At 40.5% G+C, this 128,666-nt stretch overlaps 3 protein-coding genes, 3 non-coding genes and 1 pseudogene across 9 annotated transcripts; 3 read left to right on the top strand and 4 right to left on the bottom strand.

The window, feature by feature from the left end:
• The first annotated feature begins 12,356 nt into the window (after positions 1 to 12,356).
• On the top strand, positions 12,357 to 41,849 carry CTR9 (CTR9 homolog, Paf1/RNA polymerase II complex component). Its single transcript, XM_039240900.1, has 25 exons — positions 12,357 to 12,574; positions 13,806 to 13,904; positions 16,071 to 16,310; positions 16,813 to 16,930; positions 17,654 to 17,743; positions 20,293 to 20,441; positions 21,941 to 22,048; positions 26,677 to 26,784; positions 26,928 to 27,164; positions 27,398 to 27,487; positions 27,602 to 27,730; positions 27,820 to 28,003; positions 29,727 to 29,815; positions 30,299 to 30,484; positions 30,734 to 30,821; positions 31,483 to 31,631; positions 33,349 to 33,465; positions 33,625 to 33,770; positions 34,939 to 35,010; positions 35,477 to 35,612; positions 35,758 to 35,904; positions 36,287 to 36,444; positions 37,760 to 37,856; positions 38,087 to 38,199; positions 40,768 to 41,849. Exons 1-25 carry the CDS (start codon positions 12,530 to 12,532, stop codon positions 41,186 to 41,188), a joined length of 3,516 nt encoding a protein of 1,171 aa, XP_039096831.1. The 5' UTR covers positions 12,357 to 12,529; the 3' UTR covers positions 41,189 to 41,849.
• LOC120237544 lies at positions 30,547 to 30,653 on the top strand. Its single transcript, XR_005529980.1, has one exon. It is a non-coding gene; the product is annotated as a U6 spliceosomal RNA (small nuclear RNA).
• A 156-nt stretch (positions 41,850 to 42,005) lies between the features above and the next one.
• On the bottom strand, positions 42,006 to 42,078 carry TRNAE-CUC. The gene has a single exon. It is a non-coding gene; the product is annotated as a tRNA-Glu (tRNA).
• Positions 42,079 to 54,165: 12,087 nt separating this feature from the next.
• On the top strand, positions 54,166 to 54,259 carry LOC120237541 (annotated as a pseudogene).
• A 7,263-nt stretch (positions 54,260 to 61,522) lies between these two features.
• EIF4G2 (eukaryotic translation initiation factor 4 gamma 2) lies at positions 61,523 to 71,485 on the bottom strand. Its single transcript, XM_039240908.1, has 22 exons — positions 71,479 to 71,485; positions 70,876 to 71,002; positions 70,480 to 70,545; positions 69,695 to 69,835; positions 69,025 to 69,127; positions 68,183 to 68,314; positions 68,029 to 68,095; positions 67,789 to 67,940; positions 67,574 to 67,684; positions 67,316 to 67,399; positions 67,135 to 67,233; positions 66,729 to 66,870; positions 66,466 to 66,626; positions 65,987 to 66,100; positions 65,292 to 65,417; positions 65,035 to 65,139; positions 64,731 to 64,946; positions 64,386 to 64,644; positions 63,856 to 64,060; positions 63,508 to 63,719; positions 63,294 to 63,415; positions 61,523 to 62,349 (listed from the first exon to the last, which is right to left on the bottom strand). Exons 1-22 carry the CDS (start codon positions 71,483 to 71,485, stop codon positions 62,284 to 62,286), a joined length of 2,817 nt encoding a protein of 938 aa, XP_039096839.1. The 3' UTR covers positions 61,523 to 62,283.
• LOC120237542 lies at positions 65,792 to 65,934 on the bottom strand. Its single transcript, XR_005529979.1, has one exon. It is a non-coding gene; the product is annotated as a small nucleolar RNA SNORD97 (small nucleolar RNA).
• Positions 71,486 to 103,974: 32,489 nt separating the features above from the next.
• ZBED5 (zinc finger BED-type containing 5) lies at positions 103,975 to 109,115 on the bottom strand. Of its 4 annotated transcripts, none has more exons than XM_039240904.1 (3): positions 108,938 to 109,115; positions 107,314 to 107,428; positions 103,975 to 106,287 (listed from the first exon to the last, which is right to left on the bottom strand). In XM_039240904.1, the coding sequence occupies exon 3, from the start codon at positions 106,113 to 106,115 to the stop codon at positions 104,031 to 104,033; it is 2,085 nt and encodes a 694-aa protein (XP_039096835.1). In that variant the 5' UTR covers positions 106,116 to 106,287; positions 107,314 to 107,428; positions 108,938 to 109,115; the 3' UTR covers positions 103,975 to 104,030. The 4 variants fall into 4 exon arrangements, with proteins under 4 accessions (XP_039096835.1, XP_039096832.1, XP_039096833.1 ...); XM_039240901.1 differs by having other exon boundaries at positions 103,975 to 106,256; XM_039240902.1 differs by having other exon boundaries at positions 103,975 to 107,428; positions 108,524 to 109,115.
• Between the last annotated feature and the right edge of the window lie 19,551 nt (positions 109,116 to 128,666).

The raw sequence follows: 128,666 nt of genomic DNA, 5'->3' as shown, positions 1-128,666 counted from the left end.
GTCTCCCTCTCTCTCTGACCCTCCCCTGCTCACGCTGTCTCTCTCTCTCCTAGAAATAAAAAAAAAGAGAGAGAGAGTGCAGGGGAGGAGCAGAGAGAGAGGGAGGAAGAGAGAATCTCAAGAAGAATCTGCACTGTCAGTGCAGAGTTTGATGTGGGGCTCAAACTCACAAACCCTGAAATCATGACCTGAGATGAAGTCAAATGCTTAACTGACTGAGCCACCCAGGCGCCCCTTAACAATAGAATTCTTTAAGTATTTCTCCTTTCAAGTGAATAAGATGTGAACTTTCTCAGTTGAAGGCAATGGAGGGACATTGCTGGAGGAAGACTTTGTCCTGCCCTTTTCCGGAGCAGAGGGGTGGATGTGAAGATGTGTGCTGAAGCCTACCCCAGCCATGGCCCCAGAGCACCAATCCCTCTGTAACCCTGCAGTCTCAATGGATGGGCAACCTTTCTAGAGCCCTCTCCACAAGCACTCAAGACCCCGTGCATTCCTCATGTCCTCAGGGTCTCAGACCACCCACACCACCCATACCACCCACACCACCCAGACTGATGGCCTGCATCCCCTCCTACAATCCAGAAGGTGGCCTACTGCTTGTCCAGTGACTCCAGACCAGCTCCAGCCTGGCCAAATCAGCCAACTTCTCTGCTATCAGATGGTTGGCCCACATTGCTATGGACCGAATTATGTCCCCCAAGATTCATATATTAAACCCTAACCTCCATGGAATGATATCTGGAGATGGGGCATTTGAGAGATAATTACATGAGGTCATGAGGGTAGGGCTCTCGTGATGGAATTAGTGCCTTCTTTTTTTTTTTTTTTTTTTACATGTTTTATTTACTCCTGAGAGAGAGAGAGAGAGAGAGAGCATGAGCAGGGGAGGGTCAAAGAGAGAGGGAGACACAGAATCTGAAACAGGCTCCAGGCTCTGAGCTGGTAGTCAGCACAGAGCCCAATGTGGGGCTCGAACCCACGAACCATGAGATCATGACCTGAGCCGAAGTTGGACGCTTAACTGACTGAGCCACCCAGGCGCCCCAGAATTAGTGCCTTCTAAGAAGAAACTCCAGAGAACACTGTCTCTCTCCCTTTCTCCCTCTCTTCCCTCACTGTGAGGATGCAGCCAAAAACCAGCAGTCTGCAAACCAGGAAGGAAGTCCTCACAAGGGAACCTAATTGACTGGCACTTGGATATTGGACTTTCAGCCTCCAGAATTTTGAGAAATAAATGCCTTTTGTTCAAGCTACCAGGTCTACGGTATTCTGTTATGGCGGCCTGAGCTGATACCCACACCTTCTCTAATGAAGCTGAATCCCTTCCAAGTTTGCCTTTTTTAAAGTACACTTCTTCAGCTCTAAGGTACCAGATAGTTTTCTTACAGCTTATAGTTACTCTTTTTTTTTTTTTTTTAACATTTTTTATTTATTTCTAGGAGAGAGAGAGAGAGACAGCGTGAGCAGGGGAGGGTCAGAGAGAGAGGGAGTCACAGACTGAAACAGGCTCCAGGCTCTGAGCTGGCAGTCAGCACAGAGCCCGACGCGGGGCTTGAACCCACGAACCGTGAGATCATGACTCAAGCGAAAGTCGGACGCTTAACCGACTAAGCCACCCAGGCGCCCCTATAGTTACTCTTTTATCACAGTTAACAATTCTTTATATTAAACTGCCACCATTAAAGCTGCTGTGTATTTTCTATCTCCTGATTGGACTCAAACTGCTTCCCCAGTATTTTCTATCATTAACCTTTTTCCTTTTGTGTGTGTGTTTTGTTTTGTTTTTAAGTTTCTTTATTTTGAGAGAGAAAGAGAGTGCAAGCAAGGGAGGAGCAGAGAAAGAGGGAGAGAAAGAGAATCCCAAGCAGGCTCCACACTGTCAGCTCAGAGCCCAACTTGGGCCTCAAACTCACCAACTGGGAAATCACAACCTCTCAACCGACTGAGCCATCCAGGTGCCACACCTTTTTCTTTCATAACATGTATTCTCATTTGTAATTCTTTTATTCTTTTATTTACTTTTTGCCAGTGTGTCTCCTGAAAAACTGGACACTCCATGATGATAAGGACCACATTTCTCTTCTGCATCTTTTCACTGTGTGCATAATAGCTGCTCAGTAAAGCCTTATTGACTGAGTGGAAAACAGTAAAGTATAGTGATTAAGAGTTGAGATTCTGGAGCCATGCTCTGTAGGCTGAAACCCTGACTTGCCCTTGGCCAGGGTATTTGTCTATGTGCCTCAGTTTCTCCATCTATAAAATGGGGGTAATAATTGTGCCTACCTCATAGGACTTTTGTGAGGATTTAATTAGTTAATATACATAAAGGCCTTGGAATGGTTCCTGACACACAGTAAATGCCACGTAAACTATGTTATGTGAGGAAAGATCAGGGGGAATGAAGACAGTCCAAAGATTGGTGGAAAGATCATTGTCTTCAAATATGTGAAGGACTGTGTTGGACAAGACCCTGTTAGACAAAACTACAACAGAAGTGCAAAATTATAGGAAAGAAGAGTGGGCTTATTCTCATGCATTTGAAATGGTTTGAGCCATCCCAGAGATACCCATTATTCCAACACTGTCTGAGTTTTAAAACAAAGTCCCACCTGGGGAAACGGCTGGGTCCCAGGCAAACCAGACAATTGGTCTCCCTAGCTGTCCCCCAACAAGGCCTCCTTCCCGAAGTAGTGAGCATGTCTCTGTGACGGTTTTGAGCAGAAGCCAGAGAACCATGGTTCAGGGATGTTAGAGAAGTCATTCCCGCATGCAGAAGGAGCTGGAAATAGAAGCACTTTAGTCCAGATGAAAAAGCAGACTTTAGCAGAAACCCAGGTTCAAACTCTGGCTCTGCCACTTATTAGCTGTGTGATCTTGGATTACTTAATTAACGTCCTGAGCCTCAACTCCTTGATCTGCAAAATAGGGACACTCATTCCCAGATTGTGATGCTGCTGCGTGAGTCAGAGAGACTGTATGCAAAGTGACTTGCACAGTGCCTCGCACAACGTGAGTATTCAAGAAACTTTGCCTGTGGAGTTCCGAATCTAGGACTCTCTAATCCCAGGCTCCCTGAACTGTGGTTCTCAAAGTGTGGTCCCTGGACTGAGGGCATCCGCACCACCTGAGAACTCATTGGAGATGGAAATTCTCCACCCCACCCCCACCCCCACTAAATCAGAAACTGAGATGGGGTCCAGAAATCTGAGTTTCAACTAGCTCTCTAGGTGATGCTCATTACATTCAGAAGTTTCAAAAGTACCGATCGCAGGGACAGTCCTATCTCAGAAATATGAAAATGGAAAATCTCTCCCAAACTTGAAACATTCTCTCTTTATTTCCCCACAAAATAAAGTTATTTTAAAATGAAAATAGTGCTGAAATGTTGATCCTAATGCCTTTTTTTTTTTTTTTTTTTTTTAACAATTGCCTTTGTAAACAGGTCTCACAGGCAGGAATTATCTACTATGGGTAAATATGTCAGTATGACCTGCCCTTGACATGTCATCAGCCAAAAGCACAGACAAATTGTCTGAGTTTGGTTATACTGTTTAAGCCATTACTTGATCAATCATAAACAACACAGTCAAGTTGATTTTCCATACTCATAGAAGTGAGTAAGTGGGTAGGATCGTTGGGAGGGAATTTCTTAAGTTGTAACATACTTGTTTAGGCAGAAAGTCACCACGAGGTTAAGTAACAAGAATTTGCACTGCAGAGCACATTAATTTTTTCTTTGCCCTAACAAGTCCCAGAGCATAGTGATTGTTTATAACATACATAAAGATGGACAAAGAATCAGGTAAAAGTATTTTTAAACAGTTCTAAATTCATTTTATAAACAAAGAACTTTTAATATACAAAACCAAAAATAATTCGGTCAAAGTAATTCATCTTTTCTCGAATTTGTAATGCTTCTCACAACTTTTAGGAATGAATGTGAGAGGCGCCTGGGTGGCTCAGTCTGTTAAGTGTTCGACTTCGGCTTGGTGATTTCATGGTCCGTGGGTTTGAGCCCTGCGTCAGGCTCTGTGCTGACAGCTAATCTTTGGATTCTGTAACTCCCTCTCTCTCTGACCCTCCCTTGCTCATGCTGTCTCTCTCTCTCTGTCAAAAATAAATTTTAAAAAAACATTAAAAAAATAGGAATGAATGTGAAGAGCAATCTTGGCTTTTCAAGGTTCTGAGAATATCTTCAAAATATTTATTTAAACACTTACGCAGAAAGCTTTGTCTACACAAAGCAGTAACATGCAAATTCCATGAGTATGTTTGCCTTGGGAAGCAGTATCCCTTGCTGTGTTTCTAACTGAAACTTTAATTAAGCGGTTCCAAATCTGTTTATGTACTGAGCACATCTAGGTCCCTTACAGTAGGAAAAGGGGGCATTCCAAAAGTCTTCCAACTTTCAGGAAGGGCAAAGTCAGAGGGGAGAAAAGATTATATTCAAAAACTGTATTTAAATATACTGTGATAGACACGTGGTATATATCTTTCTTCCAAACTGAATGCAGTTCAATATCAAGCATTTCTGGAGACAATAGGAACCATAAGAAGGAAGAGTATCTTGTTAACAAGAAAGGCTTCTTGGAGGAGATAGAATACATGATGGATATCAAGGGTTTTGTTTTTTGTGGGATGTTTTTTTGTTTTGATTTGGTTTGGTTTGGTTTTTGGTTTTTCATTTTTTTGTTTTGTTTGGTTCTGTTTTTGATTTTGATTTGTTTGTTTTTCTTTTTGTTTTTAGGAATTATGAAGTTTTAATGCTATGACGTGTTTGTCGTTGGTCTTTAAAAGTGTATTATTCCTGGGTGCCTGGGTGGCTCAAATGGTCAAGCATCCAACTTCAGCTCAAGTTATGATCTCATGGTTTGTCAGTTTGAGACCTGCATTGGGCTCTCTGCTGTCAGCACAGAGCCTGCTTCAGATCCTCTGTTCCTGCCCCCCACACCTCTCCCCACTCATGCTCTCTCTCAAAAATGAATTTTAAAAAAGCATTAAAAAATGTTTAAAGAGTATTATTCCTGCTGTTAAGATTTTGCTCAGTATCCTTCCTGCTTGAAACATTCTTCCCACATTCAGCCTATTCAAATTCTACCCATCTTTTAAGACCACTTCAAATTCTTTCATTCTTTCAACAAGAATCAGTAATAAAATCCATAAAACAAGAAGGGATCTCATGCTTCTTATCTCTGGGGATGACAAGAAAGAGAGGAAGAGAAGAGTTTGAGAGTCTGTGTCCTACTTGAAGTGAGAAAACCTCAAGGGATAAAGCTTATGGTCAGTTTCCAAAGAAAAGTCACATTGCATTGACCTATCCCATTACACTTCATCTTATTTCCACATGAATCCTAGGAGACAGATGCCACTCCTCATTGCTCTGCACCATTGACAGATTACTGTACCTATGTCATAGGGTTGTTCTGAGGATTAAATGAGTTTCAGCATGCAGAGTGCTGACACAGTAAACATTCAATGGCTGTTAGTTACTATGACTTAATTCCTGCTAGGGGATTTAAGTATCAATCAAAATGATTAATTAAGTTGCCCAGGCATCCCAGAGATATCACACACTTAGGAATATTTCCTATATTAAATTCTTGCCTTGGTGGGGCGCCTGGGTGGCTTAGTCGGTTAAGCGTCCGACTTTCGCTTAGGTCATGATCTCGCGGTTCGTGGGTTCGAGCCCCGCGTCGGGCTCTGTGCTGACTGCCAGCTCAGAGCCTGGAGCCTGCTTCAGANCAGATTATCTTTATATTTTTAAATAAAAATCAACATAAAACAATAGACATTAAAGCCAGACATTAAAGAGATTTATGTAAATAGAAATCAACCATTAGTCTTTTTACTGTTTTGAGGTGAAACAGTTTTTTCTGTAAAAATGTACTATTTATGGGGGCGCCTGGGTGGCTTAGTCGGTTAAGCATCCGACTTTCGCTTAGGCCATGATCTCGTGGTTTGTGGGTTCGAGTCCCGCGTCGGGCTCTGTGCTGACTGCCAGCTCAGAGCCTGGAGCCTGCTTCAGAGTCTGTGTCTCCCTCTCTCTCTGACCCTCCCCTGCTCATGCTCTCTCTCTCTCTCTCTCCCTCCTAGAAATAAATAAAACATTAAAAAAAATTAAAAAAAAATTCTTGCCTTGGGAATTCCCATACCAAGTAGGTAATATCAAACATCAAACCTACCTGACATACAGACCTGTGGTTGCAAATTCTCATGTGAAACTCTCATACCTCTCTCCTATCCACCTGTCACACTACCACCACCATCTGCAATTCGTAAATCCAGACACCAGACTGTCATCTGTCTTGGTAGGAATTTTTTCTTTAGTTCCACCCTATCCACTTCCCCTTGTACTGAGGGTGTAGTTTTTAGGGGCTTGAAGCATGAGCCCAAAGCCTCTAATTTTGTCTCTGTGGGCATTAAAACTCAAGTCCTTGAAGTAACGGAAAACAACATCCTTCTTGCATCCACCACTATCTGGGCAGTCTTAGTGTAGCCTCAAATTCCTTTAGTTTTTAAAATATTTTTTAAGTGTTTAGCTGTTTTGAGAGAGAATCCTAAGCAAGCTCTGTTCTGTCAGCACAGAGATGGACTTGGGGCTCTATCTCACAAACCATGAGATCATGACCTGAGCCCAAATCAAGAGTACAACACTTAACTGACTGAGCCACCCAAGCACCCTCGTAGGCTTAAAGTCCTGTTATTCAGATTATTAGATCTCTCAGCTATGCATTTACAAGGACACTTACTATGTTGTTCTTGTTGGGTTTTTAACCCAGCATATCTAGGTGTTTTATAGCTGGAGGATTTTCTGGTTATTCTAATTTGCCAGAACTAAGATTCCCATCACAGTTTTTCACTGACAATCAAATTAGGCCTGTTTACCTTTATGTTCTCAGTTCTTACCTAAAGGAACATTTCGTGTAGTTTTAAATCCCTAAAAATAAGCTCATGTTTTAGAGATGAATGCTTATGGGAAACACAGAGGAAATTATGGCACAGATTATAAAACAACTGCCCAGGGGCACCTGGGTGGCTCAGTAGGTTAAGCATCCAACTTCAGCTCAGGTAATGATCTCACGGTTTGTGAGTTCAAGCCCTGCTCCGAGCTCTGTCTGCCATCTCAGAGCCTGGAGCCTGCTTCAAATTCTGTGTCTCCCACTTGCTCTGCCCCTCCCCTGCTTGTGCTCTGTCTCTCTCCATCTCTCAAAAATAACAAATAAGCATTAAAAAAAATTTTTTTTTAACAACTGCTCAGACAAATGTAATGTCAAATTATAACCTAAAATGGTTTATTGATGATTACATATCTTAATATTTCAGAAACAAGCCTTATTTTCATTCTTGACAGGGAAAAACACAATTTAAAAATTCACCTGCAGGGGCACTTGCTGGCTCAGTTTGTTGAGTGCCTGATTTTGACTCAGGTCATGATATCATGGTTTATGAGTTTGAGCTCCAGGGGTTCGCTGCTGTAGAGCAGACCCCTCTGCGGATCCTCTGTCCCCTTTGCTATCTGTCCCTCTCCCACTCTCTGTCTCCCCAAAACAAATTAAAACATGTAAAAATTCCCCTGCAAAAGCTTATTCTATTGATCAGCTCTGTTAAGGGCTGACTTGTGTCCTCCCCAAATTCATACACTGTGCTTGTAACCTCCTGCATCTCAGAATGTCACCATTTGGAGACAGGATCTTAAAAGAGATAATTAAGTTAAAATGAGGTCAGTAGGGTGGGTCCTAATCCAATATGACTAGTATGCTTATAAGAAGAAGAAATTAGGACACAGACATCCACAAAGGGAAGACACAGGGAGAAGATGGCCACATGTAAGCCAAGGAGAGAGGCCTCTGAAGAAACCAACTCTGCAAACACCTTGATCTTGGACTTCCAGTCTCCAGAATTGTAGGAAATAAATTTCTGTTGCTTAAGTCACACAGTCTATGGTACTCTGTTATGGTTGCCCTAGCCAATTAATTCAGCTTCCTATTCTTTCTCACTAATGTAGACAAACTATTTAAAACACTTCCCTTTGTCTTCTGCTATTTTAAAAAGATCTAATTTAAGGGGTGCCTGGGTGGCTCAGTTGATTAAGCGTCTGAGTTCATCTCAGGTCATGATCTCATGGTTCATAGGTTTGAGCCCCATGTCTAGCTCAGTGCTGACAGCTCAGAGCCTGCAGCCTGCTTCAGATTCTATGTCTCCCCTCCCCTGTGTGCACTTTGTCTCTCTTTCTCAAAAATAAATAAACATTAAAAATTTTTTAAAAGCTTAAGAACTTTAAAAATAAATAAATAAACACAAGAGATCTAATTTAAGATGTCAAACATTCTTTAAGATCAACTATTCTTTATCGCTTTTTAATAATTAGCATATTGTATCAACACACAAAATAGCTAACTCTTTGGATTGCGTAAACGTATGTATTGACCAACACTGCAACCAACCACAGTACCAACAACAGGATACTAAAGACTTTTAGCTGTCTTTTTGGGATATGTACTCAACAAAGCCCACACTGACTGAATCTGCTAAGCTAATTGCTTTACCTTGATCTTGTGCACTCAGGCCCAATGCGGTGAATGGCATTTCATGAAGCAACATTGCACAATCATGCTAGTTGAAATAAAATCTTTGCACTTTCCAAAACTAGATCTCTATAGTTTAAAATGCCTCTAACATCCATATCTGCTATGGTTAGGGAAAAATAAGAAACTGCCTGTAGGTATCAGAGCAAAGGGTTGCAGTTTCAGTCCCAATTGTTGTCAGGTGATTTTTCTCTTTATGCCCTGATCCTTGCAGACCTTTTTCCCCTCCATGCCCACTATATGCTAGAATGCCTCGAGCTTGGTCCGGGGTCTTCCCTTGTCATTCTACATTCTCTCCCTAGATTATCTCACACAATTCCATAGTTTTAAATTTAATTTATTTGTCAGCAGCTCACAGACTTCTTTCTCTAGCCCAGAAACTGTCTTTTGAGCTCCAAATCTATATATTCAAATTGCTTGATATCTGTCTCAAACATATCTCTGATACCCAAATAGTGATCTAGTCTTGTCCTAATGTACTCCTCGATAATCATTTCTGTCTTGGAAAATGACACTTCACTCACCCAGTAATTCATGGCAGAACTCTGGAAGTTCTTGCTGACACTACCTTTTCAATGACCTGTATATATAATGAATTAGCAATACCTAGTGATGAAGACTGGTTGATTGATTGACTGATTGATTATAGTGGAAGTATAGAGTAATGGAGATATATTATATAAACCTATTCCTAGCTGTTTATCACGTGTTACCTGGCCAGTCACCAGGATTAGTTTCCTAAGTGGTCTGCCACCTCCTCTCAAACATTCTAATCCATTCTATACAATGTAGTCAGAACAATCTATTAAAACCACAAAACCAATTCTTTCTCTCTTTCACACACACATACTGATTGAAACATATACACATCACTTAAAACTTTTCAGTTACATTGCACCTAAGATAAAATCCCAACTCCATAATATATCCTGTGTCAAAAGAAGTCTCAAAGATAAAAGCATTTAGAAAAAAAAGTTTTCTTAGAAAACACTTGCAGAAGTTTAAAACTGAGTTGAACGTTAGAAGACTGGTTCACAAAACACACTGTCCCCAAGGTTATACGGTTCATGATGGAAAAAGCAACTTTCTCATATGGTTGCCATACTCCCCCAAAGTATTGCATAACATCAGATTTACAAAAATCGGCATTACAAAAGTTAGCAATTAAATTATTTTTGTTAGGAAATCAGTAATATGTGAAAAATGCTAAAGATTTTATTTACTTTGGAGAATATAGATAGTATGACACTGGTTTTTTGTATTTTTGTTTGTTTGTTTTTGGCTTATTTCAGAGCGCAAAGTGTTTTGTTTTTCTTAACTGTGGTATGTGACATATATACTTATATTGGAAGCAGGGCAAGGTGCTAATTTTGCTTTACGTGGATAAATCTAGACATGATCTGACTACTTCTTATGGCTTCGTCCTCAACTTATGTTATTCTCTCCATATCTATGTTCCAGCAACATGGTCTTCTGTCAGGTTCACAACCTTTTCCCCAGCACACTGTTCCCTGTCTGGTACACACTTTCTTGTAGCCTTTACGGAGCCAAATCTGACCCATCTTCCCAGTTACAACTTAAGTGTCAGTTCCTCCAAATCCCAATCTAAATCAATTCTCCTGTTATTCAATCAATCATAGTGTCTGCATAATCAGTTAGGATGCCTTTGGTTGTCAGTAACTCAAGACAAATTCAAACGTATTGCTAGGGTCTTCAAGGTCAGGGAGGTTTTGAGCATGGAGAAGAAATTTCACCACTATGTGTACTTTTGTGCAAAGCTTACTTTATAAACATTAATACGTAGTAAACAGTATTTCCTGGAAATGCTGTCTTGTGCTGTCCCAAAGAGTATTTACTAAGCACATGTGGCTATTGAGCACTAGAAATATGGCTAATGAAACTGAGGGATTGAATTTTTAATTTCATTTATTTTTAATTAACATTTAAAACTGATCATTGCTTCAGTTATTGGAAAATTCAGCATGTCTGGAAGAAAAGTATGTGAATCTATTTTTGTAACTAAATTTAAGAAATCTAAATTTTATGAAATCAATTTCCAATTGAGATTAAGCAATTAAGAATAAAGTATGTAAGTGTGAAGTACATACTGGATTTCTAAGATTTGTATAAAAATATAAATTATCTCAGTTTTTATATTGATTACATGTTGAAATTATGGATTTCAATTATCAAATATTTGGGATATATGAGGTTAAATAAAATATGTCACTAAAATCAATTTCATCTACTTGTTTTTGCTTTTTAATTGTGGCTCATAGAAAACTATAAACCACCTAGCTTATTTGAAAGTATGGCTTTTAAAAGTAATTAGTATGGCTAATTACAGAGTTAGCTTATGTTGGACAGCAGAGCCTCTAACACTGAAATAGCTACTCAACTAATCAAAACAAATGTAACAAAGTTTCCACATAAAGGCTTACAAAGTTTCCACTTAAAGTTTTTGAGTGAGTTGAGAGGAAATACAAATGTCAAATTGATGTTTTTAAAAGGTAAGTGTGTAACATGCTGAAGCTGGATTGGAATTTAGGGCGAGTGGATGGAGTATTGGGTAAAATGGGAGGCCACTGCAGTAAACCAGGCAACAAAGTGATGATACTGATTCAGGCTAGAATGGAGGTTGGTGAGATGAAGAGAGGGTACATCTGAGAGACACATAGGCGATAAAACTGACATGGTTTAAAAGTTGTCAGTTTCTTGGGGCGTCTGGGTGGCTCTGACGGTTAAGCGTCCGATTTCGGCTCAGGTCATGATCTCACGGTTCGTGGGTTCCAGCCCCGCAATGGGCTCTGTGCTGACAGCCAGCTCAGAGCCTGGAGCTTGCTTCAGGTTCTTTATCTCGCTCTCTCTCTGACCCTCCCCTGCTCACGCTGTCTCTTTCTCTCTCTCTCTCTCAGAAATAAATAAAACATTAAAAAAATAAAAATAGCCAGATTCTTGTCTGATTGAATGAAAACATTGATTACAGACTATTAATCATATTCTACAATGAAAACAGTAATTAAAACGTATTTAAGTTCTATAATATTCTACAGTGAAAACAGTAATTAAAACGTATTTAATTGAATTCTATAATGTAATCAAAACAGACTACAGGTTTAATCACATTCTTCAACAACTTTATTAAAATCACTAATCTAGCAGATTCTTATATGCTTCCAAGAACCGAAAACACACACACACACACACACACACACACACACAGAGTACAGAACTGTCATAATGGTTACAGAATTCACTGGAATATTTTTATTTAAACTGATCACAAAGGTCGCACAGGTACGACTTGCACCTAATATCTGCCAAAGGAGGAGGCCCTGATAGGGCTGAGGAATTCATGATTGAATTATTCACAGCAATCTTGAGAAGAAAAGATCCTCCAAGTCTGGAGCACGGAGGCGGAGTCCGGCTCGGACAGTATTGCTAGAATTGGCCGGAGGTCTCACGTCAGTCAGTGGCCAGGCCCCGAAATCGCGCCTCATTCGTCGTCCCGCCCAACGCCGGGCGGGGCGGCTACGCCTTCGGCGCTTTTATTCACGCAGCCCCAGTGCGGGTCTGATTCGGAAGCCGCAAACCTACAGAGGGGCTGGCATGCTAACGAAAACCTCGGCGCTGTCATCTCAAAGTCAAGGAAACGTCGTCAAGGAAACATCAGAGCCACAGGCTGAGCCTGTCGTCTGACAGGCCCTCTTGCGGGGAATGCTTCCGGGGCAGGGGGCGGGGCTGCCGGAAGTGGTCCGACGCCGTCTGCTGTTCGTTGTTTAAGCGGCTGACGGGAAGGAGAAGCAGAGGCTCCGGCGGAGCCGCGGGGCGGCAGTCACGACCTGAGCCCGGACGGCCGCTAGCCTCCGGACGAGCCAGAAACCAGGAGTACCGGCTGCGGAGCGGAGGGGCGAAACGCCCGCTCACCTTCTGATCTCACCATGTCGCGGGGCTCCATCGAGATTCCCCTCCGGGACACTGACGAGGTAAGTGTCGCGTATGGGGGAGGGTGGGGACCGTGAACTTGGACGGTCTCCTCCTCTCCCCTTCTCTCGACTTCGTCTCCCAAGCGAGAGCACCTTCTCCCCCAGGAGCCCAGGTCGAAATCCCGGCCGAAGCCCCAGTCACCTCCTCCCCCAGCTTCTGCACCTTCGCAGGCTGGGAACATCACGTCCCCGCAGCCTGGGGGCCACCCCGAGGAGTAATTGAAAGTTCCTTTCCTACCTGTTCGTCTGTCACAGTACTCTGCTCTCTTCCCAATTCTCGGGGGCAGGGATGAGTGTGCCAATAAATTGCAAGGCGCCTCACAGATAAAAGAGGTGGGCGCTGATGTTGCCGTGATCTCTCTGCTGCTCAAACTATCTTTCCCAGAAAATACATCGGATGTCTCCCTTTATCCCTTAGAAACTCGCGTCTGTCATGGTGCACTGTGTCCACCACACACGGCTCCATCAGCGAAATAGAGACCCGGAGATATAGCCTCCACTGTGCACAGAGAGAATTTAACCTTCTCTCCCTTCCCACGCCTCACCATGGGTAGCCTGTAGCTTGTCTGAGTAAAGCTCTCAGCATTGATACCCCGTATATACATCTCATACTAGTACTTTTGTTCGATTGGGATACAATATTGAGATATAATTCACTTAATGTAAAATCCAGTGGTTTTTGATAGTATTCACAAAGTTGTGTAACCATCACCACTCTCTAATTCCAGAACATTTACCTACTGTTAATTTTTGTGCCCACTTTCAGGAGTGTCTGTGACACTCAGATGCTGTCTTCCTGATTAATGTGTACAGGGGCATTCAACTTTGCATTGCTTCTGGATTATTTTCTCAAGTTGTCAGACGTAATAGCATCAGAGTCTCTGGGGTGCTTTTCTTTTCTCTTTTCTACCCTCTACCTGCATTGTATGTTAAGTAGGGTTTTGTTTTGTTATTCTTGAGCAGGCAAAGCTTTTGTAATGTTTTATAGTTCTAGTGATTTGAAGACAACTAGCAGTATTTCTTTGCTTCTCTGTGCTTTTACCTTAATATTACCATATGACCTACTTGATATGGTGCCTTGAACACTTCTTAACATATAGTTGCTCAGCCCTATTGAAAGTAAACACAAGCCCTATGTGTATCCACACTGATGTATATTCTGAAAAGCAACAAAGAAGAAATGTGAATTTAAGGAAGAAGTAAAGGTTAAAACCTACATTTTGTGTTTTAGGTCATTGAACTTGACTTCGATCAGTTACCGGAGGGAGATGAAGTTATCAGTATTCTGAAACAGGAACACACACAACTGCACATATGGATTGCTTTGGCGGTCAGTGTTCACGTAACAAAATATTTTTTATATGTTGACTGGGAAAAACCTATGATTTGTATTTCCAGATACAGTAATAGCAAGCTTGGGAGCATGATAAATTGTACCATGTGTATGGAAGTTAATTGTATTACCATTTTTAGAACAAGAAGGCCATAGGCGCCTGGGTGGCTCAGTCAGTTAGGCATCCAGCTTCTGCTCAGGTCATGATCTCACGGTTTGTGGGTTCCAGCCCTGTGTCAGGCTCTGAGCTCATAGCTCAGAGCCTGGAGCCTGCTTCAGATTCTGTGTCTCCCTTTTTCTCTTACCCTCCCCTGCTCATACTGTCTGTCTCTCTCAGAAATAAACAAAACATTAAAAAAAAAAAAAAAAAGAACAAGAAGGCCAGTTTCCCAAGTGGCTTATGGTTTGTAGATAATCTGAGAAAAAAGATGCTACCATGTAAACATTACTTGATGTTGTTGTTCATAACAATAAAACATTCCCCATAAAATACTCTAGAAGGTGATTAGACTCCAGACTCACTCACAAAAGCTCTTTCTGGTAAAGTTTATCTCATTCTTGTTTTTTGTCAAATTTGATTCTTTCCATAACATAAGCCCTCCTGGAAATTCTCGGGAGAATCACTTCAGAGAGCTTAAAATTCTGACATCCTTCACTCTCCCCAGCACGGACTGCCTAATGTTTCCTTTTTATGAGAAAATCATAGTTGATTATTCTGTTAATGTAATACAGCATATACTGCAATCATTTTTGCTAAGCAAGTGTGCCGCAGGTCACTTTCATGTAAAGATACATAGGAGGCACCTTATATTATATTGAAAGGTAGAAGTAGATCTAGAATTGAACTAGTGCTCAAACTTAACTGTAAAGAATTTCTTAGATAATAGATATACGGAGAAATACTTATAGTGACAATAGTGCCTTTCTGAAGTGTTGTTTTCCTAGTCTGTGGAGAACAAGCTGTTAATACTTGTCACATAGGTTTTAAAGTCAGAATGGAATTTATATTTTCTGTAGTATAATGCCTTCTTTAGCAGCACTTGCAGAAAAAAAATGGAAAATTGAAGTATTAGCATGGCACCTGTGGTAAAATTGATGAAACATTGTGGAGTGTAGGGAGTTACAAAGAAAAGAGTGTAGGCTTTGAGATTAGAGAGGCCTTTGTTCACATTCCCACTTGGCTACTTACTAGCTGTGTGACCTTAGACAAGTGATCTACCCTCTGAGTGTGTTTTCTCATCTATAATGTGGGGATGTTAGTATTCACTTTAAGGGTGATTGTAGTAGATTAGATTATAGCAGATTGTGTAGATTAAAGATGAGTATGTAAAGCTTCTTCTGTAGTCTGTGGCCCATAGTAAGTGTTAATAAATGATAGATATTCTTTTTAGTATTAATAAATGAAACAGATGCCCAAGGAAATTATTCAGCAGGCCCAAAGTCATGGATAAGTTTGATAGATCTAGAACCACACCCTAAGTTTTCTGTTTAGAATTCTATATCCCTATCCCCCTCATTATTGCTTTTTCTCTTGGGCTCTGATTTAGTTTGAAATCAACTATTGCTAGGGAAGTAGTAATTTGGAAACATAGTGATTATCACTTTTAAAACAGCTTTATTAAGGCATAATTCACCTATAATAAACTGCACATATTTGACATGTACCAGTTGAGAAGTTTTAGTATATTTCACCCCTGTGAAATCATCACCACAATCAAGAAAATGAATATATCCATCACTCCCTAAAACCTTCCTCCAAACTCTTCCCCACCCCCATGGTGCTTAGCTTACCCCTGATCTGCTTTTTGTTGCTAAAGATTGCATGTTTTAGAGCTTAATACAAATGGAATATGTATTACATATTTAATTACGTACATAATTACAAATTACAATATGTATTCTTTTTGGTCTGTCTTCTCTCAGCATAATCATCTTGAGATTTATCCACATTGAGGCATGGATCAGTAGTTCTTCACTTTTTTTCTGCTGAACAGCAGCCATTATACAGATTACCACTACCTGTTTGTCCATTCACCTTTTGATCAACAATCAAGTTGTTTCCCGTTCTTGGCTATCACAGACAGAGCTACTGTAAATGTTTGTGTGCATCTTTTTATATGGACATATGCTTTAATAATTCTAATCTGAATCTTTACCTTTTAGCTGGAATATTACAAGCAAGGAAAAACAGAAGAGTTTGTAAAGTTGTTGGAAGCAGCACGTATAGATGGCAATTTGGACTATAGAGACCATGAGAAAGACCAGATGACCTGCTTGGATACGTTGGCAGCCTATTACGTACAACAGGCTCGGAAGGAAAAGAATAAGGACAATAAGAAAGATCTTATTACACAGGCAACCCTATTGTATACCATGGCTGATAAAATTATTATGTATGATCAGGTAAAATACGATTTCTTTGAATTTATGAAAGGGAAAAAATACTACATGAAATAAAATGTGTGTGATGGACAACAGATTTTTTTAAAAGAATTTTCTTAAAATAATGTTGATAATAAACAGTCAAAAGAATTCCTTGTTAAAATGGGAATTTCTTTGGTTGTTGTACTATTGAAGTAATGTGGGCAAATTTAGCATATATAAAACTTATCCATATGTTGAGTCAGTAATTCCATCATCTCCAGGTGAATTTCAGGCATATTTTAAGGAGTCTGACTTTTCTTTTCATCATTGTTCCTGGCACAGAAGACTTGCATTTCTGGATAATTTCTTGATTTATAATTAAGAATTGCTTGTTGGTAGTTTAAATACATAGTCAATAGAGGAACTTGTGTGATACTCCACTTCCTTCCTATATGGATTTAATTTTATTGTTGCACGTTCATGGTAAATTATGGTTAGTTTTTGGTAAAGACAAGTCTAAGGTGATGTATTACTTTTTCAGAACCATTTGTTAGGAAGAGCCTGCTTCTGCCTGCTGGAAGGTGACAAAATGGATCAGGCTGATGCACAGTTTCATTTTGTACTCAACCAGTCTCCAAATAATATTCCAGCCCTTCTTGGTAAGTCATTTCTGGCAATCATCTTAGGAAACTATTTTTCATCATATGCCTAAAATATATTTCTTTGGACATCAGTGTAGAAGAGCTGTACCTTATAAAAACGATCTGCAGGGCGCCTAGGTGGCTCAGTCAGTTAAGCATCTGACTTCGTTCAGGTTATGACCTCAGGGTTAGTGGGTTATTGAGTTCGAGTCCCGCATCTGGTGAGCTCAAGCCCCACTTCCAGTGAAAACAAGCCCCACTTCAAGTTAAAAAAAAAAAGCAGTCCCCACTTTGGGTGAGCCCCGCTTCTCTCTCTCTCCTCTTTCTCTGTCTCTCCCTCTCCCCCTCTATTCCTCAGCTCACTTGTGCCCTCCTTGTCTCTAAATAAATAAATAAAATCTACAGTAATCTCTGATAGATCATTGTTTCTTTTGAAGTTACATAAATAGAAGCTATGCCAGTTAAGAATAATCTGTAATCCACTTCTAAAGAGTCAATAAGTAATTTCTGTTTGGACAACTGTCAGCCATTTTACTTATTGTTTTATAATATTTAATAAGACTTTTATTTATAAGCATACATTTATATATTCTTGTGGAAAACAGGTTTTTAACATGAAATCATTTCACCATATTCAAATATTTCTTATTCAGAGATGTATTTGATTTAGGTGACTTCATGTAGAGCATATGAGGCTTGTGTTTTTTAATCAACTCATGTTAATCTTTAAAAATCATTTAGGTAAAGCTTGTATTTCATTCAACAAGAAGGATTACAGAGGAGCTCTTGCTTACTATAAGAAAGCATTGCGTACTAATCCAGGATGCCCAGGTAAGGGAAAAACTTTAAGGCTAATCTGTGTATGATCCAAGTGAAAATATTGAGAATCTGACAGTTGCCTATGAAGTTAGTTGTGAAAAGATGCCATAGGGTTGTTGAAAGAATTGAAATTTTTAAAACATGTTATGTTCAATCCAAAAGCTGAATAGCAGACCATTTTATAATCTTTTTGCCCATATACTATTTTTCTATCAAAAATCACAGTCATTTGGCAAATCTTTGAGAATCAACTATGTGCCAGTCCTTGTTCTAGACCCTATGAATGCAGCAGTGAACCAAAGAAGCAAAAATCCTTGCTCCCCTTGAATTCATTTTCCAGTGGGAAAAATAAAATGAGTAAAATATAAACTATGTAAGATATTGGTAAAAGGAAAGTAAAGCAGAAGAGGTATATGAGAAAAATTGGGGGTTTGCTTAGACAATATGATCAGGAAAATGTGTCACCGAAACAGTAACATTTAAGTAAAGACCTTAAAATAATAAGCATGTAGATTATATGGGAGAAGATTATTCCCAGAGAGAGGAAGTAGGAGGTACAAAGGCCCTGAGGAAAGAATGGGCCTAGCAGGTTTTAAGAACAGTGAGGAAGCTAGTGTGTCTGGAATCAAGAGGGAAAATGAGAAGGAAAAGTAGTAAGAACTTAGTCAAAGATATAACCAGGGACCAGTCATGTAAGACATCATAGATTATTTTAAGGACTTCAGCTTTTACTCTGACAGACATAGGAAGCCATTGGAGGGCTTTGGGCAAAGGAGTAAATAACATGAGCTGACTTAAATGTAAAGGGTCATTTGGAGCTTCTGGGTTGAAGAGTGGGGCAGGGGGCCAAGGATGGAAATAGGGAGAGAGCTGTTGCAGTCATGTAAGTCAGATCCAAATGATCAAGTCAGTCAGGGATGATTATGGCTTGCACTAGGGTGGCAATAGCAGAGGTATAAGTGATTGGATTTTATGTATATTTTAAAGGACGAACTGACAGAGTAGATACGATGTATGAGCAAACTGACAGAGTAAGTGTGATGTATGAGCCAAAGGAGGAATCAAAGGTAACTCCTTTGCATAAGCAATTGTAAGAGTGGAATTACATTTTACTACATCTGGAAAATAGTTCAAGAGGAATTATTTTTCTACATGAAAATTTAAAAATACCTTTTAGACATACAAGTGGAGAGGTCAAGAGGGTTGTAGCTCAGGAAAGAGATCTGAGCTGAAGTAATTAATATGGAAGTCATCAACATAGAGATAGGGTATAAAGCCATGAAACTACCAGGTTACCAGGGGAGTGAGTTTAGATAGAAAAGCGGTCCAAGGATGGAGTTCTAGGGCACTCTGGCATTGTAGAGGTTAGGGAAATGAGGACAATCCAGCAAAGGAGACTGAGAAGGAGCAGCCAGATGCATAGGAGAAAAAGAGGGAAAATGCAATGTCCTTGAAGTCCAGTGTAAAATGTCTCCAGGACAGGATGTCAGACAGCATCACATTCTATTGTTAGGTCAAGTAAAATAGGGACTGAGAATCAATCATTGAATTCAGCAGCATACTAATCATTAGTGACCTTGATAAAAGCAATTTTACTGGAATGGTGGGGGGAGATCCTTGTTGGAATGCATTTAAGAAGATAATGGAAAAGGAAAGTTATTAGAGGCAGCACCTGTAGATAGATCTGTCAAGGAGTTTTGTTATCAGGGGAAGAATAGGAGTGGGTTGACAATTGGAAAGGGAAATGGAATCAAGAGAAGATCTTTTTAAGATGGGAGAATGTATATGGATGGAATGATCTGATAGAGAAAATTTGATAATGCAGGAAAAATAGGAGAGGGTTGCTGGAGCAGTGTCCTTAAATAGATGAGAAGGGGTAGATCTCATGACTGACAAGTGGAGAGGTTGGCCCTTGGAGTTTTGGCATGGCCTTGAAATTGAGTAGCATGTATAAGCATAACTCTAAAGGGAATGGCAGTATGTGCATTTAGTCAGGCATCTAGTCAGACATGATATTGAAGTCCTTAATAAAGCTTTTTGCTCTCTGTTTAAACATTGCTGTTCAGAAATTAGGTACTGGAGGTGCCTGGGTGGCTCAGTCAGTTGAGCGTCCGACTTCAGCTCGGGTCATGATCTCATGGTTTGTGGGTTTGAGTCCTGCATCGGGCTCTGTGCTGACAGCTAGCTCAGAGCTTAGAGCCTGTCTTCAGATTCTGTGTCTCCCTCTCTCTCTGACCCTCCCCTGCTCATGCTGTCTCTCTCTCAAAAATAAATAAAACGTTAAAAAGAAATTAGGAACTGCAGGTAGAGTGTAGCCAGGAGTGGTGGAAGACAAGAAAAGTACCAGTATGGTAGGTGTTCTATTTATGGTGAGAAAGGAGAAGAGCATTATGGTATAATATCCATTGAAATAAAGTTTGTGATAGAGCAAAAGATTTTATAGTATCAATATATTGAGGTTAATTTTGGAATTTTGCAACTCATAGAGAATGTTTAAATAGTTTGTTTAATTTGAACCCCAAAATGCCCTAGTTTGATAGACCGAATGACTGTTTTTTTAGCGGAGGTTCGTTTAGGAATGGGCCATTGCTTCGTGAAACTTAACAAACTGGAGAAAGCTCGTCTGGCATTCAGCAGAGCCCTGGAACTCAACTCTAAATGCGTGGGAGCATTGGTTGGACTGGCTGTACTAGAACTCAACAATAAAGAGGTATGTGAGTGAAAAAATTATTTCCTGACTGATTTGTCAGACTCATTGTTCCTTATCTAAAACTCTTGAGGCCAAAGTGTTTTAGAGGTCAAAATTGCAGATGATAGGTTATTGGGATTCCTGGGTGGCTCAGTCAGTTAAGCATCCAACGCTTGGTTTCAGCTCAAGTCATGATCTCACAGTTTGTGAGTTCAAGCCCTGCATGAGCTTTGTGCTGACGGCATGAAGCCTGCTTGAGATTCTCTGTCTCCTCTCTCTTTTCTTCCATCCCCCCTTTCTTTCTCAAATTAAATAAACAATTAATAAAAAGATTGCATGTAATAGAAATGTACTGTGATTCCTGGACTGCATAACGTATAACATACAGGTATTGGGACATCACCCCAAATGCAAACATGTATTTCTATGTCACAATGAGTGACTTCACACTAATAAGATAACCTCACAATTCAGGTAAAGTTTTGCCACCAAGTGAGCTTGCTCCAAGATTACAAAACAACTTGTTTTTTAAGAAGTTTCTGGATTTCAGAATTTCAGATGAGGAATTGTAGGTTGTATATGAGTTTGGAATGATTTTAATTGCGAGTAACAAAAAGCATACTGCAGTGACTTAAACATGAGAGGTTTTATCATCCACTAAACCAGCTATCTAAGGTCTTGGATTTGGCACCTCAGCATCATTAAACCCAGAGTTTTACATCTTTCTGTCATTAGTATGTGGATTTTCCTCCTCATGCCTGTCACCTCATAGTTGCAAGATAGCTGCTACATCTCCAGGCATCTCATTATTTCCGCAGCCTTATATGGAAGGAGGAAAGGGAAAGGATAAACTGCTTTCTATCCCCATCATGCTTTCTCTTGTGTATAATTGTCCCTACAGGGTTCTCAGGGTTTCTCAGCTTCAGCACTATTGACATATGGGGCTTGATAGTTTTCTGTTGTGGGAAATTATCCTACACGTTGATAGGCTGTTTAGCAGCATCCCTGACCTCTGCCCACCAAATGCTAGCACATCTGCCCTGTGCTAATGAAAAGATGACATCACCCCTAGTTTAGAAGTGCCTGGACCAATCCCCAGAGAAGGGAAATAGATTATCTTGACTGTTTTAGATCAATCATCGTTCATCCCCTGAGGTTTGAGAAGAGGAAGAGGAAACTTTCCTTCCTGAAATTAAAAGATCTCCAGAGGCTGCAAAGTCTGGCCTCTGTTAAAAGAGTAAGGAGGGTGTACAGGCTGTTGGGTAATCCACAAACATCTGCCACACCAAGAAGGCAGCTAGAATCTATAAAACTAAAGGTGGCTTTTTGTGAGGGAAGTTCTAACAATTTAACTCACTATGTGAAAATTTTTTTATCCCTGTTGAATGTTAACTAAAATAAGAGCTATATTTTGGTGTCTGAACTTAGATTTATATAACCTATTTTTTCAGACTATAAAGAAAACTCTTGAAAAGCTGCTGATTAAGTAATGGTCCTGTTGTCATCATTTTTTCTTTTAGGCCGATTCCATCAAAAATGGTGTCCAGCTTCTTTCCAGAGCCTATACTATTGATCCTAGCAACCCCATGGTATTGAACCACTTGGCAAATCACTTTTTCTTCAAAAAGGTAAGAGAAGTCAATTTATTAAAGTTGTTTGCTCTTAAATCCTGCTTAGTTTTTCAGTTCTGCAGTTGATACTTTATTTTTTTTAACTTGGAAAAAAATTGAAAATGTCAGGAGGTTTTTTTAAAATTAAAGTTTGTATTAGTTAATTGGGGGTGGGTATGTTTGTTCATTCATTCACTCATTTAATATTTATTGACCATTTATACTGTACCTAACCCTGCAATAAGGATGTGGAGATGAATAAGATAGAGTTTCTGTACTCAGGGGTTCAGTTTCATAGAAAATGCAGACATGTAAAAAAATGTAAATAGAGAAATAAAGGTCTCTACCCTGCTGCAGTAGAGAAACGAAAGAGAAAGTAATCAAGTGGTTAAGGAGGTTTCCACCAAGAAGGAAAAGCTCTTGAACTAGTTTTTAGGAGGAGGTCTTTAGTTAGTTGAAAGGCGAAAGGCACAGATCTGTGAAATATGCTCATTAGTTTAGTAAAAGGTGGCATATGGTGGGCTCATGACAGACAGTGTATTGGATCCAGATGGTGGGACACTTGTGTGATATAAGGAATTAGGACCTACTTCTGTAGGTAACCAAGGAGTCATTGAAGTTTTTGTTTGTTTTTGCATATTGATCAAGATGTAATTTTTATTTTTATTGTTATTATTTAAAAAAAAATTTTTTTTAATGTATTTCTGTGAGAGAGAGACATCATGAGCAGGGGAGGGTCAGAGAGAGAGAGGGAGACACAGAATCTGAAACAGGCTTCAGGCTCTGAGCTGGCAGTCAGCACAGAGTCCGACACAGGGCTTGAACCCACGGACCATGAGATCATGATCTGAGCCAAAGTTGGACGCTTAACCGACTGAGCCACACAGGCTCCCAAGATGTAATTTTTAAAGTTGCTACTAATTCTGTAGAAGCAATGGTATTTTAAATTTTTTGAATACTAAAATCCACTATTTCATTGGCAGAGTTGTTATACAGTGTATGAAAGGTTATGTGCCATATGGAAACCAGGTACTAAATTATACTAAGAACCTAAAACTAGTTAAATAGCAATTTAGGTAAAAGTTCACAAAACTATTAATCCTTATTTATAATAGGTACTATATCACTGTTATTATTGCCATTAATATGCAAGTACTGTTATCTTTTTTAAATGTTTATTTACTTGGAGAGAGAGAGAGAGAGAATGAATCCCAAGTAGTGTCTGCCCTATCAGCACAGAACCCAACATGGGGCTCAATGTCACTAACTGTGAGATCATGACCTGCGCCAAAATCAAGAGTTAGACACTGAGCCAACTGAGCCATGCACGTGCCCCCCAAGTACTGTTAAAAAGGTGTTCACTGGAGGCTCTCAGTTGGATAAGCATACGACTTTGGCTCGGGTCATGATCTCATGGTTCATGGGTTTGAGCCCCATGCCAAACTCTGTGCTGACAGCTCAGAGCCTGTTTCTGATTCTGTGTATCCCTCTTTCGTGCGTGCGCACTCTGCCCCTCTCCTGTTTGTACTCTGTCTCTCTGTCTCAAAAACAAATATTAAAAAAATTTTTTTAAATGCGTTCTATGGGGGTACCTGGCGGCTCAGTCAGAAGAACGTGCTACTCTTGATCTCAGGGTCATGAGTGTGAGCCCCCCGTGTATAGATTACTTAAATAAGATTTTTAAAAAAATGCATTCCATGAATTTGCATAATAGTCACAATATTCCTATGAGATAGTTGATATTATCCCCATTTTGTGGATGAATAATTGAGGCAGAGGTAATAACCTAAGGTCACACAGCTGTTAACCATAATGCTGTACTTCCTCTGGCTATAGAAGCATACTCCCCATTCATAATAAATTATTACTTAAGCTTTATGCTCTATTATAGTACGAAAAACCAACTATTTAGGGAGGAGATGGAAATGTATCTTATAAGTACTTAAAGTGTTACTGTTTCAAATAAAACAGTTACACAAGTTTGGCTCTTACTGAAAAAAACAAAGAACTGATAATCCTAAATATTTGAGTACATATTTAATAATCATTACTCACAGCTGTTAGGACAGCATCTTTGACCCAAATGAAAATTATTCTATTTCCAATTCTTGGGGTGCCCGAGTGGCTCAATCAGTTAAGCGTCCAGCTTCTGCTCAAGTCATGATCTTGCAGTTTGTGAGTTTGAGCCCGGTGTCAGGCTTTGTGCTGACAGCTTAGAGCCTGGAGCTTGCTTCAGATTCTGTCTTCCTCTTTCTCTGCCCCTCCCCCACTCACACTCTGTCTCTCTCTTTCTCTCTCTCAAAAATAAACATTAAAAAAAATTAAATTTTCGGTGCTAGTCATCCTTCCATTGCTGAAAATAAAGTCTTTCTTTTTAACATGATCAGAATATGTAGAATCTTTTAGATTGTGTACTTGAAATATGTAAATCAAGCTATTTGAGTGTTACTGAACACCTGATATGCGATCGGCATTGAGGTCTTCTTGCACTGAATATATGTCCTAAAGGCTTACAGAGCATGTTTACATACGTTTTCTTGATTTGTCATGACAGTAGCCCTAGGAGATAGGCAGGATATTTCTATTTCTCTTTCTATAGATAATAAGAAAATTGAGGGGCACCTACGTGGCTCATTTGGTTGAGCATCTGACTTCTGCTTAGGTTATGATCTCATGATTCTTGAGTTCGAGCCCCTTGTTGGGCTCTGTACAGACAGCTTAAAGCCTGGAGCCTGCTTCAGATCTGTGTCCCCTTCTCTCTCTCTGCCCCTCCCCCCTTGTGCTCTCTCTGTCTCTCAAAAATAAGTAAACATTAAAAAAGACAGAAAGAAAGAAAATTGAGGCTCAGCAAAGTAACATCACTTGCCAAAATTCATTCATCTAGCAAATAGTACAGTTGAGATGTAGTATTTCAATTCTCTGCCCACCACCCTGCATTGCCTCCCCTATAAAGGAATCATTTAACCAGAAGTAGGGAGAGGTATTATTAACTAATATCCCAGACACTTCAGTAATTAACTATTAAAGTGGATTGAGAGATGGGAGGAGCCATGGTGACTCCTGGAGCAATTACCACAGACCTCCAGAAAGAATTGAGAACTCAGACTGGTTTTTTGATTGAAAAGAGAAGCAGCTAGAATGCAGAGTGGATTAAGGACAAAAATTGGGGCATGAGGGGAAATCAAAGAGATGTGAATGAGGACTTTAAAATGGAATGTAATCTTCAGTACGTTTTATGTTGAATTTCAAAGTAAAACCATTTTATTCCCTAAAAGGTGTGTCATGAGTCAAGGAGTAACAAAACTAGAAAAATTAAAGTATATTCCAAACCCAACATTTGACCTTTACCCTCATCCCAGGGACCAATATATAAATTTAGCTAAAGGGGCACCTGGGTGGCTCAGTTGGTTAAGCATCCAACTTCAGCTCAGGCCATGATCTCACAGTCTGTGGGTTAGGGCCCCGCATCGGGCTTTGTGCTGACAGCTCAGAGCCTGGAGCCTGTTTCAGATTCTGTGTCTCCCTCTCTCTGCCTCTCCTCAGATCATGCTCTGTCTCTCTCTCTCTCAAAAATAAGTAAACCTTAAAAAAAATTTTTTTTAATAAATTTAGCTAAAAGGCTGTGCAACATAAGTCAAAGTGTAGAGTTGGAATCATCTGGTTCAAATTCAGCTATCACAATTATATAGTTATGTGGCTTTGGGCAAATAATTTCGCTAAATTTTAATTTCCTTACTTGTAAAACAGTAATACCTACTTTATAGGATTTGAGGAGTGGCATTTAGGATTAAATGTAATGTGCATATTAAATACTTATCTAATGGGAAACAGTTACTGTTAAAACTACAATTACATTATTATTCTTAATAAATAAAACAATTAAAACTGTCCATTGACCAAATGGACTCTCTCCAGACCAGATTTAGAGTCAAATGGATAAAACATATCCTTATTAAACCCAGAAAGTTGTTTCCTATCCCCGATGTATAAACTTTGACTTCAAGATTTTCGGGAGATTAGCTCGGTAACACAAATGAAGTCGTAACCCATGTATTCAAATAGAGCTGAATTCAATTCTAGTCACTTAAGTTTGTTACCCTCATGTGTTAGAACATTTCTTTGGAGCTAGAAAAAAAATTGTATTCAGATTCTAGCTTTTCCACCTTAGACAACACACTTTATTTCTTTAAGCCTCCATGTTCCCATCAATAAACTGATGATAATGATACTCTTTGCAAGATTTTTGACTGAGCCTAGAACTGATGTAAGTATCATATCTACTACAGTGCTTGGTATATAATGGTTCTTAATAAATTGTAACTGCTCCCTTTACTAGTAATAAGGGATTTAGCTTCTCTTAGGTTTTCATATCACAAAAGCAGATACTTCAAAAGATTGTGGCAGGATTAAGTGAAGTAAGAAATGTAATAGGTAGATGTTAAGTTCTAGGTAAATAATGGTAGTTCCCATCTTCTCTGAAGTTGTCAGTAAGGGGAATGAGAAAAATGATTTATAGGTCTGGGTATAGCATTGTTATTGTTAACTCAGTGAACACATTTTAAAAATGAAAGTTGAGGAAGCCTTATGACTGAGACTCTTCGAGTTGTTTGAATTTAGTCATTTGGTTTCTGGGTCTCCTTGTTCAGGATTATAGTAAAGTCCAGCACCTGGCTCTCCATGCATTCCATAATACAGAAGTGGAGGCTATGCAAGCAGAAAGTTGCTATCAGCTGGCTAGATCATTCCACGTTCAGGTAAGGTCATTTCAAACCTTCTCCAAATAGCTAATTCTTTTGTTTTATAGTTTTTCAAGTCTTTTAAAAACTTTTGTACATTAAAAAGAAGACAGAGAAACTTTTGTACATACTGTTGGTCTTGTTTTATTTTCGTTTTTTAGGAAGATTATGACCAAGCTTTCCAGTACTACTACCAAGCCACACAGTTTGCCTCATCCTCTTTTGTGCTGCCATTTTTTGGTTTGGGACAAATGTATATATATCGAGGTGACAAAGAAAATGCATCTCAGTGCTTTGAAAAAGTTTTGAAAGCTTATCCTAATAATTATGAAACTATGAAAATTCTTGGCTCTCTATATGCTGCCTCAGAAGATCAAGAAAAACGAGATATTGCTAAGGTACATTTTGAAAAGATCTTAGCTATTCTCTGCCATCACTAGACTGTCATTCCTCATTCCTGTTATTGCTAGTAGAGATATGATGGAAGCGGTTTTGTTAGCCGAGCTTGTTCCCGTTGAAATAACAAACAGTTGACGTATTAAACAAGGTAGAGTGGCTACCACTTTTTACTTTGGCAGCCTGTAGTTGCTTAATTAAGCCTGCTTTAGCTTAATAATCTCTTTTCTCCCAGGGCCATTTGAAAAAGGTCACGGAACAGTATCCTGATGACGTTGAAGCTTGGATTGAATTGGCGCAAATCTTAGAACAGACTGATATACAGGTATTTTAGCAGCGCTTTTTTGTCTTGTACCTGATGTGTTTTTTGAAAGTGTGGTGTAGTGTTTCTCCCTTTCATTTTCACCTACACCATATTCTCTTCACCATGAAAATACAGGGTGCCCTTTCAGCCTATGGAACGGCTACACGGATCCTTCAGGAGAAAGTGCAGGCCGATGTCCCGCCAGAGATTCTGAATAATGTGGGTGCCCTCCATTTTAGACTTGGAAATCTAGGGGAGGCAAAGGTAGGAAAACAGAAATATTCACTTCTTACATACTGTCAGGTTGAATGCACACCTTTTTTAACAATGTAATTTTCTTTTCTTTATCATAGAAATATTTTTTGGCATCGTTGGATCGTGCAAAGGCAGAAGCTGAGCATGATGAACATTATTATAATGCCATTTCTGTTACAACATCATACAATTTAGCCAGGCTGTATGAGGCAATGTGTGAATTCCATGAAGCAGAAAAACTATATAAAAACATCTTACGGGAACATCCAAATTATGTTGACTGTAAGAATTGTAAACTTTTTTTCATGAATTAAAATTCCCAGGACAGCAGCAAAAATTTAGCCTTAAAAAAACTCTTTCTTAGAACCAACAGTAAAAAAAAAAATATGAAGGTCATAATGTCCCCTTTTCTTCAAGACAAATTTGTGGCCTTAAAAAAATAAAAAAGATGCAGATTCCCTTAAATTTATTCTAGAAACTAAAAGAAACGACTAAAAATGAGTGGGCCACATGGAGGAGGACACTTGTGGGGATGAGCACTGAGTGTTATGTGGAAACTAATTTGACAATAAATTATTTGTAAAAAAAAATAAAAAATAAGAATGAGTGGGTCAGCTACCTTTATTAGACTTTGAATAATTCCTTGGCATATTTGGTGATGGATGTACTTTTCTGATGCTCCTGCTCTGGTTTCATATTCACATTTTTGCAGTGTTTATAATAGTGAGAAAGAGCACTGTTTTACTTCAAAGTAATTATTACTAAAATGTCCTACTTTGAGTCTTTACATCCTAGACATTGTAAAATATGAAACGTTTTCTGTTTTTTTTTTAACGTTTATTTACTTTTGAGAGGGACAGAGACAGAGTGTGAGTGGGGGAGGGGCAGAGAGAGAGAGAGACACACAGAGTCTGAAGAAGGCTCCAGGCTCAGAGCTGTCAGCACAGAGCCTGATGTAGGGCTTGAACTCGTGAACCGTGAGATCATGATCTGAGCCAAAGTCAGACGCTCAAAACGACTGAGCCACCCAGGTGCCAAATTCAGAAAGCTTTTAATTAAAAATAATTGGCAATACGTATTTCCCATAAAAGAACATAGAACTGTGATATTTTGACTCTTGTTAAATCAGGAGCTATTAACTTGGCCCCTGTCATGCTCTTATAGATACAAAAGTTATTTAAAATAAATAAGATTTTAGTTCAATGCCAGGCTGAATTTGAATTGGTTTGATAGGCCATTATTAGTTTCTTGAGAAGAGCGACATTTTCTGGAGAAAATAACAACTTACATTTGTGCAGCACCTTTTTACTGTTCTTTAAGTGGAAGCCAAGAATTAGAGCCCAGGTTTTCTAACTAGGAATCAATTCCTAGTCGTCTATGCTTTCACTATTTTGCCTTATGACAAGCAGCTTTCTAAGAAAAAGTGACAGTGCTGTGCATCAGAGAGAAATGGGAAACAAAACAGCTCTGAGTTTTTAAATAACTTTGCTAGAGATAAGGGCTTGGACCAGGATGTGAGCACTGGAATAGAGTAGAAGAAATAAGTCTGAGGTTTCAAACAGTGAGACTTGATGGCAACAGAATTACTCTTTAACTTGTTAGATTATTAGTTTTATTGTTGCTCAGTTTTTTTCACTGGGATTTTTCTGTTCATTGTACGAATGTATTAACAAAAATCAATCGTTTCAAAAGCATGATTTTAAAATTATGATATCTAGGGGTGCCTGGGTGCCTCAGTCGGGTAAGCGTCCAACTTTGGCTCAGGTCATGATCTCACAGTTCAGGGCTGTGGGTTCGAGCCCTGCATCGGGCTCTGTGCTGACAGCTAGCTCAGAGCCTGGAGCCTGCTTCAGATTCTGTGTATCCCTCTCTCTCTGACCCTCCTCCGCTCACTCTCTCTCTTTCAAAATAAAAAAGACATTAAAAAAAATTTAATAAAATAAATAAAATTACAATCTCTTATAGCTAATATTTTAAACAAAAACTTTTGAATGTGTATTTTTAGGCTATCTGCGCCTAGGAGCCATGGCTAGAGATAAAGGAAATTTTTATGAGGCTTCAGATTGGTTTAAGGAAGCTCTTCAGATTAATCAGGTTGGTGGTATAAATTCTTAGGTTTGAAAAACAATTATTTCACCTTTTTCTCTCTAGATTTTCTTTTTAATGGCTATCATATTCTAATATCTTGACATCACCCTATTTTACTTTTTTGTTAAAGATACTGACATAACTTCTACAAGTTATGTAAACTTTTTGATTGTGAGCCACAGAAATAGATTTTACATCATAGTTGAGTATACACATGTGTGTAGACAACAGCTAAAATGAAGGTTTTGCAAATCCTTATGTCCTGTTGCCATGTGCAGTACACTGGTAACCTTTCTATATTCCATTCTGTTGCATTTCTTATGCTGATAAATACACACTAAAGTGATTTTACAATTCATTAATCCAACCCTACTCTCAATTTGTAAATGTGCCTTGTAAACCTCTTCAGTAATCAGCTGTTGTGGAAAGATGATTAATATCTCTGACTCCAAATTACAGATTTTGTTTCTTTTTCTTTGTGTGTTTCAGGACCATCCAGATGCTTGGTCTTTGATTGGCAATCTTCATTTAGCAAAACAAGAATGGGGTCCAGGACAGAAGAAATTTGAGAGGATATTAAAACAACCATCTACACAGAGCGACACTTACTCTATGCTGGCCCTTGGCAATGTCTGGCTCCAAACTTTGCATCAGCCCACCCGAGATCGAGAAAAGGTAATTTCTTTTTGTCTCTTTATTTTTTTTTTTTCATTTTGTGTCTTTAAAACAAAACTGACGTGCTCGCTTCGGCAGCACATATACTAAAATTGGAACGATACAGAGAAGATTAGCGTGGCCCCTGCGCAAGGATGACACGCAAATTCGTGAAGCGTTCCATATTTTTAAAAAAAAAAAAAACAACAACAAAACTGACACTTGATTCCCATTTGAATTTTGTTTTATAATGTTTGTTTCTTTTTATAGGAAAAGCGTCATCAAGATCGTGCCCTGGCCATCTACAAACAAGTGCTCAGAAATGATGCAAAGAATCTGTATGCTGCTAATGGCATAGGTGATTATAAGACATGGGCATCTGTAGTGATTTGTGAAATGAATGCTTTCAGAGGAACATTTGTAGATCATAATTTCTCTCTAAATGTCATAAACATAGTTGTATTAAAATAGGGCTTTTAGTTGTTTATCTGGCTACAATTAGAAAATTCCTTTTTTTGGGGCGCCTGGGTGGCTTAGTCGGTTAAGCGTCCGACTTTCGCTTAGGTCATGATCTCGCGGTTTGTGGGTTCGAGCCCCGCATCGGGCTCTGTGCTGACTGCCAGCTCAGAGCCTGGAGCCTGTTTCAGTCTGTGACTCCCTCTCTCTCTGACCCTCCCCTGCTCACGCTGTCTCTCTCTCTCTCTCCTAGAAATAAATAAAACATTAAAAAAAAAAGAAAAGAAAATTCCTTTTTGTTAATTAAAAAAATTTTTTTTAAATATTTAGTTATTTTTGAGAGAGCGACAGAGTGCAAATGAGAGAGGAACAGAGAGAGGGGGGGACACAGAATCCAAAGAAGGCTCCAGGCTCTGAGCTATCAGCTCAGAGCCCAACGTGGGGCTCAAACCCAGAACCATGAGATCATGACCTGAGCCGAAGTTGGATACTTAGCCGACTGAACTACACAGGTGCCCCTACAATTGGAAAATTCTTAAATGTTAACCCTTTTATAATTTTAGGAGCTGTTTTGGCCCACAAAGGATATTTTCGTGAAGCTCGTGATGTATTTGCCCAAGTAAGAGAAGCAACAGCAGATATCAGTGATGTGTGGTTGAACCTAGCACACATCTATGTGGAACAGAAACAATATATCAGTGCCGTTCAGATGGTAATATCTTATCATTCAAGATATTTTTATATTGTGTTCATTGTTTTTTAAGTTTATTTACTTAGAGAACAAGCTGGGGCGGGGGAGAGAGAGGGAGAATCCCAAGCAGTCTCCACACTGCCCTCCCCCCACATGGGGCTCAAACTCATGAACCGTGAGATCATGACCTGAGCTGAAATCTAGTCAGCCACTCAACTGACTGAGCCACCCAAGCGCCCCTACTGTGTTCATTATTGAGCAGATGTTTTCTTAACCATTCTGGCCCTGTCATGGAGCTGCAGCTATTTCTTATGATACTGGGTCTGTTCACAGGCCTACCATCATATAATGTTAAGGCCAGTCTTTGGTGTCCAGACAGAGATAGGAGTCCTGGTTCCACCCCTAATTGCATGCCTTGGGCAGAGGACGTTCTCTCTGAGCCTGTTTCCCCATTTATGAAATGGAGATTGTATATCTTAAATTCACAGAATTCTGTGAAGATCCATTATGAAAAGTACTGGATACCATACTTGGCACTAACGTGCTAGTATATCAATAAGTACCCAGGATATAGAAGGAGTTAATATTTGTTTGCTCGTTTTACATTCTTCATTCTCAGATGGGAAAACTGAGTTTCAGAAAAGGTAAATGACATTTAAAAAAAAAAATTCCATGGAGATCAGTTTTTATCACTATAGAATTTTGTTAGGCCTTTCATATTTGTGGAGCGCTTGAACTTAGAGTCATATTTAGCATCGAGGGGCACCTGGCTAGCTCAGTTAATAAAGCATATGACCCTTGATCTTGGGTTCATGAGTTTAAGCCCCATGTTGGATGTGAAGGTTACTTAAAAATAAAATCTTAAGTATTTAGCATCTGTGGCATATTAAAATATAAAAAAGTCCTTAGGATCTGTGGGAAATTTTATGGTCAGAAAAAATAAGGGTCTTACCAGAGGTAGAAGATAAGAGCAGGCCAGGCTCCTGGAAGTGCTTAACTTTTTTCCAAGAAGGGTGGGTATTATTATCAAATTCAGAATATTTGAAAGGCACTCACAAGGATTTGTAGAACCCAGACTGCATACAGTAGTCTCAGAGGTTGTGTTTTTGGAGATGGGCCTTTCTGATCTGCAGAATGATAATGTTGCCTTTTAAAAATCCAAGTTAATTACTAGGGATATTCAGGGGGAAGCTCTCTAACCACCTTCCATGAAAAAGATCTTACTTATGACAAGATACGATCTATGGTCAAAAAGCGCTCATGGCAAAATTGACGCTGGTATTGCCATATATTGGTTTTACCAAGAAACTACCAACCAGAACTGTGAGACTTCTCCTGCTCATTGCCAGTAGATTCCACCAATCCTAAAGAAAGGTGGTAGAGCCTATAGCCCAAAGGAACCAGGTGTGTAACTTTTAATAATCTGTCAATAAGCTTGTCAATAGATTTTATTGCCAGAGATATGAAAAAAGCCATCCAATCTATTTATCCTTTCAGTATCAGTCCAAGTTTCAAATGGAATAACTATTTTGAGTACCTAGTTGTTGTTTGTTTGTTTTTTTAGTCAGACTTTTGTGTTGTGAGAATGTATCCTGGTCAATGTCAAAAATCATTCTCACATTAATCTTTGAAATTAACCATTCAGAGGGTAATGGCTTTAAAATCGCTTGAAATCTTCTTACACAATGACAATGTCATTTAATCCTTGTATTTCAACTAACTTTTTATTTTATTATAGTATGAAAACTGCCTCAGAAAGTTCTATAAGCACCAGAACACTGAAGTTGTACTGTATTTGGCCCGGGCCCTCTTCAAGTGTGGCAAGTTACAGGAATGCAAACAGACTTTGCTAAAGGTGAAAAGGAGAACTCATTATTTTCACTTAATTCCATGCTGCATTATATACTTTTATTCTATTTTATGCATGTTTGTGTACTTAACATTCTATGTGAATAAAATTCTTTTTTCTCTTCATTAGAGTATATGAAATATTTGCTTTGTTTTTTATCTATAGGCTAGACACGTGGCGCCCAGTGATACAGTACTTATGTTTAATGTGGCCTTGGTCCTGCAGAGACTAGCTACCTCTGTTCTGAAAGATGAAAAGAGTAATCTGAAGGAAGTACTTAATGCTGTGAAAGAACTGGAGCTTGCACATAGGTAAAGATTTTGTAGAAACAGCTTTTGAAATACTTTGTTTCTTTAAATTCGTTGGTCTCAAATGGTACTGAAAATCACTTCCCTGAAGAATAGATCTCTACCAGAAGCATTCCAGTGATTTTTAAGCCATAGCAGGTGACTGCCACCAGGTGGCGCCAAACTATGACCAGGATCCTGCCAGATTTGGATGGCGTAGTGTCCCCTAGAACTGGCTGGCTAGCTTTGCAAGCTTGCCCTAAATTTTCATTAATCTGACAGTAATATGACCCAGCATATTACACACTTGAAATTCTTAGACTCCTCTTATGTTGGTTTTACTACTTAAAACTGCTGTGTCTTTTCATGGAATAATTAATTTTCATTGAGCTAAGATTAAGGCCTGTCCTCTTAAATATCGGACAGGTTTCTGCAGCGGAGCTCAAAACTTATGTACTTTTACAGGATTTATTTGTAATTCAGTGTGTAGTAAAATCAAAACTTGATATTTCTTCAGGTTTTGTCTAATCTTATTTAAATTCTTATAAAAGCATTTTTTTTTTGCCTCGCCAGGTAGACCAAGCGCCTTTATGGCCTATACCTCCTAACCTCCATGCTGATGTATTTGATAAATACAGTGTTTAGTTAAATATTTGCCGCCTGAACTTATTTTTGATAATTTGTGAACTTACTGATATTAAATATGACTACTTATCTTCATGAACTTGTTTTTTATTAAACATTTTAAGTGTTACATTGATGAGAGTCTTTTTTTAAGTGAGTTTCATATATAATTTTCTTATTCAGATAGCCTTTCATGTATCAAATAGATTCATGTAAGTCAGTCAATATGTAAGCCTTTTCTCAGACTATTTTTGTAGAGCAGATTAAAAATCTAAACAGCCAGAGCACCTAGGTGGCTCAGTCGGTTGACAATCTTAACTCGATCTTGGCTCAGGTTATGAGCCTTTGGTGTGTGGGACTGAGTCCTAGTTCAGGCTCTTCGCTGGGAATGCAGAGCCTACTTGGGTTTTTTTTCTCTCTGTCTCTCCCCTGTTCGAGCGTTCCATCTCTCTTCCCCTCTCTCAAAATAAATAAACAAACATTTAAAAAGTAATAAAATAAAAATCTAAAGGGCTTATTTCATTAGAATTTTTTTTTCAGTGAAATTTTATTTTCTCATTCCGTTTAGATACTTCAGCTACTTGAGTAAAGTGGGAGATAAAATGAGATTTGATTTGGCCCTTGCTGCTACAGAAGCCAGGTAATGTTACTGGTTATGGACGGTGACTTTGGGTGAGGCAGTGATAGCAATGTTTGCTGGGTGGCCGTCCAGTGGTCAGTGTTTCCCACTTGTCTTTGAGACTCTCCAGCCTGGACCAAGGCTTTTTTCCAAGGGTCTTTTCAGGGAATATGACAAAATCAGTGTGGTACAAATACTTAAACTGTGTGGGGAAAATACTTTCTATCTATTCTGACTCTTGGATTCACATGTGAAGATTATGTTGAAAATCTTTGTGATTAGAGAGGACACTTACAATTTGGAAAGTTACTATAGTTGACAGTATTGACTTATGAGAAACTAAGTTAATTTTGCTAATTAAAATATCCCACAGATATTTGCTAATGATCTGGCCCTCTAGCTTGTGTAAGGAAAACAGATCCTCTGGGTTTTTGAACAAAAAATGTACTAGCTGCATTCATGTTTCTCTGAATCTGGAATATTGTAGGCAGTGCTCTGACTTACTGAGCCAGGCCCAGTACCATGTGGCCCGGGCACGTAAACAAGATGAAGAAGAAAGGGAGTTACGGGCCAAACAAGAGCAAGAAAAGGAGCTGTTAAGGCAAAAACTTCTTAAAGAACAGGTATTTGTTTGTTTTCAGTTATACTAGAACTCAAGCATGGGGTGCACACATACATACACCTTGCATGTTAAAGAAGTCCTGCTGGTAGTCATGATATTTTTTCAACATTCTGATGTAGTTTTTTCCTACTCTTTTTTCCTCATAGGAAGAGAAGCGTCTCAGAGAAAAAGAAGAGCAAAAGAAACTTTTGGAACAACGGGCCCAGTATGTTGAGAAGACCAAAAATATTCTTATGTTTACTGGAGAGACCGAAGCAACAAAAGAAAAGAAAAGAGGAGGTGGTGGTGGGCGGGTAAGATGTGACTTCTGCTCGTGCTGATGGCACCATCCCTTTCGTTTGACTTTCAGAAGCAAATATAACTGGTTCTGTTTACTCAGCGCTTAGTCCTTAGCTTTGACTTCCTCCTTTGCTGAGAGGCAGTCTTCCAAAACTGTGCTTTACACAGTATTATTTGGAAATGCATTCCAGCATTAGCTCAGGACGTTGGACCTTGTGGTGACCTAAAGCCACTTGAGCCATTCAACCTAATTAGAAGTCTTCAAAATATGGGCCCCACCAAACACCTCTCCCATGCAGCTTGGTAAAAGATCCTTCATTTGTCAAATGACTGATAGGATCTGGCCTTACTCCACCAGCCAAGAGAGAACTGATTGTAGTCTTGTTTGGGTTTCAGCGTTCTAAAAAGGGAGGAGAGTTTGATGAATTTGTCAATGACGATACTGACGATGACCTGCCTATATCCAAAAAGAAGAAGAGGAGAAAGGGCAGTGGTAGTGAACAAGAAGGAGAAGATGAGGAGGGTGGTGAAAGAAAGAAGAAAAAGAGGAGAAGGTATTATCAATGTGTTGTGAATAGCCTCATAAAGGTGGCAAAAGACCTTTCACCTTCTAAATCTTTCTTGTGTTAGAATTCATGAAACCTGGTCATAATTTGATCTGTCTAGACAGTGAAGCCTTCTTTTCCCCTGACTTCCTACTAGAATCCTAATAATCCTAAGATCGACCCCACTACCGGATCCCCAGGTACCTAGAACCACCACACATCTCCACAGCTTTTCCGTGAGAGCTGCAAGTTAGTCCTCACTGCCTTATGTCTTCAAAATTGTAATGTTTATTTATTGGAAAATGTGTGCAGTTTAGGATGAGAAAACCTGGTGTGCCCACACTAACAATCCATGTGCAAACTTAGAAAAGTCACTGAGCCTCCGTTTCCTTTGTGTAAAATGTCATAATGATGCCAACCTCAAGTTTTGCTAGATGTGTAATATGTGAATTAATGTGAAAGAAGGGTCTTTTATTTTGTCTTTTAAGTTTATTTTGAGAGAGAGTGTGCATATGCATGCACGTGCAAGCAGGGAAAGGGCTGAGAGAGAGAGAGAATCCCAAGCAGGCTCTGTGCTGTCTATGCAGATCCCAACTTGGGGCTGAAACTCACAAACCACAGGATCATGATCTGAGCCAAAATCAGAAGTCAGGCTCTCAACCAACTGAGCCACCCAGGCGCCCCTGAGAGAAGGGCTTTTTAATCTTCTCTGTGCCATTAAGATAAGTGGTGCCCGCCCGTCTCTCACTGGAGGTGCCCCTGAGCTGTCCCGTTCCTTGCCTATGGTGCTTCCCTGTCTAAGAACCTCCAGTTGGCTATCTTAGCAAGACCTGTTCTTCCCCCCTGTTGGCTAACTCTACTTGGGGAAGAACCTAACGAATTCATTCTGACACAAACCTATTAAATGGAAGCTATGATAGGACGTCAGCAGGCCTGGAATGAGTAGCTGGCAAGGAAAGAAGAAGAGGGGAAAGATGTGAGATTTGGAGCCTGGGTCTTTTCTTCCATCCTCTATCCCTCCACTAAGTACAAGATTCAGGCTTATCTTAGATGAATAAGAGGACTCAACAGGGACTAAATTATTTGGTGGACATCGCATAAATACGTGGTTCTTGCAGACTCCTGAGCTGTGTGCAGCAGTTGTAAATTATGGCCTCTACCCTTGAACTGTGACCTCTGCCCTTGACGAGTGTGCACTATGGTTGAGGATAGCCCAGTAGAGAATAGCATTCAGAATGAATAATATTTTGATGACAAAGTAGTCTTAGATTTTCTAGGCATGAGTGAATCTTGACAGACTTTCTCTTGATGTTCACTATTTAAGACCTCCAAAGGGAGAAGAAGGATCTGATGATGAGGAAACAGAAAATGGCCCAAAACCGAAAAAGCGCCGTCCACCAAAAGTGGAGAAGAAGAAGGCTGTAAGTGTATATAATACTGTGGTTTTCATTCCCGCTATAGGCATAAAAGATTGCTCTACACAAAAATGTATTCTTTCCCTGCAGTGTCTTCAAGCACAAATGCTTCTTTTTGAAGTGTACTCGTTGCTGTTTATTATCATCATACCACAAACTTAGTTTAACACGATGTCCTAACAAAATGCAACCTAGGAATATTGATTAATCTATTATGTCTGATCTTCTTTCTTTAGCCCAAGCCAGAGCGTCTGCCTCCATCAATGAAGGGAAAAATAAAATCCAAAGCCATAATATCATCAAGTGATGATTCTTCAGACGAAGATAAACTTAAAATTGCTGATGAAGGGTATGAATTTTTTCCGTAGTGCATTTTTTTTTTAAAGGTTTATTTATTTATTTTGAGAGAGAGGATGTGAGTGGGGGAGGGGGAGGGAGAGAGAAGCTCAAACAGGTTCAGCACTATCCGCATGGAGCCAGATGCAGGGCTTGAACTTCTGAACCGAACTGTGAGATCATGACCTAAGCCAAAACCAAGAGTCAGTCGGACACTTAACCAACTGAACCACCCAAGCACCCCTCCCTTAGCGCGTTCTTTTAATGAAAGGTGAGAGTGGTCATTGTGCCAAAATGTCTTCCCTCCAGCTTCTTGGAATCTCAGAGGTAGAAGAAACCTTAGCACACATCTTAATTTAACCCTGTCATTTTGTCCTGTCACATGTTTGTCCCTCAGAGAAGAAAACCTATTTTGAAATCTCGTTTCTCCATGGATATTAGGATATTAGGACATTTCCTGGATGGCATCCTTCTAAATGATCATTTCTCCATGGATATTAGGATATTAGGAAATTTTCTGGATGGCGTCCTTCTAAGTGAATTGTATCACTTTCCTACACTTACCAAACTGGCTAAAACTGTTATGAGCAGCCTGATCCTGGCCATGTGGAAATGGGGCTTTTTGACCTTTTCCTCTCAGGGGGCAGTGGTGACTTGCTCTGTGTGGGGCTTCTCCTACGCTGCTTGTCCCGTACTCTCCTTTAGCTTATGGCGCACCTGGCAAAGCAGTATTGAGTTTACTTGTTCTAAACTTGTTCCTCAAGCTGGAGGTTCCCCTGTCCCCACATTTGGATTCACAGACTAGGACTCTTAATCCTGTCCCACCCCTTGTATTTCTACCGGTGTCTGTCATTTCATTCATTCATTCAACAGTCATTTCAATGTCCATTAAGAATTCCATGAGATAGTGTGCTGAGTGCTTGGGGATACAGAGGAAAAAGTCATAGACTCTGCCTTCAAAGAATTTATGTTTTAGAAGCAATGAAGTATAACATAAACCAAAAGTCACCTTATAGTGGGATAGATATGGTCACTTACGGTGTTTCTCTCCGGGGACCATACGTAATCTGGAATTCGGGGGAGGGTTGTAAGAGACTTTTTTTTGTAAAAGAAAGGCTGTTTGAATTGAATCTTGGAAGAAGAACGGAGTGCCGGTTGGTTAGAGGTGAGCAGTTAGCGTGTTAAGGGAACTAAAGGTGCCAGTGGGGGTGCTGGTCTTATAGGTAACGATCTCTAGGGAAACATCTGTAAAGACTTGCAGTTCCTTTTTTCTCTGAGGACACTGGCTGACACACGTCGGGGTAACTTTGCCCTTGCCACAGTGTTACTCTGGTCAGTGGTAAGAGGCCAGCATGAGCAGAGCAGTGAAGTGTATGGTTTTAGAATGTGCACTGTTAAAATGTGTAGGCAGAAAGGTCCATGTGGAGGCTGAGCTGATGTCAAACTGTGAAGTCAAGGCCAAGTTGGTTTGAACCACTTGCATCAGTTAAACTTGGTCCTGATCGTCACCAAGTTTTTGCTTATTTGGCCAGGTGGAGTGGTGGGAATTGGACCCAGGAGGCCCACTGGCCTTTAGTATATGTAGGGAATGAATGCAGTGTCCTATTCTTACTCACTCAAGGTGACCAGAGTTACATATTGTATGTCTAGGTTTCTTCTTTCAGATTTAAGGACCAAAAGCCTTTCTTCAGTCATGTGGAGATGGTTTCATTTCCAAACGGGAATGTATTACATCTCCTTCGCCCTTTATAGACTGAACCCTGTGGCATTTCACATTCCTTCCCATGGAAACCAAACCTGAGGAATATGCCACAGGGGAAGTTTGTCCTCCTGTTCAAGCTCTGGGGGGTGAGCAGCTGTCACCGCAGTTACAGGAATGTTCTTTCCTCCAGAGCCTCCAGGAAGCCAAGATTTCCTGGGTGCCACCACCATCCCGAGCATAGGTACAAGTCCCATTCCCTTTAACCCGTCAACTGACAAGTAGAGGGGAACTCAGGGCAAAAGTAAGTGAGCTACAGAAGCCTTTTAGCCCCTGCTGTGTATTTTGAGTCAGACTTACCCTGGCAGAAGACACGAGTGCAGCAGCAAGTCCTGGATAGAAATGGTACCTTGGCTCTTCAGGTATCTGATAGGGAAAAGTCCCACTCATCCAGTCTTGGGAGAGGGTTCATTCTGCAGAGTCCCTACAGCCAAGCAAGATCTTAGGTTTCACCTCTGCTGCCATGAATTTGCTGATAAAGATAAATGTAGCCCTTCCTTTTCATAATTTTATGTATGAAATTGAGAAGTGCTTCATTGTGATGAAAGGTGCCTGATAGAACCCAGTGAGAGGCCTCCTTTACTGTTTAAATGCTGTGGTACAACTAAAGTGCCTTATTCTTTTTTCTTCTTAATCCTTTTTTATTGTGAAATATACCAAATTGACAAAACAGTACACAAATATCACAAAGTGAGAACCAGTGTAAGGCATCCACATCAAGAAATAGAACATTCAGTGCCCTTATTTTTTAGAAGACATTCTCTGCTTGCCAGGTCCCATCGGCCCGAATCCTGGTGTGTAACCAGTGCTTGTCTTTGCCAGGCATCACCGCAACAGCAACAGCGACTCCGACGAGGGTGAACGGCGGAAGAAACGTGCCTCTTCGGACAGCGATTCTGATGAGAACCAGAACAAGTCTGGCAGCGAAGCCGGCAGTCCCCGGAGGCCCCGAAGACAGGAGTCAGATGAGGATTCAGACAGCGACCAGCCAGCCAGAAAGAGAAGGCCCTCGGGTTCTGAACAGTCTGACAACGAGTCCGTGCAGTCCGGGAGAAGCCGCTCCGGAGGTTCTGAGATGGACTCCCGCCCGGCTTCTCCAAGTGCCGAGTCAGAGCACGATTCCGAGAGAGGATCTGATAACGAGGGCTCTGGCCAAGGCTCTGGAAATGAATCAGAAGCAGAGGGATCCAACAATGAGGCCTCAGATCGGGGTTCAGAACATGGGTCAGATGATAGCGACTAGGCTTTATTTCATAAATAAGCTTCATCGCTGGAGGAAACTTTTTAATATATGAAAGCTGTGACAGAAATGCTTCAGAAGTTTAGTCAAACAATTGTGAAATTTTTCCTAAGGGAGTTTTTTTTTTCCTACCCATTTGTATATTACTAAGCCCCAAGAGATATTTCCTGTGCTAAAGTCCAGTATCTGAGTCCCTTGAGCAAGTGAAGAATGACTGTTCCTCACTGCAGCACAGTTCTACCTGTCATATGTGAAAAACGCAGGAAGAATAAACCCAGAGGCTAAATCATTCCTACAGAGGTTTGACTGAAACTGGCAGAGACGTCTCATCATCTTCGTATGTTAAGCAGCACCCTGTTCCGGTTTTTATTGCAGTCTTTCACCAAGTGGTGCAGGCAACTTGGTATTCATGTCTTTGTTCCATCTGAAGTTTAGATTGAGACTGTTTTTATTTTCTGGAGGAAGAACTATCTACTGTATAATCACACCAAAGTACAAGTGAAAGGAAGGTTTTCTCCAGTAGTGTAACACTGCAGCCGTGTAGATGAAACCACAGATACGTAATTTGTTAGGTCGACTAAGATGTGGACAAATGCTTTTCTGTTAGTAGAATGCGAAGGCCTGCATAGGCCACACAATAAACTTCTCTTACCAACTTTTATGGGACATCGTGTCATTTTTATTTGCTCAGTACATTTGTGTATGCAAATTTGGCATAAATAAACTATGCAAATATTTGGAAGAGCCTGAACTAAGCTGAAGGTTGTTTACTAAAAACTTTATAAATTTTTTTAAAGGTTTTATTTTTATGTAATGTCTCTACCCAACTTGGGGCTTGAACCCACAACCCCGGGATCGAGAGTCTCGTGCTCTACCGACTGAGCCAGCCAGGTGCCCCAGAACTTTTATAATTTTTGATAGATTTGTAGAGTTCGGTTTTTTTTTTAAGACGCAAGCAAACTAAGGTACTAATAATATATATTTGTATTTTCAGTACTTCGGTGATTAACAGTTTGAGTAACATTTTTATGTTATGCTGCACAGTTTGTAGAAAAGCTGTAATTAATTTAGTCAATAACTATTTAATTAGGCATTGAGAATGCAGAGATAAACTGTCTTTCCTGCCAAAAGTCTAATGGAGAAGATCAGTTCATTGTCCCTATGGTGTGAAAAGGGGATGTTTGCACCGGTTGTGGGTGCAGAATGGGGGATAAAGTCAAGGCAAGGTTTCCTGAAGGACAAGAGACTGCGATGACTCAAGGGACTGGCCAAGTGGAGTGTTAAGGGAGTGTGGCCAAGGCCGTGGGAGGCGCGTGTGCAGCTCTGGGAATTCCAATGTAGGATAGGCAGTGAATTTCTGCCTTTGAAAGGTGAAGAGCCTGAGATTCCAAAGTTCATGCAGCTAGTAAAGGTGAGAATCAAACTAGAATCCAGGTCTTCACTCTGCTTTTTCCAATATGTCACATATAAGTAATGAGCCAGTCAATCCCCAAGTGACAAAAATCCATCTAAGTTAAAAAGCATTTCCCAACTGATGACTCGACATCAAGCAGTAACCGAACAAAAGTATGTTGGTAGAAGGTCCTTTGGAGAGCAATTTATGGAGGGATTTAACACAATGCTATCCCACTGTTTCAGGTTTGGGCTACAAAGGTGCTTTTTAGTACATGTCCTGATTTGTAATTTTGGGGTGTGTTCCACCTCAATATGGATATTTCTTCCAGGTGTCCCCCCAGATTAGGGCAGTGACATGCCCCCCCTGGCCATGGTGCCCACGCCAGAAGCCACTGTGAGGTTTCTACTGGCAGAACTCCCCTTTGGCCACAGACTGGAGCCTGGAGGTGACCAGAAGTGGGGAGTGCCCCCACTGAGGAAGGGGAAGGTCTTCCTGATGAAGGAAGCCTTTGCTCTGTGACCGCTGCCGATCCTGGGGTCTGTATGTCAGGATCAGCCTTCCATTTCTTTCCTTTTTTTTTCTTTTTTTGCAAGCATTGACAACATTTTATGACTTTCAGGTATACAACATAATGGTTTGGTATTTGTACGTATTGCAAAATAATTACATTAAGTCCAGTTAACATCCATCACCACACATAGTGACAAAAATGGAAAACGGTATGGAAGTTCCTCAAAAGATGAAAAATCTTTTTCATAGATGAGGAGCTATCATATGATCCAGCAATTCTGTTTATCAGGAGAAAATGAAAACACTAACCTGAAAAGGTATTTGTAACTCCGTGTTCACTAGTTCATTTATACTAGCCAAGATAGGGAAACAGATCATTTAAGTGTCCCTGGATGGATGAATGGATAAAGAAAATGTGAGATATTCCATTCCATACACAGAGTGGAATATTATTCAGCTATAAAAAAGAATGAACATTGCCATTAGTGACAACATGGATGGATCTTGAGCGCAATATGCTAGGTGAAATTAGAGGAAAAAAGACAAATACTATACGATCTCACTTATCTGTGGAATCTAAAAACCGAAATGAAGCTCATAGATAAAGAGAACAGATTGGTGGTTGCTGGAGATGAGAAGTTAGTGGGTAATGGGTTAAGAGGGTCAAAAGGTACAGACTTCCAGTTATAAATCATGGGAATGTAATGTACAGCTTGCCAACTCTAGTTAATCATGCTGTGATGCATATTTGAAAGCTGCTAAAACAGTACATCTTTTTTTTTTTTTTAAAGTAGACTCCATGCGGGGTGTGGAGCCCAATGCAAACAAAGCATGAAGCCCAGTGTGGCACTTGAACTCACAACCCTGAGATCAAGACCTGAGCTGAGATCAAGAGTCAGATGCCTGGGGCGCCTGAACTTCTGCTCAGGTCATGATCTCATGGATTCCAAGTTCAAGCCCCACATCAGGCTTGCTGTTGTCAGTACAGAGCTGGCTTTGGATCCTCTGTCCCCCACTTTCTGCGCCTCCCCTTCTTGTGCTCTCTCTCTCTCTCTCAAAAATAAACATTAATAAAAGAAAAAATCTATTTAAAAAAAAAAGATGCTTAACCGACTGAGCCATCCAGGCTAACAGAGTACATCTCAAAAGTTATAATCACAAGAAAGAAATGTAACTATGTATAGTGAAACCTATCATTCAACCCTGCCCTAGTGCTTGGTGGTCTCTGAAACTTCTATGATTGTCCAAACAGCCTCTTTTTCATAGCTCCCAGTAGCTGAGGTTATGTCAGGACCTGTCAGTGTCCTAAAGGGGATCATCTCAGACAACACCTAGATCCAGGCTTATTGGAAGCCAGACCCACAGGCAGAATAGGTCCCTTTCACAGGAAGACTGAGTTCTGGGGTCAGTTAGTTACCTGTTGCTGCGCCCTGAGGGTGGTGGTTATTTAATATATGGGAAAGCTGGAGCAAAGCTGAGTACAAAGGTTGCTTCCACAGGCCTCCATTCCTTGATCGCATCTGTGTAGGCCCCAGTTAGTGGCCAGGCCCGAGCCCCTCAACCAGCAAAATAGGCCTCCTTCTCAGAAAGACTGGGGCTGTATTTCAGTGTGTCCTCTATGCAGTGGCCTGAACATCTCTGATGAGTACTGTCCCATGGGACCCAGGAATGCAAGCCTCCAGTCTCCTCAGAGCCAGGTGATCAAGGGACATCCCCTGGGCTACAGCCGGAAAAACTGGGTCACCATAAAAACCAGGGCATCAGCTGCATATAGAAGTTTCTCTCCGGGAGAAACGCACTGAAGAGCACAGCAGAGGGGATCTCGAAGATGGTGTCTGCCAGGAGGGAGCAGAAAGATGGTGCCCATCGGTTTTTGTCCAGAAAATATCTCAGCAGGCCCCTGCCTCAAGTCCAATGCTTTAAAATTAGCAAATGACCTTCTGTCACATAAAGTTTGAGCACTTTTCAAAGACTGCTTATACGTCGGACCAGAAGCCCGTGAGTTACACAGTAAGTCCACGTGTGAGTTCTTTCAGAGCTGTTTCTCAGTTTGCCACAGCCCTGTGGGTCCTTTGGGCTTTAGCCTGCTTGTTTTTCAAAGCCAGCTGTTTTGGGGGCTTGTCTTTTGGGAGTATGTCTCAAACGTTGTGGTGACTAATATGGGTACAGCCTCCTCAGGGGAGAAGCTCTAAGTTTTGAGTCCCCTCCCAATTGTAGGTTGCTGCTGAGGGGTGGGCAGTTAAGGGTGCAGTGGTAGGGGGTGGGTGAGTTTGGGGTAAGGGGTTGAGAGGATGAGGGGGTGGGGAGATGGTCGGGTAGGGGGTAAGAAGGTGGGGGGCTTGGGGGGGGTTAATGGTGAAGTTGTTTCTCAGCCTTTCCTGCCTGCTTTGATGTGATTTTTTGCCCCTTCATTTGCTGGATGTGAAGGGGTAATTCTGCTAGTTTTGTGGGGGTTTTTCAGAGCAAATTGTTCTAAGGGTAACTGTAGATTCAGTGTGCCCATGGGAAGAGGTGAGTTCAGGATCCTATCTTTTTTTTTTTCTTAAATAGTTTATTGTCAAGTTGGTTTCCATATAACACCCAGTGCTCATCCCCACAAGTGCCCTCCTCTGTGCCCATCACCCCCCTTCCCCTTTCCCCCACATCCATCAGTCCTCAGTTTGTTCTCAGCATTCAAGAGTCTCTCATGGTTTGCCTCCCTCCCTCTCCCCCACTATTTTCCCCCTTCTCCTCCCCCATGGTTCTCTGTTAAGTTTCTCCTGTTCCACTTACAAGGGCAAACATATGGTATCTGTCCTTCTCTGCCTGACTTATTTCACTGAGCGTTAACACCCTCGATATCCATCCATGTTGCTACAAATGACCAGATTTCATTCTTTCCATTACCATGTAGTGTTCCCTTGTATAGATAAACCACATCTTCTTGGTCCGTTTTTCAGTTGATGGACCCTTAGGCTCTTTCCATGATTTGGCTATTGTTGAGAGTGCTGCTATGAACATTGGGGTACACGTGCCCCTATGCATCAGCACTCCTGTGTCCCTTGGGCAAATTCCTAGCAGTGCTATTGCTGGGTCATAGGGGAGTTCTACTGTTAATTTTTTGAGGAATCTCCACACTGTTTTCCAGAGGGGCTGCACCAGTTTACATTCCCACCAACAGTGTAGGAGGGTGCCCATTTCTCCACATCCTCGTCAGCATCTAGAGCCTCCTGATTTGTTCATTTTAGCCACTCTGACTGGCGTGAGGTGGTATCTCAGTGTGGTTTTGATTTGTATTTCCCTGATGAGGAGGGATGCTGAGCATCGTTTCATGTGTCTGTTGGCCATCTGGATGTCCTCATTGGAGAAGTGTCTGTTCATGGCTTCTGCCCATGTCTTCACTGGATTATTTGTTCTTCGGGTGTGGAGTTTGCTGAGTTCCTTATAGATTTTGGATACTAGCCCTTAATCTGATATGTCATTTGCAACTATCCTTTCCCATTCTGTCGGTTGCCCATTAGTTTTATTGATTGTTTCTTTTGCCGTGCAGAAGCTTTTTATCTTGATGAGGTCCCAATAGTTCATTTTTGCTCTTGATTCCCTTGCCTTTGGGGATGTATCAGGTAAGAAATTGCTGCAGCTGAGGTAGAGGAGGTTGTTTCTTGCTTTCTCCTCTAGGGTTTTGACGTTTTCCTGTGTCACATTCAGGTTCTTTATCCATTTTGAGTTTATTTTTGTGTTTGGTATGAGACGTGATCTAGTTTCATTCTCTGCATGTTGCTGTCCAGTTCTCCCAACACCATCTGTTAAAGAGGCTGTCTTTTTTCCATTGGACACTCTTTCCCGCTTTGTCAAAGATTAGTCGGCCATACATTTGTGGGTCCAGTTCTGAGTTCTCTGTTCTATTCCATTGGTCTATGTGTCTGTTTTTGTGCCACAGGATCCTATCTTGAACACGAACCTCAGCCTTCTGTTTCTTAGGTCAATATCAGCAGGAGAAGGCAACAGGGAATAGTTGGTTATGAAGAGAGATACTGGAATCCAGGCATCTTGGAAAGGAGTCTCGCTTTGTGATGCTGACAAGCCCTGTGACCTTGAGCAAGTTACTTCCCTAGTTAGGCCCCTCTCCCTCTTCTAAAACAACTTGTTTCTCCTACACTGTAAATTTTGAGAGCCTCAAATGGATCTGTCACAATTAGAGAATCTGATTTGCGTTGGCTCTCACATTCATTCCAAACTAGTCCAAGTACTGCAACTATTAAAGCTATTAAACTTTAAAATAAATTTTGCTTAAATTTAGGCAAGAAAACCCACTTTGTTATTCTGACTGAAACTCAATCACTCCTCTGCCAAAATCCCTATTTCATAGCATGAGTTTTCCTAAGCAGGCAACTCTTCCATTAGAATGGAAGATTATACTTAATTCATAGGATTGTTGTGAGGATTAGGAAGGCAGGTTCCATGGTGAGCCTGTGATGGACTCCCAGTAAAGTCCTCCCTGTGACTGAATCAGGTCTGAATGTCTGGCACTACTGACCAAGCTCAGTGATCCTTGTTTAGACTGAGTGGTGACTAGGGCAGTTACTCTTTCCTTTTAAAAAATTCTTGCTTCTGCCTAGTTCCTCTGGAGAAAAATATTTTTAATCTCCAGGAAATGTGACTTTCCTGGAGCTTTCTAAGTATCCCTTGTTTTGATTCTACTAACAAACATTTTCTTCCCTGGGAGATTAAGTAGCCAATGCAGTTAAGATAGACCTCTTAAAGGGGCAACTGGGTGGCTCAGCCGGTTGAGCATCCGGCTTCGACTCAGGTCATAATCTCAAGGGCTCGTCTGTTCAAGCCCCGCCTTGGGGTCTCTGCCATCAGTGCAGAGCCCACTTTGGATCCTCTGTCCCCCTCTCTGTGCCCCTCCCCTGCTGGTGCTTTCTCAAAAATAAATATTAAAAAAAGACCTCTTAAAGGAGACTAGCATTGGTTCCTAAAAACAGAATTTGGAGCATGGGCCAGTACAGTTTTCTCCTAAAGATAGTTCCTGATGCTTTGGTATTTTGGGAGTGTTAGCACTGTACAAAAGGCCTACCATGTAGCATCAGGAACACAGGAAAGGGTATAAGCTACAGGCAAATCAAGTTCATCTAGACCTCAGTGTGCCCAGTGATTTGGGAGGCTCAAATCAACAGACTATAGCCTGTCATTAGGGCCTCACTTGGCATCAGGCCCTGGCTTCTAGCCCGACTTTGACACTCACATTGATGTGACAAAGCACTTTGCTTTTCAGCCTCCATATCCCTATCTATCAAGTAAGGTTGTTTGAAGTCCTTTCAAGTTAAACATTCCAGGCTCATCGCAGAGAAGTTTGAACAGACCATCTAGTCTACTTCAATGGCCTGTGTAACCTGAGGTCTTTCCATTCCAAGCGAATGGAAACCATATCTGTTATTTCAAGCCTAATTTTTCCATAGATTCAGATAAATTATATTTTTTACTTATGAAATATGTATTTTTGTTCTTGATTTTTGTTGTCCTGTATTCTATTTACTACAGCCAAATGGTTTTGTAACATTTGTCATTCTGAAAATATGAAGTTTTAAAAAAATATCTCAACTTTTTATGCATTTTCCTTGACATGGATGGTCTGTTCTAGATTGCCACTATTGCAGCATTCTAGGGGCAAATCTGTACTTGGGTCATGTGGTCCACAGCTAAGTAGTGATGATAACACCTACCTGGTGTAGGACATCGGGGATGGATTTTGAAGTGTCTTATTCAGAAGTCAGTAGATTAGTGAATTCACCTTCTTGTCTGTTCTGTCCCTATATCTCTAATCCAGTGTGTTTGCAGCAAGTTTTTCCCAAAACACTAGTCCCAGAAGATACTCCTTAAAAAAGAATTTCATAGGGGCTCCTGGGTGGCTTAGTCGGTTAAGCGTCCGATTTTCGCTTGGGTCATGATCTCACGGTTCGTGGGTTCGAGCCCCGCATCGGGCTCTGTGCTGACTGCCAGCTCAGAGCCTGGAGTCTGTTTCAATCTGTGACTCCCTCTCTCTCTGACCCTCCCCTGCTCAGGCTGTCTCTCTCTCTCTCTCCTAGAAATAAATAAAACATTAAAAAAAAGAAAAAGAATTTCATAGCCAAATAAGTTAGAAAAACACTGAATTCTAGAGTCCTTTGCAAACAAGATGCTTTTGGTGATAAACCACAGAAAATGATGTTACAAACTGATTTAAAAATAAAATTATTGGTACACCAGGGTGGTTCAGTCAGTTAAGTATGTGACTCTTGATTTCAGCTCAGGTCTTGATCTCAAGGTTTGTGAGATCGAGCCTGGCATCAGGCTTCTTGCTGACATCCCAAACAGGGATTCTCTCTCTCCACTCCTCCGCACCCCCTCAAAAGAAATAAATGAAATAAAAATAAAGATTATTTTGTCCTGTGCTGGACATCTGGGTTCGGGGGGCTGGGGAGGGAGGGAGGGACAGTTCAATCAGAAGAGAGTATTGTCAAAGACTTAGCTTCATTCATTCTTTTTATCGTGCATACATAGAAGAAGGGGTAATGTAGTAAGTATGAGCATAATTCAATACCTCTGCTCCTACCAGAGATTGCTTGTATACTGGTTCTTAATTGCACCCCTCTCCATTCTCACATACAATATTCCTAAGTGAGGTATTTAACCCTCTTTTGGTGACCCAGGGTCATAATTCAAACAGTGGTTATTGTGCGTTCCTACAAAATGTGAGGTATGTCAGGCTCCCCGCCTCTGCCCTGAACGACCTCAGACTCTTGATTGAAATAATCTATTCCTATGTGAGTGAACTCGAGGATGGGGATTTTGTCTTTTTCATCTATTTTCTAAGAGCCAAACATAGGACTTGGCAAGAACTAGGTACTAATTTATATTTTGTTCTCAAAACTGAATCTCTAATCTAAAAAAGGATGCTGCCGGAAAGGACCGGACTCCGAGGTCTGTGGTAACTCCATTCTTCTCTCCTACAAGAGTTTTAGCAAATTCCTTTTGTTGGAGTCATTTACCTGTGAATGGCAAACATTTGGTCTGAGTCCAAGTGCCCCATCATGGACAGACAGGGTGGCTACCCGCAGGTGCACTGCCACACCCACCGCGTGGCTGTAAAGTGTAAGGTGGTTGTTTCTTAGAAATGGTTCTTATCGCTCAACAGATTTTGTTCTCATTTTTACAACTGTGAAGGTACTGCATATTGGTCAAAGTACCAAAAGATCGTTACTCTTGAGCCTGATCCTAATAAACAACCCCGGAAGTTGGTCTCTAGACCCAGACAGGCTAGTTCATCCAAGTAGGGTGGAGCGTCTGTGATAGCATCTTCTCCCTGAGAGGGATCGGTGCCCAATCCTTTGTTCTCTCCTGGACTGTTTTGTTCTTTGGAACAATGCTGCTTTGATTTCTCTGATGGGAGCTGGTGCTCCAAGTTCCTTAGTTGGGAAAGAAGCGGAGACTTCGTTTCCTGGCTCGGCCCGCTGCTGGACTGTGCTGCTGGACTGCCCCGGCCGTCTTGTGTGTAGACACGTTCTTCCCTTTCTCTCCTCCTGCTACTGCCAACTTGAAGTGGCAGCAGAAGCGATACAGAGGAGCGGTCTTGGGCCACAGAAGTGTGAGAAGGGAGCATCACCATATTCCTTGACCTTGAGCAATTAAGTGAGGGATGAATGCTGGGGTTTGTTTTTAAATTTTTTTTAATGTTTATTATTTTTGAGAGAGAATGAGCAAACACAAGCAGGGGAGGGGCAGAGAGAGAGAGAGAGAGAGAGAATCCAAGGCAGGCTCCAGGTTCCAACCTATAAATGCAGAGCTCAATGTGGAGTTCAAACGTAAGAGCTATGAGATCATGACCTGAGCTAAAGACAGATGTTCAAGGGACTGAGCCACCCAGGCGCCCCCGGAGTTGGTTTAAGGAATGTTCAGCACCTGCAGCTGTCTTGTCAGTCCCCCCTGAGCACTCTGGCCTCGAAGCATACACACCCTTCTTCCCGTGGTTCACAGAAATCACAGAACCTAAGTTTCCACCCCTCCAATTCTCCAAGAGGACTCTCCCTGCTGGAATCTCACACTGCAAACAGCTGTCCTTGTCGGAAACCTCTATTCAAGGCAGAGCCGAGGCTCTCAGTTGTCATATGAGCTGGCATTGACTCCCAGTGACATTTGTGCTGTGGCCACTGGCCCCTGTGCTCTATCATGGGGATGGCAAGTGCTTTACAGCTATTTGGCCCAAGGGAACAGGGTCTGAGAATGGGGAGAGGGTTTGGCCCCTTTGAAAAGAACTGGGACTCCATCCATAGTAAAAGGAGGGGAGTTGTGGGCCAGTCAGTCGTTTGGTAAGAAGACCTGGGGCGGGGGGGTGGGGGGGTGGGATAGAATTGCTTCTCGATGCAGTAGAAGCTGAGTCCCAGGCCACGATGCCTGGGGACGCAGTACAGTCCTTGGTGGTCAGCAAGAGAGCCTGTCTTATGTTATGTATCAGCGCTTGTAAAACTTTAATGGGCTCAGAAGTCACCTAGAAACCCTGATCCACAGGTCTGGAGGGAGACCAGACGGTTTGCAATTCTAACAAGCTCCCAGATGATATGAGTCCAAAGACTACAATTTGAGTAGGGAGGTTGTACATCATGTCACCTTAGGGCACCTAGGTGACTCAGTCCCTTGAGCGTTCGACTCTTGATTTTGGCTCAGGTCCTGGTCTCTCATTTCGTGAGATCGAGCCCTGCATTGGGCTCTGAGCTGAAAGCACAGCCTCTCTGCCCCTTCCCTGCTCTCTGTCTCTCTCTTTCTTTTAAATAAATAAATAAATATTTAAGGAAAAGCAAACTGGGAACTGTGGGAACACCCACAGTTTTTTCATTGGGGCTGGAAGGCCCAGCAAGGGCTTGGTGTGGAAAGACCGGGAAAGGGGAAGGAAGGGTCAGAGAAGGCTTAGGGAAACAGGAGAAGATAGGAAACTGTTACTTTGCAGAGCAGGAAGTGAGCATACCCGAGAGGCAGTAAAGTCTGATGGTGTAAACTTCAAAGGGTCCTTGGAAGAAAAAAGGACAGAAGTGGTTGGAAAGCAAGCTGGCCAGGGGTCCATCGGGGACCACTGGCATGAGAGCAAAGAGAGCAGGGGAAGTCATGGGCTCAGGGGAAAGCCAGGTTTCCTTCAGAGCAAGAAGATAACAATAAAGTTCAGAGAAAGATTGCAGGTATGGGGACATTTGCTGGTGACAGCCTGTGAGACTGAGGTAACACGAAGAAAGGGTTTGAGAGAGCAGGGGCGGGGAATAGGAACAGAGTAGCATATATGCAGAAAAGACCAGGGGCCCTCTGGCTTCTGGTGGGCGGGGGAGGGAGGGAGGCATGATGGGAAGGAAGGTGCATAGAGCCAGCCAGGGTACAGTCTCCTGTGGCTCCAGGAACACAGGAACCCCTACTGGGCAGTGGGGGTGGCTCGGGGTGCCGAGAGGAGGGGCAGCGGCGTAAGAACTACAGAACGTGTCACTCCTGGCCCCGCAGGCTGGGGGCCTCTTCCTCAGGGCCTGTTGGGTTGTGGCACTGGAGCAGGGAGGGATGTGGTCGTGACCTTGTCTTTCCATGGCTTGCTGATACTGATGTGGGTTTTTTAAAGCAATGTGGTTAGGCAGTGCGGTGTTCCCATTGCTCTGGTGACGGGATTCCCTGCTCAGCATTTCCAAAGATAAAGCAGTAACTGTGTTTTGCGTCCCATATACCACGTATGCTCAGACATAAGGTGGCCTGAATTACGGTGTGCTCTGTTCCCATTGCTCTGGTGACGGGATTCCCTGCTCAGCATTTCCAAAGATAAAGCAGTAACTGTGTTTTGCGTCCCATATACCACGTATGCTCAGACATAAGGTGGCCTGAATTACGGTGTGCTCTGTTCCCGTCGCAAAGCTGCTCTCGCGGCTCAGAAGGTGATTGATTTCAGGGAAGTGTATAGACTTTGGGATATAGGCGAAATAGTTCAATGTCTATTAATAACATGTACTCATTAATTTACAAACATGCATTTAAAACCACATATAAAACAAATATGGGTTAAGAACTAGTGGTTTTCTCCATTCACATTTCACAAAATAATTTTACTCAAATTCATCACAAAACCTTTAACCTGGGTCTTGGTCTCCAGCCACGTTCCACGCCATGTGGTGTTTGCGAGGAGGTAACCTTCCCTTCCGGGGCCATTGTTTGGGTCTGAGGCCTGAGAACGTGTGTTTTTGGCTGGAGATGCGCCCTGAGCTACATGTGCTCATTCGCATCACAGTAAGGCTTGGGGCCTTTCCTTTGGTCTAGTACGTAAGTCTTGTCCACCTCCATGTAGCATGCTGATTTTTAAAGTCATCCTCAAAATGCCTATTTATGGCTTTTGCTGACTCTGGAGAGTGTGTGATTACACCCCCAGGAATAACGATTAAATCTGTGTTAAATTTCTCTGCTTTTTTTGGTTTGGTTTGGTTTTTTACACTGAACCCACTGGGGGGAAATCTCCATACACATTGAAAAGTAGCATTGATTGGACCATTTTGGGTTCATGTTGATGGGGTTTGGAGTGCTGGTGGGGGGTTGGAGCCGAAGGTCAGGAAAGAATTCTAGAGACGTCTTTGGTGCAAAAAGATGATTTTGTTAAAGCACAGGGACAGGACCCACTGCCCTGGGGTTGTGAAGAGTGACTGCTTGTATACTGTGGAGCTGGGGGAGGTAAAGTCAAGAGGAAGGCTTTTTTTTTTTTTTTTTAATGTTTATTCATTCATCTTTGAGAAACAGAGAGCACTAGCAAGGGGAGGGGCAGAGAGAGGGAGACATAGAATCCCAAGCAGGCTCCAGGTTCTGAGCTGTCAGCAAACAGCCCAAAGCAGGCCTTGAACTCACCAACTGTGAGATCATGGCCTAAGGTGAAGTCAGATGAGTAAACAACTGAGCCACCCTGGTGCCCCTCATGAGGAAGTTTCTTAAAGGGATTTCCATATGTTAAAGAGGATTTACAGATTAAGGGAGGTCTAACTATTGTCAAACTAAAGTTGTTTTTCCCTAGGGCGAAGCATTATCATCAAGATAGTAGGGAATTCCTGTGGTCCTTTGGGCAGCACATATACTAAAATTGGAATAATACAAAGATAAATTAGCAAGGACCCTGCTCAAGGATGACAGCAAATTTGCAAATTTGTGAAGCAGCAAAAAAAAAAAAAAAAAAAAAAAAAAAAGATAGTAGGGAGTTCCTGGAGATAGGCTACTGGTAAGATTGCCCTTTTCTTGTAATATTACTAAGATACTTGTAAACTGATGGAGACTTTATCACTTTAACCATTTGTTTTCTGTCCTTTGTTCGTGGGCAGCCAAGGGTGCCTAGGGAATATCATACAGACCCCACCTGGCAGGAAGGGGTGGGGTGGGGAGGTGTGTGTGTGGGGGGGTGTTGTGCTAGCTTGTGCTTGGCCCTCAGCTTGCCTTATGGCCCCTCATCAATGTGTCACCCCAGACAGTACATCCTTGTGCACAAAAAGTAATTGAGAGGATCTCATATCATTTGAAACAAACTGTTCATGCTAAAAAGTCGTGCCACTCCTTCATTTGGGGGTAATTTGGAGATGGAAAACTGCAGGTATCTATGGCGTGGGTTGCCATATTTTAGCTTCCCCACCTTTGGAAACCAGCTCCAATGTTGATTGTGTCTAATGGAAAACATATAAGTTGTAGAGTTATTCACACTCTAAATTCTAGTTCTTCCAACAATAAGCTATGTGACTTTGGACCGTGGCTTCATGTCCCTCAGCCCTGATTTCCTATGGGTTCAATTGCGATAACCATGGCTGCACCGCGGGACTGTTCTGAGATTCCAATGTAATAACGTGTGCTGTAGACCAGGCACACAGGTGGGTCTCCCAGAAGCTAGCCTTTTTCTCACTGATTTCTAAGAGCTTTTTGTGGCTAACTCTTCAATTTTTTTTAAGTTTATTTATTTATTTTGGAAGAGACAGAGATAGCATGAACGGGGGAGGGGTACAGAGAGAGGGAGAGAGAGAGACTCCCAAGCAGGCTCCTTGCTGTCAGTGTGGAGCCCAATGTGGGGCTCCAACTCACGAAACTGTGAGATCATGGCCTGAGCCGAAAGCTTAACCAACTGAGCCACCCGGGTGCCCCTGTGGCTAACTCTTAATTATAAGAATGGCAAATATTTTTCTTAGTTTGTCCTTTGTTTATTTTGGGCTAAACAGGTTAATAAACAAATCCATCCATATGTTCCTTTGTGGTTTCTGGATCTTGTTTGTTCCCATGCAGAAGTGGATTTTCTGTGAAGTTGAAGAAGCTTTATGCTTCAGGCTCCCCCACTTCCTTGGGCCCTGTACCTACTTTTGTATTTGTAATGTTATATTATTTTTCCTAAAAGGGTTCCTCAAATGAATTGAACTTCGGGCCCCACAGAATCTGGACTACCACCAATGATAGGCTGAGAATGGTCACCTTGCCCCAAATTAGGAAACTGTCTAATATGATTAATTTTCTGTCTTTTCGCTTATTTTTATTTTCTAAGTTTTTGGTGCTAACATGGATTAGTAGTGCAATAATTTTCTTCAGAGCTGATGTTCCTCAGAACGAAATAGAGCTCTGCATTCATTCATTCGTTCATTCAGGTGCTTCCCTCACCTTCTGCACCCAGCTGAGCAGTGAGGCGGGTTCTGGGGAGGGGACAGGCCAGGGTGGACTGGAAGGCTTCATGGTGGAGGTGGCAGTAGGGGTGCTGGTAGAGCAGGGGCAGGTGCCCTCGTTTCCTAGGGCTGAAACCGAGTGCCTTAGAACAACAGAAATGGACTCTCTCTAGTTCTGGGTGCTGGAAGTCTGAAATCGAGATGTTGGCAGGACACCTGAAGGCCAGAGGGGAGTGTGTGTTGTTCTCTTAGCCTCTGGTGTTGCTGGCAATCCTTGGCATCCCTTGGCTTGTAGAGACCTTACTCCAGTCTCTACTTCTGTCATCATACGGTGTTCTCCCTATGCGTCAGCGTGTGTCTCTTCTCTTACAAGGACACCATCCGTATTGGATCAGGATCCACCCTAACAACGTCTTCTTGATTATGTCTACAAAGAACCAATTTCCAAATAAGGCTACATTCACAGGTACCTGGAGTCAGGACTTCCACATATCTTTTGGGTGGGCTGCAACTCAGCCCATAACAGGGAGACTTGGAGGCTGACCATTCCCCACCTCAGGTCCTTTGATGCAACCTTGAGAGGCACCTGCACCTTCAGGTGCTCACCCAGCTCTGACTGCACACTCCCAGGAAGGAGGAGCCCACTGCCTCTGCGTGAGTCTCTTCCTTCCTTTCCTTTCCTTCTGTTCCCCCGACAGGCTTAGCAGAGACGAGTTCTGGCTCCTGAAATGCAGGGCAGGGTTTGAATGATGACGTCATGACAATGCTGTGTCTTAGCACATCAAAAGCACACACAGACGTGCCCTTGACTACTTGTTGAATAAATGAAAGACGCTGGGCAAGGTGCCAGTGTCCTTATCAATAAGACAAAGATAATAACGTATCTGTGTCAAAGAGGTTGGGAAGATAAATAAGATGATTAATCTAATGTACCTCATCCAGCCTGGCATGTACTAAACACTCAAGCAACGTTAGCTAGAATAAGCATACTAATATGCCATGGCAAAGCATGGATACTATTAATGAGTAATTAATATTATTAATAAATAATAATAGTAATCCTCCAAAGGCAGTCCATTCTACTTAGAATAAAAGCCACAGTCCTCACTGTGTCCTGCCCTTTCACATGCTCCCTTGCCACTCTCCAGCCCCAGGGCCCTCCTCTCTGCTTGGCTGCACTGACTCCCTCATTGTTTCTCAGACGCCCCATGTGTGTTCCCATCTCAGGGCCATTGGCTGTGCTTCCTTCCCCTGTGCCTGGAAAGTTCTTCCTCCAGACATCTGCACCATTCACTCCCTCACTTCATTTAGATGTTTTTTTTTTTTATTTTTTAATGTTTTACTTATTTCTAGGAGAGAGAGAGAGACAGCGTGAGCAGGGGAGGGCCAGAGAGAGAGGGAGTCACAGTCTGAAACAGGCTCCAGGCTCCGAGCTGGCAGTCAGCACAGAGCCCGACGCGGGGCTCGAACGCACTAACCGCGAGATCATGACCTATGCGAAAGTCGGACGCTTAACCGACTAAGCCACCCAGGCGCCCCTCACTTCATTTAGATCTTTGCTCCAGGGTCCCTTCCACATGAGACCTTCCCTGAATACCGGATTTCAGCTAGCATCTGCCTCACTCCCTGCTATTCTGTTTTATTTTGCTACATACGGCACTTTCCAACAGACACTGGCCACTTGTTTCTTCTCTCTCTGATGTCAGCCAGAATGCATGCTCCATAAGAAGCCTTTGCCTCATTCACTGTTTCATCCCAGGCACCAGAGCAGTGCCCAGCATGAAGCTGGTGCTCAATACACATTTCTGAGATGAACGGACTTGTAGAGCAATCCCACACCTGTGGAACACTGTTTCTCATTACCTATCTATCTGGCTCCTTGCAATGACCCTAGGGAATGGCCAAGCAAAGAATTATTTCCATAGATAAAGCATATGCAGCCCAGAGAGGGGAAGCTATTGGCCTAAGCTCTTGGAACTAATTACTTGGGAAGCGGGGATTCAGGCTCGATTCTTGTGAGTCTGCGGGTCTCACACAGACCTGAGCAGCCCTGGGGGATTCACTGATAATCAGTCACACTGTTGACATCCACGGTTTATGGGGGGACCAGACCAAACCAAAGTAAATTCTCCCTCTCCCCTACCCCCTTGGTGAGCATGTCCAATAGGTTTTGGTCCTCTTTCCCTTGGGATATACCAGAGGAGCACCTTGGTACTCCAGAGAGGGCTGGGTGTCTTCTCCTGGGAGCCCAGCAGAGGGCGTGGTGGAGACAGTAAGCCTGACCTTGGCTCTACCCCATCCTAGGGGACTGACTCCAGGTGAGGTGGGCTGGGAGGACAGTCTGTGGGCCTGGGCAGCGTGTGGCTCCAGGGTCCTGTGTCTGCTCCGCTCTGCTGTGTGCTCAGGTGTCGTCTTGACCAGATTTCCTTGGTGGATCCCCCTTAGAAGGCTGTCTTTAAATCTAGTGAGGTACAGGAAGGAGATTTGTAAGTCCCTGTCTTCCTGGCCCAGTGAGGAGCTGTTACCTGAAGCTGCCCTGTGCTGCCACCTCCAGCTGAAGCTGAAAGATGTCGCCTCACTCAGAAGTGTTGGTGGGGTGCCTCTGGGGTGGAGGGGAGGGGAGATGGAGGCTCCGCTGAGCCAGGAGAAAGGTGAAGCTGGCTTCCCTGCCACTGCCTAGAGAGCACCCCTCCTCCCCTCACAAATGCCTGTCAGGAGAGTGACTCTTCTTTGAAGTCACAGCTTCTCCAGGGCGTTTCCTCCTCTTGGCTCTGGTGGCCCATTACCTGCCCATGGCTGCACCGTCTGCCTCCCCGCTGGACAGGAGGGGGCTCTTGCATGGGGGAACATGGTGTCTCACTGCCCCTGTGTCCTGGCCCTAACACAAGGCCGGCAGCTAGGAGATGGTCACTTTTGAATGTACAAAGGAATAAATTAATGTGGGGAGCTGAGTGTCTTGTAATTGGATTGCAAGCAGATCTGGTACAGATCGGGACAAGAATGATCACGTTGTAGGTCAGACTCTTAAATAGGACTCTATTTGGACCCTGACCTCAAGTTTGTATTCTTGAAGAGACACACCTTTCCCCTCATGCCGCAATTATATAAAATTCAGGATCCACAAAACCTGGATTCATTGTTGCATTCCATACAATGCATTCCAGCATTGGTCCTTAATATGTGTCTAGCCCTGTGATATGCCCTGGGAATAGAGCGATGAACGCGACACTCCCCAACGTCTGGGAGCTCTCAGCACATGCAAGGCCTGGCAGTAAGCAGGTGGTCAGGGAGCAGCGCAGGGAGTGCTAGAAGGGGAGGGGGGGTTACATAGAGGCTGCCTAGCAGACAATTATGTTTTGGCTGTCTACCCATGTTCCCTTCCAAAGTTCTTCTTTCCCTCCTGCACTGTAAGATTTGTGGGCGTCAGGGCCTGCTTGACACAGCAGGGGCCCTGAAGATCCAGGCTCTGCAAGGGGAGAACACGTGATCCAAGCCCTGTCAGCTGGCTTCTGCCTGGGGCTCTGAACCTGGACCTGATGTCAGTGGGGGATTCAGATACCGGCACAGGAGGCGCTGGGGTGTGAGGGGGCTGCTGACAACATTGCTCTAGTCAGGCGGCTTGTGGTTCAGGCTACCCAGCTTCCTTTCGTCCCCCTTCATTTCTAAGTCTGGTCTCTGGGCTTCCTTGTGTGGAGTTCCGATAAAGTTCCTTTCTATTTAGTTTGTCCAGAGTTAAGTTTCTCTTTGCAACCAACTGCTCTTGATTGGTACAAACTCCTCACCCAGTCTTGGCAGAGGAAGGCAAGCTTTCCAAATGTGGAACATTTATTCTAATCCCTGAAGGATGAATGAGAATAAGCTAGATGAAGGGGAATGAAGAGGTGGGAACAAAACAGCAAGGAGGGCAATGGCCCAGGCACGGGGAGCAGTCTGTGAGAGGTCCAGAGGCAGGAGATGAATTTGAATTTTCTTCTGAGGAAAACTTAGTCGCTAAAGGGCAGAGTTTTACAAGCACTCTGTGATGTAGAGAATGGACTGGAAGGAGAGCAAGATGAACGGGAGTCAATTGCAGTAAACTCAGGCATGAGACAGCGGGGCCTGGACCGGGGGAAGTGCAGTGGAGAGACCGAGTGAAGTCAAAGGCTTCACTAGCTATCATGTAAGGAAGATGGACAGAAAGTCATTGGGAAGGAAGGGAGGTCAACCATGACTCCTTTCTGGCTCAAATGGCAGGATCATTCAGAGCCAGGAAACGAGGAAGTGTTGGTTTGGGGGAATTTAGTGATGGACAAACTGAGTTTGAAGTGCTTGGGGCACCAGTCCAGGAGCTGGTTGGATGTGCAAGTTAGATGACTTTCAAGATTGACACCTTCGGGACGTAGATGATAATTGGAGCTATAGGAGTTGAGTGTTGAGCAAAACTTTAACAGTAATGTTTGTAAGCCAGGCTAGAGAAGAGCCTTAAAAGGACACCGAGAAGCCTGAAGGCAAAGAAGTAAGAAATGCTGAATGCTTTTCATAGGTCAGCTAAGACCGACAAATTGCCCATTGATCTGATTGGAACCTCGGGATGGAAGCGGCCCAGGTAAAATGCGAATTCACATATATCTAAGGCCTACTGATGTAGGAGACTCTTGCTAATGAGATTCACATTACTTTAGTTCTCATGGCATTATTCCCATTTTCAAATCAAATCAGAGGAACAAAACAAAGCCTCTTGCCTAAGATCACATGGCTACTAAGTGGTAGGAACGACCGTTATCTTAGTACTCAAGTCAGTTCTTTCCACTACTTTTTCCTATAACGTCCAGATCCTGCCAGGTAATTTTGTGATTTGGTTCAGTAAATATTCTGTGTGCTAGGCACCGTTCAAGGTGTTGGGGATACAGCAGTGAACCAAAAATTCGATCTCCTCATTCTGGAGGCAGTGAGACCGAAACATGAAATAGTGGGCACGACAGTACCTAAAAAGGAAAACAGAGATAGCAAGTTGTGTGTGTGTGTGTTTTAAAAAAACACCCATGGTGCTAGTACTCCAAACTCTGGAATCCAATCAATAGTCCCATGCTCTTCCCACTGGGCCAGCCAGGTACCCCGTTACACTTTTAAGTAGGGTTGACAGTGGGGAGTCAGCCGTCTAGTTATGGGGGGGTGGAGGGGAGGAATGGAAGGAAGCCTCTAATGTTTGCCATGTCCCAGAAAGCATGTGTGGCAGAATGAACAAGGCAGCCAAGTTGCAGGAAATTGAGCAGAGAACTAGGGTTTTGGGAAAAGGACAGGATAACAGACTGGATCAGATGTAGGGTTGTTTAGACCAAAGTAGTATTTTGACTTAATACTACTGTTGTTCCACAGTATAGTAGGTTTTAAGGTAGCAGTGGTCTATCTTTAGAACATGGTTGTGTTGTTTTTGTGTTGTCTGGCCATCTGTGGTTAGTTTCTCAGGTCACCAGGTATTTCACAGGACAATGACATGTCGCCAAGGTCATTGCTATGCACTGGGTAAGGGCTCTCTAAATTTGAGACTTGCCTTGAATTTTCTAAGATTGTAATAACATTTAGAGAGCAACAGACTGTGCATGAGCTGGAGATGGTCATAGAATCCCAAGCAGGCTCCACGTTGTCAGCACAGAGCCCGACGTCGGGCTCTGTTATCATGACCCAAGAGATCATCCTGAATCAAGAGAAGGACAGAACCTTAATCCACTGAGCCACCCAGGTAGCCCTAAAACCTTAATTCTTCATGAATTTGTAGTTGCTACTTAAGTCACACACAACTCTATATCAAGTATCACAATGTTTATTGATAGATACAAGTATATAAAATCAGGGCATGAACATGACTTGATAAATTAAGTAGACTTAATTTCAATACTATAATAAGAGGGACCAATTCAAATTCTCACCATTTGTTTCACACCCACAAAACCACTTCAAGGGCATTAACGATCTCTCAAAACTGATCAGTTTTGTGCAAGTAAACCATGTTTCTTTTAAAAAGACTTGTGCACTTGCCCAGGCTCAAGGATATTAAAATCTAGCACATAAAGCCCATTACTAGAGGTAGAAATACAGGCAATATACTATTACGGCAACAACCATCAATTACAGTTAAGAATTTTTCTGTAACAACCAAATGGATAATCAAATATTGCAACAACTCAAGTATTACTGAGCAAAGTGCATTTCTACAGTATTCAGTGTTGCTATTCAGTTTTCTAACTTAAAACAGCCTATGATAACTGGCAGCAAAGAAGGTCCTTGCAATAGACTGCCTCTGCTTGAGAACTTATGATGTAATTATTGCATGCTGCTAATATACTATCTAAACATTAAAGATACTCCTAAAATATTTGATGGTAGACTATGATTAAGACATTACACTACAAAAAAACCTTATGCAGAAGGAAATCCTAACTGACGTGCTTCTGCTTTAAATATTGTGAAAACATTACAGCGGAATGAATTTTCGCAGTGGTTAGGTCAAATGCAGTTACTTCATAGCAACAGTATGTTTTGCACAATTTAAGGCTTTGGCTGGTTCTTTAGTCAGCTTCTTCCTCGGATTCCTCTTCTTCAGCAGTTTCTAGCCAGGTTAGCCACTGATTCACCTGTAAATTCATAATTTAACAAAATTAAGCCATACTTCTGAAAGAGAAAAACTCAAATCCACAGTTTTGACTTAGGATCGAGCTAGCAAACCCAGTGAAGTTTTAGGTAGTATGCCCTTTATGATAAGACAAGCCTTCAGAACATGCTGTAATTACTTGTCTATTGGCTATTAGTAACTTAAGCTGCTGATGGCCAGTTAGCTTGGGCATCGTTCTTTGACGCTACCAGTTATACCTCAGGCTCATTTTAGTACAGGACAGGGGTTCCTCCCACAGTATGTTAGCACTCCTGGGAAGGGAGAGAGGGGACAAAGATTTCCTCAGATTTCTAGCCCTATCCCAGAATTGCTAGTACAGGATTCCCCAAGGGCAGGGCTAATGATTAGCTCACAAAGCTAATCCTTGAACCTCAGGAAGACCCGTGCTTCTCAAAGCCTGATCCCCTATAAAACTAGCATGAGAATCACCCAGACTGTGTACCACGGACCTACTAAATCGCATTATCTGAAACTGTTTTTCAACTGCTCTGTAGGTGATTAATGTACTGTGATTTTAGAATCCTCAGAGATACAAAGCTCTTCCCCTAAAACCAGAATTCTAATCAGTCCTACAAAACTAAGAGGTGAGAAACCAGAAGCAATCTCTACTAACATTTTTTAAAAAGCTTAAATTCAAATCACTCAGCCTTTGGAAGTAGCTTTACTTCTAAAAAACGTTAGCCGTCGGTAACATCACACTTATGTATCACTAGGATGGAAGCCTGTCCCCACCTCGTAGCTTCCCCTCACTGTGCTATTAATTTTACCAAAGCTTGTAAACATGCAAAGGATACATACAGATTAAACTACAGATTTAGCCTCCTGTATTTCAGTTTTAAAGGCTCTTCGTTAAATACTAAGTGAATTCAAAAAAGCAGACTAAAATGCATCTAACAAAAGATTTACCTGGAACAAAGCCTTGCCTTTCCCAGGAAACTCTTGGGTTATATCTTCTTTCCAAGCCAAAAACGCTTCTTCTTCAATAATTTCCATGTCATAAAAGTGAACAAAGAAGCGGAGCAACATGCCTAAAAGACAACACGCAAATCCGTGACCTGGTGTGCTGCAGGAGATGTGGCCCATGCTCGCCACCATCTGGCTCCTATCCCTGGGCGCTCACCTTTGGGGAAGTTGCTGTTGTAGCAGTGCACCTGCAGAGCATACAGGGCACTGACTTGCAGATCGACGTGATCATGAAGGAATTTCTGCATTACTGGCTTGAAAGAAAGAAGCAGTTGTTTTTCCTGCTCTAACTGTTCTTTGGAAGGAGCAGAGGAAGAATCTGTCTCATCACTGGGTGGGTTTACTTCACTAGAAATATACTGTAAGAAGCTGCACAGAAGGAGAGCTTGTCAGAATCCCAAAGCAAAACCTTTTAGCTCAAGAAAATAAATCTTAGTCCCTTGCTTTATACTTTTTTTTTTTTTAAAGAAAACAAGTGTTAATTTAACTCTGGACTTTTTCTTACCTAGTCATTAAGATGTTCACAAATCCTTTATCTACATGAAGTTTGGGGGAGATGTTATCTTTAATCCATTTATAGATGGTTTGAGGGGATGGATCCAACTTTATTTGCTTCAACAGTTCCTTCTCCAATTTGAGGAGTGGGAATAAGAAACTCAGTCCCTTTCCTTCCAAAATTTCCAACATGCGGTCCTTATTCTGATCAATTTCTGAAGAAACAAAACCATCTACACGTCAGCAGGTGGTTCATTTTAGCCAGCTGGCCTGTCTAGAAAATGGCTTTACAAGTAATTTCCCAAAGGTATACCACTTATAATAAAAGACCCAGAAAAGGAAACACTTAGTATTTGGATCAAATGAAAGCAGTTAAATCATTATCACTTTCCATAAAGGTGAAGTCTAACCTATGGCAACACTTATCATTATCTGGACAAGATAATCCAGCCTGATTTGTACAGAACCACTCAAAGGTACTAAAGACTCTCCAGATTTTGAACTTAAGAGAGAAAAAAACAATCCCCAGCATTCTCTTACCTGGGAGCATTTTCTGCATATTGACCTTGCTTTGTTGAAAAAGTTCTGTTAACCATTCTCGGTCTTGTAATTTAGCTAACTGCTGAAGACAAAGTAAGAAGAGAGGAAAATGGGTGCCACTTTCCAGTGGTTGAGCTAGTTCTGAAATGCTCACCAGCTCTGAAATGATGGCACGAGCTGCAAACTGTGCTAAATATGATTTCACCAAGGGGATGTCAACCTCCAGTTTGGGGCACTGGTCCAATACATTCAGGAAAGCCTTAGAAGGAACACAAAACACAATCAACTGAGCAGTTCTCAAATGTGAATGCAAAAAATTTCTCCCAGATTCAGAGTAGGGTTTACCTGCATGAAGTTGTCACTGGTGGCTATCCCTTCCTGTTTGAGCAAACTGATCAAAGAACTTGCTTTTTCTTTATCTTCATCACTTCTATCTAGTGACAGGATAATTACTTTGCTTAACATCTCAGGAAGAAAGTGTTTAGGAGCCCTCATCTCTCTTACGCCACTCACGGCTTCATTTGCGTTCCCACTATTCAGATATTCAGTCACCACAGTTTCCTGAAAAGAACACAACCCAAGCCTCTTTAGTGTTTTCCTATCTCAACTGTACTCTGTGAATCAGACTATGGGATTATTTGAAACTTACAGTTAGTTTAAGTAGTTCTTCCTTTGATGGTGGTGGCTTTTTACTAGTCTTGGCAGGCTTTTCCTGGATAAGTGGTGGATTAGTTTTGAGACCAAGCTGAGGTGTCTAAAAACAAAAATGCAGCAACATGACAGGTATGAACACTTAATGTTTTTTAAAAAGTACATGTGAAGTTCCAGGAAGACACTAAAGAAATCTTGAGACATCTTCAGAAAGTACCATAACCATAGATAATACTGTCTTACTACAGTCCGTACCTGTCCCAGAGGTGGGGTTTGAGTGCGTGGTGGTTGTGCACTAGGAGGAATCATAGTTATCTGGGGCTGAAGCTTTGGCACTTGATTTTTATTCATTAGGAACGACTGAGCAGGCCTCAGGCTAATCTAGAATTGAAAATAAAAAGTCAACAACATGCAGTTGGCAAACTTTAGATCCAACATCCTAAGATTAAATCAGTAAATACAGACATCCTAGACTCTAGGGCAGAAGTCAGAGAACAGACAGCTGAAAAGGGAGCTCCACATTAACATAACTTCTGGCAAGAAAACTAAAGATCTAATCCACATGAAACTAATATACTCTTACAAAAGTCTTATATTTGTACTAGGATTCTCCTAGGATAAGCATCACTAAAATATTAAAAACCAGAAAATTAGGAAATATCTTGCTTTTATAGTTAAGTCTTTCTATATACAGAAAAATCACAAAATCTTGACAACCATTTTCTTTGCTCTAATTGAAGAGTTTTTAAAGAGACTTGCCCTCATATCTCATAATCTTCGTTCATAGGACGCTGGACATCCAGAGAAAGAAAAAGAAGTACAGAAAAGAAGGAAGAAATTAAAGAACTCCAGCATTAAGTCCTCTTAATAACGCGTCTTATTTATAATCATCGGGCAATAGATTTCTGAATTGACAAACTATGGTATAGAAGTAACATAGGCAAATGTACCTCATCTGCATTAAGCTGTCCTTTCTTAGAAAACCGAGGTGGCATATCCTTCGACTGTCCTTGCAGCTGGGATAAGAGTCCCTGACTCTGGTTATGGTAGAGCTGGCTTAGCCCCTATTTTAGAAAGGGAGAAAGAAAGTCTAGATAAAAAGGGGTTCACAAATTATGGTAATCAAGTACCAAAGGGATGAGCCAAGCCATAAGGAAAGCTTAACTCAATTTGCCCAGAGGAAGTAAAGATGAAACAAGGGAAGAATAAAAATCTAGTCTACCTGTCAAATAAAAATGCTGTGATTTTACTAATTTTAAGGATAAGCATCTCACCCAGTTTTAAGTAAATGTTTGTCACGGGTGTAAATTTTGCTTTAGAGATACATACATGACCCTAAAACATTTACTTTTAAGAAAGCAAAAAAATAAATCACATTTATTGCAGGATTTAATACTTGTTGCCTAAGCTTTCTTACACGTTTCCTTACCTGGCTCTTCATAAACTTGCCTCCCATCTCTCCAAACTGCGATTGTGTGGGAGGCATGATGTGTCCCCCATGGCCATTGAAGAGTTGATTCGAACGATGACGCCCCATGGTGGGTGAAAATCTATCCTGGATAACTCCTGGACCAGTACCAATTCCGCTACCTTAAAATACATATAGGAACAACTCTTTACAACTCTGCCACTGTTAAAACATTTAAGTGATTTTTTTAATTTTAATGGAACCATGGTTTTGTTCAAAATCACCTGGCATTTGTCCAAACATATCAGCAAGTCCTCCAAGTGGGTCCCTATCCATTTTCATCCTGGGTGGCATGAACGGTCCCTCCAGAAAGAAGTCACTTCTCATCCCTTGAGCCATAGGAGCAGGAATAAACACGCCTAGATCCTTTAGAAATAAAAGTGAATAAACACCTGATTCTGGACACTATTTTACATAAAACGGAAATTCTCGTTTTGGGGGGAAAAAAAAACTTTCAGGCTAGTGGAGTGATAATTATGTAATTTCTGTAAATAACTTCTTCCCCAATGGTAAACAAGAAACTAAAAACAGTAATAAGCTTCAAGAGTAAGAGGAGTCTTAAGAGTTAAAAAGGATCCTTGTGGTTCGCTAAACTTAAAAACACTTTATTAAAAAAAATAAGTATCTTACTTTTACTGCATCTTGACGGATTTGATTGATCGTCTTTGGTCCATTGTCAAGAAAAGCCTTGCGAGGAACCCAATGGTGTTCTCGCAACTCTACGGTATCCTTTAATTTAAAAATAGTTCTAGTAAGTTTTAATATTCCTGAAGAGGAGAAATTAGCTTAACAACAGTTAAACCAGTTTTACCTGCAGCAGGAAACGAATCCTCGCTGGCAATTCCTTACTTAGCATCAAGGAGCACATTCGGGCAAAGTACTGATCCATTAAGGACTAACATAAGAGAAAAACACATAAGTAAAATGCTATGGCAAATGTATACTATTTAAGGCTTTTAAGACTTCACATTATAATCAAAGTTGATGGGCTACCTGTAATTATCACCTATATCACAAAAACAAGTTCTTTGATTTGAATAAAATTAACACAACCTACTTAATAACATACCTTGGCTCGTTCATGGTCTAATCTAGGTCCCACTGTCCTCATTATCTGACAGAGGCACTCCAAATCCTCTCCCATATCTTTGAGTTGGACTCTCTTCTTCTTTTCCAAAAGCTACCAAAAGAAACACCAATTTGTTGACAAAATCTTGTTTGGTCCCGCTCCCCCAAATAACAATGTACCCAGTGATTAATCTAAGCCTACGTTCGCATACTTACTGTTTTGATGCACTTATGAAGGATAGATTCATGAATAAGATCAAGCTTTCCAAGTTCTCCAATGAATTTGATGTTCCCCAACATCTTGATCTTAGCAATGGCTCTCTGTTCCTCCTCCTCGGGGAGGAGGGGATTTTCACGCTTATCATAGACTGAAAATATCCAACAGAAAAAAAGTCAACATTCAGAATGAAATTCAAAATCCCCAGTAGTACTTAGGTATCAAATATAAACTCTCACCATCAACATTTCTGGTTCGGTTTTCAAATTCATCTTGTAATTTGGAAATTAGGAGGCGTCTGAATGTCTATTGGAAACACGAAACACATTTGGCAGCTTGTATTAAATGAAATCTTTCAAAGGAACTTTGAAATAAACAACCACCACCACTTACTGTGCTTTGTTTCTGTCCTGGTTGACCCTCTGCTGCTGGGCCATCAAAGTTTGGTGCATCTTCTGCCAATCGCAGACATAGCTGAGCATACAGTGAGCTATACTTTGGCTCTTCTAGGGCTTTGTCCACAATCTACAGAAAATGGCATTAAAAAAAAATATAGGACAACCTTCTGAAAGTACCTTTCCTTTAACTTAATGCTTCCTCTTAAGTCTTAAGGATCTTAAACCTCCTAACTTTACTGACAAAATCTCTGCCTCACAGTCTGGAAAAATACAAGTACTCAAATACTAGCTGTGACATGATACCTAAAAAGTCCAACTACACAGATTTCATGTAAGTAAATCGCCTGCTACGCGCCCCCCAAGAGTTAAAAATATCTTGGATACTGAAACTACAGACCCTGAAATCTTATTTAGCAACTATCATAAAACTCATTTCCAAGACCAAAATAGGTTTTCCACAGAAAGAAAAACACACCAAAAAAACCCTATGTATAGCCTGTGCTTAGTCCATTTAACTCCTCAGGCATAGTATGAGCAATTTACAAATTCACCTTTAGGACAGAAGACAGCCATGCTTGTGATAAGCACTGTGTAATGTATCAAATTAGTAAATCTCTATGTTGTAAACCTGAACTAATGTAACATTGTATGTCACACTATACTTCAACACAAAACGTATGTCTGCTGCCATTAAAAGTTGTTGGTAATTTTTAAAACCATCACAATTCAAAAAACATGTAGCTCACACCTCTGAGTTTTAAGCAACAATGAAATGTACAGAAAACTTGGGTCTGTTAACTATTTTACTCTCTTTCAACTAAGCCAATTGTAACTTACCAGCAGTATGACCCCTTTAAGGATGAGTTTAGACTCTACACCCACATTGAGGAGCTCAAGGCATAGCTTGTCAAACTTTTCAGGAGTAAGCTTATTTAGTATGCTGTGGAGAAAGGAATCACACTAAGTGTCACACACCACACAAAAAAACTTAGAGCTGAAAGCCCACTTTGAAATTAATTTTTTTCTTTCACCATCTAATATCAAAACCTATTATCTTCTTCCCCATATAACCAAGGGTATGTTCAAATAAAGCTGTTATTTAGATAATATCTGTACCTGTTTTGGGGTCCCCAGCTGTTTGACAAATCTTTCTCACTACCTCAAAACCCAGAGAGCAAGAACCTTATTATTTATTAAGGCTAAAATCCAAGAACTAAGACCATTGTGTTCCATGCTTCTTCAGTGGGTTACACATCAGGCATGGGAAATGTCAGGACAAAAAGGCTTGTGTATTTTAACCCAATGACTACAAGCAACTCTTAAGCCTCAAGATACTGACATGCTGCTTTTCATTTTAAGATATAGCTGCCAACAATGGCATTCATTAAAACATACACTTGGACATGAACACTGTCTTCTAAGTAAAACTGCCTACACACAAGACAAACCCAGCCAACTCATTCTTCCCTCCCTTTGGTAAAAGAACAAAACAGATCTATAAACTTACCCTCTTACTTTCCTGAAGATTGCATCATGTCGTTCTTTTTCATTTGCGGAGTTGTTTGCTGCGGAGTTGTCATCTCGTCTAGTGCTTCGTGCAGGAATCCATTTCTGAGCGTTTTGCCCTGGGGTTTTCCCCAGGAACTCGCTAGTAAAAATTTAAAAGATTCCTAATTGAGACAATTTAAAACCTAGCACTGTCACATATCAAATGTCATTATCAATCAGACATCTTTCTAAATAGAATAAGCAATTTACAGATTTTCAATTTCCTTTACGACTAAGCAATTCCCAACCAATGCTTCTCAAATTTAGAATCATCTGAAGGGCTTGTTAAAACAGAGTGCTGGGCCCACTCCCAAGTTTTCTGTTTTAGTGAGTCTGGGACAGGACCATATAATTTGTGTTTTTAATAAACCCCCAGGTGATGCTAATTCTGGTGCTCCAGGGGCCACACTTTGAGAACCAGCATTTTCTAATGTGTACGACCATGTTGCGTGCATGCAGCTCTACCACTAAGTACGGATAACTGCTGATAATAGTAACTGTTGATTTCAGAAGTACTATTAATGAAAATAATCCAAAGAGCAAAGGATAAAGGAGCAGTCTGAGAGCCCTAATTCAGATAATTTAGCAAAAAGGATAATCAAGAGTTGATATTCTAAGATTATGTAGCAGAAACCATGCCAAGTATGATTAGTATTCTTGGTATCTATAACTACACTGTTATGCATGAGAAAGACTATTAAATCAAATCTGTTCTATGAAACTCAGGGCTTCTACACACTATACCTGTTGCCAGCAGTCTTGGGATAGTGCTGAGGTGCACCCCTACTTCCTCCTCCGCCCGAAGAAGCACTATTTGAAAGAAAAACTTCTTTTAAAAGTCCATATGCTACCTGTCTCACTTAAAACAGCTAAAGGATCTCTTTAAGTATTCTGTATTTCAGAAATTACATCACAGATGGAGAGGAACTTGGGCCTCATGGAAAGTCAAATAATTAACAACTATTCTTCAGAGGACAAACAGAAGATAATGAAAACTTAAGAATTTAAAAAAAAAAAAAAAGCACATGGCACACTATACACTAAACTCACAGCACATTAAGCCAGAATTATTTAGTGTGGGGATTCTTAATTTGCCACTGGTCTCTTCATAACAATTGCCAAAAATAAGCCTCCACATACCTGAAACGAGAAGCACCCCCTTCTGCGATCGCACTCTCCACTTTGGCGGCTTGACAACGAAGAATCTTCAAAAGAATAATATTAATGGATGGGGTGGGGAGGGAAGAGGTTGGGAGAAATGAAAAACCTAGAATGAGAAAGAGTACCAAAATTAGACACTGCTAACACACAAATCTGTAGAGCTTCCTTCAATTATAATTTATTTCAGATCCTGGCACTGCAGTTGACTGAACTTTCACTGCATTGCAGATCTCCTAAGACTAAAATAGAACATACTCAACCACAAGTGGACAATAAAATTTTATTTTCTTTAGCCACCTGGAAATTCTCTTATGTTCAAAGATGCAAAGAACCTGCACAGAAATACATACAGGAACATTTCAACTGCGAACAAGGAATCTCTGAAAAAGCCACATTCTACTTTCTTGGAAGCTGAGCACGGAGACCACGAACAGAAAATCTAACTTATCCGCACCGGCCCATTATGTGGAAAACGTCCTAAGTTTTCACTGCCTCGACCACGAGCCCAGCGGGCCGATTACGGTCGGACTAAGGACTGTTTGGCAGTTTCCCTTCACTGTCCGTTCTTTTGACTCCACACACACGGCATTCGGGAAGATGCGAGAGCGACACGGGTGTACACCGGCTGGCACTCAGCAGGCGGAAGACACGGGCCACAACATGGCAGCAGGAACCTCCGCCCCATTTTACCCCTTCCTGGGAACAAAAGAGCGGTGCATTCCTCCCACCCGGGCCGGAGTTAGGGAAGTGCTTCCGACAGCCTCCCCGCGTAGCCGCTGGGGGCAAGCCTCGGCGAGGAGGAGCGGAGGCCGCCCCCGCCGGCCCAGCGCCCGGCTCTTTGTTCTCCAGGCAGGAAGGCGGCCTCCTTCCCACCCGCCGCCTCCGAGCGGGCCCCCTCCCTCCGCATAAATCCCCAAGGGACTGACAGCCGCCTCTCCGTTCCCTTCCTTGCTGACAAAGGGATACAAATCCTAGTTTCCCCTACCCTCTCCGGTCCCAGGCGGAGCCCGCTCCCCGCCAGCACCGGGACCTCACTTACCGCCTCCCCGCCAGGAGGCCGGGCTCCGGGACTCCTACGCCTCGACTGGTCCCGCGCCAACGGCCGGGCCCTCCCAGCCGGGGCGCGCGCGGCCCCGCCACGCTCTTTCCCCGTCCGAGCACACCAGCACCTCGGCCCGCCCTGACCCCGGCCACCGACAGCCACGATGACGCCCGGGGGCCGCCACGGCCGCCGGTCTCCTTCTACTCCGTCAGCAATGGGAAAGGAGAACAAAAGCGAAAAATTTCTAGGTGGCTGAAGCGCGGAAAAAACGCTAACAAGGGCCGCCCCGCCCGGCTCCGCCTGCGGCCGCCATTTTGTACCGCTCGAGAAGAAGCGGCCAGGGGACGGCGGCCATTTTAGAGCGCTCTACTCGGCGGCGGCGGCGGCGGCGGCGGCGGCTCCACTCACCTTCACCGAGAACTCAGCAGCTGCCGCCGCAGCTGCCTCCTCAGGATCCGGTTGTCGGGGACAGGGAAGGGAGGGGAAAGGGGAACGGAAAACAAAAAAGGGGGAGGGAAGGGGGAGGAAGGAGTCGGGAACGACTAGAAACTCTCAGCTCAGAGGAGTCGCTGCTGCAGCCACCACCCGGTACTCGCCGCCACCTCCATAGAGCTCCGACTCGCTGCTGGCGCTGAGGCGTGTCTGAAGCCGAACTTATCACTCTGGAGCAGCCGAACCCACCAGAGCCGCCCCGAATGGCTCCTTCGCCACCCAATCAGCAGTCTGGTTGCAGTCTACCACCAATCCGCGTAAAGCGACGGGGAGGAGCCACAGGGCCAAGCTCGGTTGCGGCGCAGCCCCGCCGCAGTGCGCAAAGCCATATTCGCGAAGACTCTGAGGCCAAGCCAGTGGCGTAAAGGGAGCTGAGCGCCGTGGACCTGCGGGCCACTTGCGTAAAGTCGGAGAGCCCTTCTGCATCTACGTTGGTGTGGCTGTCTCATCTTCCTCCTCTTTGTTCCCCGACTCTACCCCTTACTCGAGTTGTACAGCCCCCTTCACCTCTACCTCGTTTTTTCAACGGGAATATGAGAGTGGAACTGAATTTTCCCCGACGCTACCCGATTCGGATCCGTGGCGTGTCAGAGCAAGGATCTTTCCTGGCGCCCCCAAGGAGCCGTGATTCTCCCCCCTCCCCCTCCCCGCAGCCCGGGCCTCCCCGGGATCAACCTATAGGGTTGAGGCCTGGCGCCCCCGGGGCGCAGTGCCTGGAATAACTATTGGTCTCCAGGTCCTCAGTTTTGGCCTCCTTGGGTGGGGGAGCCAGGAGAATGGGTTCAGGACAAGAGGATGCACCCAGATGCGTAAAGGCTTCATTCAGCCCCTCATTTCTAACACCCCCTGCAGAGTCAATAAGAAAGGGATAAAAGGAAGGGGTTTACCGTCTTTGTACCTCACACAAGAAGAGAAGCAGCTTTTCCCGAAGGAATGTCCGGCCAGCGGTCACGGAGGAATACCCAGACTATACCAGACTAATTTGGAAGAAGTATTTGCGGAGCGCGGGCGTTTGGAGGATTTTAATTGCTAGCTCCTGGTTTTTGGGGGTTTTTTTGGGGGGTCGGGAGGAGGTTTGTTTACTTATTTTTAAGCACGTTGAAGATTGTCAGCTGTGTATTTCCATTTTATGTAAGGTCCACCATAACAAATAGGATTAGGCTTTTTCAAAGCCAGAAAGATGAACTATTCATACTTCTCAGGCAATATTTTGAAGGAGGGCTACCGGAATATGAAGTGTTCCATCGTTTGCGACATTTTAGCTACCAAAAAAAAAAAAAAAAAGAGTCCTGGTTATACGAAAACGTAATCATGTTTCAATGTACTTAGCAGAAATTTTCCCATCTTCATTTTGAACATGCAGTTCTTGATACAATGTATATCAAGAGCAAGAAACTGTGTTTTATTTTTTTTAATGTTTATTTACTATTGAGACAGAAACAGAGCATGAATGGCGGAGGGGCAGAAAGAGAGGGGGAGACACAGAATCCGAAGCAGGCTCCAGGGTCTGAGCTGTCAGCACAGAGTCCCACGCGGGGCTTGAACCCATAAACCGTCAGATCATGACCTGAACCGAAATCAGACGCTTAATCGGCTGAGCCACCCAGGCACCCCAAGAAACTGTGTTTTAACATGCATGTCTTTTAAAGAAAGTGTCCAATAAAGGACTGGATTTTCAAAGACCAGACGTGTTTGACGGGTCAAAACAGCTCTTGGTGTTGAAGGCACCTAATCCGTAATCGTCTTCACGAAAGTTGCAGTTTGTCCTAGGACATTTAAACCTGCTAATACAGGGGTGTGGTGCGGCTCTGAAGATTTCTAACACAATTCCAGCATCTTTAGATCTTTGCCATATATGAGGCTGATCATTATCCCTCATTATATTAGTAGTTATTTGTTATTAAGTCAATTTCACTTCACCTTTATCTTTAACAAATGGAAAAGATGTCACTCTTGAAGTCACATGTGGGTTAAAAAAAACAATTGGAAAAGATCTCCCTTTCGGAGTTAGTTACATGTGAAAAAGAAAACGTTTTTGGTAAGTGTGAAAATTGTGTTTCAAATACAAGAAATTGTGTTTCAAATACTTTGTAATTTAAGGACCCTGTAGCTTCAAAATAACACCAGAATAATAGTTCTTTTTAATGCTGTCGTAGGGCTTTATAGTTTGCAAAAATGTTTTTCATATTTGTGGTACTTTATTTTTTACATAACTGGTTTACATTCTTCATGACGGATAATACATTCCTTTAATCTAATGGAATAGTGTTCAAAAACACTGTTCTAGTCTAGATTTCAAAGGTTATGTATTGAGCCCTAACACCTGGATGGTCTTTTGAGGAAACTGAAACTCAATAATTAAAAATTAAAAGAGGTTTTAGGGGCACCTGGGTGGCTCAGTCGGTTAAGCGTCCAACTTCGGCTCCGGTCATGATCTCACGGTTCATGGGTTCAAGCCCTGCATCGGGCTCTGTGCTGACAGCTCAGAGTCTGGAGCCTGCTTCGGATTCTGTGTCTCCCTCTCTCTCTGACCTTCCTCTGCTCACGCTGTCTCTCTCTCAAAAATAAATAAAAACATTAAAAAAAATTAAAAAGGGTTTTAATCTTTGGTAATTGTGAACTTCTTTGGTATGCACTTTACAGTTATGAATGTATGTGAGAAACTTGACTGACAGAAAGTAACCCAATGTAAGAAGGTGAAAATATGGGTAAACAAAATCTTAATTACCTTTCAATCAGTAGGAGAGATAGATTCACAATTTTGAAATGTTTCCATCACATTATGGATGTATGAAAATTCAAGTCATTATCTGGATTTTAGTTTTCAGTTTATAGAAAATTGAATTTTAAACACACCCACTTCAATCTGCTAGTTTTAACATTTCCATTTTATGTCAGTTTTCTGTAAGACTGAAAAACTCTTAGAGTCCTGACCGACTTGTTAATTTCATATACTTTTGCATTATTTTAACTAGCCATGTCAAATACTGGTTATTATCCTAACACATACAACTCTGCAGCATCTGCTAACCTCTCTGTGCTTACACGTTCCCTAATCATACATCTCCAGCTCAAATATCTAACTTCAGTTCTGAATTTCCAACACCTATTATTAATCAGAGATGGAAACCTGTAGCCATATTGTGTTTGGGGCACACAGTAATTTTAAACATTTGAATTAGTTGACATTTACATTTTTGGAGATTTTACACAGAAATCTAGATTTCTATCTTTTTATTAAAAAAATCTTAAAACATGGAAATACTGGAACTGAATTTCCAACAGGGCAACAACATTTAAGTATAGCTGAGTAGCCACTGCCTCATTTATGTTTTCTCTTCATTTCACTACAGTTAAATCTAATTTGATCTACTCATTTATATTCCTGTCTGGCCTCTCTACCATTTTACTTTTTTGAGTTATTTGTTCAAACTCACTTCAGTATGTAACTAACTGATCATCTTCCTATTATAAGGAAAAGAAGTCAGACTGGTTAGTTCAACTATCTTCTCTTACTAATATTGGCCAAATTATTTAACTGCTCTCTTTTCTTAGTTTCTAAATCAGTAAAATGGGAATAATAGTATTTGTAGAGTTGTACAGATTAAATGACATAATGTTTGTAAAGCACATAGCCTACCCCCTGGCAATTAATGTCTGTTACTATATTATCAATGATATTATCAACCACCTGTTTGACAATTGCTTCATTTTGCTAAGGATTCTACTAGAAATTTGACTCTACATCATTTTCTCCTTTCTTTTGATCAGGTTTAATATCAGTTACTAAGTCCTAGTGTTACTTCCCTCTGAATCATCTTTTCCCCTACACTGTCAATGCATACATGTTTATCTAGGCCTTAGTAGATTTTTCTCCTAAATTACTGAAAAATTCTAATTGGTCTCCTGGTCTTTTCCCTTTACTCTGTATACTCACATTAGTCCTCCTTAAAACACTGTTTTGTCCCCCACAACATATTAACCATGCTCAAGCACTCATTAGTGCTTCATTTTCTGATCTCAATCTTGGCTGCACAGCAGAATCACCTGAGGACCTTATATTTTTATTTCTTTATTTAAAGATTTTATTTTTAAGTAATCTCTATACCCAACGTGGGGTATTAACTCTTGAACCCAAGATCAAGAGTCACACGCTCTACTGAGGCAACCCCCCTAAGGTCCAGGACTTTTAAAACACAATGTCCAGGCTGGATACAGGACTAGATAAATCTGGATTTCTCAGAGTGGGATCCAGGCATCAATCACTTTCCAAGCTCTCCATGTGATTCCACTGTACAGTTAAAGTTTGAGAACTACTGTAGCAGATCAGAGTATTACAGAAAATGATAAATTTTACAACTGAAGAAAACCGCAGGAAAAGGAAACTGGGTTCGAGAAAAGGTAAGGGACTTTCCCCAAGTAGGGAAACAGGCATTAGAAGCCAGGGATCCTAGTTCATAATGCTTCTGCCTGGCTTTCAAGCCCTTCATATTTTGGCCCTACCCTACCTCTTCGGTTGGCCTTGTTTTTCACCACTCCCAAACACCCAATCTTCTCTTACAGAGCCAGTTAAGCTGGTATTGCTGCCTCAAAAAAAATTCACTCCTACTGATTCTCCATCAGTTCGAATTTTAAGACTATCCTCATTTATCCCCTCCAATTCATTCCTGAAGCAGATGAGTATCTAATTGCCCTGCTCAAAAACCTCAGTAAGGTCTCCCATAGCAGAATAACATCTGAACTCCTTAGTTTGGCATAAAAGGCCCTTTGCAATCTTGTTTTAGACTACTTCCTCTGTTACTAGGCACATCTCTCTTCTATTCCTTATTATCCATAATCTAGTTCTATAGTACTCAAATTCTGCTTCATTATTATACCAGTGTTCTATACCATATGGCTAAAATTTTGAGGTCTTTGTCCACCTGGCAGAAAAAAATAAAGCCAATGGTTAGTATACTAATGGCTAGACATAGAACTTGGCTTAATCTCTGTTTTTAAGGAGTTTACAATCTAGACAAAAGATATGTAATCTAGACAATTACATACAAGGGCAGGGAAGGGTAGAATCAATGTTAAACTGAACCACCAAGAAAAAAGTGCTATAAGATTTCATGAAGCCGTAGCCATCCTTCCTTGAGTACCAAAATGATGATTTGGGATGGTCTAAATGGGCAAAGAATAGTTCTTGAGTTGATCAGAACTCTGATGACTTTTAGTTTAAAGCTAATCAGTTTTAACTGATTAGAGTGCTGTTTTAGGGAAATTAACCTTGTGCTTGGAGTAGAATGGATTGAAAAGGCAAACCTGAAGATAGGGAAATCAGTTAGAAGGCTATGTTCTGTATTATTTTTATGGGGCTTATTTTTATCTCCCTTTCAAAATCATAAGGTCCTTGAGATGGAGAACATTTATTTTGCATTTCCAGTAGAGTTCTTTGTACACAGCAGGAGCTGAGAAAATATTTATGCATATTATCTTGTTGACATTTATTCGTTCATTTTTCTCTTGGCTTCCATGACTTTACAGTTTCCAGGATTTCCTCCTACCTCATTGTCTCTATCACCAATTCAGCTCTCTTTGCTGGCTTCTCCTCTGCTTGACCTCTACATATTAAAGTACCCAAGGATTTATTCTGGACCTTCTTCTCTTCCCTCTGAATACTTTCCCCCTATCATTCACCTATCCTATGATTTTAAATACTATTTACATGATGATGATTTCTAAATTTATAACTCCATCTGATTCATCCCTCCCCCCATGAAAATTATAGATATATGTCAAATTGCCTACTGAGATTTCCCCTTGGGTATCTAATAGGCATTTCAAATTTAACATGTTCAGAACAGTTTTCCCCCATTGTTCACCATCTGCTGGTTGCTAAAGCCAAAACCCTATGAATCATTCTTAATTCCTGTCTTTCTTCTCCCATATCCAATGCATCAAAGTTCTACTGGCTCTATCTCCAACGTATATCTTGAATCGGTCCACTTCTCTTGATCTACATTGCTGTCATTTTAATCTAACCACCATTATCTCTAGCCTGGATTACTGCAAGAGCCTCCTAACTAGTCTCTCAACTTCATCTCTTGCTCTCTAATACATTCTCTACCCAAAGCCAGTCATCTTTTAAAAATGAAAATCAGATAACACCACTTCCATATTTAAAACCCTTTTGATCATGGATATATGTTACAGCCATAGTAAAATTCAAACTTCTTATTGTAGCCTCCATAGCTTTACATGATCCAGCCCTTGAATATCACTCTGGCTTCATCTCCTACCATGTTCTTCCTTGTCCTTGATACTTCAGTCACACTGGTCTTTTTTTTCTTTTCTTCAAACATTTCAAGTTCATGCACAGCTTTCTATTCCTCAAACATGCAAAGGCTATGGCTGCTTCTTTTTCAAGTGCTACTGTCCAAAAAGCTCTGATTCCAGTCTTTTTTTTTTTTTTTTTTTAATGTGGCTGGCTCTTTCTTATAATTTGGGACTCTGCTTTATCAACTTACGGTCAGTCACCTTTTTAGAAAAGCCGATCATCCTATGTAATACCTCCTTTCCAGCCACTCTATCTTATTACTTGACTTATTTTTTCATAGTCCTTATCACTATATGAAATGATTTTGCATTCTTTTATATTATCTACTTATGGCATTAGTATGTAAGCTCAATGAGAGCAGGGAGTTTGTCATTTTCACAGTTATATACCTTAGATACAGTGATTTTAGAATAGTTTCTGGCATATAGTAATATCAGTGAATATTTATTGACTATAAGAATATATATTCTCGGGGCGCCTGGGTGGCTTAGTCGGTTGAGCGTCCGACTTTCGCTTAGGTCATGATCTCGCGGTTCGTGGGTTCGAGCCCCGCGTCGGGCTCTGTGCTGACTGCCAGCTCAGAGCCTGGAGCCTCTTTCGGTCTGTGACTCCCTCTCTCTCTGACCCTCCCCTGCTCACGCCGTCTCTCTCTCTCCTAGAAATAAATAAAACATAAAAAAAATTAAAAAAAAAATATATTCTCTCATTTGAGTGTCAGTACAAATCATGTGGGTAAGTAGGGAAGTGTCATTCCCCCCATTTTAGAGATAGGGCAATTGAAAGTTAGGTGACTTTTCCAATGTAATTCAGTTAGACTGTGACAGAATCTCATGCTTTTCCAAGTGCACCAAACTCTTTTCTACAGCAACATGACTAACTATGATGGAGATATTCCTTTTCTTGGTCAGTTTTGCATGCAGTGTGTAAGGTGCTTAGATTAGTTTCCTGTAGCTGCTATAACAAATTGTCCCAAAGTGGGTGGTTTGAAGCATCATAAATTAATTTTCTCACAGTTCTGGAGGTCTTAAGTCCAAAATCAAGGTGTTGGTAGGGCTGTACTCCATATAGAGGCTCTAGAGAACCCATCTCTTGCCTTTTCCAGCTTCTGGTGGCTGTTGGCTTGTGGCTGCATCTCTCTGTACTCTGTCTTCACATTGCCTTCTCTGTGTCACAAAAACTTTCTCTTATTTTCTGTCATGATACATATGATTGCACTCAGATAACTGAGAATAAACACCTCTCAAGATCCTTAATCTCATCTTTTTGCCACTTAAGGCAATATTCACAGGTTTCAGATTAGGATGTGGACATATCTCTTGGTTGGGGGGGGGGGAGTGGTGGTGTCACTATTCAGTCCACTAAATTGCTCATAGCATTTTATCTACAACTAAATTCTTGGAATTCTATTTAACTCTATTTAACTATGATAGTTAATTTTATGTGTCAACTTGCCAAAGCCTTGGTGCCCAAATACTTGGTCAAACACTCTGGATATTTCTGTGAAGGTGTTTTTTTGGATGAAATTGACATTTCAATTGGTAGATTTTGAGTAAAGCAGATCACCCTCCATAATGTGGGTGGGCCTCATCCAATCAGTTGAAAGCCTTAATAGAAAAAGGAGTAACTTCTTCCAAACAAGGAATTCTGCCAAAAGATGGTCTTTGGACTCAAACCACAACTCTTCCCTGAGTTTCCAGCCTGCCAGCCTGCCCCATTAGATTTTGGACTCACCAAACCTCAACAATCACATGAGCCAATTCCTTAAAATAAATCTCTCTCTATATAAATACAAATCCTGCTGTTCTGTTTGTATGGAGAACACTGACTAATATAACAGCTACTTGGAAAACTATTGTGGCCAGGTAGAGTCATTTTTTTTTTTTTTTTTGGAGAAGTTGAAATTAATCTCATTTTCTTACTTTCTCTGGAAGGTTGATGGTTAACTTAAAAAGCTGGTCATTTAAAAAGAGTACCTAGTCTTAGGTAATTTTTAAAGCAGAAGTACAGATATGCAAGACATTCAAATATGCAATTACTAGGGGGTCAGTTTTAAATGTCAGAAGATGGGTTATTATGCTATTGTTCTGAGAACTAGTATATATATTTATGTGTACTGGAGTGGAATTCATCTACTAACTTGTTTGTAAAGTTACTTAATTTGTATGTTGAGAATTATAGAATTTTCTTAGAGATATGCTACATGAATACATGTTTCTCTTTATAAATTTTTGAGTTTCTCTAATGAAGACCAATCGTAAGTATCCTTAAGTAGGATAATGACAATAATCATAATGATAATAATACTTCAAAACTATGCAGCAGTATTTTTCTAAGTAGTCCAAAGGATTTTTTCATGTCACATCATGGAATCTTTTCAGGGATATGTAAGAGGTAGGTAGTATTAGTAGGTAGTATTACAGTTTTATAATTCTACAGATGATGCAATCGAGGCATTTTAAGATCTGTATCTAGGGTCTTGCTCCTAGATACAGGAGCCTAGAAGTTGCCCAAGGCAGGGTCTAGAAACCAGAATACCCCGTTCCATGCCAAGTATTCTTCCTTCTTATAAAGTTGTTTGCCTCATATGTTTCCTGGGCTGGAAATTTAGGACCACTGATCCTTCTTCAGATTTAGGTGGTAAACCAGAGCTGTACTTGCTGTGTGTTTAGATATTCTGTATTTATAGTAATTTTGCCAGACTGTGGTATAACCCTGAAGGACCACTTCAATGATGGAGAATTTCATGATATGAAAACTGTTGAGAATTCCAGCACATTTGGACCTGAGTAGTCTAGTACTCATGGCTTCTAATTTTAGACTAAAAATATTAGTGAACATGAGAAAGATATGATAAAATGAGAAACGGGAAAGTTTTGTGATGCCAAGTGAAGGAGTTGATTTTTCTTAGGTTTATTCATCCATTGAGAGAGAAAGAGAGAGAGAGAGCGAGAGAGCGAGCGCACAGGAGGGGCAGAGAGAGAGGGAGAGAAAATCTCAAGCAGGTTCCACACTCTAAGCAAGGAGCCCTATGTGGGGCTTGAACTCACCAACTGTGAGATCATGACCTGAACCAAAATCAAGAGTCAGATACTCTACTGACTGAAACATGCAGATGCCCCAGGTGAAGGAGTTTTTTACAGAATACCCAGCTGTGTGCTTTTTTGAATCTTAAATTTTGGCAATGAAACTGAAATGTAGAAGATTGTTCATTTTTACCCATAAAATTATAAATTAATTAAATGTGATTGCCCTGGCTCATGTAAATATTGCTGAAAGTGTAGTAGTCATTCTGTCAATAATTTTGGAAGGATAATTTTTGTGCTCCTAAAAACAATAACTTACACTGTTTATAATAACTAACTTACTAAAAATAACTTATATTCACAATGATTGAATAATGATTTGGGCTATAGAAAAAGAATAGAGAGCCAACTATAAAAGGGAAATTTGAAAAGTGTGGCAGGCCTATGTGTAACAAAGTGAATCCTGGATGCTATTGCACCAAATACTTACCTTTCACATTATTCTCCGACTGACAGTTACATTTTATTGTGGTTGATTAGATAAAGAGTGGAGAGACAGAACACTTGTGAACCAAGGAACTCAAAACAGAAAGCAAAGGATCATAGTGAACGCTGATCCATAGTTACAAAAGTCTGTCTTAGAGACTTTACTCTCTCCCACAGCACTGCACATCTCCATTTTTATGTCCTGCAGATGAACTCAGAGCCAGTCCATGATTCCTCCCCTCACTTAAAAGAGACAGTACCTCTTGGAGTACACAAATCAACAAAAATCTTGGCTTGGGATGCAGAATAACAAATCAGAACAAAGGATTGCCCTTGTTTTTAGATAATTCACTGTATCCTGTTTCAGATTCTCTCCCCCTCCCCACTCCCCCCAACCATCATTTAACTTAGAATTTCATATTTGTTTTAGAAAGGATGCTTATTCTCTTCTGGACAGAACATGTTACAAGTCTGCCTGCTTTCTGCATTCATTCAGTCACGGTGATTACAAGGCAGAGATAAAATTCAGCTGTTTGGGGAAACAACTGGTGAGAAAGAAACTTAAATATTAATGGTAAATTCACACACACCTTTCTGATTCAGCTCACTTTTCCATATCTGACTAGAGCCAAAGGGCAAACACACATATACTGACAAACCACCAAATCAAAGCCAGGGGGGTAAAAAAAAGGACCAGAGTCATTTCAAAGTCCAAAGTAATGACTTTTGAGAACTTGGAGAGCTGATGATTTCGGAAAGAGAAAGCATTGTTTATTTTAGTTAAAGGAATTTCATTAAAGGAAAGTCAGAAAACTATAATTTTGACAATCCCTGATAAGCTTAAGAAAGAAACAAGGGAAATGATGATTTATGATTACAAAATGCACTTCTAAGCTCTCAAAGAAAACCGAATATAAGATAATGTTAGAAGTCAAAGAGGAAACATTCTTTTTAAAAAATGTTTATTTTTGAGAGACAGAGAGAGAGAGAGAGAGAGAGAGAGCGTGAGCAGGGGAGGGGCAGAGAGAAAGGGAGACACAAAATCTGAAGCAGGTTACAGGCTCTGAGCTGTCAGTACAGAGCCCAGTGTGGGGCTTGAATTTGTGAACTGCGAGATCATGACATAATCTTCAGTTGGATGCTGAACCAACTGAGCCACCCAGGCATCTCAAAGGATAAATATTCTTTCCTGATTTAAGAGTCAATGGAGAAAATCTTGAGACTTTATCTAAATAAATAGTTACTTCTTTGCCTATAGACCAAATGTAACTCATTGAAAAATAAATGCAGTATTAGTTTCTGCTTCATCTCTATGTTCTGCCTAGCACAGTGTCTGGCCTATTGTGGTCATTCAATAAACAATTGCTGAATTTTTAGCGTGGCTGAAATAACATAGATCTTTCCCCAATAACATCATGGATCGACTCATAATAATAATTAACAAACACTGTGCTTACTATGTTGTACACCAACTCTAGTAGGTAGTTGATACTATTTTTCAAAGACAAGGAAGCTGAGGCACAGAGAAATGAGCATGTGACAGAACCAGAATTTGAGACTTAGGTAGCATGGGTTCTAGATCCCAAAAGCTATACCCGACTTACACTGCCTTGGGTCAATTAGAAGAGCTCCACAGTTAAATTTAAGCCAAGCTGGATACCTGTCTGACCTAAGAACCAAGAAGAGGAAGTGTGCCACTAGGCTGGGGAATTAGCATAGATATGAGGTGTTGGCTGATAGTAAGCCCTGGGAATCAGGAAGGATCTCTGCTAGTTTATGGAGTTGGGCAAACACGCTTGGTTACTGGAAAGTGAAACAGTAGATTTCAATTCTTCAGCAGGTCTTTCAGACCACTTTTTTGGCCACCTTTATGTTGTACAGAAATCAGAAAAGGAGAGAAGGTAGGGGGTCAGGTTAAGAGGGAGACAGAAAGAGGGATTAAAAGCCAAGAACAAAAACTGGCATGGGGAAAAGGGGAGATAGAGCCAGAAGGCCAAGACTCAGAAGTTGATAAATCCATTATGGTGGTAGTATGCTTCAATTGAGGGAATTTCAAAAGTTTCCTCTTACCTCCACCCCTCAAATTCTGCTAAAAGGCCTTGTTCCTTTTTATTAGCGGAACAATATAAAAACTAAGAAGTAATAATGAATACGGTTTTTAAAAAATCAATCGTATGACATAAAGACTAGAAGGGGAAGGGATATATGAAATATAGCTTGGAGTTTTTAATTTTCTGTGGCATAACAATCTAAAGGAGACAGCTGGAAACGGTCCTGGAATGGACAAGAATAGCACATTGGTTTTTTTTTTTTCCCTCACTGACTGAAGAGGTCTGCAATCACTTTTGGTCCAAGTGTTACATGTAAATCCACAGAATCTACACGTAGATGCACAGATAAGCTGCTGATAGGCACTAGGTGAAGAATAAGGACAATAGTTTATCCAAAAAGGGCCTGAAATTCCATTCATGTGCAGTTTTCCCCAGGTCCTACATGTCTGAGACCTCAAGGAAAGAAGGGGACAAAGGAGGTGAGTGGCACCCTCAAGTAGGCTGTGGAACACATCTTATGAGCCTGGTCATCAACTAACCTGTGTTAGAACAGAATGCTATACTTTCTAAATTGGAATTTTCCTTTTTACAGTTTCTTGGCTGAACTTCCTTTTGAAATCCATTATGTTTTAATAAAACTCATTTTGGGGAAAAAAAAAAAACCACCCTCCAATGCACTAACAAGGAAATTACCTACTATATATGCCAGGCATTGTGCTAAGAGTGCTAGGGATATGATAATGAAGAAGACTTTGCTCTCATGCAGCTAAGTCTTTGGGGAAGAAAGACACTGAAAAAGAAATTCAAATGTGATGTGTTGATACGAAAGAGGAAGTATAAGTTGCTAAGGGCATTCGTGGAGACAGCAATTAGTCATAAACAGAAGAGAAATTCTCAGTGGAGAGAAAAGCCAAGATAAAAACCAAAAACTCTCAAGAAAAAGTGGGAATAGATGGAGATCCATGAAGTTAAGGAGATTTTATTCATTTGACATCAAATGGGTTGAATATTTCAATTAGACAAGAACTCTCCCCCCCCCCCATTTTTTTTTTCTTTTTGGGCCTTTGTCTAGAGAGTGGGAGCACTCTGAAAGATTTGGTCTGAATCCAGGCTCTTTCATTATTTTTATGGATTAATTAAAACTGTTATACACAACAGGGCTACAAAATGTGGGAGATAGGGCTATTGTCCACAAGAGCTAATAGCCTGGAGAGACAATGTATAAAAATGAAAGAAATATAAGCAGTTTGTCAGGAGAGTATAAATGAATAAAGCCTTATAAAAGGCAGAGGAAGAAATTGCCATAGGCAGGACTGATAGAAGATGATGTCATGATGGAGATGGTCTATTTTAGAACTTATTGGTGAGCTATGATACCCCAAGACAGGGCTTAGTGTACAAAGCTGGGTTTTAAAATTCACCAGGATTTATCAACCTCAATAACTATTGAAATTTTGAGGCAGATAATTCTTTGTTGTAGGAGGCTGTCCTGTGTATTGGAGGATTTTTAGCAGCAATCCTGGCCTCTACTCATCACATCGGTAGCAACATTCCCCTCAGTTGTGACAACCAAAAATGTCTCCTAGCATTACCAAATGTGCCCTGGGAGGCAAATCACCTAGCAGTTGAGAACCATTGCATTAGACCCTGATACCATGTTAAGCCTTGCTCATAGCATAAGGAAGGAGGTTCAGAAATAGAGGGGAGTAGCCAAAGATGGGTTGATCTGTAGTTATGATTAGATAAATAGTTGACATCAAGATTACACATTCTGGTATCTAGGAGAGGGGTCTTGGACTCCAGAATGCCAGGCAAAAACTTCCCTTTCAGTATGAGACATTATGGGTTCAATTGTTCTTGAGACTAAATATCCAATGATCAGGACTAGACAGCTATTTCTGGGCCAACTGAACAGGAAAGATAATTCCATACTAAGTCTCACTCAAAGGGAAGATAAAAGTCTACTCAAACAAGTATCTATTAGGGATCTACAGTACAATTATGTCAACATATTGGAGATGAACAGGTTGAGCCATGAAAAGCTGGAACAGGTAGAAAGAGATGTGAAACCACTTCCTTTAGGTTTGGACTTATTCATGGGAGCTGAACTAGACAGCTCTTTCAACAAAGGGAAGACATTTTCATAATATTATATATTACTTATTAAGTGTCTACTATGTGCCGATACTCTAAAAACAGTATCTCATTTAGTCCTTACAATAACTTAGTGAAGTATTACTATCTTCATAGTTTGGCCAAGGTTTAGAGGAATTAATGACTTGCCCAAGGTTATACAGCTAGTCTGTAGATAAGCCAAAATTCAAACCTAGATTTGTCTGACCCCCAAAACTTTTATCTTTCCAATCACCATGCTGTCTTCTAAGGTGTGATAAGAAAGTGATGTGAAGGAAATTTCAGTTTCAGTAAGGGGTAGGGGTGTGGGAAATGAGTGAGCTCTGGTTGAAAGAGGAATTGTGTAAGGTTGAGTGTTTACTCATACATACAGAGGTTCTTAGCAGATGTTTAACGAGAGTTTGTAAAATAGTATCATTTAATTAAGGGATTATGTTTAAGGGAGGCATGGATGAATGCTGGGTATCTAAAATACAATTTTATCCTTGTTCTTAAAGAATACTCAATCTAATAGATACACAACTAACAATTCTACAGTATAATAATACTTGATGTGAACAAAATTTTATGGAAGCTCAATCTCCTTCTAATCTGAAAAAGTTGGAATGCTAGTGACATTTCTCAGATTCCTTTTCAGTTAGGATTCTAGATGCAATTCAGTTCAATGGATCTTGTGAGAAATGAATTCAGAACTGAGCCATGGAAAGATACATGGAATGTAATTTGCTTGTGTGGATTTGGCAGAGGTATTATATGTGATTCCGGAGTTAGCAGTTTCCTATAACATAGTAGCAGCAGCAGCAGTGAAAGCAATGCAGTTCTGTGGTAAACAACAATGGCAGCAGCTTCCTATAGCAATGGTAGTGGGAATATTTCTAATCATGGTAGAAATATATGGTGGTGAGGGCTGAAGGTTATTCCAAGGAGTTGGGTCTAAAAGTTGCTCCTCTATTCCTTTCAAAGATTTTATAAACACTCAATTCTTCATTTAAAAAATATTGCCTAGGGGCACCAGGGTGGCTCTGTTGGTTAAGCATCTGACTTTAGCTCAGGTCATGATCTCACGGTTTGTGGGTTCGAGCCCCGTGTCGGGCTCTGTGCTCACAGCTAGCTCAGAGTCTGGAGCCTGCTTCACATTCTGTGTCTCCCTCTCTCTCTGACCCTCCCCTGCTCATGCTGTCTCTCTCTCTCTCTCTCAAAAATAAATAAAACATTAAAAAAAATTCTTTTTAAATTTGCCTAAACATGAACAAATAGATTGATAAGGACAGTACAAATATCCCTGAACATTACGCTAACAGCTGTACTCTGGGGATAAAGGTTGCATGTGTTGTCATTCAAATGGGTTTTCTAATTTTAATGATGGTGAGGGATCCTGAGGTGGCAGAGGTCAGGTAGCAGTACATAACTGCTGTAGATACAGTGGGCACAATTACCAATACAAAGTAGTTTCAGAGTAGTAATTGAAAGGTTTGATGTACAGAGATCTTGGGTGCTGGTAAACTCTTCAGAGTTTCCAGTACTAAAATAGCTAAGGTCTTAAATATTTGTGTAATTGAACAAACCCTAGGTTGGGAAAACAGAGGCCTGACTAGAGATACCACTAGGAGTGTAATGTAATACCTTTCCCCATTTCCTAGTTCTGGAAAGTTCACAGACTCAGAACTACTTGAATACAGAGTATGCTAGGTACCTCTGAGAAAGGACCTTGTGAAAATATCAAATATAAGATGTGTAAATCTCTCTCTCAGCCTTTCCCTAAAGGGGCATACAGCTATGTCCTAGGATAAAACTGTACACTGGTAGGAGGGAGAGGGGAAAGACATGGACAATGGTGTTAATCCCTGGTGACCCAGAATATTATGCACACAAGACTCACTGGTCTTATTGTATATCCCCACCGTCCAGTAGCAGCTAACCTTTAGAGCTCTTGAGTGGTCTTCTGAAGACTTAGTTCCAGTGTCAGCAGGGAGGGAACAATTTGCAAAGTTAGAGGGAACAATTTGCAAAGTTAGGGGTTGTCCTACAGCAGGGATTAGCAAATTATAGAATCTGACGGCTAAACCTGGCCCACATCTTTTTTTTGTACACTCTTTAAGAATGGCTTTTACACTTTTTAAGGGTTGTAAACAAAAACAAATATGTGACAGATACCATATACGGTCCTTAAACATTAGAGTTTTTACTATCTGGCCCTTTATAGGAAAAAGTTTGCTAACTCCTGTTAACTCCTGTGTTGGAACTAGCAACTAACATAGAGTGCTGTTTTTCCCTTATCTACAGTACATGAGCTGGGGAATCCGGGAGTGAGATAGACACCTCCCACTATTATACCTGTTGATCTACTCATAAAATGTTTTGCTTTCTATTCCTATAACTTTGAGGTTTGCCCATTTAAAGGTCTTAGTATCCAAGGAAGGAATATGCTCCCTGAAAAACTCAACAATGGTTCCACTTACCTGGAAGTTTATACTGCTAGTTGATTATTTTCAGCTATTCATGAGATTGGAACAATAGGGAGAGAAAAGAGGTTATAGCATAGGCTGGGAGAATTTATCTTTGATATCAATTGAAAATCTGATTGCTGTTATATAATAGGAGACAGGATGAGAATGTCTCGAAACTCAGGAGGTACTTTGGGTTACCTCCTAGTATTGCTATATACAGTGGGAAATATAAAACTATAGCAATTGAGTTCAAGCAGAAGCAATAAGGACTCATTCCTGAAGAATGAAGATTATCATATCACACGAAAACCTAACTAGCTGTAGATGCTGGCAAAATGAAAATAAAATACATAATGATGGATGAAAAAACCTCAGACCAGTTGTAAAATGAGGATGTAGTAGCTACATATCTCCTGTGTTCTGTTTTATATACATCTATTTATGTTAATCATAATTGAATTTTCTTCCTACTTGATATAAGGTATATTTGTAGTTTAACTAATGGTATTATACTAATATTAATTTTTAAATTTGTGTGATTATAATATGGTGATATGTTAACATTGTAAGAAGCTAGGTAAAGGGCATTTGTACTATGCAATTTTTCTGTAAATCTGGATTTCAAAATAAAAAGTTAAAAAAAGCACAATTATCATAAAAACATAAAATATATTATATTAGAAATACATTGAAGGTGATGAAATTTTAGATACAACCTGGCAATAAAAAAATGCACTTATATAATGTTTGATCTTTTAAAAAAATACAAATGGCATTAAAGACTTCTTCTAAATTACACCAGTCATACAAGAATTTTTCTTCTATTATTTCTTCAGTTAATGCTGCCTTAAAATTCTCTCATATCTTTTTTGTAACTATGATGAGAGAAACGTTGGAATCTCTGGAATTTTCTTCTTATATCTTAAACCACCTCTTCTCCAATATCTTTGTTCTTTTGGAATAATTTTTCAGCTTATTATTCTAGTTTTGCTTATTTGTTCTTCATCAAAGTCCATTTGTTGCTTAGACTATGCTTTACTTTAAAATTTTAAGGGTGTCTGGGTGGCTTATTTGGTTAAGCGTCTGACTTCAGCTGAGGTCATGATCTCGCGCTTCCTGAGTTTGAGCCCCACATGGGGCTCTGTGCTGATAGCTCAGAGCCTGGAGCCTGCTTCAGATTCTGTGTCTCCCTTTCTCTCTGCCCCTCCTCTGCTCATGCTTTTTCTCTCTCTCAAAAATAAACAAACATTTAAAGTAAAACTTAAAAATAAATAAATATAGAAATTTAACATTCATTTTTTAAAAATGGTTTTTTATTTTGAGAGAGAGAGAGAGATTGACTTAGACCCAAGTAGGCTCTGCACTGTCAGTGCAGGGCTCCATCTCATGAACTGTGAGATCATGACCTAAGCCAAAACCAAGAGTTAAATGCTTAACTGACCAAGTGGGTCACCCAGGCACCCCTAATTTTCAACAATCTTTAATCAGTTATTATGAAATTTAGATGCAATATACTCTCTCACATTCCTCTGGGGATATTCTGTATAAGGATTAAAAATTTGAAATACATGTAAGGTACTTATAGCAATGCCTGATATCACATCCATCATGCAGTAAATAATTATTATTTACAAGATCCTCCTCTGTTTACTCTAATAACTATTTGCTTGGGTGTTAGTTCTTTTGTTGATTGGTGTCAACCTTTTATAGTATTGGTTTTCCTTGGGTATTTGGTGGTTCTTGATGTCGTATTCATTTTCCTTGGGTATTAGGTGGTTCTTCATCTTTAGTATTCCTTGTTCTCTGTGCATGATGCGGTTTCTGTTTGCCATAGTTTGCTTTGATGATTGTGAGGGAGGGTATAGTAGCTAATATTCTGGGTGTGAAATGAGACTTCCTTTCCTGGATATAGCCTCCTGGGCTGGGGTATTGTCTGGCCTATCTGCCACAAGTTTCCAGAGTCATTGAGCTAGCCTGGGGCAAATACCATTCCAGAGTACCCTAAGCTTTGAAGAATGAATGGAGGGAAAAACCGACTCAACCAGAGGTTTCAAATTCCATTCTTTTATGGTTGCTCTAGGATACTGTGCCCTTCCCCTTCCCCCTCAATTCCCTGTTATCCATTGGCTCTGAGCTTGAAGCCTGATTCTTGCTCTGCCAATCTGATTTCATACATCCTCTGACTTTCAGGGAGTCCTCAAAATTCCAAATCTGCTGGCAATCCTAGGCTCCAAAAATCTTTAATAATCTTGATTGGGTTTTTTGGTTTGTTTTTACAATTCTGCCTTGGTCACCTGACAAACTCAGATTCATGCTTTAACCTCAAAGTAATTTTTTTTCTTTGATTCATAGTTCTTTATATTTCTTTGGTAAACTTACATAGCTCCTTGTATATACCTTTGTTGTTATTTACAAATGTCTGTATCCTTTCCCACTAAACTGAATAAATCAGCAAATGAAAGATATGTTCTCTAAAGGTCTATGGGTGACCAGATTCTTTTCTTTATGTGGTCTTGTGGAGAGTAACTTACACTTTATGTGCTTCTTAGGGAATGAACATTCTGATATTACTAAAATTTGAAATTTATGGTACCACGGACTGAGAATGAAAAAAGTCAAACTTGCCCTATCTATGAAGAAAATGATTAGGAGGAACAATACTAGGAAAAACAATTAGGATGAAAATGGCTTACTCTATCTTAGGGAATAGATTTTTAACACTTTAGAATGATTCATTTCTAGACAAGTATATGCTAACCTTACATTATTACTATTCATTCAATGGGAGAAGAGTAATAGAGGGAACACTGTGGGCTTTGCCAGGCAGATGTGATTTGGAATCTCAGGTTTGCTACTTTATCAAGAACGGGAACACTCTAAGCCTGTGGGAGGGCAATCTTCTAAAGTGGCTCACAGTTCTCTCTGCCTCCTGAAATTCATGCCTTCGTGTAATATTCTCTCTTTTTTTTTTATTTTTGAGTGGGCAGGGGGCTATATTCCCTATGCTCTACTTTTCATCCTGTGATGTATTTCATAATTGAAAGTTTGTCTTTCTTAATCTCCTTCACCTATTTTTCTTATCTCCCCCAAGCCCCTCTTCTTGGGCAACCACCAGTTTGTTTTCTGTATTTATAAGTCCATTTCTACTGTAATACTCTCTCCTCTTGAATGTGGGCTGGATAGTAACTTGTTTTTGTTTTGTTTTTAAATAACCAATATAAATTTTTAATTTTTTTTTTTTTAATTTGAGAGAGGGAGAGACAATGAGCAGGGGAGAGGGGCAGAGGGAGACAGAGAATCTTAAACAGGTTCCATACTCAGCACAGAGCCTAACCTGGGGATCAGTCCCACAACCTTGGGATCATGACCTGAACTAAATTCAAAAGTAGGACACTCAATCAACTAAGCCACCAAAGGGCCCATAGGAAATTTATTTCTTACAGTTCTTCTGGAAACTGGAAACTGGGAAATCCAAGATCAAGGTGCTAACAGGTTTGGTGTCTGGTGAGAGCCTGCATTTTTGTTCATGCAGTGGCTTGTTTTTAAATAAAGAGAAGACAACCAAAGTGAATACTTCCAAAATTTAAAAATGTTAAAATGTAAAAGTTTGTGACTTGTCTTACTGGCTGGCACTCTCTCACTTGCTCACTTTGATAAAGCCAGCTGGCATGTTGTAAGCAGCCCTATAGAAAGGTTCATGTGTTAAAGAGCTGAAGGCAGCCTCCCACTCAGTCCAACACCCTGCGAGAAACTGAATCCTACCAACATAAAGGATTTGGGAAGTGGATCCTTCCCTAGCGGAGACTTGACAAGACTATAGCCCTGGCCAATACCTTCACTTCAGCCTGTAGGAGACTCTGAAGCAGAGTCTGAACCTAAGCTGTTACCTGGATTCATGACTTACAAAAACTATGAGGTAATGTTTTAATCCACTAAGTTAATTTGTTATGCAGCAGATAATGCAAAGCCTTAGATCCTCCTCTCTAAAACTGGGGTTGATAGCCTCACAGTTAACATAACTAAATGAAAACTGTATATAAAACATTTGGCATTCAATACATAAATTTTTTGAAAGGTACATGTTAACTCAAGTCCATAAAGGGCCTCTACCAGATAATGTTTTATCAGAACACTGCTGACATTAAAATAATAATTTTTGGGGCACCTGGGTGGCTCAGCTGGTTGAACATCTGAACGACTTTGGCTCAGGACATGATCTTCCTCATGGGTTCAAGCCCTGCATCGGGCTCTGTGCTGATAACTCAGAGCCTGGAGCCTGCTTTGGATTCTGTGTCTTCCTCTCTCTCTCTGCCCCTCCCCTGCTCATGCTCTGTCCCTCTCTCAAAATAAGTAAACATTAAAAAAAATTTTAATAAAAAAATGATTCTTAATAATACTATAGCATTTTTTACTTTTATTTTTTTAAAGTTTATTTTGAGAGAGAGAGAGAGAGCACGTGTGTGCAAGAGCAGGGGAAGGGTAGAGAGAGGAGAGAGACAATTCCAAGCAGGCTCTGCGCAGACAGGGCAGAGCCCTATGTGGGGCTTGAACTCACAAACCGTGAGATCACGACCTGAGCTGAAATCGAGTCGAATGATTAACTGACTGAGCCACCCAGGTGCTCCTAAGTAATGCTGTAGCATTTTACAGTGATTTTAATACATATCTTGTTTGATTCTCCGAGCAAGAATATGTGGCATAATATATATGGTTTTAATCTGGGATTTCTGCCACAGAGTTCCTAAACTTCTTGGAATTTCCTGATAGGAGTGTCTTTTGTCCTTCATTAGGGGTCCCTTTTGAGCACATCTGAGTTTATGCTAAGGAGGTGAATATGGTAGGGTCCCTAGATAGCCTTGGGATGGGGCTATCACCATAAAGACCTAGTGGTCAGAGGGCTGCTACTTTCAGACACACCCACTGACCTCTGGGAAGGAAAAAATACGGAAAGACTACAGATTATATAAAAACTTCTGAACAACAAGAGTTGATGAGCTTCTGGGTTGGTAAACAAGGGAGAATGGCTAGCCCAAGACAGTGTGGAAGCTCCTCAGCCCCTCCTATATACCTTGCCCTGTGTATCTCTCCCATCTTGCTGTTCCTTAGTTATATCTTTTTATAATAAACTGGTAAAGGTATGTAAATGCTTCTCTGAGTTCTATGAGTAGCTCTAGCAAATTAATCAAACTGGGGGAGGGGGTTGTGGGAAACTTGAATCTTTAGCCCGCTGCTAGGGTGACAACCTGGACGTACTACTAGTGTCTAAAGTGGAGGCAGGGGGGGAGAGTCTTGTAGGACTGAACTCTTCACTGTGGGATGTGACACTATCTCTAGGTAGTATCAGAACTGAATTAAATTATAGGAAATCTGGGGCACCTGGCTGGCTCAGTCAGTAGAACATGTGACTCTTGATCTCAGTTCATGAGTTTGAGATCCTCACTGGGTGTATAGATTACTTAAAAATAAAATCTTCAACTAAAAATTGTAGGACACTGGTCAGTGTCCGTTGAAAATTGAAGACTTGCTTGATATTCTTCAAAAAACTATGTAATGGAAAAAGATAATAAAATATTATTCCTCTTTTACAGATGAAGAAACTGAAGGTCAGAGAACTTAAGTATCTTGCCCAAGTTTCCACAAGTAGAAACTATCAGTGCTGAGATTCAAACCTAGTCTTTTCTTTTCATTACCATGTTGACATTCATCACTTACTCAGTGAACAATTATTAGGTGTTAGTCATTATTCTAGGCCCTGAGAATATGGAAGCAGATAAGAAAGTCAACGCCTCTGTCCTCAAGGAGCTTATATTCCTTTTTATAATATAAAATTGGAAAAAAAATAATTGACTTCATTAATTCTTTTCTTTATTCTGGATTGATTTTTAACATTTTTAACTTGGAAATGCAATGTTTACTTTACCATCAACTTTGTCCTAATATTAGTAAATTTCACTAGCAGTGATGTAATACAAAGCAGAGCCATGGTAGTATTTCAGTATTTAGCTAAATACTAGATAAATGCTCCATACATACATCAAACAATTCTTCAGTGCTATGTTTTTTTTAAGGTAGGTTCAATGCCTGTGTGGAGCCCAACACAGGGCTTGAACTCACGACTCTGAGATCAAGATCTGAGCTGAGATCAAGAGTCAGACACTTAACTGACTGAGCCACCCTGGAAACTCCTTCAGTGATTTTCATAATAGGGTTTATAAAAATAAATTTTGAACTTTAGGCATTTGTTTCCTAAGCTTTATTCATCTCTCACATTGTGGTGCAGAGTTTAGTTAATGAAGGTATGCTTTTTTTCTTGAGTAGAATGTGAAGTAAAGTAGAATAGATAACACAGATGCAGTTTATTGGTGTTGCACTATTTAAGGAGTGCTAGACTTACTTGATGCTTGCAGGAACACTGAGAACTTCCTGATACTTAATTTATTGTGAAATTAGTAAGACTCACATCAAGCTCACAACAGACTAGAGCTCTATCTATATTGTGTCTGACTTGACATTGAAGCCTTGAGAGTACCTTGTTTCCTAGAATAAGTACCCAGTCAGAAGAAAATGTTTCCAAAGCCTTCCTGAAAAGGGATGTTGGCTTAGTTCCTAATGACAGTGTCTGGTCAACTTTGTGCTTTGATAGACCATATTTATATTTAAAAGCCGGTATGGATACTTGAAAAATGAATTGCTATTAAGGTAGATGTATTCTAAAGTGATCTTCAATGCTGCCTCCTGAAATAGGTGCTTGGTAGAGAAAAGAGATGGTGAATGAATGTTGCTGAGTGAATCTGAGAGCTTCCAAAAGTATTTGAGGCTTTGATAATATGCCATTACTTCTTACTTCTTATAAGAGATGATGTCTGTATTAGATAAAGGGCTAGTACCCAAAATCTGTAAGAAACTCACTAAACCCCACACCTGAAAAACAAACAATCCAGTGAAGAAACGGGCAGAAGATATGAACAGACACTTCTCCAAAGAGGACATCTAGATGGCCAACAGACACATGAAATGATGCTCGGCATCACTCCTCATCAGGTAAATACAAATCAAAACCATACTGAGATACCACCTCACGCTGATCAGAGTGGCTAAACTGGACAAATCAGAGGACTCTAGATGCTGACGAGGATGTGGAGAAACGGGCACCCTCCTACACTGTTGGTGGGAATGTAAACTGGCGCAGCCCCTCTGGAGAACAGTGTGGAGGTTCCTCAGGAAACTAACAATAGAACCCCCCTATGACCCAGCAATAGCACTGCTAGGAATTTACCCAAGGGATACAGGAGGGCTGATGCATAGGGGCACGTGTACCCCAATGTTCATAGCAACACTCTCAACAATAGCCAAAACATGGAAAGAGCTTAAGTGTCCATCAACAGATGAATGGATCAAAAAGATGTGGTTTATCTATACCATGGAATACTACATGGCAATGAGAAAGAATGAAATCTGGCCATGTGTAGCAACATGGATGGAACTTGAGGGTGTGATGCTGAGTGAAATAAGTCAGGCAGAGAAGGACAGATACCATATGTTTGCACATATAAGAGAATTAGGAGGAACTTAACGGAGGACCATGGTGGAGGAAAAGGGGAAAAATAGTTGGGGAGAGGGAGGGAGGCAAACCATGAGAGACTACTGAAAGCTGAGAACAAACTGAGGGCAGATGGGAATGGGGGAGAGGGGAAGCACTGGATGTTATATGGAAACCAACTTGACAATAAACTATTAAAAAAAAGATGATGTCTAGCCTTTTCATTTATAAAGAATAATTAAAAATAACATTTTGCATTTTAAAGGCCCTTCTCTAAATCCAAAGTACTTCATGTTAGGCAATTAATTTTTCCATATCATGGTTATATAACCTATTGCAGAACTGCCTAGCACCTATCAAGTACTCTGGAAATTGACGTCAAGAGTGATTTTTACAGGTGCCTAGGTGGCTCAGTCAGTTAAGCATCCAACTTCGGCTCAGGTCATGATCTTGTGGTTTGTGGGTTTGAGCCCCACATCAGGCTCTGTGCTCACAGCTCAGAGCCTGGAGCCTGTTTCAGATTCTGTCTCCCTCTCTCTCTGCCCCTCCCAGGCTCGTGCGCTGTCTCTGTCTCAAAAATAAACAAAAAAAAAATTTTTTTAAAGTGATTTTTAAAATACTGTTTTTTGGGGTGCCTGGCTGTCTCAAAGTCAGAAGAATATGTGACTCTTGACCTCAGGGTCATGGGTTCAAGCCCCATGTTGGGTGCAGAGATTATATAAATAAAACATAAAAATCAAAAAATATATATTGTTTTTGTAGCATGGTGAAACAAAATCATCTAACAAAATCTTATTCTGTCATCCTAAGCCAAACTAGAGCTTTTATATTCAGACCAGAATTTTCCTTATGTATTTTGGGAAGGGAGGTAAGGGCTGCTTTTTCATAAGAAACCTTGAAATCATCTGGTGGGAGGTAATTTAAAACTAAGTTAAAAAATAATTCCAACAGTGATATTCCCAAGGGTGAGCTCTTTTTGCTCCCCTACCAAAAATTCTGGAATTCTTTTCCTTAAGGGATAGGGGAAAGGTGACAGCAAAAAGGACATGGTGGTAGCATGTGGAGTTACTACAAGAGTAGAGGTACTTGAAGAGATAAATAGATGAGTCTTGGAAACCCAACATCATCTTTTCACTCAATAAAAACATAATGAAGGCCAATTCTGGCCATTTTATACATCATGGACCTTTGATTAATGCACTGCATTTACTTATGACAAAGATAATCACCATTAGATTTTGCACGTTCCCAAATTGTCAAATTTGTGCCACAAAAAGTCTAGCATGGAGCTATATGGGACAAAAAGAAGTCCAAGATATGTTCCCCGCTCTTAGGAATGGAGATGGAGAATCTAAAGGAGTCTCTACAGTTCTGGGTCTCCTAAGAAGTATATAAAGGGCCCAGTATCATCTTAACTTTGAGCTCTTCTAAAGAAAGGATTCTATATGGTAGACATTGTCTGTACTAGGGTTATAATAGCTATACTTAACAATATCTCTTTCCTCAGTGCCTTCACACATATTTACAAATAAGATATCCCCGGAGATGACCTAACCTAACCCTGAACCCTTTCTCCTGCTTGAGAACCACAACAGCTTCTCATTGTACTTGAAAACAAATCCAAAATCTGGTTCATTCCTGTATCTTTGACAACTTCTATTATGTTCATAGTGTTCTTCATTCCATACGCACTCATCTTTCTATTCTTCAAACACCCCAAGCTCTTTCTGTATCAGGGGGTTTGCATTTGCCTTCTCTCCATCTGGAATATTCTTTTCTCAGTCTCATTTGAGTAGCTCCTTATCACTCAGGCTTCAGCTCAAATGTCACTTTCTTGAAGGCCTTCTCAGATTATGTTAACACTCTGCCTCACTATGGTTTTACTTTCTTCACAGCATTTAAGTTTGTCTTTCCCACTAGAATGTAAATTCTTTGAGAGAAAATGACATCTTTATGCCCTTTTGTTTGTGTTACTATGCATTTAGTCCAAGTTTGATATTTCTTTCAGCAGTGTATGGAATTTTAGGAAGGCAGAGTCAAAGGTATGCACTTAGGTCACCACCTGAAACCTGAAGTCTCACTTGTTTGGCTAAAGGTTTATTTTGTTCAAAGGGATTTGTTAAGAAAGCCATGCTAACTGCTACATGATGGATTTTACCCTGTCAACACCTAACTGTTCTGAGAAGTTAAAACAATCCTTTAGGGAACTTGCTTACAATTTCGACAGAAAGCACCTTTTAAGAAATGACTACTCAAGCTACTTCTGATTATTGTCCCAACAAGGCATATGACTTATTAAATTAAAAAAGATCTTACCATATTTATCTAGGTTTTCAACAAATTAAAGGAAAAATAAACAGGTTTGTTTTCAAGTTTAATTTCTAATTTGAATTATGTGGCTGATTCACAACTATTCCAGCCTAAGCTAATAAGTAAAATACATTTATCAAGTTGTCCCACAAAGAGAAATAAATGTCACTGATGATACCTAATAATATCAATATGTGCTGATTTAGTTTCTGGTCTATAAAATATTACCAGTGGCATAATTCTGAATGATAAAACTATGGTAGATGCTAATAAAGAGACCAGGCTATCTTAGTTTGGGATGGTACTCATCTCAACACTGAAGCTAAGTTTACCAATAAATTCTAGTTTTATATTGCTTTCCCTTTTGGACTATGTTATGAGGATTTTGCCAATGGTAATAGAAAATTTAATGTAAACTATCTTTTTTTATTTAAAAAAATTTTTTTAATGTTTATTCATTTTTTGAGAGAGACAGAGCGTGAGCGGTGGAAGCGCAGAGAGAGGGAGACACACAATCCAAAGCAGGCTCCAGGCTCTGAGCTGTCAGCACAAAGCCGGGTGCAGGGCTTGAACTCACGAACTGCAAGATCATGACCTGAGCTGAAGTTGGACACTTAACCGACTGTGTCACCCAGGTGCCCCTCCAATGTAAACTATCTTATTAAAGGGCATTTATTGGTCTAGGTAACAAAAAAATGACAGGCAGTATAGTAATCAAGTACTCTGATTCAGTAATCAAGGGCTCTGCCCTCCTCTGTGTGTTGGCTTTATCCCCATGCTAGAGAGATGCAGCAATTCCAGTTCTTCCAAGTACATAGGACCTTGATTTCTTTTCCTTTTTAAAAAAAGTTTTTTAACGTTTATTTATTTTTGAAAGCGAGACAAGAGTTCTAGCAGGGGAGGGGCAGACAGAGAGAGGGAGACACAGAATTTGAAGCAGACTCCAGGCTCTGAGCTGTCACCCCGGAGCCCAACACAGGGCTCGAACTCATAAACCGCGAGATTCAAGACCTGAGCTGAAGTCGGATGCTTAACCGATTGAGCCACTCAGGTGCCCCAGGACCTTGATTTCTTAAAAGTGAGGAAACATCTTCTCTCAAAGTCCCTATAATAATCTGCCCTTGCTTTTCACTAGCCTATACCGGGTCACATGCTACTCTGGACAAATTCCTGTGATCAGAGGAATAAGCCTAATAAACTTAGATCCAGGTTCTTGAACAATTTTTTAAGTGCAATGGCATTGCACTCACCAGTGTTTTTCAAATGGTGAATCATGACCCAAGAAAGCATCGTGAAATTAATCTTCAGGACCTAATCTTCATTTAAAAAATCAAACAGATTTGAGATTGCGTTGCACATATGAAGAGTTAGTATTTTATGAAACTTTAGTGCTCACACATACACACACCTGGATTATAGTGTAAAATCTGTTTCTTATTGCAAACTGAGGTCAAAAAGAGCTTGAAAACTACTATCTTAGGTAAAGTAAGTTCACTCCCCAAACTGGAGTGGGGTCAGCTGTTGCTTCAGTACATGGATTATATAAGGGAAAAATGGATACCTGGAAGAAAACTGATACAATTTGGGAGAAGAAAATAGATGATGGGGATAGAATCAACAATTTCTACAGCTTGCCGGACACTTTTATTATTTAATCTATACTGGATTCCAATACAGTCATAGCCAAGCATTTTTAAATTTTTGCAATGTTTTCTCAATTTCAAAGTGTAACTCTCTTCCAAAGCAGTTTTTTTCATTCCATCAAGTAAGTATCCATGATGGGGCAATTTATAAATTTTATCATTTGGTTAGTGGAAAGTATTATGGTAAAAGACTCCTTGAAAAGCTTGGCTTTAGGGAAAAACCCCATATTTCAAATAACTAAGCATATCTTTATCATCACCCTAATCTTTATTTAGGTTTAGTATATGTGCTGCCGAAGCGAGCACTATTTAGGTTTAAATTTGGATCTTATTTGAACAATAACTTTAGATCTCATTTTAGTTTAACTGAGTCAGAAAACTAAGGCCTACAGAGGAGGATGAACTTAAGGCAGTTAATTAGTTGTAGAACACAAGTCTCTTGATACTTGCTTCAGAATTCTTTCCATTGTACTAATTAACAGCAGTTACACCGACTTTAGAAAATGAAAATAATGGACATGAGTAATTTCCAGAGGCACTTAAGAGTTATACTGTTGATGGATTCTTTCAAGAGTTGCAGGTAAATTATATTTTGGGGAGTAAAACTGCATTTTTAAGGCAATATGGGAGCTTATTTACAAAATGCCACTTTTGAAGTCTTTGAGAGGCAAAGAACACTTATTGCTTTTTATGTTTGAGTAAGGCTAAGAATTTTAAAGCTAATTTTTATAATATTACAGTATTAATTGTATTTCACCTTAGTATTTTACCTTTTAAGGCAGGGAATTCAATTCACTGAGCACTTTTTTAAAAATATGTATTTATTTTTGAGATAGAGAGTATGCAATCATGTGCACAACGGCAAAGAGAGGACAGAGGATCCATGGCGGGTTCTGTGCTGAAAGCAGAGAGCCCTATGTGGAGCTGAAACTCACGAACCATGAGATCATCACCTGAGCCAAAAGTCAGATGTTTGATCAACTGAGCCACCCACATGCCCCTCTGTATGATTAGAAATTTACTAAGATCTATGAATGATCCTAAAGAAGTCCTAGATACAAGAAATTATGATCTAAGTATTTACGTATGTGTGGTACCAGGAAACAATCCTCATTAAGAAATAAAGGCAAATTCAATTACCTATTTTTTATTACTATTATTTCTTAAGTAAACTCTATGCCCAACAAGGAGCTCAAATTTATGGCCCAGAGATCAAGAGTTGCATGCTCTAACCACTGAGCCAGCTAGGCACCCTGCAGCTTTAATTACTTTAAATATAGAAATTCAAAGTGGAAAAGTCTTCTTGGGTTAGATACAGGAGACAAATTTTGTTTAACGCACAGGAAGGGTGGCTATTATTTGAGGATGCCATAAGGTATTTTTTAGTTCCCAAATATCTCTTTCCGTATGAAGAATGCCACCCATTTCTTCAAGAGCGGTTTTCTCTTTTGTGTTAAATGGTTTGTCAGAGGCTTCCCTCTAGCTCCAGATAGTCTCTAGTATCTGAAATCATAGGGCGTACTGAGAGAAGAGTAACCAAGGGGCTTTGGAGTACCAAAGAAAGGGAGTCTGACAGTGTTTCAAGACTTTGTTTGCTTTGCTTTTATTTAAGAAAGGCCAAGTCTGAAGAATATGTAGGGTTTTAAAAAATCTTCTGTCTTGGGATTCAGTCATGGTACCTACAGTAGGTTAGGGTAACACAGAAGCTGCTGTCTGGAACTAGATTTGCCTATCATCTGGCAGGTCCCAGGCCCACCTTCAGGTGCTAAAGGTCTACTCTCAATAGCCACATACATTATCCCTAGGTTAGTCCTGTTATGTTACAGAATGAGAAGATGAGAAGTTGGCATCAAGAACCAACGGGGTGCCTGGGTGGCACAGTCGGTTGAGTGTCCAACTTCAGTTCAGGTCATGATCTCACGGTTTGTGGGTTCCAGCCCCGCACTGGGCTCTGTGCTGACAGCTAGCTCAGAGCCTGGAGCCTGCTTCAGATTCTTTGTCTCCTTCTCTCTCTGACCCTCCCATGCTCACGCTGCCTCACTCTCTCTCTCAGAAATAATAATAATGAAAAAAAAAACCAAGTTGGATAGTGTTGGCATTAAAGTGGTCTATTATTACCAGACAGTAGGGCCCCAGTCAAATGATTTGGGTTTAATCCAAGAATCTAGACTCTTAGAGGAGGAAGTTACAGGTAAAGAAAGATATCTCAAGGGGTACCTGAATGGCTCAGCTGGTTAAGCATCCAATACCTGATTTCAGTTCAGATCATGATTTTATGGGATCATTGAGTTCAAGCCCCATTATCACTTTCTGCCTTAGTGAGAGGAGGTACTCTACTCACCAAAATGTGAACTTGGTTTGAGTGAGACTAAATAAATAATGGCTACCCATATAGGAGTAACACAAAATAATTTAACATTGAGCTGGTGACCTGCGACATGTGAGGTGATATGGGAAGAGAGCCTATGGAAAGTCAGAACTCTTTCAAAGAATTCTAAGAATAAATTGATAGGGGTTTCAAGTCATTTTCAACTACAGTAAAACCACATTAGTCTACAGTATATGGAATTTATAATACTCTATATAGGAAGTGAGAAACAATGAAAATATCTGAAAGCATTCCTCATACTTCCTCCCCTCTCTCCCAATAGTTCAGCTTGGATAAAAGCTGTGACAGGGGCTCCTGGGTGGCTCAGTTGGTTAACCATCCAACTTTGGATCAGGTCATGAACTCGTGGTTCGAGACATGCGTTGGGCTCTGTGCTGACAACTCCGAGCCTACAGCCTGCTTCGGATTCTGTGTCTCCCTCTCTCTCTGCTCATGCTGTTTCTCTCTCTTTCTTAAAAAATACACATTAAAAAAATTTTAAAAGCTGTCACATTATTTAGTGACTTCTGCCTCATGAATTCTAGGTAAGAGAATAATTGAGCCAAAAACACACGCAGATATACAAATATAAGCCACTATACCCTATTCCATTTTTTGTTAATTCACCTTCACCAATATTTTTTCCTCTACTGAGAATTTTACTTTAGTAAGGCCTTTTGCTGGGCAATGGAGACACAGTGCTGAATAAGACCTTATAAGAGCTCAGTCCAATAACACTGGGAATCACGAGGCCACCAAGTTCACAGTTAAGATAGAAACAAAAAACAGGGCCACAAGAGAAAGATAACAGAGAATCAAAGTACCAAGGGTAAGTTAAGTCAAAGCATTGAAATGCAAATAAGAGTTTGTCAGGAAGCAAGGGGAAGGAATATTTTTCGAGCCCCCAAAACATGAACCAGTGTGATGTGTCTACGGAATGGCAAGACATTCCATGTGACTGGAAGGCTGCGTGGTAGGAAGGACCAGAAAGATTCAGAGTGATTAGATGCTAAAGAGATATATTATGCTAAGGAACTGGGATTTTATCTTGTGGATCAACATCTCCCACAGTTAGGGCCATGGAACTCTTTGAAATTACACTGTGAAGAATACCAACAACATAAGCTTAAAACTCCTGATTTTTTTTGTTTTCCTAAAGTCTAAGAAGCATAAAAAATATGAATCATTTTATTTAAAACCCCAAAATACCAGAGATAGGGTGAATCATTTTATTTTCATCTTATACTTGGTTATCAAGAGACATGCAAAACCCTCTAATTTTAATGAGAACAGTGTTTTTGTGTCTTTTTATCACATATCCGCTTAATATTAGGAGTAATGTTGCTAAGTCGAATCCGCATATGAGGTGCAGCATCAAGTCTTTTCCTGTATTTCGTTTTTGTTGCAGCATAATATGAAAATCCTGTTTCACACAGGTGCATCGTAGCAAAAGGAAGAAGTACACGAACTGCACGCCTTGCAATGCTTGGGTACTCTTGAATTAGGCTACTCCAAAAATCATTTAGGGAAAGTTCGCTGAAATTTTGTTTCACTTGAGAATCAGATGTTAAATCAATCAGGCTTTCATAGTCCCGTGCTACTAATGAGGCTGGTTTAACAGTTACTGTAAATGGATTTCTAACCCAAGTATTATTGTCATTTGTTACAGGAAAATATTTTAACAGAGTAGAGCGCAAACTCCTTAGGTGCTGCACAATGGCACAACAAATATCTTTATCAACTGTAGAATTAATTTCAGTCAAAAAGTCACTGAGAGTAGGAAAACAATCAAAGTTTTCTTCTTCTACAGATGAAGCCCAAAATTCCAATTTTCTTAACAGTGATGACATTTTATCAAATACCGTAAAAACTGTCACATTTTTTCCTTGCATTGATAGATTAACCTCATTTAATTTAGTAAAAATATCAGCAAGATATGCAAGTCTTAGCAGCCAAGATGAATTTGTTAAACAATCAGACAGTCGAAAAGCAGAATCCATGAAAACCAATAGTTCACGACGAAGCTCAAAAAGCCTTACAAGAACTTTACCTCGGGAAAGCCACCTCACCTCTGTATTCAGAAGAAGTGCTGTATGCTGGGCACCCATTTCCTCACATAAAATTTTTAGCAGCCTAGATTGATGTGGTCGAGCTTTAATGTAATTGATGATTTGTACCGCCTGATCTAGCACATTTTTCAGAGATGTAGGCATTATTTTAACTGCTAGTGCATGTCTATATAATAGGCAGTGACTACTGGTGCTTTCGGGAGCCACATATTTTATCAAGGTGACGGCCTCAGCAATTTTCCCGTCCATTGCCCTAGAAGCATCACTACAAACATCAACACATTTTTCCCATTCGATTTCATGTTTCTCCATAAAACTGTTGATGCAGTTGAAAATTTCTTCACCAGTAGCATTACTTTGCAAAGATTCACATAAGAGTAGGTCTTCCTCAATAGATTTATTAAACCTGTAACGAACAAATACAAGCAGCACAGCAAGTCCTGAAACATCAGCTGATTCATCTAGTTGCAGTGAAAACCCATCACAAATTTTCAGTCTACAAACAAGTTCTTCTTCAATGTCAGCAGCAAGATCTTTAATTCGACGTGCAACAGTACTATTTGATAGTTGTACTGCATCTATTTTTTTACTATATTGTTCATCAAACATCCGCATCACGACATCTTTAGCACAAGGCTTGATAAGCAATTCTCCAATAGTATGAGCCTCTCCACTCAGGGCTATATGGTAACTTACATTGTATGATGCCTCTGTAGCACTTTCATTATCTGTATTGACAATTTTAGGTGTTGGGGGTTTATTATTTTCAGGTGAATCAAGATGTTGCTTGAAAAAGCTTATGTCTTTGTCCTTATAAGCAGCATGTTTAGTTTCCAAATGTCTTCGAAGCTTACTAGGGGCCAAAGAACTATTTGATAAAATTTTCTTACATAACACACACTGAGCATGAGGTGCATCTCTATTTCCAAAGTAAGTAAATCCAAAAGACAAGTAACTTTCATCATATTTTCTTCTTTTTGGTTTCTTACTAAATGTTGTTATTTTGTTGGAATTGGACATAAATTTGACCCTGGAAAGCTCACCCTCTGATTTTTTAGAAACTGAAGGCTGCAATTGTTCATCTTCACTTTGTAATATTCCAACCTTTTGATCATTTGATTCAGACACAATTTGATAACAAAAAGATTCTACTTCTTGCTTAAGACTTCCTTGTTTCAGCAACAGATCCATAGGTAATGTGTTTGTGGTACAAAACATGGTTAATTTAAAATACACATTGAGTATCACAAATATGTTGAAATTATATGACAGGATACACAGAAGATGAGCAATCATCAAAGAGATGATATAGAGCAACACATCAGTTAATTTGTAAATGCTGCCTATGCATCAATGCGCAGATGGAACATCACGCGTTCGTGTATCAGCTGATCTCTCATGCGACTTCCTGGTGCTCTCAGGTTTGGCACACCTTTTCTTAAAGGTAGATTATCACATAAAAATAAAGCTATAGAAATGAGTTTAGTAGTCTTAAAACTTATATTTTAAAATAAACTATAAAGAAAATTATTGTTAGCATTGATCTTTTTCTCAGAACACTATGAACTTAGAGAATATTAATGTTCTATAAAACATAATTTGGAAACCAGTGGGCTGAGAAATAATGAAGAGCTAAGTGTGTTTTTTAAGGAAGGGATCTTAAAGAATATGTCCCATGGCAGGGGTTGGCAAACTTTTTCTGTAAAGACCAATATAGTAAGTGTTTTTGACTTTATGGGCCATATGGTCTCTGTTGCAAATATTCAACTCTGTAGTTGCAGCATGGTAGCAGACACAGACAATATGTAAAAGAATGGACACAGTTGTGTCCCAATAAATCTCTATTTACACAGCGTAAGGTTTGGGACATAATTTACCAACCCCTTCTCATGGCAAATAGTGTCTTGGAGTCTTTTTTAACTTTCTGATGCCTACTGCCATTACATATATTCACTGTTGATACTACTGTACATCTGAAGCCTCCTACTAGGGCTAGCAACAATTGTGATGAGCTAGATTGAAAATACACACAGTTCAAAGTTTTGCAAAACACAGAATTCTGTATCCTAAACACTGTGCTAACACTGAAAAAATAAACTGATGACCAAAAGTCACCTACTATTTCTCTAGAATTAAAGTTACATAAATATTTATATTACCCAAATTAAGACCCATTCAAAGTAATGTGTATTTTACTGATTACTCTGTATTCCATTATGCTACAGGTGAAGACTTAACCAGGCCCTAAAGGAAACAAACTCTTAGTTTAATAGGTTTATTCCTCACATAATTTTTAAGAGCATAATCAGAAGGTAGAGTAATGCAAATTTTAAGACCTCTAAAGACTACTAACTTTGCAAGTTAAGAAATACATATTTAGTGTCTATCCAAATATATCCGCTTTTGATTTAAACTTCATGATTTGGCTACAGAGTAAGCTTTGAATTCTTATAAGCAAAATGGTTCTCCTATTAACAGCTAGATGGTAAGATACCTGCAATGAGTAGTACTCCCTTCTGCAATCACACTCTCCACCTTGGTAGCTTGAAATGCAGACTCTTCAAAAGAATAAAATTAAGGGATGGGGTGGAAAGGGAGTAACCAAAAGCCTAGAATGAGAAAAATTAAAATTAGACACTGCAAAAGCAGAACTAACTACGAACTTCTAAGATGACCTTTCATTACAATTTATTTTAGACCCAGGCAGTGCAAGACTCTTCACTGCAATGCAGTTAACTAAAACAATAATGCCTCGCATAGTAAAAATGCTAATATCTTAGTCTCATTTAATACCCTCCTTATTTCATTGTTTCGAGACACTCTCCCAACCACTGACTTCATAGAAACATATGTAAAAACTTTCAAAAACTAAACTTTTAAAATTACAGCCACATTTTAATGTCTCTAGAACTAAGCATTAAAAGTAATCTAGAACAGAATTATACAGGGAAGTGATATTTGAAACAGGCTTTTTTGCTATAACGATTTTTGTCCCCTAACCAAGCTCCTTCCTAATTTAGGTTACTAACGTTTAGTGAGCGATCATTATTTACTATGCTTGTAAATACTAAGATCCCTCATATAGTTTATCTCATTGAATCCTCAAAACAAACGTGAGATTCAGGGACTATTAATAATACACAGAAGTTAAGTCACCTGCTAACCCAACACATCTTGGAAGAACGAAGGGTAGAACTCAAAAAGTTGGGACTGCATGCGCCTGTCCATTCCTGTGTGTTCCTCGTATTTTAATTTCCCAAATACTAACGGGCAACACAGAGGGAAATGGATTACAATGGATTACGACTGCCAGAAAGTCGAGGGTCACAAAGTGGCAGCAACAGAAAGCCCTACTTATTAGGAGCAAAAGAGCAGAAGATTCTCGTTTCTACAATCCCAATATGACTTTAGCAACAGAGAATTTGGGGTGTTGCCCGTTAGGATGAGGATCCCTCTCCCTCCGTACCAGAGAAGGACACAACGGAATAGGAAGCTTTGTTTTCCTAAGTAAAGCCTCATCCCCACCTCGAGGACAAAGGGTCTGGACTCCCTAGAGAGTAAAGTTTCAATTCCACTCCCCAAAAAGGATGGCAGGGCGAGGGCGGGCTGAGAAACCCGGTTCTTTTGTCTCTTCCCTGGGTTAACTGACAGGTAATACCGTCCAATCACCCCCACCCTCAGGCGGTTCCAGCTGTGAACAATACCCTCAGGGGCAGGAGGGCCGGAATGAGTGCAGTCCAGAGAGCCAGGGTGAAGGTGGGTGCGGTCACCCCTTCGAGCACGTACATGCTTCTTTAAACGGTCACTTCGATGTGCTGCCCGGGCCAGCTATCCCTCCTTGTCACAGGTGCAGGCTGCCAACAGACCGCCACATCTGGGGGCTCGCCCACCCTCGCCTCCAGAACTCTTCTCTCGCGTCCCCGGGAAGTCTCCTCAGCACCCAACACTATCTCTCTACGTCAACCTCCATCGGTGATGGAGACCGGTCTTCGCTGCGGCTGGGCTGCAAAGCAGCGCCGCGGTCCCCACCAGAGCCTGCGGCCGCCATTTTAGACAGCTCAAGGCAGCGGCCATTTCAGAGCGCACCGCTCAGCCGCCGTGGCGGCTCTGGTCCTCACCTTCACCGAGGCCTGAACAGGGTCAAGAGCCAGTCGTCGCGGACTGGAAGGGGGAGGAAGGGAGGAGGAAATGAAAAACAAAACAGAGGGAGGAAGGATTCGGGGACAGGGAGATGGCTCTCAGCTCAGGGATATCGCCTATGCCACCTCCACAGAGATCCCGTCCGCGGCTGGCGCGGTCGCTCCTCTGAAGATAAATTTAGCACTCTGGTGCAGCCAAACTTACAGTCTCCACGAGCGGCTCCTCCGCCACCCAATCAGCTCCAGAGCTTCTCCTCGCCACCAATCCGCGCTGGGCAGAGGGGCGGGACCAAGGGAAAGGCCCAAGCTCGGTTGAGGCGCGGCCCAGCTGCGGCAGCCGCCGCGCTGGTTGGGGGCGGTGGGACGATTCGGCCGGTGCCGCACGTGAAGCGATTGTTTTCAAACTTCCCTGAGCTCCAGTTAGTCCGGATGCTTGTTTAGAATGTAGGTTTCTGGGTGCTGCCTGACAAAGTCGGTGGTCCTCTGGAGCTGGACTGGACCCTGGGAAGCTGCATGCTCGCAAGCACAGGCATTGTGCCCAGGCGGCGGCGATTTGTGTGGTTTCGCAGTTACCTCAAGGAGAGCGCTGAGCCTGGCTGCGGCTGCTTTCACGACCTCTTTGTTCCCCGAGCCGCACCCCAGGCCCAGGTTACGCAGCTGCCTCCTCTGTCCCTTGTTTCCCCTCTGGAGAGGGTGCAGAAAGGCGCCCCGTCTTTTCCTCGCCCCTCCCGACGCTGCCGTGTCAGAGGCTCGTGGGGGCTCGGCCAGGAGCTGAGCCTCCCGCTAGGGGTCTCGGGTGACCCCAGACGCGGTGCGGGCCGCCGTGGGGGGTGTGTAGGGATAGCGGCCTCTCCGCTGTGTCACAGGAAGAGTCCGCTCGCTCCGTCTCCTCACCAGTGGCACCCTCCCCGAGGGAGCTCCCGGCCGCATGCACCAGCGGGCCGGCCCTCTGGAACCCTCAAGTTTGCTAGCTGCCGCCTTCGGGTGCTTTAAGCGTGGTTCTCTCCCACGCCCCTCCCCGCGGATTAAAAACAGCCCAGCAGAGGCTACCGCCTGGGTTTTTCCCCTGTGGCGATCCGCCGCGGAGACCAGGAGTCGGTTTCCTTAAAATACATAGACGTCTAGGGATAATTTGTTAAAGTACGAGTAGTATTAAACAGTAGGTCCCATTGTTTGTAATATTTTAGCCTTTCGAGGTCCCGTGGACATAGCTAAGTGAACACTGGATCGTGTTTTCAGGCACTGCACCAATGACAAAATCCCCAGCTTGTGGTCAAAAACAAGGGCAGCTTCTGTTTTCCTTAAATATGTTTCTTGCATATGTGAACAGATCTCTTAGGCATAGAAAGAAACCTACTCCTTAACCCAGTTTTCAGGACTGCATAGATGATTTCCTTGGAATGTTCTTAGAAGACAACATTTGGTCCTAAATATTTTTAAGGTAATTTAGCATCTTCAGATCTTTGCCCTATAGTAAGTAGGCTATCCATATGTCTTAATTATTTAAACATTTCTTCCTGTGAAATCAAATAATCAAAATTTTAATTCGCATGTGAACTTTAACCACAAAGGGAATCATTTTTAGGAAGGGGGCCATGCAGTTTTACTTGAAGAGCAAAGAATTTCTTTGTCATTGCCGGACTTGGCAGGAGTTGTCTAGCTTGATAATAACATTGGAATGCTATCCCATATTTTCATATATTTTATATTTCATAATAAACTATTACATATAAGTCCCAATTTACTCTTCACACATCTGGTTTGCATCTTTATGAATTGAGAAAATCTGAAACATTCAGTTGATGGAAGGAATAATGTTTAAACAAGTTCAACTAAAGTCTAGGACTTCATCTATATCTTAAGCATCTGAAGAGTCTGATAATGAAGGACTTGAAACATAACTTTTTCTGTAATTTCTTAGTCAATAAATTATTATGTAACGTTGGCTGATGAGCGAGATTAGAAAATATATAGACAATGGAGAACTCAGACCAATAATGATAATAGCTAATGTTTATTGAGTATGTAGTAGAAGCTGTGGGCTGTTCTACACACTTTTTTTTTTAAATTTTTTTTTAATTTATTTCTAGGAGAGAGAGAGAGAGAGAGAGACAGCGTGAGCAGGGGAGGGTCAGAGAGAGAGGGAGTCACAGACTGAAACAGGCTCCAGGCTCTGAGCTGGCAGTCAGCACAGAGCCCGACGCGGGGCTCGAACCCACGAACCGTGAGATCATGACCTGAGCCGAAGTCGGACGCTTAACCGACTAAGCCACCCAGGCGCCCCTCTACACACTTTTTAAGGTATTAACTCCAGGCGCCTGGGTGGCTTAGTCGGTTGAGCGTCCGACTTTCGCTTAGGTCGTGATCTCGTGGTTTGTGGGTTCAAGCCCCGCGTTGGGCTCTGTGCTGACTGGCAGCTCAGAGCCTGGAGCCTGTTTCGGAGTCTGTGACTCCCTCTCTCTCTGACCCTCCCCTGCTCACGCTGTCTCTCTCTCTCTCTCTCTCCTAGAAATAAATAAAACATTAAAAAAAATTTTTTTTAAGGTATTAACTCATTTACTCTTCACCACAACCCAATCAGATGATTGTTCCTATTTTACAGATAAAGAAGTTGAACAGATTGATAATAACTTGCCCAAGTTCCCAAAGCTAATTGGTGGCAGAGCTTAGATTAGGTGCAATGATGGTTGTGGGAACTACAAGCCATGTGGGTCTAGATGGCGTAAGTGTATGTGTGCGCACATGCACTTGCAAACTCGTATTAGAATGTTATTGTGAATAAGATTATAGCAATACAGTGGGTAAGTAGGTAGAGCCTTATCATTAAAAAAGAACTCTGTGTTACCTGGGGCTCAAGTAAAATCATCAGTGGAAGCAGTGACAAGAGCTTCAACTGACAACCCAAATTTGCAGCCTCAGTTGCTGTAAAAGGTCTAAGATAGCAATTCTGTTCACTCATGTTGGTTGCATGAGTTAATTTGCCTTGCACTTAGGTTGGCCAGAAGCATGTGATGAGACCAGGAGCTCTGGAGCCAGTGTTGTAGGTCAGAGTGTTCACCTCCTGCCCTTCATAGTCCTCCATTTTTCAGTATACATGGGCTGCCCTGGGAAGACTGCAGCTGAGGCAGGCCCTGAGTGAGCCGACAGCTGAGGGGCCATTTGCTGATCTTGCACCTGTCCTTTAGCAGGGCAGCAAGTCCTTTCTTGAAAAACGATCTGAGTGGCTCATCTCCATGTCTTGAAGAGCTAAGGTTACACAGTGTGTAACCTTTAACATAAAGGTGGTAAATTAGTACCATTTTCATTATTTTTGTGAAAGTTCTCATTATTGTGGTGTTGTGTATTTTGTCAACTTTAAAGATGTATGAAACACGTAAGTGTTTTGTGACCACGTGTATGAGATTGAATTATTGGTATTGGATTTACAAGAGTTCATAAGTACTTATAAAGATTTCATTGTCTGAATGTTGGATATATTTCTTTTTTAAATTAAAAAAAATTTTTTACGTTTATTTATTTTGAGAGAGAGAGAGAGACGGCATGTGCAAGTGGGGGAAGCACAGAGAGAGAGGAGAGTGAGAGAGAGAGAGAGAGAGAGAATCCCAAGCAGGCTCTGCACTGTAAGGGTGGAGGCCTGTGCAGGTCTTCAACCCGTGAACCGTGAGATCATGACCTGATCTGAAGCCAAGAGTCAGAAGCTCAACCACTGAACTGAACTGACTGAACCACTCAGGAGCCCCAATAAAATAGCCAAGAAAAGCTGACTACTTGAATATGCAAATTATGTTAAATGTTTAGGAGGCATGGAATCTGTTAAGCTTGTGAATTAATTAAATCATAGAGCATAAGTGAAAGTGATTGCCCATACTTTTATGCTAAGATTAGGAGATTATAAATAGACTAACAACATTTATAAATTGGACTTAAAGGCTCAAGAAGTATGAGTTTGCAATTTTAACATATTTTGCCTATTGATAAACTAATCATGCCAATTATCACTGTTTATTGTTTATTGCTTTTATTCACTCCTATGACTTTCTCTATCCCCTCCATGTTCAATGATTCTCAAAATATAACACTTACATAGCTGACCTCCTGCTTGAACTTCAGTTCCAGGCTTTCAAGTTTGTAGACTTTAAATACATACCAACAACCTCAGATTACTAATTTCCTTTAATAATACTTGTACTTTCCTAACAACCTCATTTATTTTAAATATTTTATTATTCTTTTACTATTCCAAGCAAACTTGGAGTCAATAGTCAGTCTTGACCTAAGCTTCATATTCTATATACTTTTTTCACATGTTGCTTAGGTTCACGCCCTTCCCTCTATGGATCTTGCATGTTCTCTAGACCAGTCTCAAGAAATGTTCCTTCTAAATTTTATTGCTATAGTCTTCTAGTCTCTTTCCATTTAATTAGCTTTGTATACCAATCTTCCATATTTCAGTATCTTCAGTGACTCACTAATTCTTTTTAGTTATGGTGTAGAATCATGAAACTTTAAAGCTAAAGAAAATCTTTAGAAAATATTACAATGCAATTAATCCCTGTTTCCCTTAGTTTTATAAAAGAGAAGAATCAATCCTACACCTATCACATAATTTTGATGTCACATACCCCACGGATGTGGGGCATGTCTTAGAATTCCTTTTTATCTCCCATTGTACTGGACATGAAACTGTTCATTTGGCAGATACACTAAATATTGGTTGATATGTAAATTTAGCCATTTTTAATGTTCTGTTAAAAATTCTCTTTCTATTGCAATGATAGAAATCCAACCCATAAGCAAAAAAGTTAACTTTTTGGCTCACATTACGAAAAAGTCCATCGGTACAGGTATGGATGGGTTCAGTGGCTCAAATGATGTTGTCAGGGCTCTGTTTGGCTCTGTCTTGATAGGCCCTCTCTGAATGGCAGTGTAATTAATTGCCTCTCGCATCCCTAAACTTACGATAAAAGAGAGCATCTTCCCTAATAGCACTGGGAAGAAGGTTTCCAGAAAGATCTTTTATTCTGTTTGGGTTATGCCCTTCCCTTCAAGGGAAGGAATTCTTAAGTGAGTAACTTGGGACACATATCTCCTTGAAATTCGAGAACATACGTTTACTCTGATTCACCACCAGAAGCTCAAGGAATGGTTGAGAGGCACTCCCTACAAGGAAGAGATTCTGGAAAAGTAGATGCTCACTAAATTTACTCTCTTTGCCCCTCATATCTGATTAGCTGCCAAGAAGTCCTCCACTGTTACATCTCTTTGTCCAAACTGTTCTCTCCAATTCCACTGCCATCAGTTTAGTTTAGGATCATATTATTACTCTCCTGACTAATCTCCTGGTTACCTTCAATCTCTTATCAAATTTATCTTGCATGCAGGTAAGCACTACACACATTAAAGCCATTCCCTCACTCAAAGCTATTCCCCATTGCTGGGGTGATAAACTCCTTGGCTTGGCATTCAAGGTTCTCACTCAACTGGTTTCAATGTTTCAACTTTTAAGAAAATTTACAGCTAGGTAGGAAGTGAGGCAAGTAAGGACTGGATTGTCTGGAGTTCCCTCTCTTCAGTCAGTGATCATGCAATATGTAGGTTAGTTTTTCTGGCTTGAAGGCCCAAGCTTGTGTTATCCATTTTGTTATTTTATTTTTAATTTTTAAATTATTATGAAAACATTTTTTTTAAATATTTTTATTTATTTCTAGGAGAGAGAGAGAGAGAGAGAGACAGCGTGAGCAGGGGAGGGCCAGAGAGAGAAGGAGACACAGACTCTGAAATAGGCTCCAGGCTCTGAGCTGGCAGTCAGCACAGAGCCCGACGCGGGGCTCGAACCCACGAACCGCGAGATCATGACCTAAGCGAAAGTCGGACGCTTAACCGACTAAGCCACCCAGGCGCCCCATATTATGAAAACATTTTTAATGTTTATTTTATTTTTGAGAGAAAGAGACAAAGTGTGAGCAGGGGAGGGGCAGAGAGAGAGGGAGACACAGAATCCAGAGTAGGCTCCAGGCTCTGAGCTGTCAGCACAGAGCCCCAACACAAGTTTTGAACTCACAGACCATGAGATCATGACCTGAGCCGAAGTCGAACACTTAACTGACTGAGCCACCCAGGTGTCCCTGTTTTATTTTTAATGTTTTTATCCCAAGCATAAAGTTTAAAAATTCAAACAGCACTAAAAGGATTATAAACAACAACAAGAACAACAATTATTCCTTGGCCATTTCTTCAGATGCAACCACCTGTAACATTTTATGACATATCTTTTCATATTTACCTCCATATTTCTTTTTTTTTTAAGTTTTATTTATTTATTTTGAGAGAGAGAGCATGAGCAGGGGATGGTCAGAGAGAGGGTGAGAGAGAATCCCAAGCAGGCTCTGTGCTGTCAGCATGGAGCCCGACACGGCGCTCTAACTCATGAACCATGAGATCTTGACCTGAGCCGAAATCAAGAGTCAGATACTCAACTGACTAAGCCATCCAGGCACACCTACCTCCATATTTCTTAATGAATATGTGAATAAATAATGCTCTTTGCTCACATATGATCCATCATCTTCTGATTCTGAATCTACTTAACTAAAATCATTAAAACTCTCAGTTCGTTGGCTTAATCCTTCAGTGTCTCAATCCCAAAATCCTGAGAGACAAATCGGATCCCAAATTAATGTTTTTCGTCAAGCCACCTACCACTGGCCAGCCTGTGGATGGGCTGCCTTTAAGTCGAGTCCCGACTCTGAACTGTTGCCAGAGGTGGAACAAGATGGATTGTTGCTCTAGGCTGGCTCTAATAGTTTGGCATTTGATTGTAGCAGACGTCACAAATTGATGCACTAAACTCAATTGTAACTCCCTTCCAGCAAGTCTTGATGCTTGAGGCTGGAAATCTAGAGACTATATTTTCCAGAAGTCCTTACAGCTTGGACTGAAATCTCATTTTTCCTAGATCATGAAACCTAGTTTCCATAAAACAGATGTATTTTAGTGAGATATGCAAGTTAAACGTGAACATTCTGAGGTGGAGGCTGTATTTCTGCTGCTTCTGTTATTTCCGCTGGCAGATGTTGGTTTTTCTGAGCCAGCTCTAGCAGAGGCCCCAGTGTTCAGCCCCTAAATTTCATAGGTGATGAGAGACAGGGAGCAGGATGTCCATTTTGCTGACTTAGATTATTCGAGTCAACAGCTATGGAGATGGCTTCCTGATTTCCCAACTCTTTAAGTGTGGCAGAAGCATGGTACCTGTGTTGGGCCAGTTTTGTAATGGTGTTCTGGAAGTTGTTCCTGAAAGCAGATTTTCAAGTCTGTTCCACTAGCCCTTCCAGTGATTTTGTAAATCTCTAATTTCTCCTGGAAAAATCACTTTCTGTTTAAGTTAGCTGTAGTGAAATCTGTGATTTACAGTTGAATTCTAAGTGATGCACCTTTCAAAAGTATTCGTTAAATATTCGTTCGGTTTGATGAGAAACTTAGTTTTCAATCGATAAAAATTATAAACAGGTACGTAAGCAGTGTCAGTATTTTTAAGCAATTTGGCAATATATTCATGTTTTTTAATAGTTTCTATTCTCTTTTCACTTTTGCAATTTTCCTGAGCCAGACACAATCTTTGAAGACATATTAAAAGGTTTGAAATTTGTATTCTAAAATTGATTACTGGTTTCTGGCCAACAGCACTATCCATGAACTATTTGGTTTCAGATTTAGTCAGCCTGATAAATTTAATCTAATTGTTCTTTCATGAATACAAGACACAAAAGCATATGACAGACTTAGCTAGACTCGTCAAGGCATAGTGAGTATAGGTCCTAGAGGAAGATTGGTGTCTGTCTGCTACTTGCAGTTTTGGGCACATCTCAATTTCTTCATCTGAGAAATAGGTTTATTTATTTTTTAAATGTTTATTTTTATTTCTGTGAGAGAGAGCATGAGCAGGGGAGGGGCAGAGAGAGCCGGGTACAGAGGATCTCAAGAGGACTCCGTGCTGACAGCAGCAAGCCTGATGTGGGACTTGAATTCACTAACTGTGAGATCACGACCTGAGACAAAGTTGGACACTCAACTGACTGAGCCACCCAGGCACCCTGAGAAATAGGTTTAAAAACAATAACATACAAACAAATAATTGCTGGGTTGAAGTGAAATCATACATGTAAAGCACTAGATAATATGCCTGGTATGTAATAAGCATTCAATAAATGTTAGATAATACTACTGTTTTTAGGGTCTACTACTACCCTGTACTATGTTTCAAGCAGGGGCAAATTTCTATTCCTTTACTTGTGTAAGAATTTGCATGTGGAAACCTTTTTGTTTCAGTAGTTACCAATTATTCCAATGATTTTTCAGTGCCTCTTATAGAATAATGACTTGGGCCCAACCGTCCACCTTTTAATCCAACTCTGGCTGTGTTTTGAGGAATTGTGTGAGTGTCAGAAGCCGAAGGAGGAGGCAGTTCTCTCAGAAAAGGAATATGGCAGATATTGCAGTGAACAACATCTCTAGTTGGATTAATTCACATTAATTCTATTTAATTTAATTTAAAAGGCTTAAGTCACTTCATTGTTTTAAATTGTGACATACCTTACAAATAAATGCTACACGCTCCTTTTCTAGGTAACTGCAGTGGAGACCTGTTGGTCTAGAAAGAACGGATTATTAAGCCCCAAGCGGAGAGGCTTGAATATGGCAAATCCAATGTCTTCCCATGTTCTGGAGTTGAAGGGAGTGAGGCAGGAAATATATTGAGAACTCAGGTTTCATACATTAATAGTAGTTTACCTGGAACTTCATACCTGACAGAGCACCTTTACAATCTTTCTTCTTTGAGCATCAAGACAACCCATTTAGTTAAGCAGGAAGATACTCTTATTCCCATTTTACAAATGAGGAATCTGAGGTTTAGAGAAATTGATGGAGTTACACTTGGTCATATATATGGTTATTGGCAGAGGCAGTGCCTGGATGAGTTTTCCTGATTCAGATCAGTGTATTTCGTGCTTCCTTTCCTTTGAAAGTTTGCAGAATTAGGATAATGCAGTTATAGAGTACTCTTGCTAAGTTATCGATCTTAGGCTAAATAATATCATCAGAACTGTCGTTTGGAAAACCACCATGTTCTTCTAGGATTGTCCTCTTATAGAAGGTGAAAACTAATCTTACTCTCCTACTTTCTTTGGAAGGTTGACGTTAAACTGTTAAAAGCCATCCCTTTAAAAAGAATGCCAGACATAGGCAATTTTTAAAGCCAAAGTGAAGGTTTGCAAGTCATTTAAACACTCAATTACTTGGGGAGAGACTGAAATGCCAGGGGATGTGGTTATTTATGGTGCTGTGCTAAGAGCCAGTATATATATTTATTTGTACAAGAGTGGAATCCTGGCTCTGGATCATTTCCCGACTTGTTTGAAAAATCCAGGCAAGTCATTTATTATGTCTGTATTTTGGAATAATAGCCCTGCTTCAAAGGTGTGCTCTGGGAATAAATGAACCTCTATTTATAAATCTCATTTAAATGTCTCTGACAAAAGGCATATCAGCGTTGATAGTTGTGAAGGGTAAGGACATTGATAATAATGATGATATCGGTGTCTTGAATTTATGTAGTACCAAAGTTCTGAGAAGGTTTGAGTGCTTCGCATGCAGTATGTATTCTTTTTTTTTTTTTAATTTTTTTAACGTTTTATTTATTTCTAGGAGAGAGAGAGAGAGAGAGACAGCATGAGCAGGGGAGGGTCAGAGAGAGAGGGAGTCACAGACTGAAACAGGCTCCAGGCTCTGAGCTGGCAGTCAGCACAGAGCCCGACGCGGGGCTCGAACCCACGAACCTCGAGATCATGACCTAAGCGAAAGTCGGACGCTTAACCGACTAAGCCACCCAGGCTCCCCTGTGTTCTTTAAAAAACTGTGGTTACCAACATTTCACAAGAAAGTATTCTTTTTTAAAAAAAGACTTTTCTTTTTAAGTAATCTCTACATCCAACATGGGACTCAAACTTTTGACTCTGAGATCAAGAGTCACATGTTTCACTGACTGAGCCAGTCAGGCACCCCAAAATTATTATAATTTTGACATGCAGAATTAATAAATAAAAATACAAGTATGGTGTTATTTTATCTGCTCCCAGCCCTCCCCCTATTCCCCTCACTCACCAAAGGTAATCACAGTTAATAATTTGTTGTATACACAGATATATGTGTATACATACATATATATAACTGCTTGATATACATTATTTTATAAATTACTTTGCAACATGTTTTGGCCTTGTCAATATGCCTTAAAGACATTTACATGCCAGCATATGCAACTCTATTTCTTTATTATTATTATTATTATTGTTTAGAGTCCAGTCTTTATTATTTTTTTAAAAGTTCATTTATTTCGAGAGAGACAGAGAGAGAGCTCAAGTAGGGGAGGGACAGAGAGAGAAAGAGGGAATCCCCAGCAAGCTGTGCTCAGAGCCTGATGCAGGGCCCAAACCCATGAAACTGTGAGATCATGACCCAGTGGAAAACAAGAGTTGGACCCTCAACCAACTGAGACACCCATGTGCCCCTTTGTTCCTTTATTTTTAACAGCTGCAGAGTATTCTACTCAATCTATTTAATTGTTCCCTTATGGAAAGATTTTTAAGTTGTTTCTAATCCTTTAGCATTAAAAACAATGCTACAATAAATGTCTTTGTTTATACATCTTTGTGCGTCTATATGTGTACTTCTGTGGGTTAGATTCCTAATGTGAAATCACTGGCTTAAACTCTAAGCCCTAAAAGGTACATGTTAAACTGTGCCACCAAAAGCCTGTACCAGTTTACAGTTCCATAAATAATAACACATGAGAGTACCTATCTCTCATCCCTATGCCAACTCTGTTTTATATATTATCAATCTTTCTAAATTTTGCCGTTTTATAGATTTAAAACTCTGATTTTTAATTTGCTTTTACTTGATTATTAATGAGGTTAAGCATCTTTTTTATAAGTTTATCAACCATATTTATTCTTCTGTGAACTGCTGTTCAGAGCTTTCCCATTTTCCCTACTGGGTGGTTTTCTCTTTCTTACTGATATGTAAAATCTGTTAAAATATTGGGATTATGTATCCTGTATTAAGCAGATTTTCCCAGCTTGCTGGTTATCTTTTAAGGCTTTGTTAATGTTTTTTTGCTGAAGAGAAGTTTTGACTTTTTATGAAATCAGGCTTTTCATCGATGGCTTCTGTGGTCTTGCTTAAAAACGAAATTCTTCCAAGATTATAAAAAAATTTAAACTTTGACCCAAGATTATAAAAAAACTAAAAAACTGTTTCTATTATTTTTTAAAGCATCAAGTGTTCTTTAATTCCTGTGGAGTGTATTCTGAATAGCTGTGAGAAAGGGATTTACTTCAATGTCTTTCCAAATGTTTTGCCCATTGTTTCAAGTCATATGTTAGCTAGTTCATTCTCATCCCAATGATCTGAGGTGCCATCTTTCAGAACTATCAAACATTTACAATTCTTGATTCTCTTTCTAGATAGAGCTATTTGCCTATTTGTATATCAATATTGTATTATTTTATCTTTATTATTTACACAGCTTTATAATCTGTCTTAATATCTGATATAGAAAGTTTCCCCCCATCCCCGAAATCATAGAGTTATATCTTGTGCATTTTTTCTTTCTTTCTTTTTTTAAATGTTAATATATTTGTTTTGAGAGAGTGAGAGAGCATGTGTATGTACAGGGGAGGGGCAGAGAGAGAGAAAGGGAGAGAGAGAATCCCAAGTGGGTTCTATATCCAACAGTCCAGCACAGGTCCTGATGTGGGTCTTGATCTCATGAACTGTCAGATCATGACCTGAGCCAAAATCAAGAGTTGGACTCTTAACTGACCCAGTTAAGCCACCCAGGCATCCCATGCATTTTTCCCCCCGATAATAACATTAGAATAGCTTTTCAGATTTGATAAATAATAATGTTAGGATTTGGTTGGGATTAGACTTAATTTATAGGTTAAATGTAGGAGAGTTAGCATTTTTATATTATTGAGTCTTCACATTCTGGAGCATTTTGTCTTTTCCATTTATTTAGAACCATTACTTAGGTCTTTAGATAGGATTTGCAGTGGACAGTAGTTGCCTCTTATCTGCAGTTTCACCTTCCATGGTGTCTGTTACCTGTGGTCAACTGGGGTCCAGAGGCAGAAGATCTACCTTCTGATGTTTTGTCAGGAGGTCAATAGTAGTCTATCGCTAAGTCATAATGCCTATGTCCTTCACTTTGCTTCATCTCACCATGTAGGCATTTTATCATCTCACGTCATCATACAAAGAAGGTGAGTATGGTACAATAAGATATTTAGAGGGAGAGAGATACAGAAAGAAATCACATTCACATAACTCTTATTATAGTATATTGTTATAATTGTTCTATTTTATTATTGTTGTTGTTTTTCTCTGTGCCTTATTTGTAAGTTAAACTTTATCATAGATATGTTGTATAGGCAAAAACAGTATATCTATGGTATCTACTAGGGGTCTTGGAAGGTATGTGGATGTCCTTCACCTTGAATGAAGCATTCAATTCCTTGTCAATGGAAAAGAGGATTCTGATTGTCTATAACATGTGGTAGGATCATGATTAATTAAAGTATTACCTACGGTTGTTTGGGAAGAAACAAACCTCTTGAAAGTAGTTGCCTTCCAGATCAAGCAGATTGTTGCACCTAACCATTATGGTAGTAATGATGACAATGAAGACTATGGGGTGGGGTCATATCTCGTGCCTGCACTAGAAAAATGATAGAAAAAGACAAAATCAAAGCTTTAAAGTTACATTCACACAATCAGAGAACTTTTATGGCAATCCTAAAAAAGCCTATTTCTTATAACTGTAAGACCAACTTTATTAAAAATATAATCAGGTGGTTGCAGAATTTTAAAGAAAATTGAATTCACTGAGCCACCAAATTGTTTATGTGACAATCAGAGCTTTGGGAACAAGTGGAGTTCTAAGACTTGGATTGAACTTGGATGAAGTTCTCTCCCTGAGCCACAGCCGCAGCCCTTCTTCTTATAACTGAGAACACTGCCCTTTCCTTCTTGGATGCTAAAATCACCTTATTTGAGGCAGTTGCCTTGCAAGGGGTTGCTTATTTTCCTCAAAGCCCATCCTCAACTGTCCATTATTCCTATTCTAGATCTAGACTAGAGTCAAATCTCAGAATGCTCAAGCAGAACAAATGAAGATTCCGACGTGGGAGGAAATTGCTTAGAGTACAAAGTAAATGCAGCAGTGTGATAATTCATATTGGTTGAAACCCAAGAAATATCTGTGAGAATAGATTCTAAGGATGTTAAACCTCAGCTAGCCTATAGTTTTGTATCAGGATTAATATATTAGTATAGATACATTCACCAGATATTCTGGATTTAATGTGTGTTAGCTAAAGCTGGAAATGGCTCTAATATTTTGCTTGGATAATTGAATTTTAGACTATGATGGCACACATTCAATGAAATTTGGCACCACATCTTCCTTAACATGATATATGGAAGGACTCCAAATGCTAAGTAGGTAGGAAAGTTGAAAAAGATTTTCATGTGTGACCTGCTGTGACATTGTGACTTATAATAAGCAATATATATTTGGTTTTCATCCCTGTTTCTGGCACAAAGCTCCTAAAATCCTTGAAATTTTCTAAGTGATAGGGGTGATAAAGGTGTCTTTATTATCATTATCATTATCATTATCATTATTATTATTATTATTTACAGACAGAGAGAGAAAGAAAGAGAGAGAGAGCAGGTGGGTTGGGGAAAGGGGCAGAGAGATACAGAGAAGCTTAAGTAAGCTCCACGTTCAGCTCAGAGCCCAACCTGGAGCTCGATCCTACAGCCCTGCGATCATGACCTGAGCCAAGATCAAGAGTGGGACACTCAACCAACTGAGTCACCCAAGTGCCCCAAAGAATGATAAAGGTGTCTTGATATCTACAGCAAACCCCTTTCAACCACACCTGTATTTATGTTAGTGAGGTAACTTTTTTTATGAATAGGCAGGCATAATTTATTTTCCTAGCTTATCTCATAAACAACAACCTTTGCATAAAAATCTACTGATGAATAGAAATGTTATTAAAAAGATCTTTTAAATTGGAATCTCTCTAATGAGGTGACTTTTGGAAAGCACTTAAGTAAGGGGACTGGTTCCAAGGGAACCAATGGTGTGATTAGAGGGTTGGGACGCTCAGTCCCACCCCTCAACTTCCAGGGAAGGGAGAGGGGCTGGAGAACGAGTTCACCCACCAACGGCCAATGATTTAATCAGCCATGCCTATATAATAAAGCCTCCATAAAAATGCAAAAGGAAGGGTTCAGAGAGTTTCTAGGTTGGCAAACACATCTAGGTACTGTGAAGGTGATCCACAAGGACAGAAGCTCCTATGTTCTGGACCCTCTCAGACCCTGCCTCTTCACCTGACTGTTCATCTGTATCCTTTATCATAAAGTGGGAAACATGTTTCCCTGAGTTCTGTAAGCTGCTCAAGTAAATAATTAAATACAAGGGGAAGGAGGTCATGGGAATGTATGATTTCTAGTCAAGTAGACAGAAGTTGTGGGTAACTTGGGGTAACTACTACTTATGATTGTCATCTGAAGTGAGGGACAGTCATGTGGGTCTGAACCTTTAACCTGTGGGATCTGATGCTATGTCCAAATAGATAGTATCGGAATTAAGTTAAATTGTAGGACCTCCAGCTAGTGTCACAGACTTCCTTGGTATGGGAATAACACTTCACATCTGGCATCAAAAGTGTTGTGAGGGTAGTAGTGGTGTAAGAGAGAAGGAGGCACAGAAAAGTGGGTTTTTCTTACTCAGTTGGTGGCACTTTCCTCTTATATCTCCCAACAAGTCCCAGAGGAGATTTCCTCCCCTAAAGTATTAAAAAACACATTAGCAGGTGCTGGGCTGGCTCAGTTGGTAAAGCATAACTCTTGATCTTGGGGTCATGAGTTCGAGCCCCATGTTGGGTTTAGAGATTACTTAAAAATAAAATCCTAAAAAGAAAAAAAAGGAAGAAGAAGAAAGAAATACATTAGTGAGGAAGATTCTAGGATTTGTGCCATGCTCTGTGGTGTGTCCTCTGTAGCCCCAAAATGATAGTGGCAGATATCAGCACTGAGATGGACATAATACCCCCCTTCATTCACCTTCTAATCATGTCCCTCTACCTCTTTTTCTCTCATAAACACATATGGAGTCTTTGCTGGAATTACTGTAGGAAGTGAGAAGCATTTGCATTTCACCTCTCTCATATTTTTACCACTGGCTGCTGTATAACTGACGAATCACTTTAAGGAGGTGGGAATGTCAAGGACTGCAGATCAGGGTCAGGTGTTCTCAAACCCTAGCTACTAATTACCAAAAACAAAAATGAGAAATGGGAGAAAATTGTGTAAGAAACTAAGATAGTGTGTTATCAGGGAGGGCCATTAGCCATTTTTCTAGTTTTTCTAGGACTTACAACTCTATCAATAATATGCTTAATTTTTTTTTAATGTTTACTTATTTTAGAGAGGGGGAGGGTCAGAGAGAGGGAGACAGAGGATCCCAAGCAGGCTCCAGCTGACAGCAGAGAGCCCAGTGTGGGGTTCAAACTCAAAACTGTGAGATCATGACCTGAGCTGAAGTTGGACGCTTGACTGACTGAGCCATCCAGGCACCTCTGTCAATAATGTGCTTTTTAAAATTTCAAACTCAGTCACCAGAATTGAAATGGAGAAAATAGTTAATTTTATCACTCATCATAGGAACTACGTTGGATATTTGGTAAGTGAAGTCATTTGACTGAAAATTTTAATAGAATGATTTATGTCTTTTTGGAATTATTGCACATTATTGACTTACTGAAATGCTTTACCTTACCACTGACTAGTAATAATTTGTTCAATACACTGAAAATTACAAGTCACTTCTAAAAGGAAAAGAAAATTTGCAGTAGATGAAGGACAGTGTATCTTGTAGCAGATCCATATATATCTAAACTTTTAAAAAAATCCAATACCAACTTTTCCTGGTCCAAAATGCATGAAGTCTTGGTTAATACACTTAATTTTTGATGAATAAATAGATGATTACATGCTTAACCATAATCATCTGTGAGAATCTCAGTGCTTGTACTGAGAATTTGTCTATGCCTTCAAGTGTTTATTTATTTTTGAGAGAGAGAGTGAGCAAGAGAAAGGCAGAGAGAGGAGGGGAGCAGAGGATCCGAAGCTGGAGAGCAGAGAGCCGGATACGGGGCTCAAACCCATGAGCTGTGAAACTATGTCCTGAGCTGGAGTCTGACACTTAACTGACGTAAGCCACCCAGGCAACCTTGCCTGTGCCTCCAAACCCTGCATATCACCACACCTCATCTTTATAGCCAGGCCTGACCTTACAATTCCTAAAGGAAGGAAGTGACTGCCACACTGTACAACCTCCTAGTATATTTGCTTAAGGATGGAGAGTCATAAGCTGATATCAGGTGATTTTTTTCCTTTTCATTATAGGTTATTTATATAATGCCCCTCCCCGCACCGCCTTTTTCTCAAATTTGTATGGAACCAGGCCAGCTGTTCCATGTATGAATAGATCAGATGGAAACCCTTCCATTTCCCCAAGCCTACTCTCAAACTGTGACTTTTCCAGAATCTGCTGATGGATCATTGAGTCTCTATATTCCTCAGGACTTTAGACTCATGAAAGATATGAAGAGATAAAGTTAAGGCATATCACTACTATGATGTGTCATCCTCCCTCTCACTTTCATGGCAGCTAGGACATTATTGGTGTTCACTTTCCCACCCCTCCATCTTTTTTTTACCCCAAAAGGTAGAAACTGAGAGAGAACACAGGATTGATTCTCCAAATTTGGTGTTGGGACCACTTTACACCTTTAAAAATTATTGAGGATCCCAAAGAGTGTTTGTTTGTAAGGGTTATATCTATTGACAGCTCCTATGTTAGTTAGAAATTATATTAGAGACATTTTAAAAATTCTTATTTTAAAATAAAAATAATAAATTATATATATATGAATACATATATTCATTATATATATATATATTTTTTTAAGATTTTGTTTTTAAGTAATCTCTATACCCAATGTGGTGCTTGAATGAATAATCCTGTGATCAAGAGTCACACACTCTATCAACCGAGCCAGCCAGGTCCCTCCAAGCTTATTACATGTGAGTATAAATAACATTTTGTGAAAAGTTGCTCTTTTTCAAAATACAATTTTTAGAATAGTAACATTGTTTTACACTTTAAAAAATTTCTTTAACAGCTACTTAATAGAAAACAGTTGGATTTCCACATCAGCTTCTATAGTCAATCTATTAAAATATGTTGTTTTAGTTGAAGCATATAAACAAAATCCAGTATCAATTACACAGCTACGTAGTTGGAAAAGGGGAGAGTATTTTAAGATATTTTTAGTTAAATGTGGACAATCTTCTTTGCTATTACACCAGAACTCGACAAGTGCAAGTTACTTAAAGAACGGTTCAAATGTGGAATCTGTACTGTAGCAGTGAATGTTTTGTATTCTATTACATTACAATCAAGTGGTCTATTTTGTAATTTGAACTTTTTAATTACCCATGCATGATTTTGTAAAATCACACATGGGTCATTTGGAAAATATTGGCTTTCTGAATTATGCAGATCTTTCACATGTTGATGCATTTAATTATACAACATCAAAAAATAATTCAATAGTATTACCACTGATCTCATCAAAGTCTTAAGTTATATGGGGATGATGTCAAGCTTATGGTATTGTATACAAGTTTTCCAAAATTCTAATGTTCTCATGAAAGCTGGAATGTTATCACTGGCAACAAATACTGTCAGCTGTTCTCCTTGTATTGACAGACTCATTTCATTCATTTTTGAGAAAATTTCTGCCAGACATCCAAGTCTGATTTACTATGGCTTGTCTGCTGTTTCAAGAAATAATGGAGTTCCACAAAAAAAGCAGCTAAGTCAGCTTGTGACTCCAATGATTGTACAAGTGCTTTTTCTGGAGACAGCCATTATATTTTGGTATTCGACAGAAGTGTTTTTTTTTTTTTAATGTTTTATTTATTTCTGAGAGAGAGAGAGAGACAGTGTGAGCAGGGGAGGGTCAGAGAGAGAGGGAGACACAGAATCTGAAACAGGCTCCAGGCTCTGAGCTAGCTGTCAGCACAGAGCCCAACGCGGGGCTCAAACTCACAAACTGTGAGATCATGACCTGAGCCGAAGTTGGACGCTTAGCCAACTGAGCCACCCAGGCGCCCCTCAACAGAAGTGTTTTATATATACTTCCCATTTTTGTCTCACAGAGTATTAGAAAGACCCAAAGGTTTATATTTCTGTAACATTAATAATTTTTTACTGTTTCATCAAAGGCATTATATGAGATGGGCTTTATTATTACTTTTTACTTCCTGTGAGCATCTGGTGATAAAGAACACATGGCTACTAATACCAGTTAGGTACCTAAGAAATCAGCAGTTTACCCACAATTATATTTGTTCCATCAGTGCAAATGTCAACACAGTGAGAAAGGCAAATAACACCTTAGTGTCTTAATCTCACAGTCCTCATACAATGAGAACAGCTGGTCTATAGGACCAGCATATGAGACAGTGACAAAATTCTAAAATTTAAGTGTTTTAGTATAATTATCTCAAGCTTCCCCCAGCTTATGCTTCTTTATGTCCTTGCTGTGTTGACTTTTTCCCACATTTTTTGGGGGGAAATCTGTCCCTGTCCTCTTCTGGCTCTACTGGGTGCTCAACTCTGACATTAATTACCTTTTTATCAATTTGATCTGTAAGTCAAATATTTATACACAGACATAATTTTAAAAATATATACCAAGCTGGGGTGCCTGGGTGGCTCAGTTGGATAAGCATTCGACTCTTGGTTTCTGCTCAGAATGATCTTGCAGTTTGTGGGTTCAAGCCCTGCTTAGGGCTCTGTACTGGCAGTGGGGGACCTGCTTAGATTCTCTCTCTCCCTCTCCCTCTGACTCTGTCTCTCAAAATAAATAAACATTAAAAAAACATACAATGAGTAATTTTACCCTCTCTGCTTCATATCTTTCAGAAATTGATCAGAATTTCTTTGGTGGTGATTGCATTCCTCTCAATTTTTCTAGTACTGCTATTTGTCTTTTCTTTTTATCTCTTTGTTAGCTCAATAGCATTTTGGAAGAAGTGGAAAGAATTTCGATTCCATTTGTCAATATTTTAAACCCAAAAGTTTTCCTTGTATTTGTAAATAATGGGAAGTCTAACTTTTCACTAATTTAGATGGATCTTTCCCCCAATTAGACTGGTTTGCTTAGTGAGGTTTTGGGTACTTTATGACTTGGAGGTGCACTCTTCACCTCATTGTTGACTTTCACGGTGTTGCCTCCCTCTAGAGTTCAGTTCAAGGGCAGGGAAGTTATACATGCCAGAGATGTCATAGTGTATCAGCTTTTCTAGTTGGCTCGATCTCAGAGCAATGTTCTGTTCTTACTCCAAACAATTCTTCATTGAATTTGGCAACAGTCTTTGGGCCTGGAGCTTAAGATCCCATTTAAAAAATGTCTATCCTTTTCAGTATGTTTTCATGACTTCATATTTTCTGGCATAAAATTAAGATAAAAATGTCTTTTTTTCCACCAAGATCTAA

The sequence above is a fragment of the Hyaena hyaena genome, unplaced genomic scaffold, assembly GCF_003009895.1.
Source record: "Hyaena hyaena isolate Hyena2069 unplaced genomic scaffold, ASM300989v1 scaffold_183, whole genome shotgun sequence".
NCBI classification, from domain to species: domain Eukaryota; kingdom Metazoa; phylum Chordata; class Mammalia; order Carnivora; family Hyaenidae; genus Hyaena; species Hyaena hyaena.
Note: the sequence above shows the minus strand (reverse complement) of the source record. Positions and strands in the feature narration are given on the sequence as shown.

What these genes read in the sequence shown, in the direction of transcription:
- EIF4G2 (XM_039240908.1), bottom strand. An exon ending in CAGGACAGAAACAAAGCACA is followed by an intron (nt 68,096 to 68,182) that starts GTAAGTGGTGGT and finishes TGTTTCCAATAG; the next exon opens with ACATTCAGACGCCTCCTAAT. An exon ending in GTGAACATCTTAATGACTAG is followed by an intron (nt 63,720 to 63,855) that starts GTAAGAAAAAGT and finishes CCTTCTGTGCAG; the next exon opens with CTTCTTACAGTATATTTCTA.
- CTR9 (XM_039240900.1), top strand. Translation starts at nt 12,530, where the DNA reads ATGTCGCGGGGCTCCATCGAGATTCCCCTCCGGGACACTGACGAG. An exon ending in AAATTATTATGTATGATCAG is followed by an intron (nt 16,311 to 16,812) that starts GTAAAATACGAT and finishes TTACTTTTTCAG; the next exon opens with AACCATTTGTTAGGAAGAGC. An exon ending in AAAAACTTCTTAAAGAACAG is followed by an intron (nt 35,613 to 35,757) that starts GTATTTGTTTGT and finishes TTTTCCTCATAG; the next exon opens with GAAGAGAAGCGTCTCAGAGA.
- ZBED5 (XM_039240902.1), bottom strand. Translation starts at nt 106,115, where the DNA reads ATGATTGCTCATCTTCTGTGTATCCTGTCATATAATTTCAACATATTT.